The sequence below is a fragment of the Mustela erminea genome, chromosome 8 (assembly GCF_009829155.1).
Source record: "Mustela erminea isolate mMusErm1 chromosome 8, mMusErm1.Pri, whole genome shotgun sequence".
In the NCBI taxonomy this organism is placed as follows: Eukaryota; Metazoa; Chordata; class Mammalia; order Carnivora; family Mustelidae; genus Mustela; species Mustela erminea.
Window position 1 is genome coordinate 15,619 of NC_045621.1, and position 144,179 is coordinate 159,797.

Sequence of the window (144,179 nt, forward strand, 5' to 3'; positions counted from 1 at the left end):
ATCCTTAGGTTCAAAATGGGTCTCTTGTAGACAACATATGGATGGGTCCTGTTGTTTTATCCAATCTGCAGCTCTATGCCATTTTATGGGCACATTTAGGCCATTCACATTGAGAGTGATTATTGAGAGATACGTTTTTATTTACATCGTGTTACCTGTAAAGACTCTGTTTCTATAGATTGTCTCCATAAATTTCTGTTCAATGCTATTCTTGGGATTTTTCCTCTTTTATAGGACCCCCCTTTAATATTTCCTGCAGTGTTGGCTTGGTGGTTTCATAGTCTTTTTAGCCTTGCCGGTCTTGGAAGCTCTTTATCTCTCCATCCACTTTGAATGTCAGTCTTGCTGGATAAAGTATCCTTGGCTGCATGTTCTTCTCATTTAGTGCCTGAATACATCTTACCAGCCCTTCCTGGCTTGCCAGGTTTCTGTGGACAGGTCTGACGTTATTCTGATGGGCTTTCCTCTGTATGTAAGGAATTTCTTTCCCCTAGCTGCTTTCAAGAGCTCCTGTCTAAAATTATGATTCATCATTTTCACAATCAGGAGTCTCGAGGTCTTTTTAGATTCTACAATCTTGCGGGGGAGACCTTTCTGCCTCTAGGACACAAATGTTGGTTCCATTTGCTGGATTGGGAACATTTTCATGGAGAATTTGTTCCACTATATCTTCTAGACTTTTTCTTTCTCCACCCCCTCAGGGATTCCAATAATTCTGATGTTGGAACATTTCATGGCATCATTTATTTCCCTGATTCTGTTTTCATGGCTTCTAAGCTGTTTGTTCCAGGCCTCCTCCTGATCCTTTTTCTCTATCAGTTTGTCCTGCAGATCACTAATTCTATCTTCTGCCTCAGTTACCCTAGCTTTTAGAGAATTAGGTTAGATTGGAACTCATTGAGAGCATTGTGCACCCCATGCCTGGTGGCTTTCACTCTGCCCTAATCAATTCCATTTTCTCATTAATAGTTTTCTCCAATGTAGCCATTGCCTGGATAATTATTAGCCTGAATTCCCTTTCTGACATATTGTTTATGTCCATATCCAATAGCTTTGATGGAGAGGGCCCAGTCTCTGAATTCTTCCTCTATTGGGTGTTCCTCCCCCTAGTCATTTTGGTGAGAAATGGCTGAGGGGATGTGAAACTGAATGTATCAGCCATGGGGCAGGCACAGTGCACCCGGGAATGCTTCTGAGCAATCAGGAGTCCCCCACCAAAAAGAAAGAAAAAAGAAAAAAAGAGAGAGAGAGACAGGAGAAAAATAAATAAATAAATAAATAAATAAGAAGTCCCAACCTGAATGGGCCCCAAAGGTACAATTTATAAAGTATATAAACAAAAACACCTACAAAAGTAAATGACAAGAAAAAAAAGAACCCAGCCAAAATGAACCCCAAGCATAAGATGTAGATACTACCAGAACAAAAACAAATACAGAGAAACACTGACAGAAGAAAAATATGAGAGGGTGGTTATAAATTCTCATTGTGGGCGAGGAAGGTTATTTTGATTCTCCTCGGATGTATCTTGATATCTCTGTTAAAAGACTCAACTTTCCTGAGTTAAAGGGGGATTAAAACTGGTTTGTATATAGGGGTAGCCTTGATTGGGGAAAGGGGATTCCTTGAAGCTTATCTCTATATGAATATTTTTTAAAAAGTAAAATTAAGAAATTAAAAAAATTTAAAAAATAGATAAGCAAAAGAAAAACATAGGCATATGTATCAAAAAGTTCAAGTTAAAAAAGTTATGGAATTTGTTGTACTGAACATCTCATTGTGATGGTAAATAGGTTAAAAATATTAAAAAATTAAAAAGGATGAGAATAGTGGGAACAAATTAAAAATAAAACAATCTGAGGGTTTTGAAGGGGCGGGGGGTGGGAGGTTGGGGTACCAGGTGGTGGGTATTATAGAGGGCACGGATTGCATGGAGCACTGGGTGTGGTGCAAAAATAATGAATACTGTTATGCTGAAAATAAAAAATAAATTTAAAAAAAACTATAAAAAGGGGCACCTGGGTGGCTCAGTGGGATAAAGCCTCTGCCTTCGGCTCAGGTCATGATCTCAGGGTCCTGGGATCGAGCCCCACATCAGGCTCTCTACTCAGCGGGGAGCCTGCTTCCTCCCTCTCTCTCTCTGCCTGCCTTTCTGCCTACTTGTGATCTCTGTCTGTCAAATAAATAAATAAATTCTTTAAAAAAAAAGAAAAAAAACTATAAAAAAAGAGTACACTTACCATTATGAGTGTTGAGTAATGTATAGAATTGTTATATCACTATACTGTACACTTGAAACTAATATAACATTGTATGTTAACTATATTGGAAAGTAAAATTTAAAAACTTAATAAAATTTTAAAAAGCCATATTCTATTAAAAAAATAAAAAATAAAATTATATCTCTGAAGTAGTGGTGGTTGTCTTCTTGGGTTTTTGTTTGTTTGTTTTAGGGGTGGGGCTGGCTTTCTGGGAGAGGGGTCTGCCACATGGTTTTTTAGGCAGTCTTGCTAGAGTTCAGTCCTCCTCCTCCCTCACAAGGGGCTGGGCTCTGAGGAAACCAGTTTTTCAGGCTTTTGTTCTCTGGAGGGTTTTTTTTTTTTTTTTCTCCCCTTGGCAGCTTTTGGCAGTTCTTTGGAGGTTTAGAGGAAAGCATACTGCACCCAGACCACCATCTCAGAGAGGAGACTCAGTCTGCTCCCCTCTGGGTGCTTCAGAGCACATGAATTCCCCCTCTGCCCCGGCAGAACACATCCCCAGTCATGATCTCAGGGGTCACGGGGCCCCCGCTTATGCCCACTGTTACCAAAACCAGAAGAAATCCAGAGTGCTGGCTTCCAGCGGCTGCCTCGGCCGTGGCTGTCTGGGCCGGTCCCTCCCTTCTACAGTTTATCTCAGGCTGGACATGACCTCTTCCATACTAGTTTTGAAACACTTTAAATACCTTAAACTGACTTGGAACTATATATCAAATTAATTTGTTACCCAAAAATGTAGTAATTTTCTTTGTTTAGCTTCTCTTATGATCACCCACATTGGGTGAGACATAAAATGTGTGTCTTCTAAAACTTGACATTCGCTGACTTGATTGAGTTAGTGAGAACTGCTACAGTGTTCTACTTAGTTTCCAATGTGTAACTTGTGTCTGTTCAATAAACTTGAGCATATGGTGCCAGTTTTTTGTATATTTTCCTCTGTGATCATAGTTTTGTTTTTTAATCACTTGAGCCAGCAATAATCGACTAAGAGGATGACCTCAAAGAGGTGCCTCTCTGAAAGTCTGAATTCTTTATGAGTGTTATTTATTTGAAAAAAGGTAATACGAAAAGAGCAAAAGGAACCTAAGGTTAAAATACACCAGTTACAAATGACAGAATCATAGACACTTTAAAATTTAAAAGGGTTTTCCATTTCCAATAATGGCAAGTAACTTCTATCAGATAAAAATGGTAAGTGATGAACAAAAGAAGGGAAAAAAGAAACTTTTTGAAAACACTGAAGTTAGTAAAAGCAGAAACTGGAGCAGACCCAACCCTTATTAAAGAGGAGAACCACCTCTTTCCTGGAAGTTACTTTCTGCTGCTGGATAGAATGCAAGCAGAAAAGGGCCTTCCTTTTCCTGGATGATGGGACTGCCATCCTGGACAAAAGCTGAGGAAAGAAAGGAGCCTCATTTTGGGAGGGAGGAATGTTTTGCCCTCAAATCCTTTTCTGGCCCTGACCATGACCCTGCTCTAGTGAGACTCCAAGGGGCCCAAAAGGAAAACAGCAGACGGAAGGTCGGAAGAGCTGAGCAGGTGCTTCAGCCACTGCCTGTGGTAGGAGCAATGAGATGAGAGCAACGGAGCCTCGAGGGACAGGCGTTTGGAAACACCCAGTCTTTCCACTGAAACCTTGGAGGAGCTATGCCTTGGGAATAAGTACCGCATTCCGAGGTGGACTGGTTAGCCCTAGGATGAACAATGCCGGTGGTCCGCTCTAGCACAGTGTGAAACCAAGAGTCCGCAAACTTAAGGGGATCCACGTGTGATTCATTTGCTCCTTCAGGCAGTTGCTTTGAGCGGAAGACCGCGTAGAAGGACTGCAATGTTCCATCCACAATGTCGTGTGTGTGGGGGGGTGTGTGAAAAGAAAATGTTACCCATAGTTTGAAGGGGAAGAAAAAGAGTCAATAGGAACAGACCCACAAACAATTTAGCAGGTGTGACTTTAAGTAACAATTATAAATAAATATGTTAAAAACTCAAGAAAAACATGGAAATTATGGGCATTTCAGAAGATATTGGAAATTAATAAAAGACTCAAGTAGACATTCTGTTATTAAAAAAAATACAGTACCTGAAATCAGAAACTCATTGGAGGGGGATTAAAAGTAAACCAAGAAAAGGAAGAATTCGTGAATTTAGAGAGCAATAGAATGCATCTAGACTGAAGCACCAAGTGGGCAGTAGTGGTGTGGATTACAAAACAAATGGCCTCATGACTCTCGGTCAACTGCGGTGTAAAACAAAAGGAGTCAGAGAGGAGAGAGAAAATGGAGACAGACTAACTTGAAACCAAAAAGTTGCCAGATTTGGTAAAATGTAGCAACCATACAGTTGTGGAAGCTCAGTCAGTGAACTCTAAACACGACAATCACAAAAACACCATCTATGTGCATCACGGTCCAACAGCTAAAAACCGCAAGTTAGAAAGGGTTTACCTCACCCCTACATACTGGTAATGATGCCCACAGTTCATTTCTTGTCCAAATTCGTACTGACTGGATGGGACCTAAAGCTTATATATTCAAATTTCTAGTCCCGTGTGCTTTCTGCTGTGCAAGACTGCCTAGATTCCTAGTGACCCTTTATATAAAACAGATTTGTTACTATCCAGTGGGTAGGCCAGGATGCCCGAATGTTCCTTGGTGCAATACCAGTACCTTTCCAAGTGATACTTTTATTCACTTTCCGAATGTTCTGAACAGCCTAGAGTTACATTGTTTCATTTCCTTTTGCACCCTGGTTCACTTCCCTTGTCAGCTTTATTTCCTAAAAAGTAACAAATACATAAATTGGTGTTGTTTTAATAAAAGGAGCATTTAGATTTTGAACTTGAACTTTATACAGTCATTTACCTTCATGTTATTGAAAATTTTTGTCTTAAGGTAATTAATTTTTAAGTTCTTCTATACCATTTTTCAGATATTAAAGTATCGAAATGGAATCTTTAGGGATTACTTTTTAGCCAGTTTTGTATTCAGAAAATTAATTAATGACTACAAGGTTATTCACAAAAAGTACTGGATGATATATACTAGTAGTACTTAATTTGGAGAATTGTGCTATCCACCTGAGTAATAGAAATGATTCTTGATCTTGTGTAAGATATGTGGTAAATTTCCTGTGGGAGACAAGAAAGTTGGTATCTTATAAATTTTCTCATTTTTGAACAGTGCAGTTAAAATTCTTTTTGAGGTTGTAAGTGACATAAGCATTTTCAGATTTTATCACCTAACTGGCAGACAAGTGAAAGATTTTTAATCTCTCAATATACTTTCGTGAGGGAATGAGAGGGAAGACTTTATTAAAGAATAACGAATTTCCTACTTCTTAGTAATACTAGTGTTGACTTTAACTTAAACCTGTAATACTAAACCCAACCCAAGCATTTCACCACCATGTGGTATTAAATTACCGGCACAAATTGAGCCTCAGGGGTCTTTCTCCCACAGGTACTCAGTGTTTCCCAAGTAACAGAGATGACATAGTGGTAACTAAGTTCACCTTATTCCCACTGGACAGCTCTAGCCTCCCAAGGGAACCCTAAAGCAGCTGCAGTAGAGCAGTGGTTCAGTAACAGACCTGAGAAGGTCGTTTGCCCACCATACGGAGATGGTCTCTTCTGCTCCCCTCTGATACTCCAAATTCAGTTCTTCACCTTACCCACTCCTTTCCTAGATCTATTCCTACATCCTTTCCTAGATCTATTCAGTCTTGGTCATTATGAGTCTCATTATTTTATCATGGCCTAGACAATAAAATAGTTTTAAATTAGTATATAGTCCTTTTGCCATGAAAGGTGATATATTTACAGAATGCAGGATTAGGTCATGGACATCTTTTGGGGGGGTTGGGGGGAGCTGCATTAGGTCTACCCCAGTCCACCTCTGGCCCTCAAAGATTCACTTCAATCTCATATACAAAATACATTAATCCCATGCCAAAGTCCCCCAAACGTCGAACCATTACAGCATCAACTCAAAGTCCCAAAGTCCTCCTTAATTCCATTATTTTGAATGTTCTGAATCTTGTCATCTAAATCCTCTAAATTATGTATGAGTAAGGTCAGGGTGACGATCCATCCTGGGATACAATTTCTATATGTGAGTCTGTGAAATCAAAGAAACAATGTTATCTTTTCCCGACATACCATGGTGGGGCAGATATATAACAACTATAAACATTCTGGTTTAAAAATAGGAAAAATGTAGAAGGAAAAAGAAAGGTCCCAAGCAACTTCAAAATCCAGCTGGGGAAACTCCATGCAGTTTCAAAATTTGTGGATAATTCTCCGTGGCTCATGGTCCCACCATCTGAGTTGTCCTTACCCCCTCCCCCCACCCCCACTATGAAATGCAGCACATGTTTGCAGCTGAGTGTTATAAGCTTATTTCCACTGGGAACATTTTATGGGCAGAGTATGCTTTTTCATATTGTACTCTATCCCTTTTAGACCAAACCAACAGTGCTTCTGATGATATAAAATTTGCAGGAACCTCCTGGATCTCCTATGTACGTCAAGAAGATTCATTTTATCATACCAGACACTACTCCACAGATCTTTCCTAAATAATCCCATCTCTATTTTTGGCTCCTTTTGAGATGTTTGAGGAGATAGATGAGTCACACATTTAACCTCTTCAAGGAAAATTTTGAGATATTAGCAAAAGTTTGTGTAGTCTCTGTGTTCTCTGTACAGCAAATTTTCTTGACAGTGAATCCCTTAATTTTAACATCTTTTGCAATCTAGATAAGTTGAGAATTTTGCAAATCATCAAGTCCTGGTTTCCTGAATTCTCTTTTTGTAAATGTATACTTGCTTAATGAATTTATATAATTAAGGACGAGAAACACAAGAGTGGGGTTGGGGGACTTGTGCATGGATGGTGACCTGAAATGCCACAGATGAAATTGCCCACTCCTTGACATGCGGCCTGTAACCCAGGTATTGTGACTGTAGTGTCAATGACTTACAACACCTGTCACCTGAGAAGGCCTCTAACCCTGAGTGTTAGTGACTGTTTGAATCACATGATCCAGTTTGGTTAATAACCATACACAGTCTTTATCCCCAGGAGTGTGGGTAGCCCTATCCGGATAAATAATTCTTGCTCGAAAAAATACAAACATCAACCTCATTCTATCCTCTTCACTAGTTGGTGGTCCCTTGGCTTTCAAGCGCAAATGAGATGGTTCATTATTGAATCAAAGCAGCAGTGTTGCAGGAATAGTCATAATCTAAGGAATAGTTGATCATTGACATCTCAAAAATCGTATTTCCAAAAATATGGTAAATAAGGTAAAAGTTCTTGCAACAACTTGTTTAAAAAGGATTCCGTCTTCTCCCTCACATCATTCGTCTGGCTCATCCTTTGTCCTGGCTGTGTCATGGTGGGGTCTCTGCAGACACACTGTACAGAGACTGTCTGTGAACATTCTCTCCTTACACTGCTCCGTGAACTCCCTGTTGGCTCAGCCACACTCAGCTCTGGCCTGGGGCCACTGGGGACATTACCTCCACCTTCCTCATACATCTGTGTCCTGCTCTGGGGATAGCCCTTTGGGGAGTAACTACAGAGGTTGTTGCCTGTGTTCTGGCCATGCCTCCACTAGACACGGTAGTTTGGTACTGCTGAGAACAGCAGTTGTAGTTAAAACTGTTTTGGCTACATGGGATCCCATGCAACTCCATGTGAATTTTAGAATCAGTTTGTCAATTTCTGCAAAGAAGTCATCTCATATTCTGGTAAGGATTGTGTTGATTCTGTAGTCAAGTTGGCTTCCTTTCTTTCTTTCTTTCTTTCTTTCTTTCTTTCTTTCTTTCTTTCTTTCTTTCTTTCTTTCTTTCGCTTTTTCTTTTAAAATAAGTTATAACTGGGGCACCTGGGGGGCTCAGTTGGTTAAGCAACCACCTTTGGCTCAGGTCATGGTCCCGGAGTCCCGGGATCGAGTCCCGCATCAGGCTCCCAGCTCCATGGGGAGTCTGCTTCTCCCTCTGACCTTCTCGCCTCTCATGCTCTCTCTCACTGTCTCTCAAATAAATAAATAAAAATATTTTAAAAAAAGTTATAACTGATATTTAACATTATGTTGGTTTCAGGTATACAACATAATGACTGAATACTTGTGTATGTTGCAAAACGATCATCACACCAACTCTAGGGAACATCTGTCAGCATGAATAGTTACTATGCATATATATATATATATATATATATATATATATATATATATCCATATATATATTTTTTTCATTTATTTGTTTAACAGACAGAGATCACAGTAGACAGAGAGGCAGGCAGGGAGAGAGGAGGAAGCAGGCTCCCTGCTGAGCAGAGAGCCCGATGTGGGGCTTGATCCCAGGACCCTGAGACCATGACCTGAGCCGAAGGCAGAGGCTTTAACCCACTGAGCCACCCGGGCGCCCCTTGGTTATAGTTTCTGACTGTCTTGGTTTTGAATAATGCTGATATGACTTACGTGTTCAAATATTTACATGGACATGTTACATCTCTCTTGGGAAGGCTTCCTGCCGAGCAGTGACCCTGATGCAGGGCTTGATCCCAGGACACTGCGATCATGACCTGAGCTGAAGGCAGAGGCTTTAATCCACTGAGCCACCCAGGTGCCCCCCTATGTATATATTTTGAAGGACTCTTAGCAACTTTTAAATAAGTCGTATAGTATTTCACTATAGTCACCATGCTGTACATTATATTCCCATAACTTATTTTATAACTGGAATTTATAACTTTTGACGCTTTTCACCCATTTCTCCCACCCTCCACCCCCTGCCTGTGGAGGTGTATCTGTAAGCTTGGATTGTTTTTATTCAATTCCACACATACATGAGTTCATAAGGTATTTCTTTCTTTGACTTATTTCATTTATCTTGACACCCTCAATGTCCATCCATATTGTCACTAACGGCAAGATTTCATTCTTAAGGTTAAATAGTATTCCTGTGTGTGTGTGTGTGTGTGTGTGTGTGTGTGTTTGTATGTGTAACACATTTTCTTTGTCCACTCATCCCTGAAGAACACTTACATTGTTTCTGTATCTCAGCTATTGAAAAAATGCTGCACAGAACGGAAGAGTGCAGCTATCTTTTTGAATTAGTGTTTTCATTTTCTTTGGATAAATATTTAGAAGAAGAATTGCTGGATTGTAGGATAGTTCTACTTTTTAGTTTTTAGGACCCTCCACACTGTTTTCCACAGTGGCTGCACCAAGTTGCATCTCCACCAACAGTGCACAATGGCTCCGTTTTCTCCATATCCTGCCGACACTTGTTGCTTCTTGGTGTGAGGGAAGATCTCATTGAGGTTTTGTTTACATTTCCCTGATGATTTTTGATGTTGAGCCTCTTTTCATGTACCTGTTGGTCAAAGATGTGTCTGCTTTAGAAAGTGTCTATTCAGATCCTCTACCCATTTTTTAATCTTATTGTTTGGGTTTTTTCTATTGACTTGTGTGTGTTCTTCAGTTATTTTGGATATTAAGGCCTTATTGGATATTTTACTTACAAATATTTTCTCCCATTCCATAGATTGCCTTTTCATTTTGCTGATGGTTTCCTTTCTTGTGCAGAAGCTTTCTAGTTGGATGTACTCACACTTCTTTATTTTTGCCTCTGTTGCCACTGTGGAGGTGCATGTCAAGGAGTTTATTACCTGTTTAGTTTCAGAAATTTAACAGTTTTAAGTTTTCCATTCAAATCTTCAATCCATTCCTTTAGATTTTATTTGTTATTAATCTCTATACCCGATATGGGACTCAAAATTACAACCCTGAGATCAAGAGTCACATGTTCCACCAACTAGCCAGCCAGTCACCCCTCATGTCATAATCTGTTTTGAGTTAATTTTTGTATATGGTGTCAAATAGTAGTCATTTCATTCTTTTGTATGTCGTTCAGTTTTTCCAACACCATTTATTAAACAGACTGTCCTTTCTCCAGTGTATATTCTTGTCTCCCTCTTTGTCATAGGTTGACAATTTTTGTATGGTCTATTTCTGGGCTATTTTATTTGCCCATTTTAAAATTGGATTGTCTGTTTTCTTGCTATTGAGTTGTTGAAACTCTTTATGTATTTTGGACATTAACCCTTCATAAGATGTGTGGTTTACAAATATTTTCTCCTATTCGATGGGTTCCTCTTCACTCTAGTGATTGTTTCCTTTGCTGCGCAGAAGCTTCTCAGTTTGATGTAGTCTCATTAGTTTTTTGCTTCTAATGCTGGTGTTTTGGTGTCATGTCCAAAAAGTCACTGACGAGAAGGAAATCAAGAAATTGTCCTCCATGTTTCCTTCCGGTAGTTTTATAGGTTTGGGTAGTACAGTTAAGTCTTTAACACATTGTGGATTTTATTTACTTATTTATTTGAGAAAGAGAGTATGAATGGTGGGGAGGGACAGAGGGAGCCGGAGAAGCAGATTTCCACTGAGCAGTGAGACTAACTCAGGACTGGATTCCAGGACCCTGAGATCATGACCTGAGCTGAAGGCAGCTGCTTAATTGACTGAGTCACACATGTGCCCCATCTTTAACCCATTTTGAGTTGATTTTTGGTTTATAGACTGAGATAGGTTCTTATTTCATTATTCTGCTTGTGGCTAACTGGTTTTCCCTTAGCATTTGTTGAAGAAACTCTCCTTCTCATTGTGTGTTCTTGGCACCTTGTTAAAGGTCATTTGACTATACATGTTTGGATTCATTTCTGGGCTCTTCATTCTGTTCCATTTGTCTAATGTCTGTTTTTACACCAGTACCATGCTGTTCTGACTTCTATAGCTTTGTAGTGTATTTTGAAATCAGGTAGTGTAATCCAGGAGGTTTTTTTTTTTTTTTTTTCCCTCAAGGTTGCTTTGGCTAATTCACATTATTTGGGGGTTCCATATGAATTATAGGATTATTTTTTTCTATTTCTATGAAAAATGCCACTAGAATTTTGATAGATATTGTATTGAATCTATAGATGGCTATAGGGAGTATGGACATTCAACAATATTAACTTTGTCATCCATGAACAAGAGATCTCTACCCATCATTTTTGTGTCTTAATGTCTTTCACCAATGTTTTACAGTTCTCAGTCTACAGGTATTTCACTTCCTTGGTTAAATTTATTCCTAAGGATTTGTGAGTTAGTTAGTTAGTTAGTTTGTTTGTTTGTTTTTGAGGCTATTGTAAATGGAAATGTTTTCTTAATTTCTTTTTTGATAGTGTATTATTAGTGTATAGATATATAACTGATTTTGTATGTTAGTTTTGTGTCCTACAACTTGACTAGATGTATTTGGTAGTTCTACCAGCTTTGGTGGAGCCCTTGGGATTCCCTACATATAAGACCATGTCATCTGCAAATGACTCTACTCCTCCTCTATGGTTTAGACTGTTTTTGTTAATTTTTCTTGTCTAATAGCCATGGCTAGAGCTTCTAGTATTGTATTTATTAAAAGTGGTAAAAGTGGGGGTACCTGGGTGGCTCAGTGGGTTAAGCCTCTGCCTTTGGCTCAGGTCATGATTCTAGGGTCCTGGGATCAAGCCCCGCATCAGGCTCTCTTTACAGTGGGGAGCCTGCTTCCTCCTTTCTCTCTGCCTGCCTCTCTGCCTGCTTGTGATCACTGTCTGTCAAATAAATAAATAAAATCTTAAAAAAAAAAAAAAGTATTAAGAGTGGACATCTTTGTTTTGTTCCTAATCTTGCAGGAAAAGCTTTCAGCTTTACTATGGAGTATGATGTTAGCTGTGGGCTTGTCATATATTCCTCTACCATATTGAGGTATATTTCTTCAATATTTGATTTGTTGAAAGTTTTTTTTTTTTTAATCATGAAAGGTGTTAAATTTCATCAACTGCTTTTTCTGCATCCGTTGAGATGACCGTATGATTTTTACCCTGTGTTTTGTTAATGTGGTGTATCACACTGCCTGATTTGCAGATGTTGGTGGATGTTGGTGGAGGGAAGCCTGGTGCCTGAGTCCAGGAATCAGTCCTGGACCCTGGGTCCACTCGAGCCCGAGTCCATGGGTGCTGACCTTGTGCTGTGGTGGACCTAGAAACAGGGACCACAGGGGCCAGTCTGGCACTGGAGCAGGCCTGGAATTTGAGGCCAGAGGGACTGAACTGGAGCTGAGTCTGAAGGTGTTGGCCCGGTGCCCAGGGGCGAGCCTTGCACTAGTGCAAGCCTGGATTCTGGGAATGCAGGAGTGGATTCCTTCTTAATTCTTGATAGCATTCATGTTTTTCCCCCCCAAATTATTTGGCCTCCCTATAATTTCTTTTATCCAATCTTTCTTACTTACATCAAAAGAAATGTATTTTATATAGATTACACACACCTATGCAGTAACTCATTATTCATGATTCCATATTTCTGAGTTAGCCTTTTGCTGAAATGTATTTGTAACCCCCAAATCAGTGCTTTCATGGTTATTCATGGAAATGTGTGGAGCAGTGAAAAGTTGGGTGATACGACATTCCCTCGCCAGCTGCAGTCAACAGTACACATGTACGTGCGCTGTCCCCGCTTTCAGCTCCCACATGAAGCGTCCTTTTGGTCGTCTGCTTAGTGCCACTTTTTTTTCAGCTTTGTACTTTCTGTTCGCTATTTTGTTGTATCAAATGGCCCCTGACTGCAGTGCCGAAGTACTCTGTCATGCTCTTAAGCCCAAGAAGGCTCTGATGTTCCTTACAGAAAAAGTACATGTGTGAGATAAACTTCTTTCAGGCATGAGTTACAGTATTGTTGGCTGTGAGCTCAATGTTAACAAACTAACAACATGTAATAAATAAGGTGTCCTTAACAGAAACACAGGTAAAACTAGTTATGTATTAGTTGATGAAAATGTTGTTACCAGAGACTCATAGGAACGTAACTCTGTATTCCTCTTAGGACCTATGTTCAGCAGTTGTAAATTTAGTATTTGCAGGGGCGCCTGGGTGGCTCAGTGGGTTAAGCCTCTGCCTTCGGCTCAGGTCATGATCTCAGGGTCCTGGGATCGAGACCCGCATTGGACTCTCTGCTTGGTGGGGAGCCTGCTTCCTCCTCTCTCTCTTCCTGCCTCTCTGCCTACTTGTGATCTTTCTGTCAAATAAATAATCTTTAAAAAATTTAGTATTTGCAGTCACTTCATAGAACATAACTACCAAGAAAAACGAGAATTAGCTACATATAACATGAAATTTTACATGCATTATAAAATATACATAAATAAAACAGACCATACCTAATATTAGCAAAAGAAGCCGTTTCTGACATTTACTTAACAATTTCTATAGCAAGAACCTAAGTATTTTTATGCATGATTTCATTTTGTTCCCTCATCGAAGCTCTATTATTTTTCCCATTATACAGCTGAGGAGAAGGAGGCCTAGAATTCTGGGTAAATCACAAACCTGTGAGTGGGAGATACCAGAGCAATCTGACTTCAGGACCTTCCTCCATTAACCAACAGTTTTGCCTCTTAGCAGTGATTTATCGATTTGATTAAACAAGCCTCAACAACCAGTGTTAGGCATTGGGCTGGGAGCTGGAGACAGAGCTGGGAACACGAGGGCCTTGGTCCTGTGGCCTGTCCTGGCCTTGCGTTATACTAGTGGGGATACAGGCCACTTCGAGTCCATTGTAAATAATAGAGTTCTGTTATTTGGAAAAGGGGAAATACGAGGTGATGCGAGAACTCGTAGGAGGGGCACCAGTCAGATCTAGGACTGTCAGGAAGTGTGTTCTGAAGGAAGTAATATCTAAACTAACCCTCATGGTCTGTGGAAGCCAGTTGGAGAGCTGAGGGAGTAGAGTTCCTGGCGGAGGAAATCAATATGGGAGTATCCAGGGGCAACACAAAGAAGTCTCGCTCAAGGTAGTGAAAGAAATCCCTTTTCTCTCCTCTGGTTTTCTTCCTGTGTGTTGTGTGTTGTGGGCATTTATGTAGAAAATATCAAAAGATGATTCTGAGTCATTGGAGGATGGATTGTAAATGGCTTTGCAAGTCTGTTAGGGATTATGGACCTCATGTTAAGAGCAATAGGGAGGTCCTAGAAGATTTAGGGAAGAGCTTTATACAGACACAAATACACATGTATGTACTAGTGCACTTCACTTTCTGATGGTACTGGCATCGGCCATTCCTCTGTAAAGCGCACCGACTGAGAGGTTAGCAGGGTACAGCTTCCTGCATGTTTGCTTGGTTTGGCTCTCCCAGTTGGTTTGTGTGTATGCCAAGAGTCAGTTATGTTTGTTCCTAAACGTGTTTTTGCCAGTTCTATGTATTTTAAGGAATGGATGAAATATAAATTTGAACAAAGCATATTTTTCTATGAAGATAGAGTTTAATACTAAATGGGTGAAAAGATTCTAAAATTTGGGAAAAATTCAAGTAGAAAGATTTGGAACTCAGATTGCTTGTCAAGAGTGTTTAAGAACTCTTTTCACTTAAACTACAAGTAGTAGAGGTGTATTATAATTGTGGTTTATGACTTTAAACCCGAGGATGTGGTTAGATACTTAAAAACAGTCCTGGTCCTACATCAGAAGATGGGTAAATAAATGTACATTTGCTTGTTTTAAAGTAAAATAAGCAGTTTAAAACACATTTAAGATATATATATATATATATTTTTTTTTTTTTTGTCTCTTGGCCAACTTCTTTTTATTCACTACTACCCTTGGTTGCATTAAATAATATGGCTTTTGTACATTGCACAGAAATTAGACATACTATATGAGTAATGGAGCATTTAAAAATCATCTAAAAACTATCTTGATAGACAAAGCTTATTTCTGTAAACAGTCCATAGTATTTTTATTTTATTTATTTGACAGACAGAGACCACAAGTAGGCAGAGAGAGAGAAGGAAGCAGACTCCCCGCTGAGCAGAGAGCCTGATGCAGGGCTTGAACCCAGGACCCTGAGATCATGATCCGAGCTGAAGGCAGAGGCTTTAACCCACTGAGCCACCAAGGCACCCCCATAGCATTTTTTAAAAACAGTTCATAGTATTGAAGAATTTGATGTTCACCCTCCATAAAATCAGTGGCTTTGCCGCTGGAAGATTAGTTTCTAACATATTAAAGCCTTGGCCACCATAAGACAAATGACAGAAATCCTGGCCACATTCCTTTTTCCTGATCTGCCAGTCAGGTTTTTGGAGCTGTTTCCATTTTCTCCTCTCCTCTCTCCAGGAGCAGAGGTAACTTGGAAGAAAATGCAACAAAAACAGCTTGATGAGACTAATAAAGGCTCTCCACATTCAGCCTCCTTCCCAGTAGCTCCTGCTCACACAGGCAATGCAAAGCCAAGATGGAACAATGGTGTTTAATGTCAGGGTCTCACTCTGGCATCTATTTTCCAAAACTTACGTAGCTCACATAGTTCCTTTTGGTCTAATAATCACTAAAAAAACAATGCAAACTCATGTAAAAGTTTTCAATGGTGCAGAAAGATGAAGTCACATATTACTAGCTCTGCCTTGGGCAAGACAGTAGCTAGCCTCTCTGATTCTCCGTGTTTCCCTTTGTTAAACAGGATAATGAAAGCTCTTCTACAGGATTGTTCTAAGAGTACAGTGAGATAATATATATAAAATGGCTATGATTTTTATTATTATTATTATTACTATTATTATTTTCTTTGTGGTTATATAGGTACTATTTTCATGTCATTGAGCAAAGAATAAATTTCCCCTACTGAGAAGTTTGGTTTTTTCCAGGAAGTTGGAAACACTGGGGAGGACCGTGCAGAAAAACGGTGAGTGTTGGAGTGCTTGGGTGCTTTGTCGGTTAAGGGGCTGCCTTTGGCTCAGTGTTGTTCCCAGAGCCTGTAGGATCAAGCCCTGAGGTGGGCTCCCTGCCTGGTGGGGAGCCTGCTTCTCCCTCTCCCTCGGCCACTCCCCCTGCTTGTGCTGCTGCTCTCTCTTTGTCTCTCTGTCATATAAATAAATAAAATCTTTAAAAAGGAAAAGAAAAGTGGTGAGTGTGGAATGGGACGATCCAATCATTCAAATCAGCCAAGTCAACTACGGTAGGAAGTGATGTGATGTCACAGTCAGACCCCACTCACATCACGCTAGATGTCTGGGCCGTCCGCAGGCGCTCCGAATGCAGAGACCACAGCTGAACACGCAGGGCTTCCGGTCTCTGCTGCAGTCCGCACCACCAGTGAATCTTTATGATGCTGGAAGTAGCCACCCAAGATCCCAGTCTGGTAATTTGGGTGTCTTTCTCCTTCTCCCTGCCCCCCCCCCAAACAGTCAACTTTCTCAGTGCTTCTAGCCCAGTATACTGAATCTCCTAATCCTTTCCTCTCCTTTCCAGTGTCACAAGACTGGAGCAGCTCATCACCGCTTTTGGGAACACCTCTAAACTGACCGGCTGTCCTCTAAAGGATCCTTCTGCAATCGTCTTCCATGCTGAGAGCAAAGTGGTGCTGCTGGGCCGACTGGTACCAAGCTGGGTCCCTGACTGGTTTCTTTCAGTACTTCACAATCCCTTGCAGCATAAATTTCAGTTTCCTTACAGGGCCACCTAAGCTCTTACAGGAGTTCATGTATAGGAAGGTTTAAACAGCACCCGGACACGGTGAACTCTACATAAGTGTCTGCTATTATTTAAAAAGAAGATTTTTTTTTTTTTTTTACATTTTATTTGTTTATTTGACAGAGAGACAACGAATGAGGGAGCACAAGCAGGTTGAGTGGGAGAGGGAGAAGCAGGCTTTCCCCTGGGCAGGGAGCTGGATGGGGGATTGATCCTAGGACCCTGGAATCACGACCTGAGCCAAAGCAGACACTTGACGACAAAACCCAGGCGCCCTGCTATTATTTTTTTTTTTAGTGACCTCATTTTCATTCTCCTTTTCCATCTAAAACACTCTCAGCAGCCATTGCTCACAGTTTTCCTAGCATACAGTGTTTAGTGCACACCTCTAGCCCCCGCACCCCACACACAGACACCCCTGCTCCGGTTTTCAGACCACCTGGCCGCACCGTCTACGCGAGGAACTCTTCGTCCTCGTATCCGGCCTCACCTGGTGCTTCAGAGCGCGCTCCCCACTAGTCACCTTCTTGCACATTCTGTGCGACCTCAGCACGTGGCCGTGTGTTTCCAGGGGTAACCACCACACTGGATGCTAATTTGCTTTTGTATTTCTCGGCCCTAACAGGTAGGAGCTCCCAAAATGCAGGGACTGATCTTGCTTATTTGAAGCGCCCACTGTCAGACCTAATCTCGTTTAGGAAATGTGGGTGTTTTTGACCAAATGAAAAGTGCACGCAGCCATCAGACAAAATGTAATTAAGACTATTTGAGAACGTAGAAATTCCCGTTTGAGCAGAAAGAGGCAGTGGATTAAAATCCGTAGAACCGCGTTGATTGTCGCCTGTCCTGGCGGTGGTGCGGCACAGCCTGCAGGGCTAAGAGGTCCCGACCGGTGACCGGTGGGCGCTGCGTGGGTGTTTCGGGAGAGTAACCAGTGCGCCACCTCCTCCGCTGCTTTGGGGTCAGGTGGTGGGAACTGGATCCACCTTTCCGCAAAATGTGCCGCGTCTCCGTAGGGCTGGAGGGTCTGCTCGCCGACCAGCCCCCCCGAAAGCGTCTTTTTGCCCATTTCCCCGCGGAGGCCGCCACCCCGCGCCCCAGCACCGCGCGGACCCGGTGCCCCGAGCAGGTGCCCCGCAGCCCCGCGGCGGGAGGCGGCGGTAGACGGGAGGCGGGAGGCCGCGGGGCCCCGGCTGCGGGCTCGCCCCGCCCTGCGCGTCACGTGCGCCGCGCTGCGACTCCCCCTCCTCCGCCGCCCCCGTCCCCGGCGCCGCCTCCCCGGCCTCCTCCTCCCCGCGAGGCGCGCGAGGCAGACGGCGCGAGCCCGAGCGAGGAGCCCGCAGCCCGGGCATCCGCCGCCGCCGCCGGGAGCCCCGCAATATGCCGCCGCGGCCCCGCGGCTCTCGGCCATGGCGAGGCTCCGCCGGCGCGTCCCCTGCGCCCTGCTGCTCGGCCTGGCCGCGCTGCTGCTGAAGGCGCGGCTGGTGCCCGCGGCCGCTCGCGCCGAGCTCGGCCGCTCCGACCTCAGCCTCATCCGGCAGCAGCAGCGGCAGCGCGAGGAGGCGGCGGAGGAGAGGCCGGAGGCGCCGGCGGTGCGCCCCACCGGGCCCGCGGCAGGTAGGTCCCGGCGCCCGGCCCTGCCCTGGCGTCGCCGCGGGGAGCTCGCGGGCCCCGCCGCCGCCCCCCGCGCCCCGCCGCCGCCCCCCGCGCCCCGCGCCCGCTCCCCAGCGCCCGACCCTCCGCCGCCTCCGCGGACCTGCCCGGACCCCGCCCGCGGCTCGGCGGCGCGCGCGCTTCGGGGACCCGCCCTGGGGGCGAGTCCTCGGGGCAGCGCGGGACCCGCAGTGGGCCGGGGAGGGGTCGGCAGGGGCCGGGCGAGTGGCCGCCCGAGGCCTCGCGTCCTTCCCTCCCTCCTCGCCGAGCCCGGCCCCGCGCGCGTCTCCCCGGCCCCGCCGGCGTCGCCGCTCCCGGAGACCGAAGCTTCTCGCCGCGGACACCCACGCGCCTTCCCCGCAGCTCGCGCCGCCGCTGCGTTTACGTGTAGATCCGGGAAGCTCGATTCCTTTTATTTTCCGTTTCTGGGTTTCCTTGTCAGCTCATTCCGTCGGGGTGATGAGACGGACTCAGCAAAACGGAACCGGAGCGGGGGTGCAGGGAGGGCGCAGAGGAGCGGCGGGCGGGGACGACGCGGTCCGTGGTGACGCCGCGGAGCCTGCGGACGGTCCCCGCGCTGTGGGCGCGCCTCGAAGGGCCGGTTCGGCGCCGCTCGGGGAGGGCGACTTGGCGGCTGGACCGCGCCCCGGTCCCCCCGTGCGACCCTGCGGGCGGACGGACAGCGGGACGGTCGGTGCTCACGGCCTTTCCGCACCCCCGCCCCAGCGCCCTGCCCGCCGCGGGGCTCCTGCTGTTTACGGAGGGAAAACCCGCCCCTTGTTTTGGCAAGTGCGTTTAGCTTCCCGCAGAACCAGAGTGAATTCTATTTTAACGCTGGTCTTGCTTTAAAATCCTGCCTCGTGACATGCAAGACGTTGAGAAGGAGACGCTGGGATCGTCTCTGTGCGCGTCGCCCGGGCAGTGTTCGGGCCTGCGGCTGCGGTTCCCGACTCGGTGGTTTAATGCGTCGGAGCCGAGGACGGAGTCGCCGGAGTGTGCGGGAGCTTGTGCTGCCGACCAGCGTGTGCGGGAGCGTGTGCTGCCGACCAGAGTGTGCGGGAGCGTGCGTTGCCGACCAGAGACTGCGGGAGCGTGTGTTGCCGACCGGCGTGTGCGGGAGCGTGTGCTGCTGACCAGAGTGTGCGGGAGCGTGTGTTGCCGACCGGAGACTGCGGGAGCGTGTGTTGCCGACTGGAGGGTGCGGGAGCGTGTGCTGTCGACCGGCGTGTGCGGGAGCGTGTGCTGCCGACCGGAGACTGCGGGAGCGTGTGTTGCCGACCGGCGTGTGCGGGAGCGTGTGTTGCCGACCGGCGTGTGCGTGAGCGTGTGCTGCCGACCGGAGTGTGCGGGAGCGTGTGCTGCCGACCGGAGACTGCGGGAGCGTGTGCTGCCGACCGGAGCGTGCGGGAGCGTGTGCTGCCGACCGGCGTGTGCGGGAGCGTGTGCTGCCGACCGGAGCGTGCGGGAGCGTGTGCTGCCGACCGGAGCGTGCGGGAGCATGTGTTGCTGACACCCTCTAAACCAGTTACTAACACTCGAGTGTGGGTACGAGTCCCGAGAGGAACGCGGTGTGCGACGGTTTTCCCGGCGCTCTGGGACTCCGGTGCGACCAGCATGGCTCGAGGCTGCCCGAGACGCGCTGGTTGTGGAAATACGGAGACTAAAGACGGACAGCAACTGAGAGCCGGTCTGGTCCGAGAGGATTCGGGGCATCAATAACAAAACAATTCTGAGAGTGGTGATGGGTTCTGTGCTTTGCAGTGTATTTTTAGTCTGATACATCTTTCTTTCAGAAATATTAGTTAAATGGGTTTTGACTACGGTGGTGTATGTTGTGATGAAGGTTATGAAAAACTGCAACATAGGAAAACTTTTGTATCGAGCTGCAAATTAAAATGCTTATTTTCTGTTATTTGTGAAAATATTTTTGAAAACGGTTGTTGTTTGGGAAACTCGCAGTTGTTGTCTTGTTTACATATTAGCTTCATGAAAATAAAGGAATTACTACCAAGCGGATCAGACCGGAGCCTGCAAAGTAATCGAGTTTGACTCTTGCTTTCCCTCAAAAACTAACTTCGCAAAGCCAGTGGCAAAGAAGAGAGCAACTCAGTTGATTGTGGCTTTAGTTACTGAAATACCGTGTCCTTTAACGAACTACAGCCAATAAACAAACGAGTTAAAATACTCCTCTGAGCACATTGTCACGGATTGAAGACCACTTCCCATTCCCACCTTGGTTCCTTGAGTGTCTGTTCTCTCTCCCAACTGAGGATCTTTTGGGAAACATTCCATAGGCTCACTGCTGCCCCCAGGCCTCTGGTTGGCTGCCCCTCTCTTTCACAGTAGACGTCCAGACACTGAAAATGGCCCACCGAGGCTTAGAGCCTCCCGGGGCACCCCTCCCCCTCCTGTCTCTCACTTCTCTGACCCTGCTCACTCCAGTACATCCACACTGGTTCCCTGTGTCTTCATTTTTGCTGGCGGGCCTGCGTGGGACCTTTGGCCTGGCCATTTCTCCGCCTGGAATTCTGAAACTTCACTTTCCTCGGGTTTGCTGAGTGTCACTGTCACAGAGAAGCCTTTCCTGACCAGCTCAGTTAAATGGTCATCTTCATGCCCTTTTGTAATGCTGCTTCTCCCTGGTGCTTGCTACCCCCAGCCCTTCCTCTACGCCTGCCTCCTCCTGCTAGAATGTCAGCTCCGTGAGGATACGGACTTTGTTCTGTTCACTACTATGTTAAATTATTCTGTATATTTCAAAGACCTGGAAGGGCATCCGCTGTAGGTAGGCACAGATAAATGTGTTCAACGAGTGAATGAATGAATGAACAAACAAATATGCTGGCATCAAGGATCTTTCTGATCCTTTCTGGGCGTTTGCTACTTCATCATCTTGTGAAATTCTGCACCAGAGTTTAGTGAGGGTTGTGTTAAAGGAACGTTGGGTAGACATATTTGTAAGTAGAGGTGACATGAAGTTTAGATGTTTAGTTTTAGCTAATTTCAGTGTTTGTCCTGTTCCGACTCTGGAGAGCTGATCAATGCCAGCATGGAGTCTGCTTCTCACGCCTGTCCAGATTCTTCACCCAAGGGCAGTTACGATCCCCTTACGACCTGGGAGGTATTAACAAACCTTTAAGTAGCTGTTACGGAGCTCGGGTTAGTTCTTTGACTCTGCCTGGTGCTTCTGATTCCTTGGACACATTACGTGAACAAGTATAGGATTTGTCACAAGCAAAACTTTGAAAACTAATATGGCATCTTTGGTGACTGGTACATGACTGAGCCTTGTCAGTCCACAGTAGAGAAACTGCGCATTGACCTTGGTTCGTATTCTCTCGATGTTATTATTCTGAAAATGTATATCTTTGTATTCCTGAGAAATTAGGAAGTGAAGGTGAAGAGTTGAGTATGAGATTGAAATAATCAGGACGTAAAAAAGTGAATTTTTGTCTTCACGTTAATTATAAAACACCATCTTTGGAGCGCAGAGAGAGTAAAGGCTGAGGCGGAGGTCTGTCAGGTCTGTTGTTATCTCCAGTGCAGGCAGCCACTTGGATTTCTCCATCCGCAGCCGTGTTTGTTAGAAATAAAGATGGGAGGGCCCAGGGGAGAATTAATTTGGGGGTTGGTGCTAGCTGAGAAACCATACCCTATTCACTGGCCCCTTAGTAGGGAGGCTTGCTGGGGGTGGGGCCAGGGGAGCCCGAGAAAATCGTGAGCTCCATTTCAGATTCTCCACGTGAGGTGACACAGGGCACCTCCACGCATCTTTCTAAATGTCTTCTGCACACAGAAGAAGCTTCTCAAGAGATACATTTTCATGGTATAAAATTTTTGATGGTACATTTCACTGATACATATTTTAGCCTTTTGATTTTGGAAAATGTCAGATATCTAGAAAGTAAACACAACAGCATTTGAGAAGCCTGTACTGGTCTCCCAGCCGTGATAGTGGCTGAATTTGGCCACCGTTGTTTCACACACCCATGCGCCCATCCCTCTGTGTGGGATTTTGTTGGGGGGGTTGGCAGGAGAATGCACATACATCGAAATGTCCGTATCTCAGGTGTACTATTTTATATTTTTGACAAATGGATAGGCTCATGTGACCACCAGCCCTATGAAGATAGAGAACCTTTGCATCCCTGTAGAAAGTTCCCTCCTGCTTCCTTCCCAGGCAATCCCTGTCCCTTACCAAGAGATGACACTGTTTTACTTTTATCGTGCACTAATTTTGTGCATTTTCTGGTGCCTCATAAAATAGGATCATATAGCATGCACTCTTTTGTGTCTGGCTTCTCTAGCTCCATCTAATTTCCGTAGGTTTTGTCCATATCCTTGTGTGTTCAGTAGTTTCCTTTTACTGCTGATCCGTAGCCCATCATAGGGATTACTCCAATTTTGTTTATCACTTCCTTCTGTTGATGGCGATTTGGGTCATTTACAGCTTTGACTATTGTAAGTGAAGCCGGTACATTCCTGGACAAATCATTGGGTGTGCACGTCCTCATATCTCTTTAGTAAATGCCTAGGGAATTGCTGGGCCAAGTAGTACACTTAGAAAGTTAAAACATTTTCCCCCAATTCTGTATAGCTGGAACCACACTTCATAACCTATTATTTAAAAATTATGAAATCCAATAGTATTACTGTATGCTTTCCTTTTTTTAATTAGTCACCATACAGTACATCATTAGTTTTTGATGTACTGTTCCGTGATTCACGGTTTATCACGCAGTGCTCCAGGAAATCCGTGCCCTTCTTAACACCCATCACTGGGCTCACCCTTCTCCCCTCTAAACCCTCAGTTGGTTTTGTATAAGCCCCCCCCCCCCCCGCTCTGATTCCCCACCCATTCTTTCCTTCCTTCTCCTAACTATACTTTCTATTAAACTCAAATAACTTGATTTAAACAAACCTGATTGAAATCTCCCATCCATGAAAACATTTATTTATTTATTTGCCCCCCTATTTCAACGAACTTGAAAATCAATAAGAGAAGTGGGATTAAAAATGGACTGTTCTACCTGAAGTACTCATGCTTTGAAGGCCATAGTCCCAGATGGGGTAATCATGATTTCTTTCCAGGATTTTAGTAACCAAAGGGGGCTATTTCTTGGTGTTGATTACTGGTTGAAAAACACATGCCATTGTGTTGAATTTGAGTTCAGTTTGTTTTCATGGTGGTTTTGTAATGTTTTTAATGTGACTGAACAGAAACAACCTTTTTTTTTTTTTTTTTGAAACATAACTACCCCCCACACCCTCCAGTTGAGTCTGTAAATTCTGACCTGGACACGCAGGTCTGTCTGACTAGGTTAGCTGCTGCGTTGCCATTCCTTGCCTTGGCTCAGTGTAGGTCTCTTAATTTCCTTTTTGTCCAGATTGCCTTAGCTAGAACATGGAAACAATGTTTCCACCTACTGTTGGTAAAAAGTATACTTTGTAGTATTTACCTGGGAAATTCCAAAACCTTGAAAACTGTGTGTTGTAATGCAGTACCTCATAAGCTTAAGAAACAGCCTCTGTTTGCTTTGAAGATTGTTTGGAGATGTCCCTTTAGTTCGCCTTTTGTGTGAGCACAGCCCATATGCCTAGAACATAGCCAATTGTCTGCTTTTTAAGTTCTCTTATGACTGTGTCCGTAGGACCAGGCAGTATTCTTAAGTACTTGGTGATGAGGTCTGTGACTATAAAGGCCCATTCCCTTGGGCCTAAAACGAGTGATTCTGAGTAGAGTATTTCATTTCATGTAGGGTAGAGTGTGTGAAGGAAATGTTAATCATTGTCTGTCCTTACTAACATAGCAGATCTGCCACTGGAATCTGGAGAACCCAGACTGTAATTCGCCCCAATACTGTGTTAAGCTTCTCTGAAACCTTTAGTTGATAATGCCTATTAAGATATCTATGTTAAGGTTCTATGTCTTGCACAGAAATTAAGATTTTAAATGAACTTCATTTATATGGGAGGGAGATCTTGATTTCTATTTAATGTGCATTTTTCTGAAGGAGGTTTTTATATAATAATTAGGAAATAATTCAAAAGTAAATATTCATTAGTATTATCAGCTATTGTATTTAGTTCAGTTTTGTTTCTGTTCAGTAAAGAAATGTTATTTAAAAATGGTGTAGTTTTGGGGCGCCTGGGTGGCTTGTGGGTTAAAGTCTCTGCCTTCTGCTCAGGTTGTGTGTCCTCAGCAGGGAGCCTGCTTCCCCCTCTCTCTCTGCCTGCCTCTCTGCCTACTTGTGATCTCTGTCTGTCAAGTAAATAAATAAAATCATTAAAAAAAATAAAAACGGTGTAGTTTTAATGCACTTGTTGGCTCTGTGGACATGGAGAACACGTACGCAGGTAAGGCAATACCGATTCATAGCTACAACCCTCAATGCTAGTTAGTTTTAGGTGACCAGTTAGTTGGAAGCTGGTAGAAATATCCAGTCTCAAGCCAGAGCTCATGTTGTGAGGACCCTGGCTTATTTCTGAGGAAGGTACTGGAGGGACATAGTATAATTCCACACCCTCTGACTGAATCCAGTGTCTGTGGTTTTGTTCCCAGGTAAGTCCTCCCCTGCTTTACTGTAGCAAACAGGATGGAGAGACGGATGATTTGTTTTTCCCAGTGGGTTAGCAATAACCAGGAGTTGTGTAGAAGTTGGAAGTGTCTTGGAGTTTCTGACTTACTGGATTTTGTGGCCCATTCCACCCTCGCTTACTCCCCTGGTTTTGGAAAGGGTAGAAACTAAGTTGTCAAAATATGCTCAGTATAGTTAAGTGGATTATGGTTCTTCAAAACTTTGAACATGTTCTTTCATGTTGTACGAGTAGAGTTTATAAATGCCTGGGTGGCTGAGACAACGTTACCCAAGAGACCAGAAGAAGATCTAGTCACTGTAAAAATGAAAGCAGGGAGGCCCTACCTTTTATGTAAGGGGGAACATGTCACCAAAAGTAGTAGGAATAGTGGGATTTATTTAAATATTTGACTAAGAATAAACTATGCATGAATCAGTGATAAGAGTATGTCATGAAACACAAATTATGATTAATTAAATTTGTATACCTAGAGTTAGGAAAAAATCTATCTACTTATTTATATTTAAATGAATTGATATATTCCAAAGCTTTACATTTACAGACAGATACCTTCTTTTCATAAAATAAGTACTTCCCAAAATATAGTTTCGAATATATTTGTGCTAGTAGATTTCGGATTTTTAGCTGAAAAGCTATGATTTAATACTTACTAAATTAATCAGTTTAACACTCATTCATAATAATAAACAAGAAAAATTTTTAGTAATGTATGAAACAACTAATCTCATCTTCCAGTGTTATTTATAGGAACAGTATCTAATATCAATTAAAATATGTAATAATTAAAAGTACAAAATTTTTACTTTGCAGATTATAGTAAGCCTTCTTGGAACCCTATGCTCTTAGAACTAGAATGAGGTAGAAGTGACCTTTCCCTAAGTGCTTTGCCCGGCAGTGTTTGAAAAGTATCTAACATGAGCTCGACCACATCCGTAGCTGAAAAGACCTTGTGGTAGCCCCTGGCAGTTACAAAGTCTGATAAAGCTGAGCGTTAAGGACAATCTGATGTTTTCCCCTCACAGGAAATATGACTGGGATGAGTGAATGTTTTTATCATCTAAACTTCCCCTGTCAACTAATTCAAGTTCGCGAATGAGAAAAATCGAAAGAGTGTGTGTTGTAAAATTCCTTCTGTACCATCGTGTCTCAAAGAGGGAAGGTCTTGTGGTTAAGTGTGGGATGTGGAAGCGGAGGAGGTGAAAACTTGGGAGTCCGGAGAGACAGGAAGGAGTCAGAAGTACCGTAACTCACTGCGATGAGTCTGAGCGGGGTCAGGTCGGTAAGTTCACGGGAGCGGAGATCAGGCACAAGGCATCACTGTGTGTATGAGGGACTAAGCAGCCGAGGGAGGGGTGTAGGGGGCTCTTGGAGAGCCTGAAATCAATGATACAGTCTGTAAGTGTCTAGTATTCAGAGTCTCTCTAAGATTTTCAGAGGCATCTTTGACCCCAGAAGTATTAAGAAAACCTGCTCTTGTTAATTAGTCCTTTGGGAGAGGACCCCATAAGAGGAAGGTAAAGGTAACATTCAGACTCAAATAGCAGTTTTGTATGTTCTTAACATGTGAAGTTTCTCTGTTACTGTGCACACGTGATGGGTAAGATCAGTAGGTGTGGCAGCAGCATAACTCATCCTCCGGAAGGCTTTCACCCTTACGAGAACTGGTGGCTTGGGATGCGTGTGCCTTGGTCCGTCCCTTCATCCTTTGGCTTCCGTCCCTGCTGTAGAAGAGCTACCAACACCCGACAGAGCTCTCTTGCTAAACCCCATGACTCTGGGTTGCTTTATATCCAGGCTTTGTTATGTAATAAACTGGTGGGATACCTTATACCTGAAAAAACCCTCTGTTCAGAATTCATTGGCAGTCAACCCAGAAACTCTCTGTGTCTTGGCTTTTGGCCATTCCACAGAAGAATGGGGTCACTGAGATTAAGTTAATAATCTTAATAAGGGCTCTAATGATTTGGTGAGTCATCTAATCCCTCCAGGTCTGATTATAAGCCTCAATCAGTTTTAGCAGATGAGGACCTACTCAGGTTGTTATTAATTCCCCAAGAAGGCATTTATAAAAACCTAAGCCTTTCCCCACCAGTGAAATATGTATTAATCTTTGGTCTTTAAACAGTTTTGGGGTCAAAATCGTCATTTCAGCTGGCAGTGATTGAGTCTGCCAGCAGAAGAACTTGCTGCTTTCATTACCAGCGCTCTGCTGGGCTTTCAAAATTAATGTTGTTCCTAAACTCACTGAAACCTATATGTTTTCTACTCACTTTTTTGATTCATGCCTTTCCCGACTTCACTAATAACTGAGTACATTGGAAAAATGAGATTCTACAATGAGTGCATAGCAGAGTAAAGAATTTTCTTTGTCTTGAGGAACAACTTCACATAGCAGAATTTTTCTTTCCTTTGAAAATCCAAATGCAGAGATTTGTATTTCAACACATTTCGATGTTTCGAAGATAAATAAATGTGTCGCCACTTGGAAAATTGCAGCTTCAGAGAACAGCATGGGATACGGACATGGAGGCAAAAACGAAGGCGGCATCCCTGCCGGATGCAGGTCTTTCTGTGACCACTGTGCCCGCACACAGGAGGGCGGCTCCTGGTCTAGAACTCGGGGCAGGGACTGTGTCTTCAAGCTGCCGGAAGACACGTCTAACAAAGGCACGTGAAAATAGGCCTGTTCCACTCCCCTTCCCTCCCTGTCGGCATGCCTCATCAATAATATAATACCGAGTCTGTAGCTTTGCGTAATTGGCTGTGCAATGATTATGTTACTTTAAAAAAGTGATGGCTAAGTATTAATGTTAGAACCATAAAGAGCTTGATACTGTAATATGTAGGTAATTAAAATATCTTTATATTCTAAAACCTAGAAATAGAAAAGATAGTGTATTTTGTTTTCATTTGGTTTCACAATCCTGACTCTCTTACCACTCTTCCCTCTCACGAGGATCTCATCCACCTGCGCTGCTTGAATGCCGTCTGTGTGCTGGGACTCCCCAGAGCTCACTCCCGAGTATGTCCACCAGTTTTTTCACATCTTTGTGTGCTGTATCACAGCCATTTCCGTGTAAGCATGTCTAAATCTGCCCATGATGTTTCTCATACTCCTTCCAGAATAGAAAAATCTCCTCCTTTATTGCTTTTCTTTCCTTTAACTATAATGCCCAGAATTTATGTATCTTATAACTGGAAGTTTTTAGCTTTGACCGCCTTCTCCAAAGTTCCTTCCTTCCTTTTTTTTTTTTTTTTTAAACAGTTTAGCTACTTATTTGACAGATAGAAATCACAAGTAGGCAGAGAGACAGAGAGAGGGGGAAGCAGGCTCCCAGCCGAGCAGAGAGCCTGATGCGGGGCTCGATCCCAGGACCCTGAGATCATGACCTGAGCTGAAGGCAGAGGCTTTAACCCACTGAGCCACCCAGGCGCTCCCCTTCCTGTTATTAAAGACAAACGGAGAAGGTTGAGGGGACTGTCCTGCCATTTCCTCCACCTTTTCATCCAGTTAATCCCCAGATCCCAAGTTTGTGTCCATTCCAAACTCCATATCCCCCAGAGCAGCCTTGGGGATCATCTGCTCCCCACCCCATAGTGGTGGTTGTATTTTTAAATACAAATCTGATCGAGCTTCCCATGACATTGCGAACCAAATCAAAGATCTTAACATGACCGACAAGGCTTTGAGGGATTTACTATTCCAGTCTCCGCTCTGGCTCTCGGGGTCTGGAGTGTCACCAGTTTTGCGCCTCAGGGACTCTGATACACACACGGACTCGCCTGGCTGTTGCGTTCAAACTTCAGACGTTAGCTTAAATGCTCCTTCTTTTAAACGGGTTTTCTGGACTTTCCAGACTGAGCTAGGTTCCTGTGTTATGTGGTCTCATAAGTACCTCCTGCTTGCTCGAGGCGTGTAGTTGATTTGTAGCGAGATGCCCACTCTGTGTTTCTGGGTTATCTTCTCTACACTAGAAGTCAGATGAGGCCAGGTGCCGTCATTGTTTTGGTAGGGTTGTGTTCCTGTGTAAATATTTATTGAATAAGTGATTGACTCCGTAGAGAGAAATATTCAATTGAATGCTTTCTCTCATTTACTTGCTTGAGTTGGCTTCTCTAAAGAGTGTATTTAGGAGAAGGATGTTATAGAGGGAAAAGGCTGTAGCACTTTCAGAATGAAGTGGCCAAAGTGTGTGTATTTGGGATCAAGAGAATGCCTGGTTTCATTTTTTTAAAAAATATTTTATTTATCTATTTGACAGAGACAGGAGAGAGCAAACAGAAGCAGGGGGAGTGGGAGAGGGAGAAGCAGGCTTCCTGATGAGCAGGGAGCCCCGGCATGGGGCCCTATCCTGGGACCTTGGAATCTTGACCTGAGCTAAAGGCAGATGCTTAATGAGTGAGCAGTCCTGGTGCCCCAAGAATGCCTGGTTTCCAAAGTATATCTGGGAAGAGGAATGTATTTACTCAGATTCAGTACAACATGTGTTGGTTTATATATGGGAACAGAGCTGATATACAGGATTCCTACAGTGACTGATTTCATCCGTCTTCTTCTTTCTTTTTTGAAACAAAACTCACTGGGTATCTACTGTTTGCCAGGCACTTCCTCATCACCGATTGCAGGGGACACCCAGGGGGGCTGTAGAGACAGAGACCGTAAATGATAGTAGCGTGTGGTGAGTGCTGTGTTGTGAGTGTAGAGGATCCTGTGGAGACAGGGTTTGAGGAAAATCATTTGGCCTGTGTCCTGGAAGAAAGCACACTTAAAGTGAGTTGCAGAGGGATGTAAAAAAGCAAGAGAAGGACATTCTTTTCTTATTTTTGATCTGGATTTTTTTCTGTGTTAACGATACAATAATTCAATTCCCTTTTATCTTTGCTGTTCTCTGGAATTTGATTTCCTACTTCTACGGCTCATCATTTTGAGATTAAAAAAATTAATAATAATGCCGCTTCTTTCACAGTGCCCACAGACTTCTTAATGACAGACTGATGATATGCCTGCCTCTCTTAAGGAAAGGAACTGAATCCAGAATTCAAGCATTAGCCCGTTTCTGTCAGTGTGGCTCTGCTGTGTGACCCCACAGTCAGTCCCTTGCACCTTGGCGTTTATACTCTACCGTGAGGACAGCTGGGCTGTCTACCACCCTGACCACATTGTGCTGTTCTCTTGATATGTCAGTCCTCAACATGAGCACAACAGACCACTTGTGTCTCCATGTCTCCTAGGACCTCCTTCCCTCCCGTCGGTGCCAGCCCGGGGCCGTTTCTCAGGTCTGTCCTGGCTCCTCTTCTTTCCCCTTCAGTGACCCTAACTTCCGTTTCCACAGCTCACCAAAAGAAGTGAGCCCTTAAACTCTATGTTGTTAATGATTGTGGCTGGCCGTCCGAACTGAGACTTTTTAAAAAATGTAATTATGCAAAGCAGTTGCTTGGGTTTTTTTTGCTAAATCTGAAAGTTTATGGTCCCTAATAGGTAGGAATTTTATGTATCCATGAAGTTCTTCTCTGTTAAAGTTAAGCCAGAGATGAACTCCTCGCAAGAGGCCATTTAGCTGAAAATTGCTAAAGCAAGAGAAGGGGCATCACATCGACTCGAGCTAGCGACATCGATGTGTGTTTGTGGGAGTAAGTGAGGTTCGCTCTTGCCACCTGAAGCATTTTATCATGCAGTTTCTGAAATTTTTTTTCAACTCCTGAAATGTTGTAAATCCTCCAGGCTAGAGGGATCGAGACCCTGAAACAGGTGCTCGTGGGGAGAGCATCAATCTGTTTCGCGGAAGACTTTGTGTTAACCCAGCAGATCTGCCCCCGCCCCGCACTGTGTCCCTTGCAGTCCCTGCGGAGAACCCGGCATTGCCAAGGACTCAGCCTCCTCCCTCTGACCTGTCGCTCGAAGAGTTAAGTGCCCACCACAGCGTCGTAGCGTCCACTCCTCCTGGTTTGCTCTCGCGGCCACTTGGTCTGTCCAGGCCCCACCTGGACTTTGGGTCTGTTACAGTAACCAAGTCGGTCTCTCTGTTTCTTTCCTCCGAGGCCGACCGGACCCAGCTGCGTGGGCCACTTGCAGGGTCGCCTCCTTTTCTTAACTTTCATCATGTCGTCCTAGGATCGTCATTAAGATTTGGATCCTCTGCCAGACCTCTACGTCCCGCCAACTTTTATAGTAAATATTTTGAAATATACTGAAAAATTGAAGTGGTGTCGTGAATATTCACATGTCCTTCCCCGGGACGCAACAGTTGTCAAAGTTTTGTCATATTTGCTTCTCTCTTGCGATTCACTTTATTGCACACGTGGGTGCATCTGGTACCGTGGAACCAACTGGAACGTAGTCGCAGGCATCCGGACTTTCCTCCCTGAGAGCTCCCGTACGCCTCTCTGAACATCTACGTAACTTTTGATGAACAAGTAATCATTCTTTTGAAATGGTGAAATAATTAACAACTTTTTAGTGAACTGTATAAAAATTAATGAGGAAAAGATAGAGCTTCAGTAACAAATGATAGATTGTGTGGGGCGAATTCTTAAGAAGGGTTCACTTTGATTTGTTATATTTTTGCAAATAGCATCTTACTTATATTGCATGTACACCACAGTGTGGTAGGACAGTGCTTTGTATAAAGGTAAGGTTTTAGTCAGTTATGGGACTCTCCAAAACGGGGGGTTCTGCTAGGCTTCCAGTTTATCTTGTTCCTTGGTCATTTCTTACCACTCAAGGTCAGTTGTTTCCATGTAACTTCTGTGTGGTCACATAGAGAATTGCATGGTACCTCTCTTCCCCTTTCTTTTTGCTGCCCTCATGCATCCACGTTTGCCGGTGGGAACGGTAAGATGTAACACCGAAGACTTCTCATCTGTGTGCAGAGCCGGTAGCCTGTGAGCAGTAACAGATGGAGTTCCTGGTTTCCGTCGTTGCCAGGGTCCGGCCAGATCACTGTTGTCCTTTCCTCGTACGAGTTGATAAGTTCCCATTTTTGCCTCAGCAAATTCTGGTTGGATTTCTGTTAACTAAAAAGCCATAGCAGGCTCAAATGGTATCTCCTGCACTAAGTCCTAAGTCCAAGCAAATTTTGAATTTGTTGATATTTTCTCTCCCTAGGGGCCCTGCCCTCCCTCTGTCTTATCTGAGACTCCCCCAAACCCCAGCTCCGCTCTACTTTGTCCATGAAGCTTTTCCAGTCCATAATTATTTCCTCTTACTAGATCACTCACAGTCTCTGCTTGGCGATTCCGTACCTGATGGCCGGATGTGGTAGGTCAGTCTGTTTCTGCTGTGCTTGTCTTTCTCTTGAGCTGCTGAATGTGTGCAGAGCACAGACCCGTTCATTCACCCGGTTCACACCCCAGAATGCCCAGCACACTGCACGTGCTCGAGGAAAGCATGTTGATTCGTCCCATGCCTGACTCTGTCTTTCGTTATTTATGTCTCTGCCCCTCGTGCCTGTCACGGTACTGTGTACAAGATGGGACTCTACAATTCATGGTAATGAAAAAAATGTGTTTGTCCTTAGACTTAGGAGTATGGGGCAAATGCTGAGGGTATTAAAATTATTTTGAAGATAATGAAAAATACTACATTATGCGTTAAGACTGAGAACCATCAGTCTGATAGTAATACAGTAGTATAGAGACACGTAAATGGCTCAGTGGTTAAGCCTCTGCCTTTGGCTTGGGTCACGATGCCAGGGTTCTGGGATCGAGCCCCACATTGGGCTCCTTCCTCAGCAGGGAGCCTGCTTCCCCCTCTGCTGGTCCCTCTGCTAATGTGTGTGCGCAACAGTGCGCGTGTCTCTCTCTCTCTCTTTCGTCAAAGAAATCTTAAAAAAATCTTAAAAAAAAAAAGATAAACCAAAGTATAATGGTTAAGTCTGGACCACTGTTTAGAGTACTTTCCTTTCCCTGCCCTATATCTTTGTTTCCTTCCATTTTTACTTTTATTTTTTGTCCCTCATTAGCACTTAGTTTTGTCACTTTGGGTCCACGATGATAACCTCCTGCTTCTCACGCCTGCTCCCTCCTTTTCCCTCACCTCATGGTGCTAATTTAGCTGTAGGATTGCAGAAAGAACCTTTTTATCTCCTCAAAATACTGTCCTAGGGCCTTTGAATTATAAAAAAACAAGCTTCTAAGTCTACATTGCAAACAAGTACATTTAATTAATGTCTTCAGTGATTATCAAAAGTCCTCTTTGTCACAGAAAGGATGCTACATCAGAGAAGTCATTAAACCTTTTTATTGGCACTTTAAAAACCTGGGTGACTAGCTGAGTCCTAGGTCAGGACTGTAGTGTTGGAGAGGAACAGCCTCGGTGAACTTGAGACCTAAAGGAAGGCTGGTGTGGCCGCCTTGGAGAGCGGGAGACGGGGCAGGGTTTAGGTTAGGGCAAAGGTCAGCTTCTGTGCCCTCACACGTTTGTTTCCGTGGTTGGTGGCTTTTCCAGGACAGGCGTCCCTCGAGGGCTGTGTGGTTTGGCGGTTAGAACATGGGCTTGGGGGTTCGGGCCACGGGAGTTCAGAAATCTGCTCTGCCTCCTTAGGTGTGCTCTTGGGAGTAAGTGTGCACAACTGTTGTTAGCTGTTAAAGTTGACACGTGTGAGACGCCTTGACTTAACAGAACTTACCAATTACCGTTATTGATAGATTATTTCTAATAAATTAAATATTTCAGAGGTATGAATACTCTGTTTTGATTTATATTCTTGGTAGTATGTTTGTAAGAGTTGAGTAAGTACACAGAGAAGGTAAAAATGCCAGTTTTACAACTTTCTAGCAAATGAAGCTGGATTTGTTTTCACTGGTTCTCCGGACATGAGACTCTGTAAGTACCTGTGTTTCTGTAATAAGAAATATTGAAGTGCATCATGGAATACAATTACTGTTTTTCTTTTAAAATCTAGAAGCTGCATTGTCTTTGGAATGTTACCTCAAGGAAGCGAAACATTCAAAAGCCAAAAATCAGAGTGAGGTTTTCACTACTCTGTTGATTCCTTTTGTTTCGCTGAGAAGACAAATTGGCTTTTAAGAAAGACTGAATTCAAACAGTGGTTTTTATTATTCTCTTTTCTGTCCAGAAAATCTGAACATGGGCTAGAATTATGTCAGCAGGCAAATGAGCCAACGAGTCCGGCTCTGGTCTGTCGGGAAGCGTTGTGTTCTAAGAGTCGTGTTTTCCTTTACGGAAGAAACCAGAAGGTTGTGCGGTTCTCTCCTGTGCTCGCCTTTGCATTGTGCTGTGAGGTATCATCTGTCCCTTAAAATGGTGTATCTTGGGACGCCCTCCTCAGAAAGAATTCTGCGGCAGAGCAGAGATCTTACTGTTTCCAGTACATACTCAGAGGAGCTGTAAACCCTGTCTCTCGCGATCACTCCACCTAGAGAGGCTCTTTCATACCCTAATGGAGACAGCTGACCGATTCACATATTGATTGGATCCAGAAGATTGCCTTCTGTGAAATTCCAACTGACTGAATTCTCAAATTGGTGTGCAGTTGCTCCTAACCAGTTCAGAATTTTCTTATGTTGAGGATATTCACAAAACAAATTTAAGCACTTTTCATTAAAAGACGAGAGGAAAGAATGGAACAGAATTATAAACTGCATCTTAGGAGAAAGGTGTTCAGAAATTATTTGCCATTCTTATTTCTCTAAGTAGGAAGCAGGAGAAAGTCATGAATTATAAAGGCCCAATAGAATTCAACAGGAACTTATTAAAAATCCCTAGTCATGTTGGAGATTGTGTCCAAATTCAAATAATAAACCAGATGAAGTTTGGAAAGTCGGCAGGACAAAAATAAATCAGAGCAGGGGGTTTGGGAATTATTTTTTGTCCTCTTTGAATTGGCTGAAAACAAAGGCTGAGCCATGTCAACATGATCTTTTCCCTCCTTACTCCCAGCCCAGCAGATGGCAGGAGCCCAGTAGCCGCCCGGACTTGCGCTGGGTGGACAGTAGCAGCTTCCTGAACGGTTGGGTCCGCGGGTAAAGGTTTGCTTCCTGGTTGGTTTGGGGAAATCGATTGGCAGGTTGCAAAGGCTAACAAGACAGCTGTGTTCAAATTGATGGCTAGCTAAATGAGAGATTTGACTTCTATCACTCATTTTTTTAAATAACTTCTTTTTTTTAAAGATTTTATTTATTCATGAGAGAGAGAAAGAGATGCAGAACCAGAAGGAGAAGCAGGGAGCCCGACGTGGGGCTCGATGTCAGGACCCAGGGATCACCCCGGGATCACCACCCAGCGGAAGGCAGACGCTTAACCCACTGGACCACACAAGCGCCCTACCACTCCGTTTTTAACCTAAATAAATCAGCTTATGCTATTCCCTCAGGCTTTATCATAAGAGAAAGAACTATAAAACGTTAGGAATGGTAATATCTTAGTCTATAAAGTCCAGTAATTAAAAATTGAATATGATATACTAAGATTCTAAGATTGAAAATTATTCAAACAATCAAATAAGGATGGGCATGTAGAATCCTCCGACTGAGTGTGGCAAGGGCTGGTGGTCATTTACTCTGCAGTCTCTGACTTTTTGCAAAGACTTTGAAGAGCAGGTTTTCTACTCTCAATATACTGATCATTGATAACTGGAGAGGACATAGACATATAAATATAATTCAAGGCAGGATGTTATAATATGCCCATTAGAGTTTTACAGTGCTGTGGGAATAGGAGGTAAGGTGAGACAGACTTTCATTATTAAGGGTTGATTTTCTGATTGTTTATAGCTTAGTTACCTGCTTTTTGATCACCGCAGTTTTAGAACCTACATACCCGGGGTGGTTGGAAAGAAATCAAGGTATTTATTTATTTATTTGCCTCTTGTGTCTAAAAGGAAGGTGAGCTGGTAGAACTTAGGGCAGGAAATAGAAACTTTTATAATTACTCCTGTCTTCACTATAGGAAAAAATTCCCCTACTTCTGTTTTTATTTAAGACATTTTTCATCTTAATTATGAAATATTTGAAAGAGACATATAGTCTATATATATATAAATATAATGGATTTCCAGGTAATCATCACTGAAGTTAACCAAATATTAGCTTTTTCCTGTATTTGCTTCAGATTTCTCTGTCCCTCTATAAGGAACAACAACTAAAGATAATCAAACTCACTTTCACCCTTTTACCCACATCATGCAGAATTATTATTACATTATTATATATCTTGTAATAATTATTCTGAAGTGGGTGTCAATCTTTTTGTTTGAAAAAGTGAAATAGATGTATGTACATATTAGACATATCCTCTGACAGTTTGCTTTTTTTCATTCAACAGCATGTTTGGGGGACTTGATACATTCACACTTCATTAATTGGGTTTAATTGCTGCATAGTATTCCATAATACACTAAGGCAAACTGATGTACAATTAGGTTTTATCTAGCAATTTGCTATTTGGCAGTGTACATGTGGTCCAACTAGCAGTTGTCTCCTTCTAGATGAGTCTAAGAATTCGCAGAGTGTTCAGACAGAGAAGTGGGATCACCACGTGGTATGTACGGCTGCAGGATTTAGGTTTGAACTGCATGGCAACAGGGAGTTGCTGCAGGTTCTGAGTGAGGGAATGACAGGAAAATAACACTCAGGAAATAATAAAACGGAAAGCACTTCACTTTTGATATTATATGGAAACACTAGAAGCAGGGAGACCCCAAAGGATCTGTGGGAACTCTTCTGTTGGGGCCAGACTATATTAGGATCAGTCCTCCCCTGAGATTTAATAACCCAGGTGAGGGGTGGTGGGCTCCTAGCTAAGATAGTACAGCAGATTTTTTTTATTAAAATATTAATTGTGTACATTCATGACCACTGATGTCAAGCTTGGCCCCATGATTTGCAGTGACCCCAATATAGTGAATATCGTATATCTTTTCCTACTGAAGTCAGAAGAAGCCATGTGGCCTTTGGCGGATGAAATCTGAGTGGAAGGGTACATGGTACTTCCAAGCAGAAGCTTTAAGAGCCACTGGGAGGTTCCGCTATCTTCATGCCCTGCCTCCATGAATACCTTAGAGGAGCTGCTTTTTTAACGTATCTAGTCTGTCCACGTAACTCTCAAAAGTAGCTGTACAATTTGCATTTTCCTGGTTACAGATAAATGCTCAACACTTAAAAAATTTTTTTCTTCTTTTCTTCTTTGTGAGCTTTTTGGTATGTGTTGTCTGTTTTCTCTCTTCTTTTTTTTTCTTATTGATTTGAGAGTTTTCATATGTTTTGAATAACAATCTTTGTAGTTTATATTTTTTGCAGATCCCTTTTTCCAGTGTCTAGCTTGTCTTTTAACAATGTTTTTTAGGGCGCCTGGGTGGCTCAGTGGATTAAGCCTCTGCCTTCAGCTCAGGTCATGATCTCAGGGTCCTGGGATCGAGCCCCGCATCAGGCTCTCTGCTCATCAGGGAGCCTGCTTCCTCCTCTCTCTCTCTCTCTCTGCCTGCCTCTCTGCCTACTTGTGATCTCTGTCTGTCAAATAAATAAATAAAACCTTAAAAACAAACAAAAAAGGACAATGTTTTTTAGAGTCTTTTGTGGAAAGTTTTAAATATTTTGATGTAGCAAAATTTCTTTTTTTTTTAAAGATTTTATTTATTTATTTGACAGAGATCACGAGTAGGCAGAGAGGCAGGCAGAGAGAGAGGGGGAAGCAGGCTCCCCGCTGAGCAGAGAGCCCGATGCGGGGCTCGATCCCAGGACCCCGAGATCATGACCCGAGCCGAAGGCAGCGGCTTAACCCACTGAGCCACCCAGGCACCCCGGATGTAGCAAAATTTCTTAATCATCACATTTACGTGTGCAGCTTAAAAGTTCTTTCCCTAATCTGATGTAATTTGAAAAACCCTCTGTATTTAGTTCTAAAAGTTTTTCTGTTCATATTTAAGTGTTTAACCCATCTGTGATTTATTTTTGTGTAAGGAGTAGGGTACAGACAGAGGTGAAATGATTCAAATCTTTCAAAAGTCCTTCAAAACCCATACGTGCTACATTCTTCATCCTCCGTAAGCTTCAAGATATATCACGGCGTTTCGAAGGTGCCTATACGCTGACGCAAGGTGTTCAGTTATTTGAACTTGATGCATCATCTTTATTTAAGTATGTATTCTTTTCTCCTGAATGACTTTATGAAGTAGGATTCCTTTCAGAGCTTTTCAAATGAAAACGACCCTTGCATAGCACTGAGGTGACGGACGCAGCAGGAGCAGGCTCAGAAGAATGTTAGTGACATTATTTTTTAATGCGGGCAGTACCGTGCTCAAGTCTGCTAATGCTGAAACGGCATGCTGTGTATCGAGGGTGAAACTACCGTTTGGAATCTGAAGCAAAAACCCAGTCTGGAGTCTAGTGCTTACCACGTGGTCCACGACAGCGTTTCTCAGCAGAGCTAGAAACGGAGTTCATGTGGAGTCCTTCTGGGCTAGTATTGAGCTGAGATTGGGGAACTTGCAGAGGTGGTGGCGGGATGACATTAGCCGTGGAAGCTGGCTTCTCTGAGGTTTTTGCTGGTCGGCAGTAGGTCCACTCCTGGTCGCCTGATGTGCGAGGCGGTCACGGATTGGCTCCCTTACGGGGGTGAGTTCAAAGAGACAAGCTGTCCGTGATTTGGTGGTTAAGGAGGTTCAAGCCAGTTCCGTGGCTCTAAGGCTACAGAATGACACAGTAAGCACGGATTTATTTAATGTTTGTTCTGGTGCTTACCTATCACCATGGTTACTAAGCAGTGTGTCTTAGGAGTGGGATAGCTCTTTTACTCTTGCGTGTGTAATTCGTGTTTAGAGCTGACTGCTTCGAAAGTGAGGTGATGTGGTTTCTCTTCAGAGAAGCTTGAATTCAGATTTGGGAGTGGAAAACAGTGTATCTGGTTTGGTAATAAATTTGCCTCTGCCTCTGCTCAGCTTTGCTTGAGATAGGAAAAAGAATCACATACAAGTTCATCTACTGTTCCAGAATCTTGCACAATGGCCGGTATCACATCTTGGATGCCTCCGTTTTCTGCTCGAGAAAGAATAGTATCTTTTAATGGAGCACCACACTGTCTTCACTACTTCCTCACAATGGGATGTTGAGTAGTTTCCTTTTTGAATCCTCTTTTCCCATTTCTCAAATAGGAAGAAATACTTAAAATGGGTTTGTGAGACTTGAGATGAGTTAGTAGATATAAGCAACTTAGAACAATGTAAGTCCGTGGCATCAGTGTTAACCTCTCTTGCTTAGTGAACGTTTGGTGAACACATAAAATTTCATGTTTGAAATAGACTTACTTTTCCAACCAGTTCATTCCAGATCAGTTAAATGGAGGTTAAAATGGATGATTAAATTCTTTGCCTAACAGAAGTCATAAAAACAAAGTCTTTTTCCTAATTGGCAACTCACAAACATGGATCATTTATCAAAATTCGCTCCAAGACTTTTTAGTAAATATCACTTATTCTGTTCCATTACGTTTCTATAATTTGTCTTTCATGTAAAATATATCTTATTGAGATTGTTTAGTTTTATAGGAATAGACAGCCTTCTTATAAACTTCTTTATGAGAAAAATTTCCAGAAAGGCCAAATTATACATGGTTAAATGTGTATAAAATATGGGCTAACTTTATGGGGGAGGTTTTGGTGAAGTCAGCATTTCTTCAACAATTACCAGAAGAGACTTACTTTCAGAAGCTAAAAAAACACAAGTGTGGAAATAAATAAGACTAAGCACTAATGTGACACTCATTGCCGAGTGCTGTTAAGCGCTGTATGTTGTTTCATTACCTCCCCCAGCAAACCCAGTGGGGCGCGTCTCTTAGGGCTGCCCTGTTCTCATTTCATGGGGGATATTGAGGCCCAGCGTGGCCGGGTAGCTTGTCCCAATCGCATAAAAAGAGATGGAGCTGGCACTGAAACTCCGGCTGTTTGGCTTTTAAAACAGACTGTACTGTCCCGGGGTGGGGGGGAATGACCTATGTGTACCCATAAAAATAAAACACAATTTTGAAATTAGCAACATAGTTACAGCAGTCTTTTTTTTCTTTTTCTTTTTTAAGATTTATTTAGAGAGCAGCATGCATGGTGGGGGGGGCAGTGGGGAAGGGAGAGAAACTCAAGCAGACTCCCTGCTGAGTCTGGAGCTCAACTCAGGGCTTGACCTCAAATCTCGAGATCATGACCTTGAGCTGAAAACAAGAGCCAGACGGTCAACTGCCTGAGCCTCCCAAGTGCCCCTACAACGGTCATTTTTATGTGGAGCTGGGAACATGCTGATGTCCTCAGCAATGTTTAGAAACTTAGATTATGGGAATCTTTGAGCTCACTGAAATTTCATGCATATTTATGGGTACATGCATTTGTGTATCTGTAGTTGGGGGTTGTGGAGGTGAAGAGAAATCATAGATCCATCAGATAGTCAAAAGGGTTAAGAAATCACTGGCTCTGGTGTAAAGAGGGGAAGTCTCTTCAGTGGAGTTTCCTGCTAATGACTGGGATGGGCAGATTTGAAAGTTTCTTTCCAGGACAGCAGATGAGTCTAGTACTAATGGGTGCTTTTGTTCCCATGCCATTCTTCTTCTCTGCTCCTTTTCCCTTCCACTCGGTGCTCTCTCGTCTGTAGTTCCTGCCCTCTGCCGGCTTAGGACCTGGCATTTTGGCTCAGTCCACCTAGAATTTTCTCCGGTCTGCAGAGGTTCTGTTGTGAGAGGAGCTCTCTGGTATCCGCTTAGCCTTCACCTCTGTCACGAGCCACTGTGAACCCTCCAGGTGCGGCTCGGTGTCCCTGCTCTGTGTTCCCGTAGCATTTGGTGTGTAGGAGCACTTGGGGCTCTCAGCTGAAATGGCCCTCAGCCCGTCTGCAGCCTCGCACTAGAGGAGGCTAGACTCCCGGCGCCCGGCCAAGATCTTGTTCTGTTTGCCTAACATCAGTGCTTATCACCTTGATCGACAAGTGTCAGGTACTCAGTCACTGTTAAATAAAAGAATATGATTTCTGTTCTCTTCATCATTGAGGCTCAAAAATTTCCCATCATTTTAAGTTGGTCTCAATTTCAATATTGTATCAGTTGCCACCTGATGCTTTTGCATCTGACCCTTCTTTTACTTCTGCTCTAATTCTGACTTCCTTTACTTGATCCTAAACTATGGCAATAGCTACCTTCAGTTTCTCACTGTCCAGGCCCATTTCACAGGTGGCTCCCAGTGAGATGGTCCGCTCCTCACAAGAAGAGTCTTGTCACGTTGCGTCAACAGTGGAAGGTGGTCACCTTCCACTGTGCTCAGACCCCTCTCCTCTTCCTCAGCGACTGGCCTTCCCTTAACGTTGCATTTATTTACTTTCTTTTTTTTTTCCAACTCCGATGCCCTTTCTCATCTGTTCCTCCTTCCTTACATGTTCGTACTCCAGCCCCATATTTTAAAATCTATTCCTTCCTTCAAGTTCAGCCTCAATTAATTCTTACTTGAAAACATTGTCATTTAGAATTCATATTTTCCTTTTCTGAATCCCATAATACTTTGTTCATAATTTTGTATGCCTTTCCTACTGGGCTGTCAACTACTTCAGACTTGAAACCGGGTTGTATTAAATATAACAACCACACACATGAAAATTTAGCACAGTTTCTGCACATGCTCCCTCTGGACCTGGCGCTCTACCTGATGCCTGGTCAGTATTCGGTGAGTGTCTACTCATGTGAATTTAATTGCTATCTGAAGTTTTGAAAATACCGCAGTGCTATCTACAGACCTTTTTCATACAAAATGAACACTTCTATGTATGGTCCTATCTGTTTTGTCTCTTAAGATCTTTCAATTTCATGTTACTTTTCCACCTCAAAAATAATGAACGGTCCGTTTTCCTTGCCGTTTCCCGGTCCGGCAACATATTAGTTATCTGCTAATACGAGCTGCATCTTGTACGTGTCGTGGAATTAATGCTGTGTTAATGCTTTCGGCTCTTGTAGCCCCTGAATTTCTATTTGCTGGTCGGTATTCCTTTCAGATGTCTGCGGACAGGGAGCTGGCTTGCGGTCCTGCGGGAGCAGAGACACACAGAGAAAGTGCTGGGACTCGCTCTGTCCGCGTCTAGCCTTCTCGCAGCAGGGTGGGTCTCCTCTGCTATAATGAGATGCCGACCGACGGTTTCAAACCCTTTCTAAAGACGTGCTGAAGCATGTGTCTGGAGGGTTCTAAATAAATTCCATTTTCTCTTTATTGGTTTAAACATACTTTGCATGTAGAAAGAATCAGAGAAGAAAGCCTCCGTAAAAGAGAAAATGGATGTTTCCTTAAGCCCTTTCCACTTGATTTTACTGTGAGTTCACGAGTGCGGCCCCGAACAAGCGAGCGCACATGCGTCGGGCTTCTTGCGTTCTCTGTAAAGGTGCCGTCTCTCTTCATTTTCTTCACAGGAGACGCGCTCTCCCCTTCAAGAGGCAGGAAGAAAAAATAAAGCAAAGCAACTAATAATGTTGGGAATTGAAGGTAAACTTAAAGGAAATTAGAATGGTTTTGAAACTTTACTGCACGTTGTTTTTCACGTTAACTCCCTGGGGAGGTAGGAGCAGTCATGTTGATGGAGTGACTGCCGTGAAATGAAATATGAATGCTCTCCTGTTTACAGGAGAAATTGGTAGCACCTTCCGGAAAGCATTTTAGGAATACAAATCAAGAAGCTTTAAACAGTTCATACTTTTTGACCTATTATTTCTCCTCCCAAGGAAATAGTGGAGAACTCAGAGGAACATTTATGTACATGGATTTTTAATTAAAGCATTCTTTGCAAATGTGAAACATAGAGATGACTAAGCATACACCAGTAGGAGAAAGTTAAATGAATAGCCAATAGAATGTTCAGTAAGAAAAATGTAATTTCTAAAAAGGTTTAATTCCATGGATACATGGTCACAATAGAATCTTAAGTGAAGAATGCAGCTCATAATATTCTTTATTAGCTTCTTTTCTTTGTTCTTTCCTACCTCTAAGTGCAAGCTCAGTGTAGTAAGTCACATCGCACACTGGAGTCAGGGAACCGGTACCCCACTCCCCCGTGACCCAGCGGGTACAGTCAAGAGAACAGTCAATCTTAATTTCGTGAGTTTCCTTCACACCTTACTTCACACTTATGTAACCACAGACGTGTTTATACACATATACACAATATAATCTTCATGTTGTAAATCTGGGGTTTTTTCAGTATGCTATTCAAACTATTGAATGAAATCCAAGTGACTTCTGAGAAATTGAATTAGGAAACAACTTTTATTCTCCTCTGTTTTTTCTGTATTTTCTAAATACAATATTAAAAAAAAAAAAAAAACCTAATGAAAAAAAGCGAGTGAAGCTGCACACTTTTAAATTTGAGGCCACGGAGCTAAATATTATATAAACAACAAATATTATTTAATAGTAAACAATAATTACGAAGAGATGCAGCCACCAAGGTCAGGTGTCTCTACGTCCGCATCTAGTATTGTACATCTCCGATGGATTCCCCCATTCCCTGGTTGCCTGGGGTGCGTGTGCCTTCAGGGCTGTGCAGCAGAGGGCCAGTGGGCACGCTGGGGACTGAATGGATGTGCCCACTGCTGTCCTCAGGAAGTCATTTAAATCCTTTTATATTAAAAGAAACGGAACGATTGAACTGAAGGAGATGGCATTAGGTCATACCCCTCTCCCTCTGGGATATGCTTATTTTTTACCCTAGGTCAGTGGTTCTGAACCTCGGCTGTGCATTAGACTCATCTGGGACCTTTTAAAAATGTGATTCCCTGGACCGCATCTGCAGTGACTTAATTGGACTGGAGTGGGGGCTGGGAATATAGCAAAACATCCCCAGATTGAGTTAATGTTCACGCAGGGCTGAGAACCACTGTCCTAGGCCGAGGGAGTTGAGTGTACCGGGAAAGGTAGCAAGAGTAACACATTATACAAACGGATGATCTTGAGGTTTTGTAAGAGTTTCATTTAATATTTTTCACTTATTTGTTCATTCAAACAATTAGTCATGTGTTCAGAAGAGTTAAATAGATGCATATGTGTTTACAACATATGTGGTTTTCTTTTGTTTTTTGTTTGTTTGTTTTTTTAAATATTTTTTTTAAATTTATTTAACAGACAGAGATCACAAGTAGGCTGAGAGGCAGGCGGGGGTGGGGGGGAAGCAGGCTTCCCGCTGAGCAGAGAGCCCGATGCGGGGCTCGATCCCAGCACCCTGAGATCATGACCTGAGCCGAAGGCAGAGGCTTAACCCACTGAACCACCCAGGCGCCCCAACACATGTGTTTTTGAAAAACAGTTGTTTCCTGGAATATTTACAATAAGACAGTAATGTGAACAGGCAAACTCAGAATTCACACAGGACCATTTTTTACCGTTGTTAGCCAGAGGAGTTTAACCCTATACTTCCGAGCTCAAGCACTTTACATGTGCTCTTCCTTCCCAGTACTGGCTCTCTGCCCATTTGACTCCTTCATGAGCATTTTTGAAGGCAACTCACGTCTTTGTATTTCTCACAGTGACTGGCCCAGACCTTGCACATAGTAGGTACTTAATAAAATTGTGTAGCAAACAGATACAGAGGCTCCAAAACTTTCTTGGCTCATAGACCCTTTAGCATCTCAGGAATTCGTGAGAGTGTGTGACCTAACAACTTAGTAGTCATTTGAAAACAATAATGCCTACTTGCTAATAACTAAATGGGTTGTAACTTGTTAGGACACAACTTCTCAGCCCTCAGAATGAGACTGAACTCTGCTGCCTCCATTTCCCCTTCGATAATCATTGTCAAGCAATATTTACTTTTTGTCAGAGCAATCACTGAACACCTACCTTCACAATGAGGTAATGCCATTGATTGAGGCCAATACCTTGAATTAGGGACTCAACCCAGCTTTTGTGGTGGCCAACAGATGTTATCATTGTGCCTGCTTGAAAATTTACCTCAGTGAATTTATAGCCCCTTTGGTGACTTTGAGCACAATGTGGGAACTGGGGCCCCAAATCTCAGGCTTCTGATGTTTTTCTGTTTTAGGTATTACAGAAGATTTGTTTACTAAATATTCATCACTTCCGTCATTTGCTTTAGGTATTCAACTGTATTCAACTGCTAAGCCTAGCCATACATTCCAAGAGAAGAGATTAGTCACACTATTTCTCTGCGGCATTAAGACACGGTAAAAATAGGTACTTAAGAAAAAGTGCTTAACTGGATTCAAGGTGCTGTACTAATGAATACTTTGCAGTACTGTATTCTTTGATTCTGAGTTGTCTTTAAAATTTGAATTTGTCTTATAAACAATGGTAAATAAAACATTTCTGCTGCAGGATAAATAGTAGGCTGTCCTGTTACATGGGCTGTAGAGATGCTGGTCTTTGGGAGGTGCTCGATAGTTCCCTGGGCAGGAGGTGGGGGTTGCGGCCCATCCCAGTTGGTACAGACAGGTGACCTACCGGAAAGGCCAGTCTAGAGAAACGAGCTAAAGTGGACTTTGCAGTGAGTTCTCTTACTCCAGGTCCCCTGGCTTAGAATTGTGCAGCTCCAAATAGTACTCACACTCTACAGTCTTGTAGCTCGGAGATGTTACATCCTTTCTAGACACTTGGTGGGAAATATTTCTGGGGCATAATTTTGGGGGGATATTTTTGCTTTGGTATTCCAAATCCATTTTAGGATGTTATATAAATAGCAATAACTTGTCTCTCCTTTTGGCCTGGATGACACAGTCCTCTTTAGACCTCATAAATTATACTGACTGAGAATACTTAAGAACTGTGAATGTCCAAATGAAGGAACGCACTCGAATCATCCCCAACAGGGTGTTGTACCCCAGCTAGAGAGAGTGTGACTAATCTCTTCTCTTGGAGTGCATGCCTAGGCTTAGCAGTTGAATACCTACAGGCAGTGACCTGATGATCAATGACCTCTAGCCCAGTTTTCCTTGTTACGTTCACGAGAGGGAAGAGTGATGGTTCTCTACAGCTCTTCTCGTTTCTCCCGTGGACCGCCATCTGTGCGCTTGAGACACCCAGGGGAAAACACCAACTAGTCCAAGATTCCTAATGGTTTTCCTTTTAATAGCATTTTACTAAGAAACGTAAGCCTTTGTGAAATAGAGTTCATGAAACGTTTATATTAAAAATGTTCCTTAGTTGTTTTTCCAAATGGAGCTTTTTCCCTTATAGTAGTCTTTTTGTTTTCATCTCTATTATTTGTTTCCATTTTTATTTCCAACTTCAATTTTTGTTTCTTGGTGCTATATTAGAGTACTATTCAACAAATTAGTTGAAGTTGAGTAATAATTGGTATAATTGCTTTTCTTTTTCTTTTTTCTTTTTAAGATTTATTTGAGAGAGAAAAAGAGAGAGTATGAGCAGGGATAGGGGAGAGGCAGAGAGAGAAAGAGAATCTTGAAGTAGACTCCCCCGGAGTGTGGAGCCCAATGCAGGGCTTGATCTCAAGACCCAGAGGTCATAGACTGAGCTGAGATCAAGAGGCAGGTGCTTAACCAACTGAGCTGCTCGGGTACCCCGTAACTGCTTTCCTAAAGAAAAGCAACATGGTTGCTCCGATCTTGGTTCTTGAATGAATGAATCTGTTGAAAGAAGTAACTCAAGGAGGAAGTGGTAAAGGATCAAAGACTCTCACTTAGCTTCAGGCATGTAACTTCCACATCCTCTGTGGGCAGAAAGGGCGTGCACGTGTCCTTGTCCTGCTCTACTTCGGGGCTCACCTGCCTCGTTTGACACATTTGCGTCTCCCCTCGCAGTCCTTAACTCCTGGGCTGGGGGTCTGTCTTACTGGCGTCAGAGTGAGGCACTCGGCCACGCATTCAGTGATTCATTCAAAACTCAGGACTGTTATTTGAGGATACAGGAGTAAATAAGACAAAAAAGTCCATGACCTCATAAAGCTAACATTCTAGTAGGGGAAACAGAAAATGAACATAATGAGGAAATCGTATAGCGAGTTAAGAAGGGATTACGGCAACGTGGGGTGTGGGAAGAGTGTTGACACGACGGACTGCGTTGCTCAGTCCTTGCATGTGTCCAGTGGGGCCTGGACCCTAACCCTAGGAATGTGCCCCTTGGAATGTTCACTGTGTTACTGATGAATGTTACTGTATATGCCTGGGGCAATGGGGGGCCATGCCCTTCAGCCTGTCAAGCCCTTTCCTCTACCTTCGTCTGAGTTAGGCACCCAGCACGTTTGTGGCAGCCGGGACCCGTGCGTTTTCAAGCAAGTGAAAACCTGATCCTTCACTTTCCCTCTCTGGGCTCTAGGATCTTCTGTTGCTCCACATTAATGCCGCCATGCATAGCATCGTTTGTAAATGGAAGTTAACTGAATTTGTGAGTGAGTGAAGGAGAAATTGTCTGTGATGATGAGGCAGGATGAAAAACTGGGAAGGAGAGATGAAAGTCAGGTTGGGAAATGACTCTGGAGTGAGCTTGGGCAATATGTTTTAGGAGCTAGAGTCAGACTGCTCTACTTCCGTCGAGGAAGAGAGCTTTTGGGTGGGCAAGAAGGAACTGAGTCCAAGTGCTAATGGCCCAGACCTCTCACTTGTCCCCTGTTGAATTGTTTGCAGTGTGCTTATTTTTCCTTTTTAAGTAGGCTCCCCAGCGTGGAACCCAATGTGGGCTTGAAATCACAACCCTGAGATCAAGACCTGAGCTGATAGCAAGAGTGAGTCACTTAACCCACTGAGACACCCAGGCATCCCTATGTGCTGATTATTAAGTTAGAAGACTCCTTTTAGGTTATCCCTGTCATTAGTTTTAGAGAATCCTACTCATTTAGCCTCTGGTCATAATGGAGAAAATGTGTATTTTATTTGCTTTGTAACATGTTTCACCTTTGGAGATAATGTCCTTATTTTATTTCTTTGGTTTCTTCTTTGATTTGACATTTTCTCTGTCATATTAACTTACTGCAAATAAATTTGTTTCTGCTTCAAACAGGAACAGTTGTTTTTGTTGTTGTTGTTGTTGTTGTTAATTCTAGAGCCAGTAAGAATTTTGGATCCAATCTGGTACTTAAGCAATGAAAAGGCAGCTTTTCTATTTTAGTGAGCTTTGGCTGCTGTTCGTCTTTAGTTCAGCAGAGTCTTTTGTTCCTTTGGAAGGAGAAGGCCTTGTGTCCGTACTGGAAGTGCCGTAAAGATTGAACTGTCTCCGCCCTTTCCACTCCGCTTTATTGAATGTGAATGATATGGTTCTTTCTCCTTACCAGCTTCTCTGTTGTCCTTGGTTTTTTTCTGTACTTCCAACCCTCCTTCTAATTAAAATAGGGAAATTGTGCTGGTACCCTAGGAGAACGAGTTGTAAAACTGTGCTGGTATTGTTTTGTAATAGTAAAAGTAAAACTTTTAAATTTAATCTTTCCTATAATACAGTTGCATTCTATTTATTTAGCAAGTTTTGCTACTTATACATTATTCTGTAGTTAAAATTTCCAAGTTAAATATTGTTATGAAGAAGAAGAAAATGTATTAATTTCTGAAAGGAAAAGGAATCTTAATATTTATTTGTTGTTATTGTTGCAATAATATATTTCTCACTGATAACTGTGGATTAAACTCAAGATTGTACGCGATCCTGGGGCTGAAAAGCAGCTGTAACTTCAGGTGGCCTCTGGAAATCCTACAGTCAGTCATTCCTCAGCCACTTGCGATTTTCCTGTCTCTCTCCCTTCACTTCTCTTCTTTCTCCTACTCTTCTTCCCACTTTTCTTCCTGACCCTTGTCACATGCTTCTAGAATACATGTTCCGAACCCCTTCCTAGACTCTGGTAGGACACAGGGCCGAGTGTGGAATAACACTGGCTGTGAAGAAACTTACTCTCACAGAGAGAACAAGCAGAAAGCACAACATGGACCAGAACGCATCCTGTGCCGTCCGACTAGTAGGACAGGAGAGAAGGTCCCGTCTGACAGAAGTAAGGCCAAATTCATTTGCGCTACACTTTAAAGAACGGAGTAGGATTTTGATGGGTAGAGATGAAAGAAAAGGGGTAGATTTTCAGATGAAAGAAGTGAATTATGTAGCAGGAAAGTGGGTCAATCTCGAATAGTGACCTTTGACCCATTTGCGTGACACTGCAGAGCAGGAATCAGCAAACTTTTTGTGGAAAAGTGCCAGATAGTAACTGTTTATCTTCGCAGGCCATATGGCTTCTGATGCAGCTGTCAGCTCTGTTGTTTTATAACAAAAGCAGCCACAGGCCATACGTGAGTGCGTGCTGTGGCAGGGTGACGGTAAAACCTCATTTACAGCAATCCGTGGTGGGTCAGAACCGGCCGCAGGTGGTCAGTCCCCAAACAGACGGGTCTAGAAAGCAGGGTGGTAGCCAGATCTTATATTTTGAATGCCAGACTAAAGAATTGGGAATTAATTTATATTCTCTTTAGTGAAACCATGATTGTTATGTCTCTACTAAAGGTTTTAAATACGCGGACATTTAAATTTGGGACCAGATTTTTCTTTTTACAAGATTTTTGTATGTTTACATTACAAGATATTTGTATAGCTAGCTCTAAGTTATGACTTCTGTGACTAGATGTCTTGTATGAAAATGGCAAAGAATGAATAAAACCTGATTTGGGTCACAGCCAGAAGTTTGTCGTCTTCTGGGTTCTCACCACAAAGTCTCCATCGTAATGGACCAAAAAGTCAGATTGTGGAAAACAGGAGAGAATGAATGGGTAGGTGCTCTGGTGATCGAAACTAAAGATGTTGACATTCCCCCTGTCCAAGAAATGATAGTGGGAATTGATTCCGAAGTAAATACTAAATTCACATTTTTTTGATATTTTAAAAACTATGTATCAAGGTATGATTGACATGTGGAAAGCTATATATACTTAATATTTGCGCTCCGTAAGTTTGGAGTGTACCCGTGAAACCACCACCGCCGTCAGGCCGAGGCGCGTGCGTCCCCTCGCAGAGTTTCCTGACACCCCTGTCACCCTCCCTGTCACTGTTTCATCATCGTCATTGTCATCAATTCTCTTTGTGGTAAGAACACTTACAGATTTACCCTGTAGCGAACTTGAACTGTGTAGTGCAGTAGTATTAGCAATAGGCACTACGCGGCGTGTTAGGTCGTCAGAACTTAGTTCTCTTACGTGACTGAAACTTGGCACAGTTGGGCCCTCACCCCCCTCTCCGCTCAGTCGTGGCCATCACCGTTCTGCTCTCTGCTTCTGGATGCCACATAGAACATATAATCATAACACTATGTTTGTTTCTGGGTCAGGGTTAGTTCACTTAGCGCAATGTCCTCCAGTCTCTAAACTGTAGAAAACGGCGGGATTCCCTCCTTCTGACCCAGCGATAGTCCGTTGTATGTACACGCATCTTCTTGATCTGTTCGTCCAATGTTGTGCGTTTAGGTAGTTCCAGTATCTAACACGTGGATACTTATTATAGGAATTGTTGTATACATAGATTTTAAATTAATCCTCAAAGCAAGATTGTGTCATCTTTATGTTTGTATTCCCAGTACCTGCTAGAGCAGATCTGGCCCAAAGTGGACGTCAATAAACATTTGATGGGTGTAGTAATGAAGGTGAATATTTCTTTAAAAAAAAAAAAAGATTTTATTTATTTATTCGAGAGCGAGAACATGCAAGCGGGGTGGGGGAGGGACAGTAGGAGATGGAGAAGCAGAGCCGTGGGGCTCATTCCCAGGACCCTAAGATTGTGACCTGAGCTGAAGGCAGATGCTTAACTGACTGAGCCACCCAGGCGCCCATGGAGAAATTAGAATACTTCTAATCCTTCCCAACCATTTCATTCCACTATTATTTTTATGCTCTTCATTTTTAGTCTGGTTCTTATTAGAATACATAAACCTCAATAAAGTTTTAAAATCTTATTGTTAGAGTGTTGTATAGAACAATTTGATCTCTGATCTGTCTATAAAAGCTTTACAAACCTAGCATGTTTTAAGCATTATATTCCTAGAGAAAAAAGATTGTTGTATGTTAAATGAAATGATTGCAGATGCTTGAAATATAATGGAAAAAGAAGTAGGCTAGTTTTTGTACTGGAGAAATCTGAAAATAAGGTGGCTTCTCTGTGGGCACAGTTATAACCTACAGAATGGTAACCACATAAGAAGGTGATGTCGAGTGCTCTCGAAAAGTAGTGGGGTTATAATTTATCAGCCCACCCCACTTTAAGTTCTAGATGACAGCCAAACAAATGACTAGCTTTCCTTTTTTCTACACCCTTCCTAGGCTTTGAGTTACTTGTCTCAGTCCTATAGCAAAGCCGTAATACAGTGTTCGTTCTAACATGCTTTTTCAGGAGCCCTTCTGTGTAGATTAGTCTTTTGAATTTTAGTGATTCTCACTACTGAACAATGCTTTTAATCATGTGATAGTTAAAATTTCCCCCAGCAACCTCAGGACTGTGCTCATTGATGTGTATTTTGTTTTTGTTTCTCTCAACATTCAGATTATGTGTTTTCCGAGGGCTCAGTTGAAATCATTTGATATTGAACCATTTTTAAACTAATGGTGACATATTGAAAAGAAGATTATGTGGGCAAGACATAATGATTATAATTAAGTGACAGAGAAAATACCAAGTGCATGGAAAGCTGAACAGTGCAGTGGAGAAGGGTAGACAGATTACGGAGGCAAAAGCACCTGTGGTTGAAAATTATATATTTAATCACAGAATCTGCCCCATCTAAATGCCAAAGTATTTTTGCTGGAGGAGAGAACTAGTAAGGGGTATTGTTATGGAGATTCTATGTATGGGGAACTTCTGCTTGCTAGGCCTGTTTGCTGATCAGCTGTTGATATCATGGAAGTCAGAAATGTCCTATTTAAGTCACCAGCAGGCAAGTCTTTATCACTTCTCCTTTTATTTGGAAAAAGAAGTATCATTTGTGTGCCTTTAATTGCAGTGAGCAGGCCTCCAGCTGAGACTTCAGGTTTTTGTTTTCCTTGGTGCTGGTTTTGCTCTTTATGCTGGGACCAGACAAACCAGGCAGAGGGCTGGGGCAGGAGACTCCGAGGGTCAGCAAACCACCACTTCCTTCTCTGCACTGGCCAGAAGGAAATAAGGAAGCTTTGGAATATGCCAAAAACCGCATCTAAGGCCTTTCAGTGAGAGATGTGGGGAGTAGAGTGGATAGAACTTGGAGTCTAGTGAACCAGTCTGCGGATGCTGCTTCAACCCTTCTTAATCTGTGCAATTTTAGCCATAGTGTCCTTGCCTTAAAGCGGGATAAGTCTCGCAGATTGCTATCAGGAAGACACTGGACAGCATGTAAAAAGTTTCTGGCACTGGGCTAGGTGTATGTGTGTGTGTCACCAATAGCATACGTTTTTTTCCAGTTTGAGCTAGAGAGGACACTGCTGGTCAGGGTTACATCCTGTCCTGACGCTACAAGGTCTATCTACGGTGCACATAGCCAAGGTCTGACCTTTGCCAGTCACTTTTTCCCTGAATTTGATTTTCATTTTCTCATCAAATTTAGTCATTAACATAATGATTACATGTGGAAAATAAAATAATCCATTCCGAATTAGAAAATGTTTTAGAAAACATTTATTAATCAAACCCAGCTTCAGAATGTCAGGAGGCTTTAGTGTGTCTTATTTTGGCAACCGTATTTTTACAGGATGAAGCAGATGGAATACGCGGTGTTTTAATGAATTTAGCTCAAGATCTTAGTGCACATTGGAATTTGTCTATTAATCAAGGGCTCTGAGAATTTCTGAAATTAATCTTTGGAGCAAATGAATTCATCAAAATTCCCATTCCTAAATATGCTGTTGAAGGAGCCATTGTAGGTATATTTCATAGGAATAAGACTGATTATCAAACTTGGAGAGAATCGTGTGCCCTTTTAGTTATGTGCCATCTCCTTCTCCTGTGTCTTACCCTATTTTTGGTACATAACATTATCCTTCCTTCTGTTCATCTTCTCTTAGAAAAGATTGAGTAGCGCTTAAATAACACATCCTGCGTTTGCACTTGTGCCGTTGCTTTGGAAGCAAGCGACCAGTCTGACTGTGGTTGCAAGGAATAAGGGTCGTTGGGGAAGGATCGTGGTTCAGCTCACAGACCGGGAAGGGCTGTAGGACCAGCCACGGGAGACTTGGGGAGGCTCGGTGAGCAGGCACTCGTGCATGTTCTAAGATGCGCCGGTGCTGGCAAGCATTAGCCTCTGTGTAACTTCAGCCACATTGTGAGGTCCTGACAGCATCTTTCTGGCCCCCGTTAGTTGGATGCTTTGTGTCCGCGGCTCAGTCCGTTTCTTCTTAGGGGAGTAGGAGCTAGGAGGCTCGGGGGATTATTTTGAACAGGGCAGCTGCTTGTCCTCCACGGTAAATAGCTGACTGTACTGACGGGCCTATTCAGGGATGTTCGGTGCAGGTGGCCCTCATGTCACATAGAGTATAGCCTTTTATTTTTTTACCCCAGTTGTATTTCCCACTTGAGTTTGAGGCCTTAGTTTAGTATGTATTTTTTTCTTTGTAATTGATGTTATATAAGCATTTCTCAGTAATTGCAGCATCATGTTCCTTGAATTAACTTTAGTAATGTGATCCCAAGACTCCCTGTTATATGGTGTAAAGGTGGCTTTGGAATCACTCCTGGGAACGTTGAAGGCTGGCGAGGCCTCCTTCATGTGAGCCTTCGGGGCAGTCCACATTACTTGTCTGAATCCTCTTTTTTCACAGGTAAAGTGGACTTGGTATCACATACGTCACAAAGGTATATGGAGATTTTTGTGATAATATATATGCGAGGCTTGCATTAGGAATGTATTTATCCCCAGTCCTTCATATTTTGATTTTAAATGTTACAAATATGATTTTTCTTTTTTTACTTTAGAGTAATGGGGTGAACTTATAAAATGATGGGAAAATAGTTAAATAATTTGAGGAACAGTAGGTGCCAAAGCCCAGGGCTTAGTTCACTTTTTAGTACCTGATACTCCCAAATTTATCGATTAAAAGTAATGATAGTAATGACTATTCACAAAGAATTTAACCTCCCACAAGGCTGCCTGTTATTAAAAATGCTGAGAAAGCAGAGTGCTGGAGAAACCCCAGTGACCTCTGTTCTCCATATATATATTTGAATATATATGAGATTGTTGTCCTGGAAATGAACGACCTTTTAGACAGACTGCTGGAACCTCACTTTAAGGTATGACTGTCCAGTACAATTTGTTTTTCCCCATCTCTGCCCTCTAAACTGTGGCTAGAGTTGCTTTAAGAGCTAAGTCAGGTCAGTGGCTTAAGAGCACGAGCTTGGAGGAGAGAAGGTCCAAGTTTGTGTCCTGTTTTCTCCATCGGCTGGGGGTTGGCCATGAGTAATTAGAAAACAGTTACCAATATATATGATGACGAGAACAGTGATATTTCTGTAATAGGGTCTTGAAGAGTAAATGGAATGATGCACTTAAAAACTGACACAATGCCTGGCTCATTAATCCTCAACATAGTTTAGTTCTTGTGGTTATGATTACTTTGTGTAGTATTACCGTGTTGTTATCATACATGAGAGGGTGTATGCTCTGAGAGACGTTTGTGTTGGACTGTATGAGGAACAGTGTTTGGATAACGACTGCCGTTTTAGATTCTTGAAAGGACAGAGCTCTTTCCGAGCTGGCTAGGTTGTATCTTTCCTAGGACTGGGTGATTATTGCAGCAGCAGTTCTATTTGTATTTAAAATGTCTTTGTTGGGGCGCCTGGGAGGCTCGGTGGGTTGAGCCTCTGCCTTCGGCTCAGGTCATGTTCCCAGAGTCCTGGGATCGAGTCCCGCATCGGGCCCTCTGCTTGGCAGAGAGGGTTAAATACATCTTTAAAAAATACTTCATGAGGACTAATTCTGTGGCAATGTGTTTACAAAGATGTATTTACTTATTTTAGAGAGAGAGAACACGCGTGCGGATGTGGGGGACAGAGAGAGAGAGAATCTCTGGCCTAAGTAGGGTCCTCGGTGAGCAGGGACCCTGATGTGAGGCTCCACCTCTGGACGCTGGGATCACGACCCGAGCAGGAACCGAGTCAGACAGCTGACCGACTGAGCCAACCACGTGCTCCCTCTTGAGGGACTTTCACTGATGACTGTTTGTAAAATAGTCTCTAGTTATGCAGTAATGATTTTTATTATTAATAATGATATTAAGTGACAGCCGCACTGTCCTGAGCACATTATCTGTATGATTTCATTTTATTACCTCAAAGTAGTTACTATTCCCCTGATTTTACAGACGAGCAAATGGACTTGAGAAGTAACTTCCCCCAGGTCACAATCTAGGGAGTGGCAGAGATTGACCTTGACTAACTCCAAAGCCCATTAATGGTGCTCCCAAGAGAAGGCATCTTTGGCAAAGGTGTTGTGATACAGGCTTTACAAAGGCATTTCCATGGTGATACAAGTTCTTTTTAACCAAGACATCAACGTTAGGAAATTCATGAACATATCATCAAGATCTGTAAAGCTGGAGGTTTAAGTTAGGAAACAAGTTAATTTTGATTTTCCTCAGTGTATTGTTTTACTGTGCTTCGTTATATATTTAACAGAAATACTTTGTGATAGTTTAAGGATGTTGTTTTGATGTTTTGTGATTTGAAACACATACTTTGCTTTCCACACAACAGAGCAAAATGAAGGAGCCAGCCGTGTACTCAGTTTGGTGAGATTGCGTTTCATTCCAGCAACTTGGGCTACATTTTCAGTTAGTTAATTGATAGCATTAGGATTCGGGAGGCCAAGTAAAAATGTGTTCTTCTGAAGAGAGAACCAGTCTCTTCTCCTTATCCACTGCTTCCTTTTCCTTTGTTATTGGCAGAAGAAATTAGAATACTGTCTTATTAATAATAAATTCACATGTATTCAGTTTTAGAAAGAATAATGAACTTGTTGGAATGTTTTTATACCTCTTTCTTTATACCTCACACATATGTATTTCTAGATTCTACCAGCAGTTTTGTGCTGTTATTCAGATATCTTGAACGACATTTTACAGTATAGCGTCGTATTCGTTCCAGGGTCTAACCTGCTGCCCTTTCTGGTTTTTTTCTCCTCCAGTGTCTGTATTTATGCTGAAAGTCCAGGTGAATGACATCATCAGTCGGCAGTACCTGAGTCCAGCGGTTGTAGAAGTGTTTGTAAACTACACAAAGACAAATTCCACAGTCACTAAGAGCAACGGAGCCGTGCTGATAAAAGTGCCCTACACACTGGGGCTCAGCTTAACCGTTGTTGCTTACAAAGATGGCTACGTGATGACATCTCTGCCGTGGAAGACTGGAAAAATGCCAAGTAAGCATGTGCAGTGTTGTGCCTTTACTAAATGTAAATGGGTTTTGGTTTGCTTGTTTTTTTCTTCTTTGGGACTCTTGTTCTGGTAAACTAAAAATGAGAAGCGCCTATGTGAAGTCCATACAGAGAGGTTGGAGTGAGTGCCAGTTTGGAGAAAACTTGCTTTTATTTAGTTTTCCTACAGAGGATTGAAGCAGGAGCTCTGCTCAGGTACAAACCTGATCTGCAGGGGTCGTGGGAGGCTTGGCCTGCCCTGGTGGGTGAGCCAGAAGCAGTGTGGACCGGATGAGGAAAGGATGCTCTCCAAAGAGGAGACAGAAAGTCAGATTTATGTGCCGAACAATAAGGCGGTTAGCACAGATTCTCGAGTACCTTAACTGTAAGTGGTTTGGAAACTGAACTTACTTTAACAGCGTATGATGTTTAGGCCAAAAGCAGAGCTAAAATGCATTCAGGGAGCCTCGCTACCAACCTGTGGTTGTGTTCCTGGTGGTGGTAACAACAGCCTGCGGTGAGAGAGGGCATGAAAAGAAGGGCAGGACCGGAGGCAGGCGGAGGACAGATCACCGCACGATCACTTCACAGTACACACAGATCAAAACATCGCACACCTTAAACTTACACAGCATGAGAATTACATCTCAGTAAATCGGAGGCGAAAAAATAAGAATTGATAGGACTTAGTGTGACTAATTGGATTTGGGGAAGTCCAGGCCATACCAGGCAGCAGAACGCAAGTCCCGCTGATTGCACGTGTGACACATTAGGTCGTCAGACGTCTTCTTTCTTTGAATTGTGATGGTTCTTATTAGAATCTACACACTTTATTTGCTTTCATGTTGGAAACATTTGAATTCTTGAACCATTGTTGAAGTTTAGAATGAGAAAGAAATGAAAAATTAATTAGATAAACCAAGATTCACGTAAATGAAATATAAAAAATCGTGACTCAAATCTGAAGAAGGATATGTCTGAGGTGACTCCATGGCATTGTACGCTTCCGTTTTCTTTAAAGACAAATCAAGCACAATTATTCACTAAATGAAAGTTAGAAGAATAATGAAAGAAACCAAAAGTAAGATGGGAAAAAGAAAATAAAGAGGAAAGTAGATGAGCGTTAATTAAAAAAAAAAAAAAAAGAGCTAATTGACAAAATGCTAGTTCCTTGAAATAAAATTACAAATGCATTGGCCTAACTTAAACAGGCAAGTGAAAAAGGAAAAAATATATAAAATCTTAAAGATCATAAAAATGTTCTAGATCAAATTTGATGGCCATAATCTTAAAAAGTCTAATAAACAATTTCATGATACTATAAATGATTTTGTTGATTTTAGATGAGGTAGACTAATAGCCATGGATAAAATGTTCCGAGTAAAAATAACTTAATTCAAAGGCTATTTTAAAAAAGTACTCCAAATCAAAATTTTATAAAACCAGTGCAGCCTTAATTCAGGGACCTGACAAAAATAATGCAGACTAAATGCTCTCATATGTGCGCGCTCTCTCTCTCTCTCTCACAAATACTCCTCTATAGACCAGTCTTACAACTCTAAATAAAAAAAATCCTTAACAGAATAGTAAAAAAGAATTTCACCATTATTTAAATACAGCTTTCTGTTAAGACCAAAGAAGACCATTTTTCTTCTTTGCAGGATTATAAGGATATCATATGTGTCACTCTATTAATTTTACATATCATAACACATTAGAACTAGCAGATGATAACATCAAAAACTGTCTGAAATGCATTTTATAAGTTCACCATCTGTGCCTAACTAAGAACAAGCTCCATTAAAAACTAGGACCACAAAGATCTCAACATGGTAAATATTTCAAAATCATACTAACTATAAAAATAAGAGGTGATTCTACTAAAATAAGAAAGTGGGGGCACCTGGGTGGCTCAGTGGATTAAAGCCTCTGCCTTCGGCTCAGGTCTTGGTCTCAGGGTCCTGGGATCGAGTCCTGCATCGGGCTCTCTGCTCAGCGGGGAGCCTGCTTCCTCCTCTCTCTCTGCCTCTCTGCCTACTTGTGATCTCTCTGTCTCTGTCAAATAAATAAATAAAATCTTAAAAAAAAAAGTGAACACCGATGTCCATATTATTTTACATAATAGAAGTTTTTATCAGAGCAAAAATATATCAACAGACCAGAGAAGGAAACAAGCTATTAAAAGAAAGAATCAAAACATTTTCTATTTCCAGTTATCATCATATCCCTGGAAAAATGACAAAGCGTGAATCTTAAAATGCTTAAACTTAATGGAATTAATGGAATTTGACAGAATTACTGAGTGTGGAATAAGCATTGGTACAAATCAGTATATATTCATATCTACCAGAAGTAGTCCGCATTTATGGAAAATAATGAAATCCCTCTCAGAACAACAAGGACAAACAATATATGCAGGGAAACCTAAAAAAAAAGTGTTAAATAACCACGTGTTAGGGAAAATGAAACTACCAAATGTTACTGATAGATCTTAAAAAAAAAAAAAAGCTGAAAACTAAAACCCTAGATAAATGGCAAAACATTATATTTCTTTAGAAGTCTGAGTATTGTAAAGATTTCAATTCTTCCTGATTTATATATTTAATACAATTTAAAAAAAAATGGGGGCGCCTGAGTGGCTCAGTGGGTTATTCCTCTGCCTTCGGCTCAAGTCATGATCTCAGGGTCCTGGGATCGAGTCCCGCATCGGGCTCTCTGCTCAGCAGGGAGTCTGCTTCCTCCTCTCTCTGCCTGCCTCTCTGCCTGCTTGTGATCTCTGTCTGTCAAACAAATAAATAAAATCTTTTAAGAAATTGGAAGAATAATCCTCAGAGAATAAATGTATAAAAATACCTGGAAATCATTTTAAAAGAATATTTATTGGAGGCAATTTGCCATTTCAAATAACTAAAACATCATATACTTACACAATTAAAACTCTGATACTGTGGTACGAATCAGACACTAGCATGCATAAGAAAATGTAATCTATGATAAGGTACCATTATAAATCAGTGAGACAGGGCCGAATATTCAGTAAGTAGTGTTAGGACGTTTTGGTTAACTATCTGGAATAAGTGAATTTGGATTCATATTCCAAATACATTGCTCATGGAGTTCAAATGTGGAAAATCAAATCCTATTAAATAGAAGAAAATTTTTAAAAAACTATCTGATTTTCTTTTTAATTACGATGGTCTGCTTAAAATTAAAAGTAATGAAAGAGGTCATAAAAAGTAGATATCACTATTTTTTAAAAAAGGTACCATATCGCACGGTGACTATAGTTAATAATACCATATTGCATATTTGCAAGTTGCTAAGAGAGCAGATCTTCAAAGTTCTCATCACAGGGAAAGACGGAACTCTGCGTGGTTGTGTGTTAACTCACTGTGGTCATCATTTTGCAATATATACAAATATTGAATCATGCTGTACAACTGAAGTTAATAAATTATATGCCATATATCTCAAGAAATAGAAAAATATGAGACAATAAGAAGTAATATATTTTTTAAAGATTTGAGCGGGTGAGCGAGAGAGAGAGCACAAGGAGGGGAAGGGGCAGAGGGAGGGGCAGAGACTCTCAAGCAGACTCTGTATTGAGCACAGAGCCCAATGCGGGATTCGGTCTCACAACCCTGCGATCATGACCTGAGCCAAAACCAAGAATCGGACGCTTAACCGATGGAGCCACCCAGGTGCCCCTAAGAGGAATATTCTTAATGTGCTAATAATTCATATAAATTAGTTAGAAAACACCAAGGCCCTGGTTAAATAAGTGGATAAAATTATGACCTGGCAATTTTCAAAATGAGAAGAACTAATGATTTGTCACAAAACATGGCAGAATGTTTTATCTTACTCATAGTCTCAGATTTGTACACCAAAGACACTCGCACTTCTAAGATTCTTCACCCTAGAAGAGTTGGGAAAAGGGCCTTCCCAGGGTCGGCAGAGTGAGGTGTGAAGCGCGTTCTCAGACGCGGCTGGGGGCACGGATGGCCGCAGAACAGCTGACGTGTGTGTCCGAAGTCGTCCGAACCTGCATAACCTTTGCCCAGAATGCCAGTGCTCAGAATCTTCCCCGAAAACAGAGAGACAGGTAACTGAAGCTAACAGGTATTCATACACAGGGGTGCTGATTCAAATATTATTTTTTGCAATAATAGGGAAAATAAAAACAATCTAAGTTTATACCAGTCTAGGGATTCAGTAAGTCTTGATACTTCAAGAAAGAAAGTGTGTGACCTTGGAAATGTTAGAAAAAGTTTCTCCTGAGGGACAGAAATGCTTGTGATGTTACCTTAAGTGAAAAAGCAGGGTAAAAATACTCGGTATGTAATACTGTACTGTTTTTAAGAAAATCACAGGGAAAAATCCAGGAAGATTATACTGAACTGTCAATAGTCGCTGTCTCTGTGGGGATTGTGGTGGCCGTCACCTGCGTCTTCATTTCTCCACTTCGCGAGAGTGTCTGTTAGTCCCTTGTCTAGTGAGAGACATTCTGTCAGGGAAAGGAAGTCGACCTGTAAGGGTCACTGAAGTCCGGAAGAGTCTCCTCAGGTTGTATGACCTTCAGTTGTCAGGGCTGCCCCCGTTTTACGCTAGCTGTGACGGAAAGACTAGTGCCCTAACTGTATCATCTCCAGGTCCAAGCCACTCCCCTAACATTTTCTCCGATTTAATAAAGCCATTAATTAGTCTGTTAATGCATTCTGAATTGAAATTACACTTTCATCGGGTAGTCTTTTCCTATTGTAGGAAAAAGGTGTATTTCATTTGATATCCATTCATATCTTTTTGTGTTTTATCCTTTTTTTCTATTCCCTTTACAGCTCTTTGAAATATCTTAAAACATGAAAAGTATTCCCATGCCAATCTGTTTTATCCTAACTGATTTGGGGATATTATGTTATTTCTGTTAATTTCAAATACTTGTACTGGGTAGGGGAGAGCTGTCAAACGAGAACTCAGAGTGAGTCTGTTCTTGCTTATAAAACTGTCTTTTGTCCCTGCTTCTCCGGATCTTGAAATAATGTGGTTACCTTTCAGGTCCTCTGCACGTGTCCCATCAGTTACGGAGGGCGTCTGCGCCCACAGGCAGCCTGGCCCCTCCTGCATCACGGCCCGTAGTTGCCTGCGGATCATTTGTTCCATTACGTGTTCAGCTGTTCCCCTGCTCCGCCAGCTCAGAGTCTGGCAAACCGTGCTGTGCGGTGAGGAGCGCCGTGCCCTGATGCAGGGAGTCTGGGAGGCCAACGAGCAGAGGATGTGGTCTCACTCAGAGACCCTTGCAGGTGGAGCCAGGATTTTGTAAACCATTAGAAAGAAATAACAAGTAACCATTATATAGAGAAAATAGCAGAGGATTTTCAGGGTTATTCAAGCATCTGACCTGACCGTATCTATCTGGGGGTGGAGAACATCATTAGTCACTTTGGTGTGAATTACTGGCAATAGGATTAGTAAAATGAAATAGTGGCGCCCGACCTTCCCTCACTTTATGTGTCCTCTGTTTTCTCCCTCCATCATTCTTCACATTTGTGTCTCTTTCCGCAGTTCCCCGACCCCCCACCTCCACTTTTTAGGGACTGCTGGGACAGACTTATTTACCTAGTTCCCCCCCATTTAGTAAAATATTGTAATTGTGCTGTATTTCACAGTATATTCATCAGTTACACTTTCGCTGTTCCCGCAAAGCCAAGCGAATATATGGCTGTTTGAAGACACCGTTTTAATTACTGGAAAATTAGCTGGTAAGTTCCACACTTCTCAGCTCGTAAGTAAAAATGTCAAGTAATAACGGTCACTTTAATTAGGTAATTGCACTGCACTAGTGCATCGGTGTGGGTTATCACTTGGAAAAACCCTGCCTTGCCCAGGAATGATTGCTCTAAGTGGGTCTGAACTGATTCCTGGGTCGCTGTCCGGCTGCGGGACGCGGTGCATGGGACTCGCTCTTCACCATTTTCACAGCCCCCCCACCTCCACCCCTGCCCGCGTAGGAACATCGGACTTCTGGAAATGTTGCAGAGAGAGTCTCAGCTGCTTTCCCAATCGTGTCTCTCTCTGGCTTTTACACGGGTCAGTGAAACTGGGAAGACTTTAGGATTCTCTGGTTTATGGCACGTTCATCCCTGCTTCTGGCTTGAAACCTGCTGCCTGAGAAGGGCCTGAGACCAGATACGTCCTTTCCTCAGCAGAGGGGATTCACCCCACCTGAAGCCTTACTTTAGGTCGGGTTCAGTTTCGCTCTACCAGCCACAGCAGAGACAGAACCATGGATGAAACGAGTTAGCGCGAACGTCCATGTGCTGCTCCTTTGCATTTTACCAAGCGACAGTGAACGCTCATTTGTCTGGAAAATACTGGCTACGTCTTGGTGCATCTGCATGAGAACCCGGAGCCCTCCTGAGGTCTCTGATCATTCCTTTTAGTGCCTCTTTTCCCTAAGAAGTGAGCCGTTGACAGGGCTAATGAGGAAGGGGTGGATGTTTCTGCAGATGTTAGATCCTTCGTTGGAGAATACCCATCCTCACTTCTCAGCGTCCAAAAAATGTATGTTTTTTCTTCCAGGATTTGATCAGAAAGGTGTATGGTTTGTACAACAAAAATGTGTTAGGTTTGCGGGAGAAATTGGAAACTTCAGGAATGTACAAAACCCTAGAGGAGCTCAGCCAGACATTTTACTTAGTGTACGTGTTTTCAACCGTAAGAAATTTGGGGCTTCAACATAATAAAGTCACATATATATATTTTTAAGTTTTTAACTTTGTAATTGGAAATAACTTCCAATTCAGAAATAATTTCAAAATATAGAAAAGTTGGAAGAATAAGAACCAAGTAACTGCTGTCTACCTTCTACTCAGGTTAATCTACTGATAACACTGTTCCGTTTGCTTTACTGTGTGTAATTGTGCTCTGGGTTTGCCTTTTGTTTTTGTTCGTTTGTTTTTTTTGTTTGTTTGTTTGTTTTTTCCTGACCCATTTGAAGGTAAGTTCCAAGTATCATGGCCTTTTACCTCTAAATTCTTAAGCTTGCAATTCCTAAGAATAGGGTTATTAAGTGGCCATAACACAGTTCAGCAAAATTATTTTAATAGGGTAACTTACCTTCCAAATTCCCGTCTCGTCCACTGACACATTTTTTTTTTTCTCACTCCATTTTAGGCTCAGGTATTACGTTCAGTTTTCATGTCTCAATTAGCCTCTGCTACTGTGAAATTCACGACACATATTTTTAAAAAGTAAGGTGTAAATAGTATCTGTTAATCATTTGTGTTTAACTATTAAATTTAATGATTTAACCAAATAAGAATATAATAAATGTGTTCTTTTTATTTCCCATATTTCCAGGTATTATTTTTCTAGTTTCATATGTAAACTATACACTGATTTTGAGAACTGTATTACATTTTATTTATCATGTATTGTCATGGAACTATTTAGAAACTGGTACTTTCAAAATTCTAATAATTTAACTGATTGCTTCTGTCTTTATCAGTGGCCTTAAAGTCAAAGCAATAGTTGATGTTTTTGATAACTTTTAATGATTTAAGAGTTGATCCTTGGATTGTTAAAAATGCATTAATTACAGAAGTATAAATATTCTGAGTTCTCACTCCCTAAGTTATATTAAAGAATAGTCCGTTCACAGTTAGTGACGTGGGATGACATTTACGAACTGGATGCCTAACATTTTGATCGGCTCCAGCCCACTTTGGATGCGCCATTACCTCTACTCCTGTTACAGAAATGAAACCCAGGTGATCTGTATGGACTAAAATGGTAGGTGGTTCCCTGGAGTGAACCCAAAAAAAGGGTGAAGAAATTCTGGACAGAAGAATCAAGCAGTTTCTAGGGTACAGGTGCCTTGTGTGACCTAAAGAAATTGGGATTTCTTGTTTATTTCAGTTTTGAATTTAAAATAATAATTATGAGATGTTAAAGTGTCCTGAGGGATGAGGCTCTGCTTAATGTGCATTTGTTTTGTGTGTTTGTTAATGAGGTTTCCCTTTTCCAGATGCCAAATCTCAGCCAAGTGTTCAGTTTTCAAAAGCCTTAATTCAGCTACCGGACGACCATCACGCTAGCAATGTGACAGGCTATCTCACAGTTCTACAGCAGTTTTTGAAGGTGGACAACTTCCTCTATACAACTGGAATTACTCTGCATAAGTCAGGTATCATCTAATTTTTACATAGTCATATTTTATATAACTTTGCAAGTTAAGAAATATATTTAAAAGCAAAAATTTGATTTAAGCTTACACATATTTTATAATTTGGCCTTCTATCCAATCTTATCAAATTAATTATCAGTAATTGTTAGACATAAAGTTTATGGTTTAGAGTAAGCAATTAGTAGTTTTTCTTATCAAATATACTTGGTATTTCCTATGAGTAAAATTATAAATAAATATTTTAAAAATATATTCTCTTGACCTTTGAACAATGCAGGGATTGTCCCCTCCCCCGCATTAAAAGTTGTATAACTTTTGATTCTCCAAAAACTTAACTACTAGGAGCCTAGTGTCGACCAGAAGCCTTCCCGGTAACACTCCATCAAAACATATTTTGTGTATGTGTTATATACTGTAATCTTACAATAAGGTAGAGAAAGGAAACTGTTAAGAAAATCACAAGAGAAAATACATTTATAATACTGTATTTATCAAAAACAGTCCATATACGTGGGCTGCTCTGTTCTCAAGCCCATGTTGCTCAAGGGTCAGCCGTATCCCACTCGGCGGCACATATGCATGCGTGGCTGTCGTCACCTGAAAGGTAAGAGGATGAGGGAATTTTACATTCCATGTAATACAGCCACGAATAAACCCCCTAAAAATCTCCTTCCCCTATACCTCCACATGCGTGCCACCAGTTCTGCCACTTACTGCAACATGTAACCGACTCATGACTTTTTAAAAATCACCTCTGACAATCTGTATTTCTGATGACTTCAGTTGTGTCAGATTCTGGTCCACTTCATTTGGGGAACAACCAGAAATCAGAGTAATGGGCATGTAGATGTTTTTGCTCTTTGTTTTGTCTTGCCTGCTGTCATACTCCTCCAGCGAGATGACCCTCACTGTTCTCTTACGGGCCTGTGTTTCCTCCCGTGCACACCTGTGGCTCTGCCTGAGGACGTCCCCTAGTCCAGCAAGCTGGGCGGCCCTCATGAGGGCCAGCTCTCGACTGACAGACAAGAGTACAGACAGCACACATCTGCTCCTTAGTGTACCCCCTTTTGACTCCTTCCTTCTTCTCCGTACTCTCCGTCTCCTCAGTGACGGGTACTTCCTTCCAAACTGTCACCTTAGCGTCAGCTTCCTGAAGGAGCCAATCTAAGACACCTGCCAAAGTTGTTCGGATGCAAGTTAGAGGCTGCTCAAAACAAAAGCCTTTGCAGGAGTGAGAGCAGTCTGCCATTTCGCAGACGAAGCTCGTGTTGCACGGGAGAGTGTTTGTGGATGGGACTCGTGAGGTTCAGGGAGGAGGAGACGCGGTACACGCTCCCCCCAGCTTGTGAGATGATGCACTTACTGTTTCAGTTATCCTGAGAATGCCGCTAACACTTTAGCTCTAGAGCAGGGCTGGTGAATGGGAAGGTTCTGCTCTAGCCGACATGGTAGCTACTAGCTGCAGGTGCCTGTTATGCTCCTGACGTATGACTAGTGCACTGGAGAACTACACTGATTTCCTTTAAATTTGAGTTGCCACATGTTGCTGGTGGCTACATTATTGGGTTGCTTAGTTCTAGAGTTCTAGGAGTAAGGACCCTTTTGTTTTTTGGGTTTTTTTATTAATTTATTTATTTCCAGCATAACAATATTCATTATTTTTTCACCACACCCAGTGCTCCATGCAATCCGTGCCCTCTCCAGTACCCACCACCTGGTACCCCAGCCTCCCACCCCCGGCCACTTCAAACCCCTCAGATTGTTTTTCAGAGTCCATAGTCTCTCATGGCTCACCTCCCCTTCCAATTTCCCCCAACTCCCTTCCCCTCTCTAACACCCCTTGTCCTCCATGCTATTTGTAATGCTCCACAAATAAGTGAGACCATATGATAATTGACTCTCTCTGCTTGACTTACTTCACTCAGCATCATCTCTTCCAGTCCCGTCCATGTTGCTACAAAAGTTGGGTATTCATCCTTTCTGATGGAGGCATAATATTCCATAGTATATATGGACCACATCTTCCTTATCCATTCGTCCGTTGAAGGGCATCTTGGTTCTTTCCACAGTTTGGCGACCGTGGCCATTGCTGCTATAAACATTGGGGTACAGATGGCCCTTCTTTTCACGACATCTGTATCTTTGGGGTAAATACCCAGGAGTGCAATTGCAAGGTCATAGGGAAGCTCTATTTTTAATTTCTTGAGGAATCTCCACACTGTTCTCCAAAGAGGCTGCACCAACCTGCATTCCCACCAACAGTGGAAGAGGGTTCCCCTTTCTCCACATCCCTCCAACACATGTTGTTTCCTGATTTGTTAATTTTGGCCATTCTAACTGGTGTAAGGTGATATCTCAATGTGGTTTTAATTTGAATCTCCCTGAGGGCTAGTGATGATGAACATTTTTTCATGTGTCTGATCTTAAAGTTGCCTCCTTCTCATTGTCTTTTAGTCCTTGCCCCTGTGCGATTTTCTTTTCCTTCTTTGAATTGGCCTTATCCCAAGTGGTGGTGCTGGGTCTGATCTCATCAACTTCACCTGCATTTAGTATGGAAAGCCACTGACTGCATAGAACTGGGGGGCGGGGACGGAGTTAAAAGCAGTCACCTCAGAAAGCCAGTGGGTTTTACCAAATAGTTTGATAAAAGATTATAATTACTAACAGATTACATGGTAATTTCTTTGGGCTTACATTGGATTTTGACTTGTGTAACTAGTCTAACTAGTTTATAAAATATGTATGGCATTATTTTGCTCATCTTATGATTAGTGTTTTAGGAAGTTTACAAAGGCTAACTCTCTTACATTTAATGGAAGTTTTTCGTGAAGCCAATAGTTGCTCTGTCTGATAACTGAAGGTGCTCACCGGGTGTGGTAGATAATGAGAATTCCTCTCCACGGACTCAGGCCTGCTGTTGCTTCTGCCCCTCTGCCCGTCAGCCTTCTTCCTTTCTTGCACAAACCAAGATCACTTCTGATTTGGGGGCTTTCACCTTCTGGTCTTTGCATGGATGGCCCCTTCGCATTTGGCCACAGCTCACACATCCCCTCCTCAGAGAGGCAGCTTTTATGACCTTGCACTTACCTTGTCTTTCCAGATTTTCTTCAAAGACCTGGTAAGGTATCTTCTACCACACACTTACATTCCAGTGGGGGCAGGAATGACAATGGGCAAAGAAATGCAAAAAAGCCTTTTTGATAGTAATGAGGATGGTGAAAAAAATATTGCAAGCCAGTGTAAGAGCTCATGCACCCACTGCATTTCTGGAACAAGATGAGCATGTGGTGTTTCTGGGGCCCTGTTATAAATATTTGCTAAATGAATGAACAAAACTCTAGCTTTTAAGCTGAAGGTTCAAGTCTATCCATGAAGAGCAAATAATATGTAATGAATATACTTTAGTCAACTCTTCCTAATGTATTAGTAAATGTACTTGGGAAATCTAAAATTATCTAATTCTTTATAGAAAATTTACATTGTATTATAGCATCATTAACCATATTACTTTATTCATTATACCTATTCTGGTGTCTATTATTACTTTAACATTGCTAATATTTAAAAAAGAAAACAAATGCATTTTCTACTCTTCCCCTCAGTGATAGAGAAATGTGGATAGCTCCTGATATTTAAGGCATGTTATAAATTATATGTATAATCATACTTAGGCAAAACACTGCAACCAATTCTGTTCATCTCCTTTTCCCTACTTTTGAAGCTTTGAAATCTAAGTCATATTTTAATACTAATATTTAGTCCAAGTTTATATTCTTTCAATTATGTTATTAGTCAAATGTATATTAAAGCTTATTACCTTTATCAGCTAACAGAATTGCTGGTTTTCTTTCATGTTTGTCAAACCTATCAAAATTTGCGTTTTGAGGGGCGCCTGGGTGGCTCAGTGGGTTAAAGCCTCTGCCTTAGGCTCAGGTCATGATCTCAGGGTCCTGGGATCGAGCCCCGTCGGGCTCTCTGCTCAGCAGGGAGCCTGCTTCCCCCCACCCCTGCCTGCCTCTCTGCCTGCTTGTGATTTCTGTCAAATAAATAAATAAAATGTTAAAAAAATATTTGCATTTGAGTCAGGATGTTTTTGACACAAGGTGATTTTAAGGAGTATAACCAACTCTGTTGTCCTCGTACTTGAAGCAGATGGTTTTGGGAGGAGGAGGGTCCAAGTTTTAGACCCATATCCGCATTGATGCTGTGGTATGATAGAACCTTTATTTGGGTAGGACACTAGTGAGATGTATTTTTGTTGTTTCATAACTGTCTTTTTTAGGTTTTGAAAGTGTTGAATTGACTCCTCTTGCTGCAATATGTGTGAAAATATATTCTGGAGGGAAAGAATTAAAAGTGGATGGTTCTATTCAAGTTTCTCTCCCCCTTCTACATACAAATGATCTAAGTGCAGGGGATCATATACCTGCCTGGACATTCGATATGAGCACAGGTATGTGAGCTGGGTGAAAATATTTTTGAATGTTTGAATGTTTGATCTTAGAAAAAATGTTTCTATTTACTATTAATTGTTTTTAGCTTTACTGAGGTATAATTGGCACATTTTTATGTTTACTACAGAATAATTAAGTTGTCTTGTTTGAAACATTGAAATACATCATTTATATTTGAATGTTTTATCTTTAGTAGAGCATATGTTACTGTTATAAGCACTTTAAAATGACTAAAATTGGCCCCACTGCGATTAGTATAATACAAATGTGGGGAAAATGATGCAAATATATTACATTTAAAAAATAGCATTATGTATTCACATTCCCTTGCCCTTTTTTTTTTTTTTTAAACTCTATGCCCAACATGGGGCTTAAACTCAACAAGCCCAAGATCAAGAGTCATGTCCTTCGGCACCTGGTGGCTCAGTGGGCTCAGCATCGAGTCCCACGTGGGGCTCCCAGCTCGGCACGGAGTCTGCTTCTCCCTCCCCCACCTCACGGTCTCTCTCTCTCAATAAAAAGGGGGAAAAAAGGATCCTGTGCTCTACTGACTAAGCCAGCAAGGTGCCCCTCCAATGCCTCTTTTATATCCCCCAAGATCTTGAAAAGTAGAAATACATTTTTAAAAAATTATTTCTACTCTTATAGACTTTTGTTTTGATAGGCAATATGAACTTGTATTTAAAAGGTTGGTTAAGGCAATTTAGAAATGTATGTTTACTTCATGAAAATAAATAACATTGTGTTATTGAGCTATAGAGTGATTATTTAAAAAAAAAAATCCCAAATCAGAAAACTCAGATACCAATTTTGGTCCCTGAGTTTAGCCTCCTAAATAGATGCATGTTTTCCTCCTCTGCTTCCCTTGGTTTTGTTCTTGTGTTTCTATGTAAATAAGATGGGAGTCTTTTAAGTTGCAAAACAAACAAAACAAAAGAAGGGATATGATGCGCAATTGTTTTGTGAGGGTCTGGTACAGAGCCTGGACAGTCTCACAGGATTTCTCTTGTCTGTTTCTCCTGCGTTAACACCGTTGTGTGGTAAGATTTGCCTTCAGAGTGGCAAGAAGGGTGTAGGAGCTCGGACCTTATGCCCAAAGTCTAATGAAAAGAAAGATTTTTTTGTTTTAATCCGAGTACCAGTTGCACAAACTCTTGGATTCACTGCGATTGTAGAGTGGAGTTTCCGTGTCCGTTGCAGAACCAACATTTGCGGTCTGCACATACAAGGTGGTACAGATTTATTAAAAAAAAAAAAAGTACGGATATTTTAGGCTTGAGGTTCTGTGTTTGAGCCGCGGACTAATCATGTGGATTGAAAATAGGGAGCCATCAACCTTCAAAGGAGACTTAAAATAAGATTTCACTGCAATTAGAAGGGTAGTTGGCAAAACAAAACAACAACAAAATAAATGTCACCATAAAAAATAAGCAATAATAGATACATGTTTTTAAGAAAAAGTGGAAACTAATAAGTACACAAGACAGTTGTAAGGGAACACAGTCTCGTCTCCGCGCAATTCTACGCTCACTACTTCACTTCTGGTCTCCAAGTGTTGGGGGTGGGGGCAGGGAGAGGGTTGTTCTTCTCAGACGAAGCAGTTCTCTGCCAGCTGGATGTCCTAAAATTCTATTCAATTTAGACACTATCTACCTGGCATGAGATCAGATCCCACGGGTTAGGACTCTGTCCCATAAGACTGTCCCCTGGCCCTGACCTCAGAGGCCAAGTGCAGGTCCCGGGTGTCACCCATGCTTCTGACCAGCCCGCGGTGAGCAGGAGACCCCCGTGGCCATCTCCGCACCTGCAGAGCTGCCCACAGAACTCCGTTAACCCAAGAGCTCCTGCAGCTGCTACTCGGGAAAAATCTTTCTTTTCAGTAGACTTTAACCGGGAGGGCTCACAGGAAAAGTTCACATCCTGGATTACCAGTTTATTATAAAGGGTGTTCTCTCCTCTGCGTGCAGCACCCTGCCACCACCTCGATGTGTTTGCCGACGTCCCTTCGGAACCTGCAGTTCAGGGACGTTTCGTGGTGTGGGCGTGCTGCGTGGTCATTGACCCGCAGTGGCAGAGCTTCCTCTCTGGCCCCTCTTCCTGCTCCGAAGATGGAGCTGCAGCGGTGGAGCTCCAGCCCTCTGACCACAGTGTGGGTTTCCCTGGCAGCCAGCCCTGCACGGGCCTTTCCAGAATATCACCTCATTGACATAGAGTCAGGGGTGGTTGAAAGTGGGTGGTCAGGAACAGAAGAAGCACTCTTTCCACCTTTATCACATCGGAAACTGTGCCAGGACGGGGATAGAGAACAGATCAAGTCTGTTGTAATCGTTGGCTTGAAAGCGCTAAGCCCTGGAGTCTAGTCTATTGAAAAGCTGTGGAATTTGAACAAATCACTTATTTGGGCCTGGATTTCCTACTTTGTTGAAAAAAGCGCTGTTTTAAAACATTTCAAAGGATATCTGTGTTGAGTTCTGATTTCTGATTGTTTATCCCCATAAAGGCCTTTGTCTCTAATGTGCCTTCCAGTAGCAAAACTTTTGAATTCATATATCAGATAAGTAATGCCTAATTTTAATGTGACTATTTAAAACATAGTAATTTGGTCCATTTCCATCAAGTTGGTCTACGTTATTAAAAACACTGTTTTAGGGGCACCTGGGTGGCTTAGTTCATTACACGGCTGCCTCTAGCTCAGGTCATGATCCCAAGGTCCTGGGATCAAACCCCACATGGGCTCCCTGCTCAGTGAAGGGCCTGCTTCTCCCTCTCCCTCTGCCTGCTGCTCTGCCTACTTGTACACACACGGTCTCTCTCTCTCTCTCTGTCAAAAAATAAATAAAATCTAAAAAAAAAACAAAAAAAACTTTTACATGCTGGTAGGTCTATCATTACAGTGGATTAACAAACCAAGTACAAATATACAATGAATTTATAAAAAGTTCTGTTATACTCAACTTTATAAAAGGTCTTCAGAGAAAGAGCTTTACTGAATTATTTGTCTTGTGGATGGCATTTTATAGATCAGATAGCATTTTATTTATTTATTTATTTTTCCTTTTTTAAGTAGGCTCCACACTGGCCCAGTACAGGGCTTGAACTCACAACCCTGAGATCCAGACCTGAGCTGAGACCAAGAGTAGGAAGCTTATCTGACCCGGTCACCCAGGTGCCCCAGATCAGATAGCATTTTAAAAATATTCTTAAAGATCTGGTTCTAAAAGAGTCATGCCAACAGTACTAGGCCAAAACAGTATTTAATTTAAAAAAATGAATAAGGCCAAAAACCATACATAAGTATTTAATCAGAACCCAGGACAGGTGGCAGTAACCACCTACTGACAAGTTTGGATTTCACTACTCACATCATTCCCGTATCGCAGCACGCACAATTTGAACATTATTTGGACTCATGATTTCCCTAAATATGTGTGCTTTCTACTGTATATATCACTGTAATATTCACTATAAATATATTTTAAAGATTTTACTTCTTTATTCAGGAAGAGAGAGGACACATGCGAACGAGGTAGGAGAGGGAAGAGGAGGAAGAGGTCGAATCCCACGTAGACGCCACACTGAGTGCAGAGCCCGCATGGGGCTTGGTCTCATGAACCTGAGATCATATCCTGAGCTGAAACCAAGAGTCGGACGCTCGACTGACTGAGCTTCCCAGGCATGCCACTCTGAACTGGATTATGATATAATATACATTATCCATGATAATATATTGCCAGAGTTTTCATAATCTTTGAAAGTCCTGCAAAGTGTTCTCTACATGACTATCAGCAAATTCCCATCAGCATTAAAGACATAAACTAACTGTTATTTTTTACTTGCCTTTTTAGGTGCTTGGATAAATCATGGCCGGGGGACAGTCAAGGCATACAATAATCACTTAATTTGGACATATGATGCACCACATTTGGGCTACTGGATAGCAGCTCCACTTCCAGGAACTAGAGGTACTGTAAAAATAAAAACAATTTGAAAAAAATTCAGATAGTGAAACTGGAATTGGTATTGCTAGGTCTTGACTTTATTCTGAGCATTGCCACTTACCGACTGTATAATGCTGGAAAAAGCTTCTAGTCTCTTGATCTCAACTTTAATATTTTTCATATGTTGTAAGAAAAGATGAAGCTCAATGAACTATAAGGTCCTTTATGGCTCTGATGTCTGATGAATATGTGAGGTATAAAGTTTGTTCAGATCAAATGCTTACTTTTCAAGAATAAATTCCACCACATCAGTTAGAGCCTTGGGTGGTGAGCAACAGGGTCAGATCTGGGATCATCCATAGAGTGTATCAGGATATAGGGTCCCAGGAAAGGCTAAAGAACTAGCTTCTAAAAGGCAGAAGTCCTAGGGAAGCCCATCAGCAGGCCTGTTTGATGGTCTTGGCATGACTGCTGCTGCATATGTCACTGACCCTGGTCCTCTGCAATCCTTTCCTCACACCGTTCCTTCTTTCCAGGGATGAAGAATTTGCTCGGCCCAGACTTGGGTCGGGAGCACACTCCTGGGGCAAGGGCTGTTGAAAAATAGTGTCCCCATACTATGTCAAAGATAATACATGTGATATCCCAGATGAAGGTTGGCCTGACAGAGGAACTGAAGGTGGACAAAAGCTCAGACTTGTCCCCTAGCAATGGTGTGTTCATGTTCTAGGACAAATGGGCATTTTATTTTTCCTAGATTTAACACGCTATCAGACTATCTGTGATTTGTAGTAAGGAAATCACACATGCATCTTGGGTTGTATAAATCTGAAAAGACTGAAACATCGCATGTTTGATCCATTAAGTCTTACTGAAGTCTTCTAACCTGTGGTCACGTAGACCGGTTGCACCGCGGGCCTGCTCCCACTTCGTGGGCCGCGGTGGTGCTTCTTGGCTTGTCCAGGTAGCCAGCTTTGCTAAGTCAACTTTCCAGCCTTCCGCATCTGCTTGCTCTTTTTTCTTGTTCTGCTTTTCTCCTTTAACCTGTGGGTTGGTTGATTTATAAAAACAAAACAAGGCAAAATTTCAGTGTCATTTTCGTGAGGTTTTGGGCAGAGTGCGAAGGTTGAATGCATATGTCATTTCTATATCTTTCGTCCTGTGTCCGGGAATTCTGGTTGGTTGAAGGTCTTGGCTCCCAGCGGAGAGGCAGCGGGCTCATTGCTAGTCGGGAACAGACCCACCGCAGACCCGATGCAGGGTGTGGCTGACATTTTACATACATTTCTCTGCAGCATTCGACACCTAACTTTGCTAGGGCTGTCTAGTAATAATTTGAAGGCTCTGTTCTTTCTGCAAGTGTCTTTTTTAATAGTTTAATTTTTTTTTCATTTTATATTGACAACCTTTGACTTCTCAACCACACAAGGTGACAAGCCTTTTTTTTCCCCATCCAACCAAAATTTAGTGTTCCAGTAGAAGAAATATGTGCCATTAACCATTACGATCAAGGGGGATGTTCTCCTATTTTTATTTGAACTTTAGTGCTTACGAGATTATGCAAAACCCAGAGGGTGGTTCCTTTTGTTCTTCATGAGGCAAAATATCCTGCAGTCTTGCCAGCTGTCTGACCTGAGTTCATTCTAGATCTGCAACTATAATGAAATCTTGATGAAAAAGAACAATTAATATTTAATACTTCAACTCGACTAAATCCAAGCTATTTAATTTCTAATAAAAATAATCTAAGGAACACTTGAGTTTTATAGAGACATGTGCTTTACAGGGAAAAGATACCTGAAAACAATTTATATAATTATGAATTACAAAAGTCAAGTAATTTTCTAGAGTAGGTGGAAGTTTTGTTTTAGCTTATATGTTGGAAAAGACTTTGTGTGAATCAGAGCACTAACACGGAAGTGTGGGTTTCCCGTTCAGCTTGAATTAGATAGCTACTAGTGATAGCTCCAAAAGTCCACCAGCAAGCATCACAGTCAGAGGAGCACTGTGCTAGAAACACAGATAGCTTGACTGTAGCTCTGGCTTTGCCAGTAAATACCTGGCTGAGCCTGAAATAGATACTTGCCGTCTTAATATTAGTTCTCTTATTTCTGAATCGCAGGAGTCGGATATGATGATCCTTATCCCCCCCAAATTTGAGATTATGAGTAAAATCACATTTCTTTTAAATCAAAGTTGGTCCTCTGATGGACCAGTGTCTGGTGTTCTGGAGCTACTTTACTTAAAATTTTGTTAATAAACTAAATCTCTTTTTTTAAAAAAAAAATCAAATAGAACTCTAGCATTTCTTGGAAAATAAGTGCAAGAAATTAAAATCAAGTTATTTTTCATAGATTGCTATAGTCGAGTTTAATAAACAAGTACTTAAAGACTGTTTTTAAATATGCATCTTCAAATGTATTTAAGTGAAAATATAATTCTCTGGCTTTCTCTTTTTAGGTGGGCGCACACACACACACACACACACACACACACAGATGCATACTTTTTGCTGTTGTTGTACATGTAAAATCTGGGGGAAACACAACAGTATCCACCTCATATTTCCAGAAGTGTGTTCCACTGCAACCCTGTGCAGTGAAAGTGTTAGCATTATTCCACTGTGGAAACGTATGTTCATACACCCTTGGAAGCTGAACGTCACTCAGTTATCAGATTGACTCCGTTGCAGCTCTGGATCCTGGATAAGAATGTGCAGACAGAACTGTTACTCTTATTTCTTTTCTGGTTGAAGAATCTTCGTATTGTGCAGTGCTAGACTCGATTGTCTGTCAGATATGATAAGCACTTGACTATCACTTAGCATTAGTACAGGAAATGGCGGCCAGTACTGCGGTGCCTGTTCTTGTATGACCTTGAAGCTTCTTTCGACAGCAGGTGTCATAGAACTAGCACTTTCTGATGGCTTCTCATGTGCTGCACTAAGTGCTTTAAGAAGTATTTACTTTTAATCCTTGTAACAACCCTCATAGGTGAGATCTGACAGACACAAACTAAGATACAAACTCATGAAACTTGGCGAAGAAATAAACTAGAATGTCACAAAGAAATAAGTGGTGGTGTTGGGGTGTGGACGTACGTCCAGGTCCCTCGCACTCGAATGAATTCCCGTGCACTTGTTTAAGGAGTAAAAGGGTCCTGTAGTGACGGGGGTGGGGTGTCTGAAAGTGAAGGTCACAAGAGCTGCCTTCTTCCCTGTAACTAGTACTTTTACGCTTCATCCGCATCAGGCTGTGGACGTGGAGTCTCCTGCCTGCAGGGGTGGGGATTTCTGTTCCTCCAGCGAACGCGTGAGCTGAAAGAAAGGTATATATTTAAAGAAAATTAAATTTTAGTAAGTTTCTCTTAAAAAAGAAATAGACTAGGATTTTTTTTTTTTAGATTTTTTTTTTTTTATGTATTTATTTGACAGAGAGAAATCACAAGTAGATGGAGAGGCAGGCAGAGAGAGAGAGGGAAGCAGGCTCCCCGCTGAGCAGAGAGCCCGACGTACGGCTCAATCCCAGGACCCTGAGATCATGACCTGAGCTGAAGGTAGCGGCTTTAACCCACTGAGCCACCCAGGCGCCCCTAGACTAGGATTCTAATTGAGGACACTAGCTCCAAAGTTTGTATGAATAACCACAATACTTATTTTCCAAAACCGTTACTACTACATTATTACCATTATTACTTCCGTTTTATCAAATTAGATGGTGCAAAAGTTAAAGGACCCAAAGACTTCATGATCCTCAGTCTTTTCTCGTACCCTGGGTGAAGCTAAAAGCCTCATTCTGGACATTTCCCATGGTAGAGTTTGCTAGGAAACCAGTTGTCTCACCACTCTTAACGTCCTGAATATGTAGCAGACTCTATTTGATAATGACCAGTAGACGCGTTACGTCACTGTGAACCGTGCAGTCTCAGTGACATTACCATGGTTTACCTCGACATCAGCTGCATTTATTTGCACGCAGAATCTTTATAGCCTCCAACTGGCCCTCCGAGCGCTTTCATCCACTTTGACCGCAGTGAAGCTGAGGCAGCCGCAGTGTTTCTGTGTGTCCTCACGTAGGAAGGTCCTGGGCCATGTGTGCCTCCGTGTGGCATCTTCATCTAGAGGCCAGGCTGAAAGAGTGTCAACTTTGAATTCTTCAAGTCCCCAATTTTTGGATTCTTTCTAAAAAACTTTTCATACCTACTTCCTTCAGCAAATTCTTTTTTGGATTTATCTTTAAAATTTCTTTTTAAATTGAACATAGCTAATAAGTCTTACTACCAACACTCTTTCCCAAAACCTCTGGGCACAGAAATATCCTCTCCTAGTTCATCCACCGAAGATTTTGCTGCCCTACAGCGTGGGTCCATTTTACCGCCTCCCGAAGCAGGTTTCCGCGCTGCCTGGCCTGGATGCCGCTGTCACGGCTGTTGAGCTTGGCCTGATTCGATTCAACATTTGTTCTCATTCCAGAACATAGGTTGAAAGAAGGGCAGCACTTCGCGATACACTGTTCATGTAAGAGGGTCTCAGCAAGAGGGCAGGACCATATCATGCAGCCCCGTTTACGGTGTCCGCGTTTCACTGAGCAGGACAAGTCAACCCATGAAGCCCAAAGTGTAGGGAACATGTGCTGTGCCCACTGGGAAGCCTGCCCCTGAGACAGGAGCAACCAAACAGCACTGTGTACCCAGACTTACTCGATGTGCACGTACCCAGAGTAGGACTGTGTACCCAGACTTACTCGATGTGCACGTACCCAGAGTAGGACTGTGTACCCAGACTTACTCGATGTGCACGTACCCAGAGTAGGACTGTGTACCCAGACTTACTCGATGTGCACGTACCCAGAGTAGGACTGTGTACCCGTACTTACTCGATGTGCACGTACCCAGAGTAGGACTGTGTACCCGTACTTACTCGATGTGCACGTACCCAGAGTAGGACTGTGTACCCGTACTTACTCGATGTGCACGTACCCAGAGTAGGACTGTGTACCCCGACTTACTCGATGTGCACGTACCCAGAGTAGGACTGTGTACCCAGACTTACTCGATGTGCACGTACCCAGAGTAGGACTGTGTACCCAGACTTACTCGATGTGCACGTACCCAGAGTAAGACTGTGTACCCAGACTTACTCGATGTGCACGTACCCAGAGTAGTACTGTGTACCCAGACTTACTCGATGTGCACGTACCCAGAGTAGGACTGTGTACCCGTACTTACTCGATGTGCACGTACCCAGAGTAGGACTGTGTACCCGTACTTACTCGATGTGCACGTACCCAGAGTAGGACTGTGTACCCGTACTTACTCGATGTGCACGTACCCAGAGTAGGACTGTGTACCCGTACTTACTCGATGTGCACGTACCCAGAGTAGGACTGTGTACCCGTACTTACTCGATGTGCACGTACCCAGAGTAGGACTGTGTACCCGTACTTACTCGATGTGCACGTACCCAGAGTAGGACTGTGTACCCGGACTTACTCGATGTGCACGTACCCAGAGTAGGACTGTGTACCCGTACTTACTCGATGTGCACGTACCCAGAGTAGGACTGTGTACCCGGACTTACTCGATGTGCACGTACCCAGAGTAGGACTGTGTACCCGGACTTACTCGATGTGCACGTACCCAGAGTAGGACTGTGTACCCGGACTTACTCGATGTGCACGTACCCAGAGTAGGACTGTGTACCCGGACTTACTCGATGTGCACGTACCCAGAGTAGGACTGTGTACCCGGACTTACTCGATGTGCACGTACCCAGAGTAGGACTGTGTACCCAGACTTACTCGATGTGCACGTACCCAGAGTAGGACTGTGTACCCGTACTTACTCGATGTGCACGTACCCAGAGTAGGACATGGTTGGAAATTTTATCTAAAACCATATATTTTCTCTTTTTCACATTTAGGTTCAGGTATACGCGGAAACGCAAGGGACATAAGCGCCTACCACACAGTGTTTCTCACAGCCATATTAGGAGGAACAATAGTCATTGTCATTGGATTTTTTGCTGTACTTCTTTGTTATTGCAGGTAAGAAAAATACTATTTATAAATACAGAAAATTGCCATAATATCATGTCAGTGTGTTCTGGGTATTACAAAGTTCCTTTGTAAAAATAAGTAGGTTGATCTTTACAATATGTAGATTAAAATAAAAGTGGATATACTCTAACAGTAGCACTGTATATATTAATACCATATCATGGGATAGGTTTTTTTTTTTATGACTCTTCTAAATCATAAGTTTTAAACACTTTTTGCCATCTCCTCTACTCTAGGGATAAATGTGGTACTCCGCAGAAAAGAGAAAGAAATATCACTAAACTTGAAGTCCTCAAGAGAGACCAGACAACTTCAACAACACACATAAATCACATCAGTTCAGTCAAAGTTTCATTAAAAGCTGAGGACAAGTCACAGTTATTTAATGCCAAAAACTCCTCATATAGCCCTCAGAAAAAGGAGCCAGCAAAGGCAGAAGCAGAAGAAAGAGTTTCCATGGTAAAAACTCGGGACAATTTTAAAATCTACAATGAAGATATTCCATTTCTATCAGCCAATCAAAACAACTACTCAAGAAACCCAACACAGTCTTTGGAGCCCAATGTAGGGTCCAAACAACCTAAACATATTAACAGCAATCTGTCTTCATCTCTAGGTGATGCACAAGAAAAGAGATACTGCCCAGGTCATGAAGAGGCGTATGGACATTCCCACATTCCTGAACAGCTTATGCATATCTACAGTCAGCCGATTGCCATCCTTCAGACATCTGACCTCTTCTCCCCTCCAGAGCAGTTACATGCTAAGTCAGCTACTTTGCCAAGAAAGGGACAGTTAGTCTATGGTCAGCTGATGGAACCAGTAAGTAGAGAGAACTTCACACAGACATTACCCAAAATGCCAGTGCATTCTCATGAACAGCCCCCGGATGCCAGGGAAGAGAATATCCCCCTTGAAGGTCAGCAGAGCTTGCCGTCCCAGACTTCAGATTGGAGCCGATACTCAAACAGCTTACTAGAGTCGGTTTCTGTTCCGGGAACGCTAAACGAGGCTGTCGTAATGACTCCCTTTTCCTCAGAGCTTCAGGGAATTTCAGAACAGACGCTCCTGGAGCTGTCCAAGGGAAAGCCTTCCCCCCACCCCAGAGCATGGTTCGTGTCTCTTGATGGAAAACCAGTCGCACAAGTGAGACACTCCTTTATAGACCTGAAAAAGGGCAAGAGAACCCAGAGCAATGACACCAGCTTGGACTCTGGGGTGGACATGAATGAGCACCTCTCAAGCAGAAGACTCGAGAGGGAGAAAACGTTCATCAAAAGCATGCACCAGCCGAAGATCCTCTACTTAGAAGACTTAGACCTGAGCAGCAGTGAGAGCGGAACCACCGTCTGCTCCCCCGAGGACCCAGCTCTGAGGCACATCCTGGATGGAGGGGGTGCAGCAATCCTGGAGCACCCCGGGGAAGAGTCTCCGGGAAGAAGAAGCGCTGTTGAAGGCTTTGAGGCCAGTCTATCCCCTACCAAGAAAAGGGGCAGACCACCACTCGCCAAAAAAGATAGCAAGACTACTATCTGGAAGCAGCGAGAGGAACGCCCACTGATTCCCATGAACTGACGCCGAGGACGTTGTGAGTGTGCTGGCTCGTGTTTGTTCTCGCTCCTTGCAAGCCGCTGTCTGAACTTTTGAAGAAGTTGGAACTGAGCAGTCATGGTCCCTGGACGTGTCTCAAGCAGAGTAAATAGTAAAATGGCAATTCACTAATGAAAGAGAAAGATACCAAGAAATGCTTTTTCTGACCTATTCTTTTCATTTACTTTTGAGTCATGAATTTGAAGTATCCGAGAGCTCAAAATGTGAAGTAGCTTCAAGAGGTTAATTCTCTGAAAACCCTGCTCAGTCAGCCAATGTAGCCCTCTCTCAGAAAAACAGTGAAGTGCGCACTCCGAAAGTCGCTTTCAGAAAAGTTGCTTCTGCTTTCATGCCCGCCCCTGTAAACATGTAGAAATGAAACTATTGGGCATCGTAGTCTTGTGACATAAGACTGTTATGTTCTCCTCTGCCTGTAGATGAAAATAATGATAAATGTTCTCCATGTTCCCCTAGAATTTAAAGGCCAAACAATATTTCCCTTTTTGCAATAAAATGCATGTGCACTGTACCAACCCCAAAATAAATCTTGCTCATGTAAGATAGGCAAGAAGCTACGTGGTTGTTAGAGAGGGAGAAAGCAGCTCTTTGGTTGTTTTTGGATATAACTTCACAGACTAAATGATGAGGTGTTAACTTGTTATTTAGAAATCTGAAAAAAGAATGCTCTGATACTTCCATTTTTATTTTAAATTTTCTTTTCTCCCTACTTCTAGAGTGAAATGATTGAAACTGTCAAGGAAAACTTTAGCAATGTTAAACAAAAACAAAACCCCATACTTTAAGAATCAATGATACATGTAAGCTAAAATCAGCTTTAAGATATTTTTCTGTCCCCCACAATTCATTCATTTTAAACTTGAATTTAAAATTAATATTCAGATGTTCATTTTAAACTTGATTTTAAAAATATTTAAGTATTCATAAGCAGCTTTCAGTTTATTAACAAAATATGTGAAACTAAAGGAAATAAACATTTATTTTTTAAATGTTCATAAGCAGGAAAAGAAATTCTATTTCTCCTAGACTCAAAAATACCTTCAGAATATTACGTGTATATCCAGATGCTTTTCTCTTGACATTTGTAAAAGATATTTTAGAAAATGTTTCGATTTAATGGAGAAGTAAAAGGTTTTTTTTAAATCACTTTTAGCATTTGCAACATGTTTTTCTAGTTTTGGAAGTAATATATTCATGTTCTTTTCATCATCGCAAAGAATTAAGTATGAACACATTCAACAGCTGTTTTTAATTATAATTGTCTTCAACTCTAAATTATCATTCATATGTCCTAAAAATAAAGCTCTTTGTTAATTAAAATCAATTCATCCCATGTTTTCTCCAAATTTCCGTGAAGGCAAATGTCTGAAGCAGCTCCCCCTTCTCTCAGTGGTCAAAGTCAGACTAGATTACTGTATTTCTCATCCGCTTCTCTCCAACACAGGAGCAACAGAGAGACCCAGGGAACATAAACAATTTGAAAGAAGCAAAATTAGCCTAATATATTAGTTGTAGTCAAATTACAGATGGATAGTCAATGAAAGACAACTGCTTTTTTTTCCCCCCAAGATAGTCGACTTCAGCCATTTTTTTCCTCTAATTACTTCAGTTTTTCCTGTAACACCAAACCTGTTGGATAATACTCTTTCTGTGTTAACCCAAAGAACTTAAAAACGTAGGCAAAAGTTTGCCATGTTTTACCCAATCCATAGGAGAGAGATATTTGGGGTAATACCTAGGGTTAGTTTCTGGAGTCGGAGGTTTCTTATTGGTCTACAGAAAGATGCATTAAAGTGGCATAAATGGAAATGACTCGGAAAAGGTTACAGTTAGTGCTCTGCTGAAGTGCCTTTGATATAGACGTGCTTGTTGGAAGGATACACTAACATCTTTCTCTGATGTGCATTTTCTTTCTGTTAGCCAAATTAAACAGATGTGCAGTTTTGTTAATCAAAAAATATAGACCTAGTGTTTCATGTTGGAACAACGATTTTTGCATGGAAGTAACATTTCTCTTGTGTTTTTTTGAATCCAGTTTACATTGATAAGCTATGTTGGAATGAAGTTAGAAACTATATAGTAAACTGTTGCACTTCAATATTTTAAGCTTATATTTTCCCTACCTTTAAATAAAAATGTTTCATCTTTTAGCTTGGTGATGGAATACATATGTTGATATAAGGGTATATTATTCAAGTATGCCACTTACTCATTCTTACGTAAAGGAAATGAGATGTATCCCCAGGGGCTTTTATAGAAATATTTTTTTTTGGGTTTCAGAATAAAAATATTTTTTTTATACACTGCACATTCTGTTCTCAACGGGGAAGTATAGGCAGTTTACCTTTTCTAATGATAAGTGTGCGACTTCTCATTTGTGAGTAGTTCACAGATTTCCTGTTAAAAAGCTGAAGCCATCTACTTTTTCTTAACCCAAGTAATAATTACCCTACAATATTCACAACTTTCTTAAATTTTTAAATTGAAAACCAACAGTTTTTTGCAATGTAACTCTTACGAATTTTGATCACGAATTGTTAACCTTTGTGGATCCTTTGTATATCTACTTTGGATATATCTTAAAAGCAAAATTATCCCTCAATTAACTGATGGATTCGTTTACTAAAGCACAGCTATATGTATTTTTGAATACATATGATCTTGAGACTTTATAAAATGAATTTTTATGGCATTTATGCAGTTGTACAGGGTTTACGCCCTTTTCTAATACGCAGAATCACGAAGGTCACAAGCGTTGCGGAACGAAAGCGCCACTTTGAGCCGGCGATCATTTTCGGATCACTTTCTGTGTTTGAGTCCTCTGATATCAGTACATACAGAGTTGTAGGAATCTGTGGGTCAAATAATGTCCGCCAAAACTTCCCAAAAGGTGAAGCTCAGAGTTTGTATTCGTTTATAGCGAATGAGTTACTCATTTAGCTGTGTGCTGGCATTGTAAAGAACGTGACCATGTTCCTTTCCGTCTCAGAACTTAAGCTGACACATTGCCCTTGTTTCTGAGTATTTCTATCTTTTGTATTTCAACAGAGGAATCTCACAGTTCACTGTATTTAATGCCATTGTTACTATATTTACTGCTGAAAACTGTAACAATCTGAAGATTTGTAAAATGTTAAACATAGCTCATTAAAGACAATAAATCTAAAAAGTACTTGATGCATTTTTTTTTAATTTACCTATTTTAGAGAGGGGAGGGCCTAGGGAGAAGTAGGGAGAATCCCAGGCGGACTCCATGTTGATCACAGAGTCTGACTCAGGTCTCAGTCCCACGACTCTAGGATCACAACACGAGCAGAAGCCAGGAGCTGGATGTTCAACTCTACCACCCACGTCCCCTGGACATATTCTTTAATTCTGGGTAAACAACAAAACATTCCTCCCTAAATTGTCATTTCATCTAGTAAATATTCAATTATTACTTTTTCCTCTCTTAGACTCCCTGTGTCAAAATAAAAATATTTGAATACTCTGTTTTTATAATGAACTTGATTTCTCTTTATATTTCATGTTCTCCAAATTTCACATTTTTACTATGAAAGCCGAGTATAGCCAAATTATTTTTCCATTCATTGAGAAGACTTGTTAAGATATGTCATAGAATATAAAATAAAATTGCAGCATGCAAAATACATAAGTGAGAAAATGATACAGTATCCCTGCCTCCTCCACTTAAAATTATTTGGACTTTAAACATAATATAATCACACAAAGGCTGTTCACACTTAGGGTGTTACATGTCCTTCAAGAGCCCCTCTGCTCACCTAGCTGAACCGTACTCAAGTTCAGGGAGTCTACATTTTGGGGTGTTGGAATATCTTTAATTTACTTAAAAATAATAAATAAATTTTATTTTAAGTAGTTTCCATGCCCAGTGTGGACCCAACAAGGGACTTCAACTCACAACGTGAAGTTCAAGACCCAAGTTGAGATCAAGAGTTAGACGTTTAACTGACTAAGCCATCAAGGTGCCATTTTATTTTTATTTTTAAGTAATCTGGACACCTAATGTGGACCTTGACCTTAAAACTCTGAGGTCAAGTGCTGTATGCTGTGCTGACTGAGCCAGCCAGGCACCCTGGACTATCTTTTAAAGTCATTATCTTGGCTGCTATGTTTTCAGACATTTTGTGTGACTTCCATAAATTAAAATGGCAGCAGAAATACCTTTGGTTCGTTCTCATGGCAACTGGGCTCTGAATCCACTTACACACTCTGCAGGTTCGGCCGTCAGCAGTGCTGTTTGAGACCGACGCTCTCATTTGGAACCCTATAGAGTGTAAGCCCAGCTGTGGCTACCTTTGTTCCAGGGCCTGGTCTCCCACTGGGATAGTCTAAGTCTGGACAGAAATAATGCAGTTTCTGGAGACGTCCCACAGGACCCGAGCTCACATGGAACTGACTTTAACAGAAAATAGGTTTCCTAAATCACAATCAGATACGCAGCAGCCAACAGATGATGTTCATGAGGCAGTCATCGCATTCTCCTGTCGGAAGGGAAATTCGTATCAGTAGCCTAATGTGTAAGAACTATAGGAAAGGTGGATGGAATTAGGAGACTTTGTAATGCATTTATCAGAAGTGATTCACCGGTCAGTCCCTGATACTTACGACCGCTAATTAAGGACCTTCCCCTAAACTACACGCTGTTGATAAGGTACCAGTTAAAACATCAATAAGCTCTCCTGAAGCAACTGTGGGACGAACTTCTTCTGAGAACACTGTTCTATTGTCTTAGATTCGCTTGCTCCATCAAAATAAATTCTTCCCTTGACTTTATCTTTTTTCTTTATTTTGAGCCTCTCTTTTGGTGGCAGTGGGGGAACTCAGGGGGCTTCTGCCCAACTGGGCTTTTTAATATGTAAAAACATTTTCAGTTTGACTAGAAAAAAAATCACAATGATTATAATCAATTTATAATGTTAAATACCAAAAAAGTAATAAAATCAATTGCAAATGATGGAAAAACATTTTCATTAAAATATATATGGCAAATTTCACAGGGAGAAATTGTGATAACTATTTTCTTTCTCAATTAGATAAATTTAGAGACCACAATTTAAAATTACCTGGGTTGATCAAAACTGCAATAACACTTCTTTTCACTTTGTTAGCTGCAGTCAATAAAGACCCACCTGCTTCTGTTGGGAAAATTTACATGTTGACAAGTATATGATTATTTTTCCCTTCAATGACAAACCTTTCTTCATTGAATCTCACATTTCCTACTTTCAAACCTACACTTACTATGGCTGTAAACAATACATCACAGTCATGTAGGAAGACCCAACTTCCCAAATGATTTTGCCTTTTTTTTTTCTGTCTGTACTTCGGGCTGACTAGAAGTTTCATAATCCATATGTTGACTGATTCTAATCCTTATAGACCTTATTAAAACACTAGACTAACTGCAGACAGTCTGATTCAAAACAAACCAGATAATTACATTCCCAGGAGTCTCAGGGCTTACTACATGTGAACAGCTTAGTTAAAAACCTTTCCTAAATACAATATTGAAAAGCATAATTGTGGCTATTAAGCAACATGGAGTAAATAGCACAAAATAATTTTTATTTCTATATTTCAGTCTAGAAAAATAATTTTTGTTTTACATAGGAAGTATTTTTAAAAAGTGTATTTATTTAGCTCAGATTTATCCATAACATTCAGCTTTCTGTAATAAATACTATTTTGAAACCCTGATTTCTAACTTAGATGACTTCTGAAAGATTTGTATTCATTAGATACAGAAATGTTTAATATATTTTTAAATATTTATTTATTTATTTATTTGACCGAGAGAGAGATCACAAGCAGGCAGAGAGGCAGGCAGAGAGAGAGGAGGAAGCAGGCTCCCCGCTGAGCAGAGAGCCCGATGCAGGGCTCGATCCCAGGACCCTGAGATCATGACCTGAGCCGAAGGCCGAGGCTTTAACCCACTAAGACACCCAGGCGCCCCCAGAAATATTTAATTATTAACATGCACTTTTCCATATATTTTATTGTTACTATTTTTTTCCATTTAGTGTTTATTACTGATTATTCAGGGAACCGGCTGGCCGGGAGAGATCAGTCTTTTTTCTTTCAGATGCTCTGAAGTGTAAGGATTGGTGAGGCATCGAGATTTCTCATGCATCCCCCTTTACATGGCTGATGGAAAACTTAAATGAGCTGATAGAGGAAAAAACACAGGCTAGCAAACATTACTGATTTTTTGACACTACATTTGATGAATTTAAATTATAAAGGGTTGATTTTACGGCTCAACCTTGTTAAACCAAGGTTATCTCCATTTAAGAACTCATGATCATCAGTCACTGCAAACTAACTGTCATTTGAAAGCTATGTTTGGATAACTGAGTTCTGTTACAGCCATTACTGTTGTCTTTTTCATCAGGATCAGTAGGTATTGGAAAAAAAGAGGACCTATAAAATTAAGGAGAAGGGGATCCAAGACAGAAGTATAGGAAGACCCTGAATTTACCTCCTCCAGGAACACAACAAACTGGAGCTATATATCGAATAATTTTACTCTGAAAGGGAGGAACTAGAAAATTAGATGAAAAATGTATTTAAAACAATTCAATATATTCACAAAAAAGACAAGACATGCATTGAGAGTAAAAGAAGCAAAGACATGAACTTTCTCTGGATCCCACTGTTGATGTGGTAACCCCACAACCTGGAAGGATCCCCAAAATATAGGATTCTCTTTTGAGGAGTGAAGAGGCTGTTCCCATACTCGGCAACCCAACCCTTTGAGCTGGCACTATAAAGATGAGCCCCCAAAGTGTCCGGTATTGAAAATCTGGGCAATAAAAATCAGGAAAATCATAGACTTATAATACAGAAATCACACTCTTAGATGGTTTATGCACAAACATATTTGTCCTGAGATCCAGCACAAAAGCAACAGATTGAAAAGTGTCTAAGCCATAAGCAAGGGAGACCCACTTATTAACTTTAAAGCAGCTACTGGCGAGACAGGAATCTTCAGGGACTCTATGCAGGGACGGAAGTCCTGGCAGACATTTTTACAATCTCATTGTAATGTGCTGTTGACAGAGTCAAAGGGCACCATTTTTGATGCCTTCCCTCCAACCTGCCAGCACCAGAGAGCATGATCTACCTACCTTGTGCCGTAACTGAGCTGGGTGAGCGTCCTGAGCCCCACCCATACAACATAACACCCAAACCACAACAAGGTCAAGTGAGTGTCCCAAGCCCCATGTTCCTTGCTCAGCAGTAGAGAGGCAGACAGCCCGGGTGAGAGCCCTGATCCCTGTACAACCTTCACAGATACCAAGCTACAACTGGCCAGGGGAGCACCCTAAGCCTTGCCCTCCCTATTCAGCAGCCAAGACACAACTGGGTTGGGTGAGCACCCTGAACCCCTGGACAGAAGTGGGATGGGAAAGTATCCTGGGCCCCGTGTCCCTGTACAGCAGCTGCAACCCTACCATAGCTAGTGGGCAATACAGTACATACAAGGGAATGCCCATATAGCGTTTGGCTCTGGTGACCAAGGGAGATTGTACTTCTGGCCCACATGGAACACCTCCTATATAAGACCACTCATTAAAGGCTAAAAATTGTATGGAACAAGAAAAGACTCCCAAATAGCCAAAGGAATATTGAAAAAGACAACCAAAGCTGGTGGCATCACAGTCCCAGACTTCAAACTCTACTACAAAGCTGTCATCATCAAGGCAGTATGGTACTGGTACAAAAACAGACACCTAGATCAATGGAACAGATAGAGAACTCAGAAATGGGCCCTCAACTCTATGGTCAACTAATCTTCAACAAAGCAGGAAAGACTTTCCAATGGGGGGGAAGTCTCTTTAATAAATGGTGTTGGGAAAATTGGACAGCCACTTCCAGAAGAATGAAACTGGACCATTTCCTTACACCATACATAAAAATAGGCTCAAAATGGTTGAAAGACCTAACTGTGAGACTGGAACCCATCAAAATCCTAGAGGAGAACAGAGGCAGCAACCTCTGTGACCTCAGTCACAGCAACTTCTTGCTAGACTCATCCCCAAAGATAAGAAAAACAAAGGCAAAATGGAACTATTAGGACTTGATCAAGATAAAAAGTTTTGCACAGCTAAGGAAACAGTTAACAAAACCAAAAGACAACTGACAGAATGGGAGAAGATATTTGCAAACGACATATCAGATAAAGGGCTAGTGTCCAAAATCTATAAAGAACTTACAAAACTCAACACCCAAAGAACAAATAATCCAATCAAGAAATGGGCAGAGGACATGAACAGACATTTCTGCAAAGAAGACATCCAGATGGCCAACAGACACATGAAAAAATGCTCCACATCACTCGGCTTCAGGGAAATACAAATCAAAACCACAATGAGATATCACCTCACACCAGTCAGAATGGCTAAAATCAACAAGTCAGGAAATGACAGGTGTTGGCAAGGATGCAGAGAAAGGGGAACCCTCCTACACAGTTGGTGGGAATGCAAGCTGGTGCAGCCACTCTGGAAAACAGTATGGAGGGTCCTCAAAATGTTGAAAATAGAGCTGCCCTACAACCCAGCAATTGCAGTACTAGGTATCTACCCCAAAGATATGAAGGTAGTGATCTGGAGGGCACATGCACCCCAATGGTTATAAGCACCAATGTCTACAATAGCCAAACTATAGGAAGAGCCCAGGTGTCCATCAACAGATGAATGGATACAGAAGACGTGGCACACACAATGGAACACTGTGCATCATAATAATGAAATCTTGCCATTTGCAACAACATGGGTGGAACTAGAGAGAAATATGCAAAATAAGTCAATCAGAGAAAGGCAATTATCATAGGATCCCACTGATATGCAGAATTTAAGATACAAGGCAGAGCATCATAGGGGAAGAGAGGAAAAAATGAAACAAGATGATACCAGAGAGAGAGAGACAAACGATAAGAAACTTATTTTTTTAAGATTTTATTGATTTATTTGAGAGAGAAGAATGAGAGAAAATCATGAGAGGCGGGAAGGTCAGAAGGAGAAACAGACTTTCCATTGTGCAGGGAACCCAATGTGGGACTCAGCCCCAGGAATCCAGGGTCATGACCTGAGCTGAAGGCAGACGCTTAACCATACTTCACCGAGCCACCCAGGTGCTCAGGTGAAGGTGAGGGCAGAGGTGGATGGGGTGGCTGGGTGGCAGACGTTGGGGAGGGTTGTGGTGAGCGCAGGGTTTTGTGTAAGACTGATGAATTACAGGCCTGTACCCCTAAAACAAATAATACATTATATGTACATTAAAAGTAAATAAATAAAGGCTAAGGGAGGTAGCCATTTTGCTTAATATATACAGACAGAGAAATGGGCAAAATGAGGAGACAGAGGAATATGTTCTAAATCAACAAAGATGACAAATCCCCAGAAAAAAACTTAATGAATTGGAGATAAGCAACCTATGCAATAAATAATCAAAGTCATGGTCATAAAAATGTTCACTCAGGGGCACCTGGGTGGCTGAGTGGGTCAAAGCCGCTGCCTTCAGCTCAGGTCATGATCTCAGGGTCCTGGGATCGAGTCCCGCATCAGGCTCTCTGCTCAGCAGGGAGCCTGCTTCCTCCTCTCTCTCTGCCTGCCTGTCTGCCTCCTTGTGATTTCTGTCTGTCAAATAAATAAATAAAATCTTTGGGGAAAAAAAATGCTCACTCATCTTGGGAGAAGAATTGGACGAACACAGCAAGAACTTCAACAAAGAGAAAATATAAGAAAGAACCAAACAGCAGTCATAACTGTCCTGAAAAATACACTCGAGGAGCACAACAGCAGAAGAGACGAAACAGAAGCACGGACCAACATGCTAGAAGGCAGAGCAAAGGAAAACATCGAGACAGAACAGCAGAGTGAGAAAAAGAACTAAAAGAAGAGACGAGACATTAAGAGACCTCCGGAACATCAAGGAGAAATAACAGTCACATTACAGATATCCCAGAAGGGAAAGAGAAAAAGGGCCAGAAAAATTGTTTGAAGAAATAATGCCTGAAAACATCCCTAATCTGGGGAAGAAGACAGACATCCAGGTCCAGGAAGCCCAGAGAGTTCCAAACATGATGGACCCAAAGAGAAGCACAATGAAACACATTATAGGTAAAACAGTAAAAGTAAAGAATAAAGAAATCTTAACAGCAGTAAGAGATAAGCAACATATGGCTAAGGGAATTTTCATAAGCATGTCAGTGTAGTCTCAACAGAATGTTTACAGGTCAGAAGGGAGTGGCGTGACATACTCAAAGTGCGGACAGGGAGCCACTAACAAACCAGAAGTCTCTACCAGGGAAGACTGTCGTTCAAAATCGAAGGAGAGATTAAGAGTTTCCCAGACAAGAAAAAGCCAAAGGAGGTCTTCACCACTAAACCAGCTTTGCAAGAAATGTTCAAGAGACTTTTCTAAGCTAAGAATAAAACGTGCTAATTAATAAGAAGAAAATACATGAGAGTAAAAGTCTCACCAGAAGAGGTGAATAAAGGTAGTAGGCCAACCGCTTGTAAAGCAAGTATGAAGGTTTAAGGGACAAATGTGGTAAAATTAGTTTAAAAAATGTAATAGTTAATGGGGTGCCTGGGTGGCTCAGTGGGTTAAAGCCTCTGCCTTTGGCTCAGGTCATGATCTCAGGGTCCTGGGATCGAGCCCCGCATCGGGCTCTCTGCTCAGCGGGGAGTCTGCTTCCCCCACCCTCTGCCTGCTGCTCTGCCTACTTGTGATCTCTCCCTCTCTCTGTCAAATAAATGGATAAAATCTTTTAAAAAAAATGTAATAGTTAAGAATACATGAGATACATAAAGTAAAGAGATAAGATGTGGTTCCACTCCAAGAGGGTGATGTAAGCAGACCCTGAGCTTAACCTCCTCATGGACACACCAAATCCACACTCCGCTGTAGAGGACCTGGGGCTGCCTGAGCACCGTCTGCCCAACCAGGGACAGCGAGACCACAGAGAGAGAGAACGGCAGGAAAGACAGACACGATAAGAAGAGAACCAACTTCTCCTGGGAACCGCAGCCGGGAGAAGAGGACTGCGGGACCAGGTTTGTCTGCTCAGGGCCACGGGGGGGGGGGGGGGCTGTGGCTTAAAAAGGCAACTGGGACATAAAGGAACCGCCACGCGGACGAGACATGGTTTACACCCCCTTCCAGCTTGATGGCACAGAAGTCATGGTTGGCCTGCTGCCTGGCCGATCCCCGGGCCCTCAGCCCACTCCAACCCTGGATGCCCTGGGCTACAGGAGGGGGAAAAAAAAAAAAGACATGGTTTAAAAGAACAACTATATAGAATAACTATATTACAACTATAATACAATATTAAAAGAATGACTATATAGAACATAAAGGAACTAACCCCAGAGCCCTCCCATACGGCAAACGAGCTACTGGAAGTCTATCCAGTTCGGTGGGGCTGGCAAACAGCACAGTTTACATTCCTTCTCCTCCTGGATAGCAGGGACAGGAGCAGGGCCGTTGTTCCGGCTGCTCTACTGTCTCAGTGAGCTCCAGGCCCCTAGTCCACACCAGCCTCAGCCATCCCATGGCACATACCAGGACACCCTTTGTCAGTGCTCACTACAGCCCCCGCCAGCTTGCCAAGATGACACAGGGGCAAAACACCCTGGAACGCCCCAGGCCCGGCCCGCTTTGGCTCCTCGGGCACTCCCCCTGCTTCCCCATGTTCTTTGTAGCATTTTCCCAAAAGCAATGTGTTCATGGCTAGATGAACGGATGAAGATGTATACACACACACAACGCACTATTACTCAGTCACAAAAAAGAATCAAATCTTGCCATTTGTGGCAACATGAATGAACCTAATGGGCATTATGCTAAGTGAAATAAGCCAGATAGAGAAAGAGAAATGCTACATGATTTCACTCATATTTGGAATCTACAAGACAAAACAGAAAGGATCATAGATACAGAGAGAAATTTATGGTTGCCAGAGGGAAGGGTTTAGGGGGTTGGCAAAAAAGGTGAAGGGGATCATAGGTACAAACTTCCCGTTACTAAATAAATGACTCTCAGGGATATAATGTAAAACGTAAGGAAGATAGTCCATAATATTTTAACAACTTTGTATAGTGACAAACTGGACCTATGGAGATGATCATTTCATAGTATATAAAAATATGGAATCAGATCAATCAAAATATGAAACCAATATAGTATTGTAAATCAGTTGTGTGGTGCCCAAATGGGGTGTCTCTTGATCTGATGGGGGCCCCAAAAGTGGAGTGACCATCTGGTGGAAGCTCACAGCATAGGCAGTGAGAGAATTCACCTGAGGCAGAACGGAGGCTCTAAAGGTTTCTTGAATACACCTGCATAGGAGCGGAAAGCAGGGTGGCAGAGGCCGTCTGCAACAAGGCAGTGCGTGGGGGCTCTTTTTAAAGGGAGAAGATGAGGAAATGTGGCTACATAGGGAATCTTTCGTTTTTTGGGAACTGTGCCTAATTGTAAGTAGCCCATTCTTTCATTAGGGTCTATGGATATTTGAGCTGGGTTTCCCAGTGGGTCTGCCTGAATTCAGCCCGGGGTCACTGTTGCCCCTTCTGCACTCTATGACTGTTTGCCTAAAAGCAGCTCCTACAAATTACAAATTATAAATAAATGAACATTACTTATGGGATTTAATAGGATGGGGTAACATCTCAGCTGCTCTCAGGCAGAGTTTTTCCCTCAGAGTTCATAGGAAGTCTCAGCTCTCCAGAATGATTTAACTATAACTGCTGAAAAGGTATTAAAAAGACGGTTTTGATGGTCCTGTTAGCCAATGACTCATAAATCAGAGGAACCGGGGTTGTTTTGACAACCCCCCCCAGTATTTTGTCTTTTTTTTTTTTTTAATTTGAGGTGTAAGTTATAAATTTTGTAGTATTTAATTATAGTTTTCTTCAGAAAAAAATGCTTTTAGAAATTTTTTCTTGATCTCTTTACTCATATTTTGAATATATTCTAAACTTTTAAGAGAATGTACCAAAATACAGGAGCTTTCCTATTAGCCTGAAGACTCAAGTCCATAAAGGAACAAAAACCTGTGTCTCAAGTAGAGAGACTGCTCAGTTATCAGGTCAACCATCTCTTCGGAGGGTTCTCCGGACCAGCCCTTTTGCAGAATTGGTGCTAATTTCTCACGCCCTGCCCCTGACTGGTTAATGTGAGAGGAAGACTGGAAACACTGAAGCACCCTTTCTGGAGAGGGTGTTTGTGAAGGGAGCTATCCCCTCACCTTTTTTTTTAAAAACTTTTTGTTTTTTTATTTTTTTTTAAGATTTTACTTGAGAGGGAGAGAGCATGAGGGGGGAGGGGGTCAGAGGGAGGAGCAGACCCCCCGTGGAGCTGGGAGCCCAATGCGGGACTCGATCCTGAAGCTCCAGGATCATGAGCTGAGCCGAAGGCAGTTGCTTAACCAGCTGAGCCACCCAATGCCCCCCTCCCGCCCCCGCCAAAACCTTACCTTCTATGGTGGTGGAGAGAGTACTTTACTGGTATTCCTTCCAGAAACTTGGGTGGTGAACAGAGGACCACTGATGAAGTTTGGGGGTGTCCATAATAGGACACACAGCCTTTTCTACAAGGGTGAATATGTGCCCAGAGGGTTAGTGGGGTTATAACTTTTACCAGCAAGACCCCAACTGGCTTCCCTTTGTCTTCACAGGAACATTAACCTTGTCTCTAAGAGGCAATCAACAGGAGGAGCTCCTACTGGTGTTTCAGACCAATCTGAGCTTGACCAGCGGCTCACATCTATGCAGATGGACCCACAGAGCGTCTGATGCTTATTATAATGTTAAGCCCTCCACCCAAGGAAGAGCACACGTTTCATTAACATAACATAGTGTGAGGGCCTACTTTGAGCGATTCCATCTTGGTTAAACAGCGATTTTGTTGTTTATGCAGTAAAACTTAAACTGACCCTGCACCCCCAACCCCCACCCCCTCCCACCCCTGGCCAGGGGAAATTTTATAAAAGCAAGTCCGGGAAACCAGTCAAATGTGGTCAACCAGTCCCTGATAACAGAGCCCAAATACAAGGGTGGGTCAGGTCAGGCGGAGCTAACAGCCCCAGTGCAGGGATGATTCGGGTCAAGTGGAGACACCCAGTCAGTGGGGCGCATACTGTCTCCCTAGCGACCAAGGAGCGTGGGCCCCGTCTTTTGGGTGCCAATTCTGACCAAGGTGATAGGCTAGTGCAAATAGCTACTATGGGGTGAATTGTAATGCAGTTGGCCATCAGTGTGTGACCTAGTGTGACTGTGCAGCTTTCTCTGTGAGTTACAATCTCATCGGCCACCTGTGCGTGGCCAGGCTCAACCACATGGCCTTTGCCCTTTAAAAGTTAGTCTGTGAGGCTGGGAGGGGTTTCCCTCTCTGTAAGAGACGGCCCCGACCGGTGTGTTTGATTCTCAATGCTTAGCATGAAATAAAGCTTTGCTTGACCTTTGCTTTGTATCAGTCTCGCTCCTTTGGTCATGGACCCTAAGACATAGAATACAGGCATAGGCATGTTTTCTAAGGATGTATTTCTAAGCATGTTTTCTAAGTATGCCTTTGCAACCTTATGCCCACCTAAATATAGGACGACAAAACTCCTTTTTCTGAGTAGTCATCCTCACCCTGAAGGAAACCTCTCAGCTCCCACACAAGGAGTCACGGCTTTGGGAGTTATCCCCTGTGATCTCCTTATTTGCTGAAAATCAAATGTCGTTTGTTGGGCACATCCACCTGGTCTCCATCTGTAATGAAGGGGTTCAGGACAGGTTCCCTCCACCCTTCATATGCCCTTTTTGTGTGTGGATTATTTTGAGCTGGAGGCAGTTGAGCCCTTGTGGCCTCAAGAGAAACTCCTGTCCTTCCCTTAACCACACAGAAGTAGCTAAGCTGGTGTTCTTTCCCAGAATAAGGGCTATTAACAGATAAATTTCATCTGAGGGACCCATCTGTATGTCAGGCAGACATCTAATTACCAAATACCTGCTTTTATCATCCTGTGAAGTGCTTCCTTTCCTCTGAAGTCCCAGACCCCCGCCCCCTTCTTCCTTCAGGGTGACTTTCACACTTCATTTTCCCTGTCTTTGGAATTCCCACGTCTGTGCAGATTCCCCATATGTACGGTATTAAATCTGATTTTCTGTTAGTCTGCCTCATGTCAATTTGATTCTCAGTCCGGCAAGAAGGACCTTTGAAGGGACAGGGATTCTTACTCCCTGATATTAACTCCCCAAGGAGTCAACGCAGGTTAATTTGGTCACAACAGGAGAGCCGCTCTGTCCCAACACAAGAGGGGAAAAAGCACTAGGGAGATGGCATTGTAATTCCCAGCAGGCGGGAATAAGAATTGTGTCTTTACCAGAGAGGACTCAAGTTTAAACACTGAAGAAACTTCAGAGATCTTATTTTATTTATGATCAACTGTGGGTTAGAGAATTTCAGTGCCTTACGGCAGGCCACAAAGCCATTTAGAAGCTGAAATCTGACAGGAATCAAATGTCTTGAGTTTCCAGCCCATTTTATTCTTTCTTTCTCTCAGCAGCTTGAACTTTCTTTCTTGATCTTTTAATCCATGGATCGCTGTTATCCCATTTTAAAGTAATCTTTGGTCGATTCCAGCTAGACAATGTTTTCTGAAGTCCACAACAGTAAAACATCTTTCAAAACAAGAGAGTGTAGCTAATTTATATGTCTATGTTTGTATTTATAGATAACACCTTCCCATTTACCATATTTTATTTCCATGGCCTGTAGTATCTTGTCAGTCCTCTTCAAGCTTGGTAGCTGTGCCACCTAAGGAGTTTTAACATTCTCGGGTTCTGTTTTCAGAAATTCCAAGTGTATGAGTCCACAACAAAATAAATTTGCCAGAAGATAAGTGATTTTGATGATGATCAAGATTTGTAAATCTAGTACCTAATGCTTCTCTAATGTAAATCTAGTCCTTGGGCCAGCAACATCAGCATCATCTGTGAACTTGCTATAAATGCAGACTCTTCAGTGCTGCTCGCAAACATATTTATTATTTTTTAAATTTTTTTTAAAGATTTATTTATTTGACAGAGAAAGAGAGAGCACAAGTAGGCAGAGAGGCAGGCAGAGAGAAGGGGTAAGCAGACTTCCTGCTGAGCAGAGAACCTGGTGCGGTTGATCCCAGGACCCCGAGATCATGACCTTAGGTGAAGGTAGAGGCTTAACCCATTGAGCCACCCAGGCGCCTCTCCCAAACACATTTAACTCACATTCACATTTTATTTACTTTTTAATAATATTTTTATTTAACTGTATATCCAAAATCACCATTTAAACAAATTATCAATATTAAAAAATTAGTGAGATACTTTACCTTTTTTTTCATACTAAGTCTTAAAATCCTGGGAGCGTTTACATTTATGGCTTGTACCATTTTGACTAGCCGCACCACAAGTGTAGCTTAATGGCTACATGTGCTTAGTAGCTACCACGCTGGACCGTGCACAACTGAACCATGGCTCAAATATGTCTGTTAGAGCCTTCAAATGATATGTAAGTAAACAAAAATGATGGCAACTATCATTTCACATTCACATTTTAATAAGATCTCCTAGGTGATGTGTAAGCAATGCAGTTTGAGAAGCACAACTCTTAATACTCATCTCTGCCAAATAAAATCTTTTAGGATCTGAACTACATGTTATGGGAACCCCACTACCTATCTGCAAAAGGCTCTACCTTTCTCTAGGGATCCCCTGGTCCATTCTTTCCTTGGACCATATAAAAGTACTTCTTTCTACTACTGTTCCCCACGTGGGAACAGTGTATTTTAAATTCCCTGGTGTGCTTGCTTGCTTTCTTTCTTTCTTTCTTTCTTTCTTTCTTCCTTCTCCTTCCTTCCTTTCAATTCCTTGAAACTGCTAAGATGTTTCTGGCCTTGGAATATTGCATTTGTCCTTCCCTCTTTGGATGCCCTTTTTTGATTATTGTTATCGAGGTCTCTCCTGAGGGATGCCTGAGGAGCTCAGTCAGTTAAGTGGCTGATTCTTGATTTCAGCTTAGATCATGATCTCAGTGTCCTGAGATTGAGCTCTGCCTCAGGCTCTGCACTCAGTAGGGAGTCTGCTTGAGGATTCTCTCTCTCTCCCTCTTCCCCACTGCTCTGCACATACACGCACACGCACCCCCCCACACACACACATGCTGTCTGCAATAAATAAATCTTAATTTCTTGAAGAATCTCCACACTGTTTTCCAGAGAGGCTGCACCAACTTGCATTCCCACCAACAGTGGAAGAGGGTTCCCCTTTCTCCACATCCTCTCCAACACATGTTGTTTCCTGTCTTGCTAATTTTAGCCATTCTAACTGGTGTAAGGTGATATCTCAATGTGGTTTTAATTTGAATCTCCCTGAGGGCTAGTGATGATGAACATTTTTTCATGTGTCTGATAGCCATTTGTATGTCTTTATTGGAGAAGTGTCTGTCCATATCTTCTGCGCATTTTTTGATATGATTGTCTGTTTTGCGTGTGTTGAGTTTGAGGAGTTCTTTATAGATCCTGGATATCAACCTTTTGTCTGTACTGTCATTTGCAAATATCTTCTCCCATTCCGTGGGTTGCCTCTTTGTTTTCTTTACTGTTTCCTTTGCTGTGCAGAAGCTTTTGATTTTGATGAAGTCTTCAAGAAATTAAAAATAGAGCTTCCCTATGGCCCTGCAATTGCACTCCTGGGTATTTACCCCAAAGATACAGATGTCGTGAAAAGAAAGGCCATCTGTACCCCAATGTTTATAGCAGCAATGGCCACAGTCGCCAAACTATGGAAAGAACCAAGATGCCCTTCAACAGATGAATGGATAAGGAAAATGTGGTTCATATACACTACGGAGTATTATGCTTCCATCAGAAAGGATGAATACCCAACTTTTGTAGCAACATGAACAGGAGTGGAAGAGATTATGCTGAGTGAAATAAGTCAAGCAGAGAGAGACAATTATCATATGGCTTCACTTATTTGTGGAGCATAACAAATAGCATGGAGGACATGGGGTGTTAGAGAGGAGAAGGGAGTTGAGGGAAATTGGAAGGGGAGGTGAACCATGAGAGACTATGGACTCTGAAAAACAATCTGAGGGGTTTGAAGTGGCGGGGGGGTGGGAGGTCGGGGTACCAGGTGGTGGGTATTATAGAGGGCACAGATTGCATGGAACACTGGGTGTGGTGAAAAAATTAATGAATACTGTTATGCTGAATATAAATAAATTAATTTAAAAAAAAGTATTTGCTGAATTTGTTAGACCTTTTCTTACCCCATCTAAGCTGGCTTCTGAACCTTAATCCCTACATCCTTCCTATAATATCATCCTGTCCTTAGTTTTTGTTCATTTTCATATTGAAAATTGCACAGGTTGTCTACCTATCTCCCTTCCCTGGTAGATATTAAGCTTCTACAGGATAAGGAACTTCTCTGTCCTTTAGAACAGAAATTCAGTAATATGGCAAGTAGTTAATGTTTTCTGAACAATTATATCAAATTTGAATTATTTATGTAGTTATTCATTTACCTCTTTAACATTTTCCTGAAAGCTCAAAGTAAAGTTTTCAAAATATGCATACCTGTACACACACACACACACACACACACACACACACATACATAGAGTCTCTTGCATTTTGTCAAAAACATAGAACCTCAGTGTGATATATTGAATAAAAATTACTTTTGGAAATAATTTTTTCTTATTTGAGGAACCTTTTCAGAAGAAAAAGAAAAGCTCTCAATGAAATTATACTTGTAGAAGAGAAAATCTTTAAACTTTCAGAATTTACAGTAGGGGGTCTAACCACAACTAAAATTTTATAAAATTAAGAGAAACAAAGTAACCACAAATAACCCATTTTATAATTAAAATAATCCTTGGAAATATCTTCTTGTATAAAGAAAAAGTTTGGGAAGCAACCAAGATGTCCTAAATGGCTTCTGTTGGGTGAGTGGATAAAATGGACAATGGATTATTCAGAGTTAAAAAGATAAGACCTATCAAGCCATGAAAAGACCTGCAAATTTAAGTGTGTATTACTAAGTGATGTGTCAGTCTGAAGAGGCTAAATACTGTATGGTTCCAACAATATTACATTCTAGAAAAGGCAAAACTATGGAGGCAGTAAAAAGGTCAGTTGTAGTATGGGGATAAACATGCAGAGCACAGAAGATTTTTAAGACAGTGAAAATATTCTGTATGATGTTACAGGGATGGATATATATTATTACATTTGTCCAAACTCACAGAGTATGCAATACCAAGAATGAACACTAAAGTTCACTCTTTATGGGTCTGGTGATTTGTGAACTTGGATGATTATGATAGATCAATAAAGGTCCATCCTTGGTAAACTAGTTATCATTATGGTGAATGATGTTGATGACAGGAGAGGCTATGCTTGCATGGGGGCAAGAGGTATATGATAAATCTCTGTACCTTTCTCTTGATTTTGCTGTGAAACTGAAACTACCTAAAAAAATGAAGTCTTCAAAAAAAGAGACAAGAACTTCTTGCAGTTTTGATCCAAGATGGCAATATAGGAGGCTTGTGAATTAGCCCCTTCCTAAGCACAGAACTGAATCTACGGCTACACATGGAGCACAAAAGGAATCCAGAAACTACTTGATTAAATCCTAGCTATCAGGCAAACTAGAAAATACCCACATCATCTACACTGAACTGGGTAGGAAACGCTGAGACACACTTTTGTCATAAATTCACTCCTAGCATAGAGCCAAACAATTAGGAGGGAACTCTCAACTCCCTGCTTCTCCCTGCAGAGCAAAGTGTTTGGACCCCACATCTGGTGCCCTGAGTTTTAAGACTTCTGAGGGACAGGTCCCAAAATAACTAACTCTGGAAACCAATGAAGTTTCCATCCAGAAGAACAAACAAGACTGTAGCAAAGAAATAGTTCTTAGGGGGCTTGTAAAAACTCACTGTGGCCATACCCACAGGGCTCAGCACAGAGACAGTGGGCAAAAAATTCCCACCTTTATCTTCCCCCAAGAGAAACTTATTTGTATACCTTAAAAGCTACTGCTGTGAATCAGACATCTAATCTAACATTGGTATAGAAGATGACTATGTGGTCCTCTCTCAAGATCAGGGAAGCCTGTGCATATTTCCACTGACTCCTCCTCTAACATACTTCGAGTAACCAATTTTTCCAGCTGAGGAACTTGTATGTTTGTCTATTACCCAGCTGTTGGGCTTCCAGCCAAGAGACAGATGCCTAGATCATCTGGCTTTGATAGCAAGGAGGACTTCCATTCATGAGAATTTATACATGATTGTAGCAAACAAAAAAATAGTTCTTTACCGATTGTTCCCCCAGGGGTTGCATTCACAAGTCCCACTGAATAGTAGCAAACAAAGAAGCAGTTCTTAATGGGTGCAGGAACATTCCCTGCACTTCCCACCACCCCACCCATTCATGGCTATAGCCCAGGGTCAGGCACAGAGGAAGCAGGTAAAAAAGCTCATCTCCCAGTTTTTCCATGGAAGGTGCCCAACTATATACTTTCCCAGCTGCTTCCCAAGGGTCCTGCTGCCAAACAGGTTTCATTCAGGTGCTGACTATGCCCTCTCCTTTGGGACATTGTTAACTACTGTGAGCCTCTAAGAACAAAGAAGGCAACCTGAACAGCCACAGAAAATTGAGAGACAACCAAGAGCTCAGGCACAGTTAAACGATTAGATTCATTTTATGCACAGGATTGCTCCTCAAAACTGGGAGAGGTGACTCTATTCTCTAATGTGCAGAGACCAACACCGAGACTCAAGGGAAATGTATAAACAGAGGAAAATATTCCAAACAGAGGAACAAGTAAAAACTATAGAAAGAGACCTTAAGGAAATGGAGATGGTGATTTATCAGGTAGAGTTCAAATAACTGTCAGAAAGAGACACTCATGGAGCTCAGGAGAACAATGTATGAACAAAGAATTTCAAGAAACAGAAAATATAGGATAGCACCAACTTAAGTATACAATAATTGAACCAAAAAATTAAGTAGAGGGATTCAATATCAAGCTAGATAAGGCAGAGAAAAGGTTCAGTGAACTTGAATACAGGGCACTAGAATTCATTCAGAGCAGCAACAAGGAAAAAGAATAAAAAGAGGGAAAATAGCTTTTAAGGGAATTACAGGACAACATCAAGAGGAACAAGATTTGCATTGTAGGGATCTAAAACAAAGAAGAAATGAGAGAAAGGAGCAGAAAATGTACTTAAAGGAATAATGGCTGAAATAATTCCTAACCTGGGGGATGACACAGATATCCAGATTTAGAAAGTCCACAGAATCCAACAAGATAAATCTAGAGACCCATACAACACATGTTATATTCAAATTTTCAAACATGAAGGAAAGAATATCAAGATCAGAAAGAAAGAGAGAAAAAAAGTAAAACAAAACAAAACTTAGGTACAGGCAACTTCCATAAGACTTTCAGCAGACTTTTATGCAGAACTTTGCAGGATGAAAAGAAGTGGCATGACATACTGAAAGCGCTAAAGGGAAAAAACTGCCAACCAAGAATATTCTGCTTGGAAACGTTGTCATTCAGAATTGAAGGAGAGAAAAAGAGTTTTCCAGAAGCAAAAGCTGAAGGAGTTCATCATTACTAGGCTAGACTTAGAAGAGATGTTTAAGGGAGTTTTTCATGCTGGAGGAAGCAAATTAGTAACAGGAAAGATACGACAGGATAAATCTCAGTGGTAGAGGAAAATATACAGTTAAATTCATAATAGTGTTGTGATATGATAATGATGGGTAAATCACTTATAACTCAAGTATAAAGGTTAAAAGGTAAAAGCATTAAAAATAACTATAGCTCAATGATTTGTTAATGGTTAAAGAAGGTAAAAAGATGTAAAATGTGACATCAAAGACAATATGTAAAAGTGTAGAGCTTCAGTATGCCTTTAAACTTGTTTTTATCATCTTAAAGTAGACTGTTATAAATACACAGTGTTTTATGCCAGCCTCCTGATAATCACAAAGCAGAAACCTATAGCAGACAAAATGTAAAGAGAAAGAAATCTAAGCATCCAACGCAGGAAGAACCTGAACATACAAGGAATGTATTAGGACATTGTCGGGGGACAAAGAGCAGGACAACTATAGCAGGGAACATCGATCTCACACTTTTATCAGTGGATAGTTTGTTTAAACAGACAAACAAAAAATCAATAAGAAAACACTGGACTTAAATGAACTTTAGACCAAATGGACTTAATAGACATTTACAGAACATTCTACTCCATCGGAGCAGGACATACATCCCTCTCAAGCACACATACAACATTCTCCAGGATAGAACATGTTAGGCCACAAAACTTATTATTTAAGAAGACTGAAATCACAACAACCATTTTTCTGACAATAGTGGTAGGAAACTAGAAATCATTTACATGAAAAAAAAAAGAAAATTAACAAAAATGTGGAATTTAAACAATGTGCTACTGTATAAGCAATGGGCCAGAGGAGAATCAAAAGAGAAATTTAAAAGACTACATCTTGAGAGAAATGAAAATGAAAATGCAATATACCAATACTTACGGGATCCAGCAAAAGCAGTTCTAAGAGCAAAGTTCATAGTGATAAACCCCTACTTAAGAAAGAACAACCATCTCAAACAACATCACACCTCAAAGAACTAGAAAAGAAGATCAAACTAAGCCCAATGTTAGTAGAAGGGAGGAAACAACAATTTCCGAGTAGAAATAAATGAAATAGACTGAGAAAACAACAGAAACAATCAATGGAATGAAGAGCTGCGTTTTTCAAAAGACAAACAAAATAGAAAAAAATTTTAGCTACTTTTTACCAGGATAAAAATGAGAGGACTGAGGGCACCTGGTGGTTCAGTCAGTTAAGTGTCTGCCCTTGGCTCAGGTCATGATCTCCGGGTTCTAGGATCAAGACCCCTGTTGGGCTTCCTGTGCAGCAGAGAGTCTGCTTCTCTCTCTAATGCTTGTTCTCTCTCTCTCTCAAACAAATAAATAAAAATCTTACCAAAAAAGAGAGGACTGAAATAAATAAAATTAGTAATGAAAGAGGAGAATGTGCAACTGATAACAGAAATACAATAGATCACAAGAGACTACAGTGAACAAATATATACCAACTAGCTGGGCAACATAAAAGAAACGGACATTAGGAGCATATAACCTACTAAGACTGAACCATGAAAAAAACAGAAAATCTGAACAGATTGATTTCCAGTAAAGAGACTGAATCAGTAATTGAAAACCTCTTAACAAACATAAAAGTCCAGGACCAGACAGTTTCACTGGTGAATTTTACCAAACATTTTAAAAATAAACAAAACCAATCATCTCAGACTCTTTCAAAAAATGGAAGAAGAAATACACCCAAACTCATGTTACCAAGCCCGCATTACCCAGATACAAACACCAGACAAAGATCTTACAAGAAGGAAAATTCAAGCCAATACTCCTAATGAACATAGATACAAAAATCTCCTACAGGAAAGTGGTATCACCAAAGATGGCAAAATAGGCTGTTCCTAGCTTCATCCTTCCTCACAAGAAGAACCACCAATAACTTCATGGACAAAGCACCACCAAGGGAATCCTAGAACACAAGGGTGAAGATGAAGCACCTCCCCACACCGTAATGACTGAGACAGCCTGCATTAGAAGGGTAAAGGCAGTGGCACATGCTGACCACATTGCCTTTTTCCTAGGCTGGTGCAGCAACACCCTGAGAAATCTTCCCTAAGAAAACAGAGCCCAGGGTGGACAACCAGCTCCTTCAATATTGCTGTTTGTTTCCTGGAAGCCCTGATTCTGGTTTCCCCAAGAAGGACTGTAGAAGAATCTATAGGGCTTGAAAATTAGGAATATGATTGTAATGGAGAAGGGAAAGGGGCTTGCAGTAGCCAGCACTCAGACCTTGGTACTCTGAACTCTTAACTACAGCACCCGAAGAGTACTTACAACCAGCAGCTTGCCCATTGGTAGAAACCAAGTCAGTAGCATAGTCTGAGCAGAGAACAGTTGAATACGGTTCTCCCTGATTCAGGTCCTCTGCTGAAGAGTTTTGCTGGTCCTAGCCTGGTCTGCCCCAGCACACAAAGGGGAGCTTAGTAATAACTCCATATACTGCTGAGGAAAGCGCCTACCCTTACCGACCAGAAAGGCTGGCAGGAACATCGGGAAGCAGCAGAGTCCAGAGAACCTCAAGCAACCAACAACCAAATAATTGATTAAAAGGTGGGCAGAGGACCTGAATAGACATTTCAGATTTAATTTTAAAATACTTAAACATCCTATAAAATACTAATTATTCAGACAGAATTTGGGTGAATTTTACCTTGGTAACAATATAAAGTAACATATTTTAAAGCTTCCTATTGTCAAATAATCAAATGAAGGTTAAAAATATTATATTTGAGTATTATTATCATATTCTTTTTTTTTTTACACAATTTCCTAGCCTACAGTAAAATTAGGAACTGGACTTTTAAAAATTATATCTCTGAAAGAAAATTTCTATAAACAAAATAATGTAAGTCAATGCTGGTACTACATTTTAATTTCAAAATCTATGCCACATTTAGCACTGTTTCATTATTTTATTTTTAGACTTATTTATTTGAGAGAGAAACAGAGCTAGCATGCGGGGGGGTGGGTAGGAGGAGAGGGAGAGGGAATCTCAAGCAGACTCCATGATGGGCTTAGAGCCCCACCTGCGGCTTGATCCCATGACCCTGAGATCACAACCTGAGCCAAAACCAGGAGTTGGTGCTCAACCAACTATGCTACCCAGGTGCCCCTTATAATGTTATTTAAACTATGTATTAGTACTATGAAATTTATTGAAATAACCAGGATCAAAGTATTTTAATAGTTTTGATTTTTCTTCAACTTATTTTTAAAATTTTGCAATTAAAAACCATGACCATTAGATTCTTATTCTATTTTTTCCTCTGTCTAGAATTTTAGCATTTAATATATCTGCTGCTGAAGTGAACAATAGAATTTTAGCATTTTGAAATCATTAATTATTCACCATAATGAAAAACTAATGAGGAAGAAATTGCTATTTTTATTGTAAATAATCAGTGACATGGGTGTGTAAAACTTTTGTGAAAATTAACTTTAGCATATTTTAGTGGTAAAGTATAAAAGGGATCTATTTTATTATTTCTAGCTTGTACATATTTCTTCTAAATTTTTAGCTTCTATCATTTTTTTAAGCAATATTTACACCCAATGTGGGGTTTGAACTCACAACCCCAAGATCAAGAGTGGTACACTCTACTGACTGAGGCAAGCAGGGGTCCCTGATGGCATTTTTTGAAAAAGAAATTTTTGTCACTATACCTTAATGGTCTTATCCATATGTTATTGAAATATCACTGAAACATACTTCTGGTCCATTGCTGACATTTTTTAAATAAAAACAACTACTTAAAATATTTCTACCTTACTCCTTTGTACTGTAAGAATAATATATCCACATATTAACACTAGATTAAAGTTGCATCTAAAACACAATTTGATATTTAGTGTTATATCTTCTAGTCCTTTCTCTTGGGATTTCAAATATTTGAACAAGTATACATCTGACAAATGTGTTTCAGTATGGAACAGATGGCCATAAAACAGTACAAATTATTCACAAGCTGGAATCCAACTTTCAAACACTAGAGCCTCTCCAGTGATTTAAACTTCTATGATATGCCAAATTGTCTTACACAAATCAATGTTTCCTACTCAAACTTGAAAAATTCTCCCTCTGCCCCAAGGAGATCATTCACTCATTCGACCATCACGACATTTTAACTTAAAGAAAATTGGTCAGCCTCTTCAAAGAACATATTAAAAGTAGAACGTGCTTCACAGTAGACATCACTTAGAAAACAGCTCCATCAGTTTTTAATCGCCTAATTGCTTTTGGATATGTTCCTGCAAATGTGTACCTCTGAATATTTCATTATAATGGCTTCTTTGAATAAAATATTTATTACCATATGTACAAGAAACACATTCTATATGTAGTAATTAATCATGATAATATTCATGAAGGTATCTGCTCAGTACATTACTAATTCTATAACTATACTTCACTGTTAAGAATGATATTCTGCCTTTACAAGCTCCAGAAAACATTCTCTAGCCAGAATCAGAAAAAGATTTGTTTAAAATGGAATAATATAATATTCCCTCAATTAAAAGCTGAGAGAGATTCAGAGAAAAGGGGCTGAAAAACAATAGCACTGTGTTCTAACGTCAGAGTGCGAGCAAGAAAATGTGAGTTTTCTTCTCACCTTCTCACCAGCCACACTGGGTGGCTTCCCACCTTGGGTGAGACATTAAAAACACTTAAACTTTATTTTCCACAATTAAAAAAACCCCGTGGGGACACCTGAGTGGCTCAGTCAGTTAAATGCCTACCCTCTGTTCAGCGTATGATCCCAGGTCATGGGATGGAGCCCCACATCGGGCGTCTTGCTCAGCAGGGAGCCTGCTTCTTCCTCTGCCTGCCACTCCCCGTTTCCACGTGTGCGCTCTCTCTCTCTCTGACCAACCAACCAACCAACCAACCAACCAACCAACCAACCCCGGATCTCCAAAAATCCACTCAGCTCCTCCACTTCGTGATTCTACTGCAGGGCTAGGGGAGATTAAGAGACACAGAAAAGGGTTTGAGCAAACCACCAGCTCCTTGCACCCAAGTCTCCCACCATGTCCTCCCACCCCCACACGGCCCTGATTCTGGGTGACTTTTCCCACCAGTGCACAGCCCCACTGCCCAACAGCCTTCTGTCGATTTAGACGTCTGCTGCCTCACTACATGTCTTTGTTGCCATGACACCCGGCAACGTGATTGGGCCTCAACACATCTGCCGCTGAGAAAGTCAGCATAAGGAGTGTCCGGTGCTGAAGGTCACATCCTGTGAGTCTCTCCACCTGGGCTACGACCAAGCAACAACTTAAAATTCAGTCTTTGAAACAACCTGTTCACTCTGCCTCAAATTTCCATTTATTGGTCACTTCCCCAGGGAAGCCCCATCTTCAGTCTCACCTTCATCACTGTACTTTGTGTTTCCTTCCTTTCCTAACAGCTCACTCCCCTTCCCATCCCAAACCCTTGCATTTTTTCTCTGGATTTCTGATTCTACTACACGAGCTCCTTAACCCTGGCGTCTTTTCATAAAATGTTTCTGTCCCTCCACCCTTAGTCCCCTCTTGCCTTACCCCGTAGTCCTTCTAAGGATGTCCCTTCCCCGCAGCCCGCTCTTCACAGCACATTTATTTTCCCATACTGTCCTTGCATCAGGATAATTTCTCTGTGCTCTTTGACATTTGCAGATCAGAGCTCCAGACTTTCTTATAAAAATGTCAGTTCCCTTTGGGATTTACCATTTCTTGATTCCTCTCCTTTCTACACCTCCTCTGTAGATCTTCCAGACACCTTCAGCTAAAGATTTCTGGCTATGTATTTACAGACTTCCTTCCCTAACTCCTCCTACGGAGGTTAGTAATGTCTATGAGTCTGACCCAGTTATTGTCATTGGTTCTCATTTTCCGTCACATTTTCATTCTTGAAGGCTTCTCTTTGCCACATCCACCAACCTTTAGCCGTACCTGGAACCTCACTGAAACTTGCCCTTTGAAATCTCTTCTTCAGTCATTACTTTCTCTGACCCAAACTTTTGGGTTTGCAGCATGCCTTGTGCTCCTGTTTGACCAATCTTAGTCTTTCAAACCATTTATCATTTATCTTGCCTTAGAGTCAGCCTTTTCCTATAATCTCTTGTAATTTGTTCAGATTTTGAGTCTCTTTCTTCTTTGATCTCTCCCTTGTTGTGTCCCCAAATTTGCTTGCTCCTTTTCCTTACATTGTAACTACGACCAAAATTGTATCCTTCATGAATTCAGTGCTCCACCTTCTCTACCGTGACACATCGATCATGTTGTACAGCTAAACATCACCCAAATGAGTCAGATTGGCGCCATATACAGATTCATAGCCAGCAAACTTAAAAGGAACTTGAAGTTGCCTGAAATGCTATTATGCTTCTCCAGTTCACTTTCCATTTCTCTCAAGAAAATAGTTTCTTTAATCCTTTTCCAACAACCTCAAACATCTTTCTTCTTTGCCTACTCTCTGCTGATTGAGTCTACAATTTAGCCACCGCTTGCATCTAAATCTATAATACATAACCCCCTTCTGTTACAGTGGATAAGTTCCTGCATCCTACAATAGGCTATCCTGACACTTGTGCTCTAGATCCTTCTGTTATTAACAGTTATCACACATACCAGCTGTAGCTGTCTAATATCAATTATCACACACACCAGCTATATTTTTAATGGCATTTAAGTAAGTTCAAGTCTCAGCTTAAAAACAAAACAAAACCCTAAACCTACATCTTCCAGTTACTTTTGTCTCTTTTTTCATTCATAATCTCGTCCTGAGTTGTATGTAGTCCTGTTTCCATGTCCTCACCTGCCATTTTCTCTTCAGCCCAATCCAACCTAGACTTGGTTCCCACCACTCCACTAAACTCTCCTAGCTACGGCCACTAATATTTTCCTTATTGCTAAAGCAAAATTGTTTTCTTCAGTTTTGATATTACCTGATCAAGTGCTAAAAATTGACTACATTTTCTTTCTTTGGTTTTCTAATACCACATTTGTTTGTTTTGTTTGCCTCCTATGTGGCCACATGTCTTCATAATTCAGAAGTTCAGCAAATATAGAACACCCATGTTTGTCAAGCACTGTATGTTAAGTGTACAGCAGTGAATAAGACACAGGGTTCTTTCCCTGAAATATATTTTAATGGGAGGATTAAGTAATTTTATACAATCTTCAAAAATAGTAGAAATAGTAGAATTTGATAGTACCTATAAGTTTCTTGACATCAGTGAAATCATTCTAAATGTGGCATAACTTATAGCATTGTAAGGATATTTACTTTTCATTTCATGCATAAGAAATAACTTTAAAGAAATGAAGTGAACAAGATAACCACCACCTGGATTTTCCCATAGGTTTGTGGTAAATATTAATGCAAGAAAATGCAAAAAATATTCAAGGTCCTGGAAAGAATCTCTCCATGTTACATGTTATAAATGGAATGTTTAAAAACAGTGGCTTAAAGCAAAAAAAATCTATTTCCTTAATTTAAGTAAAAATAATTATTTTAATCAGTATGAAATAAAATTTCTAAAAGTTATTCATAAACATTCTGAACATATTTATCAAATGCTTTAAGTCTTATAAAGAATGGGGTCATTTCTTTTAAGAGTAGTTAGTCATTCATAGACAAGCAGGCAAAATGATGACAATTCTATCAACATTTGTCAAGAGTATAGTGTTTATGTTCTACAAATAAAACATTTTTATGTTCAATATCCAAATATTTTCTGATGTTAATAAAAAATACATCTTCATAACTGAACTCCTTCTAATATGAAAGATAGCTCAGGACTTTTTATATTTAAAGGATGAGATTCAGGCCTTCTTGACAGATTACTATATTTTTGTCTAATTTTACCCATATAATTATTATATCTTTTAGATAAACTAATTTTAGTTGTACCCCAATTGGTAATAAGATTTAAATCTTCTGGAAGTAAAGTATCTGATCTCTTCTTGTCTTCTCTTATTCTAGCACCAGAAGTCTTCTTTGGATTGTGGTTAATATGTTTACAGTCTTTTGCCATCTTCTGGCTTTGACAAGTGTGGTATTTTTCATTGATATGTGGGGTTTCCATTCCAGTAGGACCCATATTATTCTTGTGAGCAATAGCAGGAAGAAATGTTTGAGATGACATTTTTCCAAAGGGTCCAGTTGGTAAATCTTGAAGATACCTGGGGAAATGTTGGCTAATTTTATATTCATAGATTAATTTTCTTGAGTTTGAATCATCTAACTTGATAGAGAACAGATCATCTATTGCTATATCCTGATGGGTATCTGTTGGACTTTCAGGTATATTCAACTTCTCAGAATTATGTTGAGTTATGCTAGGTAAAATTCCAAGTCTATTTTGTTTAAGTACTAATCCAGTACCAGGAATAAAAAGTTCCAGTTCTTCCTGTTTTGACAGATGAGTGATGTTTGTATTTGAAATTGACTGATGCGTGTGTCCACTTACTGCTTTATCTTTCCAGATTAAAGGGTTATATATAACTTGTCCATCAATAGGGCATGAATTGCACTTGTAGAATAACCAACTGTCAATACATTTCCTATGAAACTTAAAAAAAAGGTGAGAGATAAAATTAGAGATATAATTATCTTGTTTATAATGTATACTACCTAAGTTTTTCCCACTTTCATTATTGTGTTACTATTAAAAACTATTTAGCAAGAATGGAAGATAATTATAATTTATCAAGTTTTATGAAACTATTTTAAAGAAGAAAATGAATGGGTTATGGGACTGATCTCCATTTTCAACATTAAAATGGAAAGGCTTCTTTGGATAACATTTCTGTAATATTGTTAAATCCCACTACTTATTAGACCATTAATTTTACTGTTTCTTTATAATGAATGAAATTTACAAAATGTATTAAATAATTAAGCTAATAAATAATAAATAGGTCATAAACAACTAGAGTTGGAAACGGATCTAATGATGGTAAGGTATAAAATATAAAATAACAAATCACATTCTTAGGAAGAAAACAAACTATCAGACATTTTAAGTAAAGGTGACTCTAAAGGTATAAATATTTATTTAAAGTAACTACTTCAGAGAAAACTGGTTACCAACTATATATATATGATAGAACAACGTTAGACTTTAATTTCAGTGAATTCATTTGAAATAATTAACTATGTCAACTTAAACATTTCTGTTTCATCCAAAGAATCACAAAAACACTTTATTCTATAAGATTTTTCTTTATATGGGTAATGAAAGTAGATAAAGTAGATAAAATAATCTAACTTGAAGAGTTATTTTATCTTATCTAAATACCATATAGCAGAAATGAGTCCCAATCAGTAGAAATCCATCCACAAGGGACAGAGCCACCTTTATAGTCTCCACTGCAGCTCTTTTACACATACTGTTCAATATGAACATTTCTGCACATAATACAACTAACAAGTGAAAGGAGAGACTTAAATTGTCAATTCATATGCAAACACTGGCCTTATGAGGAAAGTCAAACAAAAATGATGCAACATCTACCTTATGAGAACATGGTAGCAATCTTGTATGTTGACCCAGATGAAATGCCTTCAGACAAAGTCGACATTGATAGCCTGGAGCAAGCAGCTTACTATTCTTTGTAATCAGTAAGAGAGGCAGTGACTTCACCACTTGTTTTGGTGTGTAAACTTGGCTGAATGAGAATTAGCAGAAAGACGTGAATATTTATATGTGATTATAGATCAGGAAGTAATCAATGACACAGGTAAATAAACTCCATATAAATAATGTGAATGAATCCAATATTTTCATGAACTAAAGGTAAGAAATGTCATACATTATGAAGTCAAATAAATCTATATTTATATATTAATGCTGAACAAGATGGCCCCAATTTCAACATCAACTTCATAAATAACAAAATTTAGTCATTTCAAACAAAAACACTGACCTAAAATTTTTTGATTTGCATTTTTTAATGTCTATGAAATAAGAACAAAATTTTAATGAGAACCATATACTCAAATTATTTCAGTCTGGGCCAACACTTACTCTTTGTGTTTAGAAAAATACAGCCCAATTTATGATGCCATCTGGTAGGGAGTAAGGTGCATGGTAAGCCACATTAAATATTCCAGGTTACTGTGATAAATTGCTAGATGAGAATCTAAGAGGAAACTTACTTTCCCTTGGGGTATATGCTTACTACTTTAGTATTCTTAGACCACGTTTTGATTCTGAATGTACCAATTTCATTTTTTTCCAGAAGTACCAACCAACAAAACTAAGATTAATGTAAATTAAAGGTATTTTATGCTATTAATGACTGACAAAACAGATGAAACAAGTATTTAAAAACAAAACTTGGTTAAAGATTAGACATATTCCTATTATTTAAAAGTCATTCAGAACAAAGTTCAAGTACAGAAATACCTCAGAGATATTGTGGGTTTGGTTCCAGACCATCACCAGAAAGTAAGTCAAATGAATTTTTTGGTTTCCCAGTGTGAATAAAAGTTATATTTACATTATACTATAGTCTATTAAGTGTGCAATAACATTATGTCTGAAAAAGCAATGTACATACTTAAACTAAAGATGATTTACTGTGAAAAAATGCTAATATTATTTGAGTTTTAAGTGAGTTATAATATTTTGTTGATCTTGCCTCAATGTTAATGACTGCAGACTGATCAGGGTACTGGTTATTGAAGGTTGGGATGGCTGTGGCAATTTCTTGAAATAAGATAACAATGAAGTCTACCTCATCAAATAACACTTCTTTTCTGTAACATGTGATGCTGTTTGATTTCATTTTACTCACAGAAGATCTTCCTTCAAAATTTGTCAACAGTCTTTCTCTTAAAGATTTATTTACCTTTTCCAGAGAGAGAGAAAGTGAGTAGGGGGAGGAGCAGAAGGAGAGAAGAAGGAAGAGAGAGAGAATCTCAAGCAGACCATACTGAGCATGGAACACAACACAGGGCTTGATCTCAGGACCCTGAGGTCATGACCTTAGCCAACATCAAGAGTTGAATGTTCCATCAACTGGAACTTTAAAAATCAGCAGGCTTGGTTTTGGGAGAGACAGAGGGGGTAAGAAACTGAGTCCCCACCCTAAAAGAGAGAGCAAAACCAACAGTACCATTAAGATCAGCATAGAAATGACAATTTCAAAAACTGGGATATACAGGAAGAAGATGTATTCACTAATCTCAGAGTATGTGCTGGAGAGGCAGGGATCTCTGGGAGACTACTCCAAGAACCAAATAGCTGGTAGGCAGCATTTCCCTCCCCTACCTCCCAGCTGAACACATAGATGTGTGTTGGAACCCGTACAGTATTAACACTCTCCATCTACACTGCTAACAGCAGCACCCTGCCCCTGTGTTCTCTGGGGATGCACCTCCTCCAACAAGCTCTTTGCCCTTGTCAAGAGTTTGTCCAAAGAGGTGCCACAAGCCTGGCTGGGTACAAGCACCCCTGAGAGGGGATGGCACAACTCCAAAGTGATTCCTGCCCCAGTGAGAGGGGAAGATAACCATAAACACCAATTTTACTAGGCCCCAGCAGTGGGCTGGGGCAAACCTGTGCCCAAAAACAAAAGCCTCCCAGGAGGTAATACATGGAAAATACTTTGCAGTTTATTGTTATGCAATTATGGCAAAAGTTTGGTCTCACTCAACTCAAGCCCAAGAGAGCCCCAGACTAGCCCACTAATAACACAGGGACAAACCCTGCCCATAACAGACAAACCATTGCAGGTGACTGGACTAAAAACAAATTCAACTCAGCTACAACATAGGGCACACATAATCACATAGGAGATATCCCTGAAGTGCCACATTTTGGTGACCAGGGGATATTGCACTACAGGGAACCATATAACTTCTTTTTCATAAGGCCACTACTTTTAACATAGGAGACACAGTTGACTTTCGTAAAACTTAGAAACAGACACATAGAGTTAGACAAAATGAGAAGATAAAGGAATATGCCCCAAGTGAAAGAACAGAAAATCATAGCAAGAGAACTAAATGAAATGGAGATAAGCAATATGCCTGATAATTTAAAGTAATAAATATACCACTGGACTTGAGAAAAGAGTGAACGACTTGAGTGAGAACTACCAACAAAGAGATAGAAAGCATAAACAGAGATGAAGAATTCAATAACTGAAATTAAAAACACATGAGAGAGAATAAATAGACTGGAGGAAGCAGAAGAATAGGTCAGTGACCCAGAGGACAGAGTAATAGAAAGCAATCAACCTTAACAGGAGAAAGAAGAGAGAGAAAAGAGGGCAGAAAATTTATTTGAAGAAATAAGAGCTGAAAACTTCCTGAATATGGGGAAGGAAACAGAAAACCAGATCCAGGAGGCACAGAGAATCCCCAACAAAATCAACTGATAGAGGTCCACATCAAGACACATAGTAATTAAAATAGCAAAAAGTAGTGATATAGAGATAATTTCAAAAGCAGCAAGAGAAAAGAAAGAAGTTAATAAGTTAATATAAGGGAATCCCCATAAGGCTATGAGCTGATTTTTCAACAGAAACTTTGCAGGCCAGAAGTGAGTGGCATAATATGTACAAAGTGTAAAAGAAAAAAAAAACCTGCAGCCAAGAATACTCTTTCCAGCAAGGTATCATTCAGAATAGAAGGAGAGATAAAAAGTTTCCCAAATAAACAAGTTAAAAGAATTTATCACCACTAAACTAGATCTATATGCAATGTTAAAGGGGACTTCTTGAATCAAAAGAAAAGGCCATAAGCAGGAGTAAGAAAAGAAGGAAGCAAAAAAAGCAGTAAAATTAAGTATATCTGTAAATATCAGTCAAGAAATTCACAAAAAAGGATGTAAATTATGACACCATATCCCTAAAATGTAGAAGGGAGAGAAGAAAAATTTAGTGCATTGAGAATGGGTTGAAACTGAAGTGACTCCAATTTAATATAGACTACTATATGCATAAGATATTATATATAAACCTAATGGTAACTGCAAATCAAAAATTAGTTATAGCTATGCAAATAATAAAGAGAATTGAATTCACGTATGTGACTAAAGAAAGCCAGCAAACCATGAGAGAAGAGAGCAAGATTACAAAGGAACAGAGAAGAACTACAAAAGCAAACATAAAACAAGTTGAAAAATGGCAATACATACCTTCAATAATTACTTTGGACACAATACTCCAATTGAAAGACATGGGGTGATGGAATGGATAATAAATCAAGAACTATATGCTGTGTACAAGAGATTCATTTCAGACCTGAAGACACATGCAGACTGAAAATGAAGGGATGGAAAAACATTTATCATGCAAATGTAAGTGAAAATAAAGCCAGAGTAGCAACACTTTCATCATACAAAATCGACTTTAAAACAAAGACTGTGATAATAGACAAAGGATACTATATAATCATAATGAGAATAATCCAACAAGAATATATAACAATTACAAATATTTTTGTACCAAACATTTGGGAGCAACCAAATAGAGCAGCCAATAACAAACATAAAGTAAATAATTGGCAGTAACGCAGTATTATTAGGGGACTTTAACACCTCACTTACATCAATGGATAGATCATACAAACAGAAAATCAAAAAGGAAGCAGTAGCTTTGAATAACACATTGGGCCAGATAGATCTAAAAGATATAATCAGAATATTTCATCCTAAAACAGAAGAATACACATTCTTTCCAAGTACATATGGAACATTCTCCAGAACAGATCACATAATAGGACCACAAAACAGGTCTTAGTAAATTAAAAAAAGATTGAATTCTATCATGCATCTTTTCTGACCAGAACACTATGGAACTAGAAATCAACCACAGGAAAAAAATCTGGAAAAAAGCACAAATACATGGAGGTTGAATAACATGCTATTAAATAAGGAATGGCTTACCCAAGAAATCAAAGAGGAAATTTAAAAAAATACATGGAGAAAAAGGAAAACAGAATGGTGGAAAATCTTTGAGATGCAGCAAAAGCTGTTCCAAGAGGGAAGGTCATAGCAAAACAGACCTACCTCAAGAAACCAGAAACATCTCAAATAAACAACTTAACATTACATTTAAATAAGCTAGAAAAAGAAGACCAGAACCCAAACCTGTAGAAGGAAGTAAATAATAAATATCAGAACAGACATAAACAAAATAGAAGTTAAGGAAACAGCAAAACAGATCAATGAACCAGCAATTGGTTCTTTGAAAAGATCAACAAAATTAATAAACCTAGCCAGGCTCATTAAAAGAAAGAGGACTCTAAATCAGAAATGACAGAGGAGAAATAAAAACCAACACCACAGAAATACAAAAAATTAGAAGAAATTATTATGAATAGTTGTATGCCAACAAATTGGACAACCTAAGAAGTGGATAAATTAGTAGAAACATAATATCCCATAACTAAATTAGGAAGAAATAGAAAATTTGAACAGACCAATCTCTAGCAATGAAATTGAATAGTAATAAAAACAAAACAAAACAAACAAAAACGCCCCAAAAAACAAAGTCCAGGACAGTGTGGTGTCACAGGTGAGTTTAACCAAACATTTAATGAAGAGGTAATATCTATTCTTCTCAAACTATTCCAAAAAATAGAAGAGGAAGGAAAGCTCCCAAATTCATTCTGCAAGTCCAAGATTACCATAATACAAAAACCAGGCAGTATCACTATAAAAAAAAACACTACAGGCCAATATCCCTGATAAACATAGATGCAAAAATTCTCAACAAAATATTAGCAAACGACATGCAACAATACATTACAAAGATTATTCACCATGCTCCGGTGGGATTTATTCTTGGGATGCAAGAATTGTTTTATATATGCAAATCAATCAACTCATACATCATATCAACAAAATGAAGGATTAAAATCATATGATCATTTCAATATACAGAAAAAGGATTTGACAGAGTACAACATCCATTTATAATAAAAACTCTCAAAGTTGGTTTAGAAGAAACATATCTCAACATAATAAAGGTCATATATGAAAAACTCACACCTAACATCAAACTGAATAGTGAAAAGCTGTGAGATTTTCCTCAGGACAAGACAAGGATGTTCACTCTTGGGATGCCTGAGTTGTTCAGATGGTTAAGCGTCTGCCTTCAGCTCAGATCATGATCGCTGGGTGCTGGGATTGAGTCATCTTGGGCTCCCCATTCAGCAGGGAGGTCTGCTTCTGCCTCTCCATTTGCTTCTCCCCTTCTCACGCTCTCTTTCTCTCTCTCAAATGAATAATAATAAAAAAAGATGTTCACTCTCACCACTTTTATTCAACAAAGTAATAGCTATAGCAGTCAGAGAAGAAAAACAAAAGACATCCAAATAGGTAAGGAAGAAGCAAAACTTCCACTATTTGCAGATGACAAGATATAATATATAGAAAACCCCATTTGCAGATGACAAGATATAATATATAGAAAACACCAAAAACTACTAGAACCAATAAAGGATTCAGTAAGTTCACCAGATACAAAGTCATGTAGCAATCTCGTGCATTTCTATACACTAATAATGAAGCAACAGAAAGAAAATTTAAGAAAAATTCTATTTAAAAGTGCACCAAAAAGAACAAAATACCTAGGAATAAACTTACTCAGGAGGTGAAAACTGTAAAACATTGAAGAAAGAAATTGAAGATGACACAACAAATGGAGAGACATTCCATGTTCATGGAAGAACAAATATTGTTAAAATGTCCATACTACCTAAAGCAATCTACAGACTTAATGCATTTTTCTAGATTTTTATAGGGATATAAACAGAATTAGAACAATCCCAAAATTTGAATGGAACAAAAAAAGACACTGAATAGCCAAAGCAATTTTGAAAAAGAAGCTAAAGCTATCACAATTCCATATTTCAAGTTGTATTTCAAAGATGTAGTAATCAAAACAGCATGGTACTGGCAGAAAAATAGACAATGGAACAGAACAGAAAATCTGGAAATAAACCCACGATTATATGGCCAAAGAATCTTCAAGAAGAAGGCAGGAACATGCACTGGGAAAAGGTCCGTTTGATAAATGGTGTCTGGTAACCACATGGACAGAATGAAACTGGACCAAACTCTTATACCATACACTAAAGTCAACTCGAAGTAGATTAAAGGCCTAAATGTGAGACCTGAAACCATAAAAATCCTAGAAGAGAGCACAGGCAGTAATTTCTTAGACATCGGCTATAACAACATCTTTCTAGATATGTCTTCTCTATCTCTCTCTCTTTTTCTAAAATACTTATTTTGGAGAGAGAGAGAGTATATGTGGGGTGGGGGAAAGAAGGAACAGAAGGGGGACATTAGAGAGAATCTTTGGTGGACTCCATGCTGAGCAAGGAGCCCAATGTGGGGCTCAATTTCATGATCCTGAGATCATGATCTGAGCCAAAATCAAGAGTCCAATGCTTAACCAACTGACCAACCAGGTGCCCCTATAGGTATGTTTCTTTGAGGCAAAAGAAACAAAATAAAAAATAAACTATTAGGATTACATCAAAATAAAAATCTTCTGCCCAGCAAAATAAACAACCAACAAAACTAAAGACAACATACTGAATGGAAGAAGATATTTGCAAATGACATATCTGATTAATAGTTAGTATCCAAAAGATGTAAAGAACTTATAAAACTGAACACAAATCAAAGAGTCTAACTAAAAAAAATAGGCAGGGGGCACTTGTGTGGCTCAGTCGGTTAAGCCTCCAGCTCTTGGCTTTCTGCTCAAGTGATGACCTCTGGGTTGTGAGATCCAGCCCTGCATCAGGCTCCAGGCTCAGTGCAGAGCGTGCTTGGGATTCTCTCCCTCTCCTTCCATCCCTCCCCCTACTCTCTATATAAATAAAATCTTAAAAAAATAATAAAATAGAAAAAATTAAAAATGGGCAGAAGAAGACATGAACAGACATTTCTTCAAAGAAGACTTACAGATGGCCAATGGATACATGAAAAGATGCTCACTATCACTCATCAGGGAAATGCAAATCAAAATCAGAATGGGCTATCACCTCACACCTGTCCGAATGGCTAGAATGAACAATACAAGAAACAGCCAATGTTGCAAAGGATGTGGAGAAAAAGGAAGCATCTTGTACTGTTTGTGGCGATGCAAACTGGTGCAGTCCCATTGTGGAAGACAGTACGGAGGTTCCTCAAAAAATTAAAAATAGAAATACCCTATGATCCAGTAATCACACTACTGGATACAGACCCAATGAATATGAAAACATTAACTTGAGAGAATATATGCGCCCCTGTTTACTGCAGCACTATTTACAGTAGCCAAAGTATGGAAACAACACAAATGTCCATTGATAGATTAGTGGACAAAGAAAAAGCACACACACATGCAAGTGCACGTACACACACACACACACACACACACACAGTGGACTATTATTCACCCAAAAGAAAAAGCACACACACATGCAAGTGCACGTACACACACACACACACACACACACAGTGGACTATTACTCACCCATAAGAAAGAATGAAATATTCATCATTTGCAATATGGGATGGAGAGGTTATAATGTTAAGTGAAATAAGTCAGAGAAAAATAAATATCATTTCACTCATACGTGGAATTTAAGAAACAAACCAAGGAAAAGCAAAGAACAAAGGAAAAAAGACAAACTAAAAAACTCTTCACTCTCGGGAACAAAATGGTAGCTCCTGGGCGGAAGTAGGTGGTGGGGATTAAGAGGACACGTACCATGATGAGCACCAAGTAATGTATCTAATTGCTGAATCACTATATTGTGTACCTGACACTAACATAACACTGTGTTTAACTCCTGGAATTAAAATTTTAAGAATTTATTTCTTAAATAATAAGATTCGAAAGTCAAAAGTATTCATGAATTCATGGGTTGCAGAATGGATGTTGTATTAGCAGGCATGAAAACAACATTGCAGGAGTAATGTGAAAGACCACAGATCACTGTAATAAACACAATAACAATCTGAAAAAGTCTGAAATATTGCAAGAATTACCAAAATATGATACAGAGACATGAAGTGAGCAAATGCTGTTGGAAAAATGGCACCGATATACTTGTTTGATGTGGGTTATCACAAAACTCCAGTTTGTAAATCATGCAGTATCTATAAAGTATAATTAAGTGCAACAAAAAAAGCCATGCCTATATTTCTCAGAAAAGTTTACATATCTTACCACTCTACAGGTACACTTCCATCATACTACAGCAATTGCTTTTACCAAGGTCATCTAATTGTCAACTAAAAAAAAAAAAAGTGTATTTTCATTATTTAAGGTGATAACCTTAAATACTTTATCTTGAAATTATCTCCTTTTATTTATTCCACTTTCTCTGCCTAGAGTGCTTTTCTACCCTAATGTTCTTTTGCTTCTACCTATAATATACTCAAAACCTTTAGTTACACAATTTGTCACTCTAATGTGTGGTAACTAGACAGAGCCAGAGGAAATGGAGATGGAGACCATTTACATAGGCTTATTCTACACCTGCGAGGTATTTTATGCTCTTCAAGACTGTGGTCTTCAAGTGTGTGGAGTGCCCATAAGACGTGAGTAAACGTGCATTGGGTTCAACAGAAACGTGTGTGTGTTTGTGTTAATGAGAACAAGTACAATTGTTATTTGGATAATTCACTAAAATTATTTTTTAAAAATTAATTTTATCTCATCCTTTCAAATTGACCTCTTTTGTATAGTTTTATGATGTAGCTAATAGGTCAGTAATACCCAGCATATGTAATTCCCTTTAATGAAGAATATGACAGGAAACCTAGAGGTCTATCCACTGATAAACAGCCCAGTCAGAGTTAAGAAATCTCCTCCATGAGGGGAAAGTGAGGGGTGAGGAAGAAAATATGCTCTTCCTCCGGGGCTCAGTCACCTCAAAGCAGATATCAAGTCCCTCTGCTTTTTTTTTTTTTACTTACTGTCAGTTTTAATTTTACGTTTATTTAAACAATCATTTATTTACTGAGGGAACTACTATATGCCTAGTAGCTAGTAGACTCTCTGGTGAGATTCATAATACTAGACAACATTATTTGAATATTTGCTCTGTGTATTAACTAATTTAATATTATTTATTAATATTAATAAGTATTAATATTTGCTTTGTGTATTAACTGAAAATTCTTATGAGTCTGGTTTTATGATTATTAACATTTAAAGACGGAATGTATGTGGCAGAGGAAAGTGAAGTAACCAGCCCAAAAGTCACACAGCCAGCCTGGGGTTAGTGTACAAGGCCCGGACTCCGGCAGTCTGACTCTAGAACCTTCCTCTTTGCTTGTATAATACTGTTAACATATGATTCGTATTTCCTGAAGAAAGGAATGAATAAAACTTACTCAAATTGAAAAATTATGTAAATGTCCCAAGTCATAAAAGAAATGTAAGTTTCGCTGAAAATCTCACCCTTGCTTTTCTTGAAAATGTGGCATCTTTTCTTCTCTCTCATTTCTAATGTCTGCATATTTTACAATTTCATCTGATCCTTTTTCTAGTGATTTCCACCTTTGATTTCTCTTCTGTAATAGGTAAAAATAAGTTACTTTGAAAATCATGGAAATTTTAATTTTGTGGATTAAAATTAGTTGTGTATCAACATAATGTAAGTAACAAAGACTTATTTAAAAATACACCTTTTTTAACGTTAAGAACTTACAAATTATTAGTGAGTCTAACATACTATTGCACAGCTACCATTTTTAAGGCAAATATTAATAATGATAATTGTGGATTTTTATCTTATGTGATAGGTAGAAGTTAGCATTAGTATTAAGCAATAGGAGACACTTCTAAGTGCACAGTTCAAATGATTGTAATAACATTTTATTATTTTTGATGTAAGAAATTTTAAACTATAAGTGGTTGTCAATAAGTTATATCAGTTTGAAACACCGAGATTTTTTTTAGAAGTTAATATTCAAACTCAGTGGCTGTAATTCCTGTATTTAAGATATTTATGCATACTATCATCAGATGTTTGTTATTGTGTTAGTTTTATAAACTGTCAACGTGATAGCTGCTTCCCTTGTACGTTCCTATGAAAAAAAGTTCTCATAAAAATTTGGTCTTAGGTTTTTATTTTTAAAAAATCAGCCCTGTTAAAAGGTATTATCTATTCTTATTATTCTTAGATTTATTTTATTCAGATTTACAACAGGACAAATAGAAACACAGTATAAAATTCAAGGTGCAGCACCTCACGGGATGTAAATGGGTGAGGAGGGTGACAGCGGCTGGGAAAACATTCCTGGCATAAGTGGTATTCTGTACATTTGGTACACCTAAAAATACAAAAGAACAAGACATACAAGAAAATGAATCCAATTATTTTGATGGTTTTGGTGAACAATTCCTGCCAAAATTCCCTGGGAACTAGGCAAATTGGATAAAAGCCCAAATTATCTCACCCATATTCGCTTCCCACTACTACTGTAACAAATTACAACAAATTTAGCAGCTTAAACATCGCAAGTTTATTATTTCATAATTTTGTAGGATGGAAGTCTGACATGGTTCTCAAGGGACTAAAATCCAGGGGTCGGCAGGATCGCATTTGTTCCCGGAGGTTCCACAGGGATGTGTCTCCTTGCCTTTCCGTTTCCTAGAGTCTCTCTACCTTCCTGGGCTCAGCTTGTGGCCTCTTACTCCGTCTTCAATGCAGGCAATGCTCTGTCTCTCTGGGCCTTTCTTCCATAGTTGTATTTCCCTCTGACTAACCCCCCGCCCTGTCCACTCTTAACCACCTTAGTGATGACACTGGGCCCAGACCATCAAGAATATTCTTATTTCAAGGGCAGGCATTCAGCACTCTTAATTACATCTGCAACTTGAATTTCTCTAGGACACGTAACAAGAGGTCTGTTCTGAGCATGAGGACACAGACACACCTGAGAGGCATTATTTTGTCTATGCGCGTCCGTTTGATTTTTCCCACTACCTTAGCTTTCTTTTCTTTCTCTCTCTAAATTCCTACAGGATTTATAGGCTGTTAGGTATTCTATCATTTGATTATCCAGTGTTTTCAACTGTTTCATAAAGAACTGTACTTAGAATACTTCTTGAAAACGGGAATCTATTCCCTCTCTTCCCACAACAGTGCAGAAAGCCCGTGTTTGGAGCAATGCTTGTGCCACCAGAGCATCCTGAGAGCTGAAGCGGATCAAGGCCTGAAGGACTCAGGAAGAGTTTTTTACTCCCCCAACCCCAGCCACCCGCTCAACTGCCTAAAGGAATTTAGACAGAGGCCCGGTCCAGAAAGCAAGCTCTCACCGAGATAGCTACAAGAGCATGGGCTGTGTCTGGTGAGACGGGCAGAGCTCCGCAGGGCCTGCTTCCTCAGATCCCTTGGTGTCCCACTGTTTCTGCGTGGCCGGCGCACGTTTGTTCTCGTCTTCCCGCGGGTTGCCCCCTTTCCCTCTGAAGCCCCAGACCCTTACTCCCTCTTCTTAGCTCAGACTTAAAAGCCTCAACCGCTTGTCTCTGAAACTTCCATGCCAATGTGAGGCTTCCACATGAACAGATTTAAAATTATTTTTCTGCTATTAATCTATCTCATGCCAGTTAAATTAATAGGCCAACTAAAAGAAGCTAGAAAGGTATAGATAAGCTTTTCCTCCCGTGCAAGACAGAGCGAGAAGAATCATCCACAAAGAAGAAAGCAACAGTCAGAAAGCTCAGAATAATAAGGGAGCGCGATCAGTCATGAAATACAAGCAAGAAAGATTCGAAATAGTCCACTAAAGCCACATACTAATCATCTGAAGAACCGGCCGTAATGAAGACTGAGAATTTTACCCTGGGGCCGCTTCCTGCCTCGTCCCAGTCCTACCTGTCACGTTAGCTCCTTACTGTTCGGATCCACGCCTCCTGAGAACAGCGGCTGTTAAAACCAAAGATCGAGTCCTTCCCCCTTCGGGAATTCTATTTAATCAATGTTCCCGACACTAGCTGAACACTCACCAAGCCTCTACAAAAGTTCTCCCCTCTTCCTCAATTTAGAAGGCTCCTTTGGAGACTTCTCAGGCCAGTCATTTTCCAGTAAAGCCTTTTAATAATGATCAGTTGATTTTGTTCTACGTGACACACAGAGGAAACAGCACTTCAAAACAGAAAAGTTATCATTTTTTGATAGGAGTGACAAAAAAAGTTTTATGGTTTTATAAGAGGGTTCTGAAAAATATATTAATTGGGCTCATCATAATGTATTTCTAGGAAGACTGAAAAAAATAATATATTTTCTTAACATACAGTTAAGCTAAAACTTTAATTAAAACACAAATTTCCCAAGCATAGCAGTTAATTGATGTTTTAGTGTGGCAATTGTGGGAAAGTTTGGTGATTACTTACAAAGTAATAAAAATTGTTTTCTCAATATTTATCTTATTGTTGTTGAGGTAGAGGATTAAAGAAAAAAAACAACTTATACTCATTGCAATTTCAAGTTTGGGAAACTCGAGTAACTATTCTGTCAATCTAGTCAGTGCCCCTAGCTCAGTCCTAGCAGCGTTTGGTAATGACCTCACTGATGGTTCAAGGAAAGAGAAGCTGAGGGCTCTGAATTGGGAAACCCATTTAGGTCTATGTCCAGAGCTTCCGAGACAGGGTGCTACCTTAGACTCTCTAAGGCTGGAGAACAAAGCCAGGATCTCCGTGTAAGTGAAGAAAATAAAACAGTCAGAATTTTCGAGGTCCTGGGCTGGCATGAACCACCAGCCTGGAAAGCCTACATGAGCAGCCATCACTTAAGGTGAACACACTTCTGCAGAAGGAGGTGGTCTAAGTGATCAGTGCCCTAATGCTCCAAGTTTCCGGAAGTTTAAAAAAAAAATTAGAATACATGTTTATAATCTTACTGAGGACACTTACTTATAACATTTCCCTTCCACTGGAAACTGTTTGCAGTTATTACAGGGAATTCCAAGGTGTTTGTCCAGTCGCTCTTTTTCCGCTGCAGTCACAAGTTTGCTCGAGTTTTTGAATTCTTCTAAAATAAGTTTTAATGGTGCAAACTCTTTCCTACACAGAGGACATTTCAACACAGAAGTGTCTGAAATCCTATCCTGATAATTAGCTAGGATCTTCATGCATTTTATATGAATGCTATTGCCACAGCCAAACCTGTTTGAAATAAAATTTGACATTTGTAAACATCAAAGTTATATATAAATATAACTTTCTGCGCTACCACCTTTATTTCCCATAAAAACAGATTCTGAACTGATTTTCCAGATATAGCTTGATTATACACATCAACACTATCTTACCTACCTACTTAATCTATTCTTTAATTAATACATTAGAATTCCTAACAAATTTTCTCTCATTCCAATGAAATGGTGGTTTAAACAATTTTGCATCATTAAAATATTTTTCATTTTTTTTAAGATTTTATTTTTAACTGGTCTCTACACCCAGTGTGGGGCTTGAACCACGACCCCGAGGTCAAGAGTTGCACACGGCATTGACTGAGCCAGCCAGGGGCCCCAATGTTATTCATTTAAAAAGTGAGAATAAATGTAATCTTAACAAAAGGAAAAATTGTAACAGTAAGTATTGTTTTTTTAAATAAAAAGCATCATTGAGAGCAGGGGTACCACCTCATTTTTCTAGAAATCACACAATATGTGGTTGTACCTGGCAAATATCTACTGAGAGAAATACTACTTTGGGAAATAGTTAATAATTTAAAAATATGAAATAGAAGCACCCATATGAAAAACTAATGGATGAAAATTTTGGCCAATAATCAGGAGTAAGAAAATGAAAAATGTAATAAGAAATGGTTGCCCATATATTCAAGTCCAGTTTTGCAAGGCCTCAAAGAATAATATGAATATGACACTCTTAATAAGTGTTTGTGTATAGGTGAACATTTCAATTACTTAGGTTTAAAGATAGAATTTTGACACACTGAAAAGAATTTTTATAATATTAAAGTACTATCTTTATTCTCAGAAAATTCTTTGTAAATGGTCTAAGCCATGGTATCTATTCATGTGTATAAAATAAAAATGTGAAAATTATCCTACTTTAATAACTTAAAGTGGAAAGAGGAATAAAGCGGAGTTAAGTCTTTATTTTCAGCCTTTATAATGTAGCCTAGAAATACTTAGAATAAGAACAAGTCCTCTTACAACAGATATGTTAGGACAAAAGGCCAATTAAATATAAATTAAGCAACAGGTAAAGCTTTTTGTTGTTTCTCTATTAACATGTCTCATAACAATCAATTACAGACATCTTAAATTACAATATTTTTCATAAGCTTTAAATATCCAAAGCAAAAAGCATGCAGAAGGCTGGGAAGATGGCAAAATAGGAGAATCCTAAGCTCACCTTGTTCTGACACAATACTGACATCCACACTGACACATAAACACATCAGTGCAATTAACACGGAAACAACCTGAAGACTGGCAGAACAGACTTTTCACAGTTAATCACAGAGTGAGAGCAACATCAAAAAGTGTAAGAGGAGCAGAGCTAGGGTCAGGAACTAAACCCATGGGGAGACCAACCACCAATGGGAGGGATACCACAAGCATGGAGAAGTGGAAGCATCAGACCTCACAAGAGTATCCAAGGCCCAGGGAGTATGCATTGAGAGGACAAGTCCCCATAACATTTGGCTTTGAAAACCAGTAGACTTAACATCACCAGTTTTTACAATCACTGGGGCTTAGCTCCAGGAGAGCCAGAGGGCAAAAGGAAACTGAGTCTCCACCCTTAAAGAGCCAGCATAACATATAACCAAGCTGGGACACAGCATAAAAGCAGTAGTTTTAAAAGCACCTGGGGTATCATGGAGATTTATTTACTAATTTCAGAACGTGCCCCAGAGGGACAAGAATCATTAGGAAACTTCTCCAAGAACTAAAGAGCTAATGGGCGCCATTTCTATCCTCCCCCATCCCATAGGCTAGACGGCTGGATGCTTTTTGGAGCCAGCACAAACTCTCCCCACCTATTTTGCTATCACAATGTTTCCTGCCTCCACATTATCCTGTGGAGCCATGCCAACCAACTTGCCCCACTTAGCAAGTGTCCCGAAAAAGTGGCTGTTGGCCTAACACACTCTGCAAGCAGTCCTGACAGGGGCCAGCACCACTCCAAATTAATTCCCACTCTGGGGAGAGGGAAAAATAACTACACACACAGTGCACACAGTCCCTGTAGCCAACCCTTATGGCTGGCAGCTCAGAGACTGCCCGGCCCATCAGTGCAGTTGCAGCACTGCCACAGAGACTGGGGGCAGGCATGAGATCTAACTTCTGGCCTCATCCACCCATGAAAGCCTCTCAGGGGATAAGGCAGGGAGAGCAGGCTGCATACAGATCAGTGTTATGACAGTCACAAGGGGGGCTGAAAGTAGGCATGTGTTCTGGTGTCTGGCTCCATGTACCAATGAGCCTCTCAGGAGACAACACAGGAGAGCGCCCTGCAGTTCAGTGTGCCTGCAGCCCCAACAGACAGGATGAGGACAAGCATCCAGTGTGGTCACTAATACGGCCCAACTGAATTCAAACTTCAGCGACCAACTTAGATATACATTTATACAGACTTTTATATGCATAAGATGTTATATACAAACCTAATGACAACCATGCATTAAAAAGAAACTACACATGATATAGAATAAATGAAGAGGGTAGGAGAAGAATAAATGAAACAAGATGGAATTGGGAGGGAGACAAACCATAAGTGACTCTTAATCTCACAAAACAAACTGAGGGTTGCTGTGGGGAGGGGGGTTGGGAGAAGGGGGGGTAGGACATTGGGGAGGGTTTGTGCTATGGTGAGTGCTCTGAAGTGCTCTGAGTGCTGTGAAACCTGGTGATTCACAGACCTATACCCCTGGGGATAAAAATATATTATATGTTTATAATAATAATAATAATTTTTTTAAAAAGAAAAAGAAAAATGAAGAGAGAAATCCAAGCGTAACACAAAAGGAAGCCATAAAACCACAATGGAAGAGAGCAAGAGAAGAAGAAAGAAACAGAGAACTAGGAAAACAACCATAAAACAAGTAACAAAATGGCAATAAGTATATACATATCAATAATTACTTTAAATGTAAATGAAATAAATGTTCCAATCAAAACATGTTGAGTAAATGGATTAAAAAAAGACTCATCTACATGATAAGCTCAAGAGACTCACTTCAGACCTAAAGATATATGCAGACTTAAAATGAAGGGATGGAAAACCACTTACCATGCAAATGAAAGTGAAAAGAAAGCCAGAGTAACAATATTTACATTGGACAAAACGGACTTTAAAACAAAGACTGTACCAAGAAAAAAAGGACAGTACGTAATGATAAAGGGAACAAGCCAACAAACGGATAGAACGACTGTAACTATTTTTGCTCTCAACATGGAAGCAGTAAATAAAGGAACTATGAACAGACTTCAAGGAAGAAGCTGACAGTGACACAGTAATAGTAAGGGCCATTAATACACCGCTTACATCAATGGGTTAGTCAGCCAGATGGAAAATCAACAAGGAAATAGTGGATTTCAGTGACACATTGGGCCAGACGGACCTAACAGATATTCAGAACATTCTATCCAAAAACAATAGAATATACAGTCTTTTCAAGTACACATGGAATAATGTCCAGAATAGGTTGCATGTTAGGCCACAAACAAGTCTCAATAAATTAAAAAATACTGAAATCATATCATGCATGTTTTCTGACCATAACAGTATTAAATCAGAAATGAAACAGAAGAAAAAATCTGGAGAGAACACAAATAAATGGAGGTGAAATAACATGTTAGTAAACATTGAGTGGGTTAACCAAAATATAAAAGAAATTTTAAAAAATGCATGGAGACAAATGAAAATGAAAACACAATGGTCCAAAATCTTTCAGATAAAGCAAAAGCTGATCAAAGAGATAAATTTATAACAATACAGACATACCTCAAAAAGCAAGAAAGATCTCTAACAAATTTTATAGTTAAAGGAGCTAGAAAAAGAACAAATCCCAAAGCCAGCAGAAGAAAGGAAATAAAGATTGAAGTAGAAAGAAATGAAATAGAGACAAAAAAAACAATCAAAACAATAACAACAAAACCCTCCTTAAACGATAGAATAGATCAATGAAACCAGGAGATGGTTCTTTGAAAAGATTAATAAAATTGATAAACTTTTCACCAGACTCATCAAGAAAAAGAGAGAGGACTCAAATAAATAAAACCAGATATGAAGAAGGAAAAAAAAAAAACAATGGCACAGAAATACAAAGAATTATAAAAGAATGTTATAAAAAATTGTATGCCAACAAATTGGGCAATGTTGAAGGAATGGAAACATTCCTAGAAACATAACACCTTCCAAAACTGAATTTACTTCCAGTAAGAAATAGAAAATTTGAACAGATCAATTCAATCAGTAATCAAAAAACTCCTAAGAAAAGTCCAGGACCAGATGGCTTCACAGGTTTAATTCTACCAAACATTTAAAGAGGAAGAAATATCTATTCTTCTCAAACTATTCCAAAAAATGGAAGAGAAAAGAAAGCTTCCAAATTCATTCTACAAGGTCAGCATCACCCTGACATCAGGTAAAGATAATATAAAAAGAGAGACATACAGGCCAATCTCTCTGATGAACATAGATGCAAAAATTTTCACTGAAATATTGGCAAACCAAATAAAACAATATATTAAAAAATGATTCATCACAACCAAGTGGGGTTAATTCCAGGGATAAAAGTGTGGTTTGATGTTCATACATCAATCAACATGATATATCACATTAACAAGAGTTAGGACAAAAAAACAATCATCTCAATAGATGCAGAAAAATATTTGACAAAGTACAAAATGCATTCATGATAAAAACTAAAAAAAATAGGTTTGGAGGTAACATTTCTCAACATAATAAAGGCCATATATGAAAAACCCACACTGAAATCACACTCAATAGTGAGAAACTAAGAGCTCTTCCTCTACGATCGAGAGCAAGACATGGATATCCACTGTCACTACTTTGATTCAGCACAGCTCAGAGCCCCAGCCGCAGCAATCAGCCTAAAAATAAATATATGACATCCAAATTCATAAAGAGGCAAAACATTTAGCATTTGCAGATGACATAATATTATATAGAGAGAACCTTACACACTCCACCAAAAAATACTAGAATAAGTAAATTCAGTAAGGTCACAGGATACAAAATCAATATATAGAAATCAGTTGCATTTCTCTGTAGGAATGATGAAAACACAGGAAGTGAAATTAAGAAAACAATCCCACTTATAATTGCATTAAAAGGAACAAAATACTTAGGAATAAATTTAACCAAGGAGTGAAAGACCTGTACTCTGGAAACTATAAAACACTGATGAAAGAAATTAAAGATGACACAACAAATGGAAAGATACTCCACATTCTAGGATCAAAAGAATTAATACTATTAAAATGTCCACACTTCTCAAAGCAGTCTACAGAGTCAATGTAATTTCTATCGGAATACAAACAGCATTTTTCACAGAACTGGAACAAATAATCCTAAAATTTGTATGGAACCACAAAAGACCTCAAATTGCCAAAGCAAACTTGAGAAGGTAAAAAAAGGCTGGAGGTATTATAATTCCAAATGTGAAGATATAAACAAAGCTAAAGTACTCAACACAGTAGAATACATACAGATCAATAGAACAGAAGAGAGAGCCCCAAAATAAACCTACACTTATATGGTTAATTAATCTAAAACAAAGGAGGCAAGAATATACAATGAGGAAAAAACCAGTTTTTTTCAATAAACGGTGCTGGGAAATCCAGACAGCTATAGGCAAAAGAATAAAACTGGACCCATGCGTTAAAGACCTAAATGTGAAATCTGAAACCATAAAAATCCCCAAAGAAAACATAGACAGTAAATTCTTTGACATTATAAAATCATTTTTCTACACATGTCTCCTCAGGCAAGGGAAGCAAATGCAAAATTAAACTATTGGGACTACATAAAAATCAAATGCTTTTTGCACAGCAAAGGAAACCATCAACAAAACCAAAAGGCAACTAACCGAATGGGGGAAGATGTTTGCAATGGTGCATCAGACAAGGGTTAATATCCAAAATATATAAAAAAAACTTACAGAAGTCAACACCAACCCCCCCCCCCAAATAATCTGATTAAAAGTGGGCAGAGGATCTGGATAGACATTTCTCCAAAGCAGTAATAGAGATGGTTGACAGACACACGAAGAGATGGTCCAGACCACCAGCCACCAGGGAAATGCGCATCAAAACCACAACGGGATGCAGCGGACACCTGTCCGAATGTCCGAAACACACACACACACACACACACACACAGGAAATAACAGGTGCTGGTGAGGGTGTGGAGAAAAAGGAACCTTCCTGCACATCGGGAATGCAAATCTGTGTAGCCATCCTGGAAAGCAGTATGGAGGTTCTTCAAAAAATTAAATATAGAATTACCTTGACTTTGTAATTCCACTGAGGGTAATCTACTGAAGGGAAACAAAAACATGAATTCGAGAAGATAACGTACCTCTATGCTTACCGCGGCATATTTACAATACCCCAGTTGTGAGAGCGACTCAAGTGTCCGTCCGTAGACGAGAGGATAACGAAGCTGTGGCACGCGCACGCACACACACACACACACACACACACGAACACGACTCGACACAGGAAGGACGAGACTTGCCATTTGCGACAACGTGGATTGAACGAGAGGGCAGGTTCCAGGGTGAAGTCAGTCAGAGAAGGACAAATACCGCACGATTTCATTCATATGTGGAATTTAAGAAACAAAACAAATGAACAAAGAAAAAAGAAGACAAGCAAAATACCAGACTCCTTTTTCCTAAAAAGATATTTACTTAGTTATTTATTTTTGAGAGAGAGAATATGAGTGGGGAGGGAGAAACAGACTCCCTGCTGAGCACCCCCCCAACATGGGACTTGATCTCAGGACACTGGGATCATGACCTGAGCCAAAGGCAGATGCTCAAGCGACTGAGTCATCCAAGTGCCCCAAATACCAGACTCCTAAATACAGAGAGAGGGAGGTTGTCTGTGGGGAGGTGAGTCGGGGCATGGGCGAAACAGACAAAGAGGATGAAGAATCCCCTTATGGTGACGAGTGCTAAGTCATGCACAGAACTGCTGGATCATTATAGGGTACACCTGAAGTTAACACAATGCTATGTTTTAGTTATACTTCAACAGAAAAGAAAAAATCATGGCACCTGCAAAACGTGACAGGAAGCTTTTTCTCTAAAAGTCCTTCTTGACAAATTGGGCAGATATCCTCTGAATCAATTTCCTTCTGTTCAATGTAGCCATCTTCTTCAATACGCACAGTTTCATCAATAGTTTCTTGCTGGGGAGTTTGAACTCGATGTATCCCTCGAAGCAAGTCACTGATTTCTCCTTCCACAAGACCTAACTGCAAAGCAGCTAGTGAAAAATTCCAAAGTATTAAAATTCAATGGCAAAATTAGAGATACAGAAAAGTAATAATTTATGCTAAAAATGAGAATTTTCTTTCAAATATCAGAAAGATAGTTTTGATTGAATCATTATACCTGCATTTACCACTTTTTGTATTTTTCAGAACCAAAAGGTCAGGAAAGAGTCATTTATAAAAAGAACGGAAGTTCTCTTTTTTTCTCATAACTGAGAAGAGTCCGTGCAAATACTGCACTTTATAAAGGTTTTGCATTGATTATATGATAGCGCTCATCCTTGGATTGGTGTTATAATCATGTCCTACACTTTGATCTGTTCAACTTGTCCATAAAAATATTTTATCAACATATAATCGGAAGAAATGGGCATAAAAACATCAAAGGGAAGCAGGGATATTTGAGTAGTTAGTAAAATTAATATTTGTTACATGAATAATGAATGAATGGATAACAGGAGATCAAGACTCAATTAATTGTGTCTACTCTCCTGTCTTGGTTTTGTTTGTACGAGAGTATCTTGGTAGCCACATCTATCACAGATTTGGTGAGTATTCCTCAGGACAATCTATTATGAGCTATGCAGCTTATAACCTTGGGATGTGCATTCTTTGAATTATGAATTTTCTCTATCCTGCTGTCTTTATAAGAAATTATTTTCTAATACATACAGCTTTGATCCCAGATTCTTTATTCTCTGGCCGATCTCAGGCACTTTTCCTTTTCTCGCTCCTTAACATGTCATAATTCAAATGACATCGGTTATCCGTGCCCCTGAATTCTATTCATTTTATACATCTATTCATTTTACACAAATACATTTTAAAAATATTTGCAAGATAATGAAAAGCTTAATTTCTCTGGGAAGTCTCCCAATTAAACACTAAAAGTACTGAAAACATCACAGGCACATTTCAATACAGAAATCTCTGCTCCGTGTATGAGGTGGGGGGGGGAGTGGAATTAACAGGGTAATGTACTCTAATTTCCCATTACTTTGGAGGATGAAGGCTATTTGTCACAGAGACAGAGTGACATCTGCACTCTAAAAAAATGGGGAGGAAAGCGAAGACCAAAAATTGTGCTTTTGGGAATAAATATTTTCTAAAGCAGCAGAATTACTGAAACATAAAAGCTCATAAGAAGAGCTGGTCATAAACTGTCCTATGTGGTATAATATGAACTGGAAAATGCAAGCGAGAAACAAGCTCTTCTGAGATAATTTGGAAAAATTAACGTATGAGACCATGAAAGAGTATTCTTTTACAAAGAAGAGCGAGAAAGCTAACCTTATCAGAAGGCAGTGGGAGATGTTCAAAGAAAAGTGAAGTTAAATACAAAGGAGGCACAGACAGAATAAATATTGTTACTGAATAGGCAGTGACAGATACATGAAATGTTGTTTCCCTTATGTTATTTCTTTTTGTATTTACAAAAGTTATATGAAGGCATTTTATTTTTTTTTATTTTTTTATTTTTTTAAAGATTTTATTTATTTATTTGACAGAGAGAGATCACAAGTAGATGGAGAGGCAGGCACAGAGAGAGAGAGAGAGGGAAGCAGGCTCTCTGCCGAGCAGAGAGCCCGATGCGGGACTCGATCCCAGGACCCTGAGATCATGACCTGAGCCGAAGGCAGCGGCTTAACCCACTGAGCCACCCAGGCGCCCCTGAAGGCATTTTAGATCTTCTAAGGATACATTAGATGTATGGAAGAATGAAACTGTTCTCTTATTTAAGTTTAGTAGGAATAAATAGATTATAATGCACCTTGTATCTGGCACTGTTGCATGTTTTGTATGATAGCCTTTTTATCTAAAACTATAGAAATATTATTAACATTTCAAAGTATTTCTTCATATTTTTAAATTATTTTCTTTGGGGACTTAAGTATTTTGTTCATGTCTTTCATTATATGGTTAAGTAATAATATGACCTAAACATGAATCCCAAAGCAAAACTAGCAGAAAATTGATAAACTGCGGAAATTACAATCAACAAAAGTATTTTATTTATTTATTTTTTAAAGATTTACTTCTTTATTTGTCAAAGAGAGAGAGATAGCAAAAGCCATGGGAAAGGCAGACAGAGGGAGAAGCGGGAGGGTGATATAGGGCTTCGTCCCAGGACCCTGGGATCATGACCTGAGCTGAGGGCAGACGCTTAAATGACTGAGCCCCCCAGGAGTCCCAGCAAAGGTATTTTCAAGACCAATTTTGTAATACATGTGGGTGGCAGACATAAAAATATTAATACTTTTAATCTAAAATCCAATTACTGAGACTTTAGGCCAAAGATACAATTGGAAGAAGAGAAAACGTCATGTACAAAGAATATAACAAGTAGTTAGAAATAAATTAAATGACTAACAATAGAAGAATGTTAACTAAATTCTGATACACCATATTCAGTGAAATAATGTTAGCCATCGATGACTTTAATTACAGAGATTACATAGCACTGAAAATGTTTATAAAGTAACAGTGTGTGATGAAGGCAGAAGACAGAATCCCCATGGAGTATTAGGCAGACATAAATACAAACTCAAAAAGGAAGTAAGAAAGTATAAAAGGGTTTTATCTTTGTAATGAGAATTACAAAAAAATTTCTTAAATGTGGTTCTTATTTTTTTGTACGTATTTAATTAAAAAAGGAACAGATGGCATCTCTAGACAAGAAGAAGAAGAGAAAGGGAGAAGGGAAGAGCTCAGGACATCGGTTTACGCGTTGCGTCTGTCTGCTGCCAGCCCTGGAACCTTCAGAATCTCCTTTATAAAAGAAGAGGGGAGTTGAATAAACTAAGTTTCTCTAATGCCAACATTTACAAAATGAAGAGAAGGATAAATTTTGACTCTTAGTTATTTGTCCCTCAGCTCCCTATAAAAAAACAAACTATCAAAGGAAAAAATAGAACTATTGGGTGATAAATGCAGGTTTGGCCTGATATAAAAAACTGGTATCTTTATTATAAAATTCCTGGGTAATCATCTTTGTAAGTCTTCAAAAAAAAGTCTCATGTTTTTGATATGCAGGACGAGTGTACAAATAATAGCTTCCTGATATGTTTTAGGAGAAGCTAGGAATGATATTCAAAACACTCTTGCCCATTACTCCTAACCACCTCCTCCATTATGTACACATTTTACATAATAAATATTTATAGCCTCTTTTAAGTTACTTTAATTTTTATGTATGTTTGCTCTAGCTTTCATTTACATTATAAATTTTATTGATGTGCAAATAGGATTTTCTCAGTGTTGATTAAAACTCCTTTTAAATATAAAAGATATGCAAGATCTTTTAGTAGGAAGTATCCATTTTTCAAAATTAATGTATAGGATTAAACATTTAAAGAATTCCCTATTGTAGACCAATATTTATAAAAGGAACAAAACATGGTTTCTGTCTTCAAGACATACAAAGGATAACACAATATAAGTATTACGCTGGTCCATATGAAATCACTATTTTTGTAAATGAAAAAATCCATAAATGTTAGTATTCATATGTTTTGATTTATAAAAAGTACCTAGCAGAGGCTCCTGGCTAATACACAGTACGGGAACTACTTGCCAAGTTCAGTGCTGTAGAGCCGCACTAATAGAGTAGCCGGCTATTAGCCACATGTGGCCACTGAGCACTTGAAATGTGGCTCATGTAACTGAAAAACTAAATTTTTAATTTTGTTTCATTTAAATTTAAGTTGAAAACTGATAATTGATAGTTAATAAAAATTTGTAAGTATGTCTGTAACAATTCAGGTATCACATGAATCTTTTTTCCAACTGACTACTTTTTGAAATCTAAATGCGGATAAGTTTTTTCGGTTGGAAACAGTATCTGAGATGAGATGGTCTGTATGGATAACATACACACTAGACTTGAGGACAGTATAAAAAATCACATAATTCTTACACTGATAACATGTTGACATGACAATACTTTGATGCATTGGATTAAATTAATATATTAAAATTAATTTTCCCTATTTCTTCTTATTTTTTGTAGTACAGCTACTAGAAAATTACACATGTGGTTTACATTCCATTTCTGTTGGACAGCACTGGCACAGAAGCTCATGAAAATGATGTCAAACAGTGGGGAGATGAAATGGGAGAGGACGTGACCATCTGACGTCAGGTGGATATAGATCGAAGAAATACTAAAGAAAACGATATGTATGGTTTCACAGAAACTAATCATCGTGCATGAAGGGACTGGAGAGAACACAATGTAGAGAATTAAGTCTCCAATGTGAAGGAGGCAGCAGCAAAGTGCGGGAAAGGAAAAGGGGCTCCGAGGAATGCGACGCAGGGCTTGTGAAGACGGACAAACATGCGGACGGACAGACGAGAACTCCGCTGAGACGAAGGGAGGGTGTCACGGAAGCAGGATAGAGAGAGGAGGGAAGAAATTAAGAGAGGAAAACCAGGAGAACCCACAGTTTCTCGTTTTGGAGACTAAAGAAAGCTAACGTATGAGGTAGGGCATAAAGACGGGGGCACAGATGGGGAGAAATTTAGTATTTAAAATGCCTGTGGGTCTTGCAAAACTGAGGTGCCCTGAAGTCAGGTGGAGATACTGCTCTGTTGAGAAGATGCTGAGATCACTGCTAGAGAGGTAACAGCAGCCACAGAGAATGGGGACATTTCTGAAAGAACATGTAAAGTGGGGGAAGAGTACAAAATAAAAATGCACGTGAGACAGTAACATTAATTTATCTAGCACAACTGTTAAATGTTTATTATAATTGTGCTTATATGATAGTTGGGAGGAATTAAACTTGGCTAGTAAAACCAGTACTCCTAGAACTAAAAAACTGAAAATTGATTATTACTTTCTTTATTATCATTATAAACATTCACTAATAAATTTTAAAATGTTATTGCAATTCTTAGGTGGGTCTATGATAGGCCAAGTAACCACATGGCTACAGAAGCAAGTCCCTAACAACAATATATTTTTTAATAAAATGTACAAATCCAAATGACCTGTAACAAAATTATTTTTCCTTCTCTTTTAATTCTGAGGGCTCCAGAACTTAAAGTTACACAACTATATGCTAGACTCTAAACTCAATTTCAGTACTGACATCAAACTATTTTATTCTTAAAAATATATATTTATAGATTTTTAAATATATCTATATATATATTTTTGCATACGAATTTCAGTCAGGAGACCTTTTTAATGAAATCATGTACCATGTTAATTGTCTATTGATGGGATCTAAAAATTACATTTCTTATTTTTCCTGTAATTATAATAATTTTATGTGAATCTTTACTTAGAACACAAAAGGGGAATATTGGCTTCAGAATAACTGGCCATTGTTTCACCCCTTTTTAAATAAAATGCCACTGAATTTGATATGGCATATATAGTTACATTTTTTAATTAAGGAAGAAAAATGTTCAACTGTCTTAAATGTAACAAATGGAGCTATAGCTAGTTGTCAGACTGTCTAGGAAAATAATTTTTTAAATTTAGACTATGTCCAAACAAAAAATCACCAAAATTGTTAACTTCAAAAAATAAAAGAAAAAAACACAACTTACATTCATGAGTTCTTGGAAGTTTGAATTTTTTCAACAAGACCCTAATATTCACAGACAGAAAACCAAAATAAAACATTTATTTCTGACACAACTGAAACATAAATATTTTGTTTTAATCTTAAGACAGGAATAGCATTATAAAATTTATAAATAAACTTAATACTCATCAGTTTTCTGTTATAATAGTAGTTAAATATGTTAACTATACTGGGATTAAAAAATAACTCATGCAAAAGATAGTAAATACATGTTTTACAGTCAGCATATGTGAAAGAAGTATGATAAATGAAAATAAATGACATATAAAAGAGATCTGTCAAAGGGAGTTAACGCATTTCTTCAGGACGTATGGCTGCTCACAGAGACAGTCAGTGAGGGAACAGAGGTATTCATAGTACTTCCTTTAAGCTGCTCTACAGGTTGCTTACTCCTGAAAATGGAATAATTTTCTGAAGCATACCAAATGACTGTTTTCCTCCATATATGACTTTAATGTACAATAATAAAAACACTTCAAATATCACCAATTAAAATGGAATATGGCTTTTTTAAAAAGTGAGAAAAACATATGAAATTCTTACATAAATATATTAAACACACTGTATATTAAATACTTGAATCATATTTCCATTTAGTTTGGTATGTTTTTATTTTATATATATATTTTTTATTTAATTTATTTTTTAAAATTTTATTTATTTATTTGACAGAGATCACAAGCAGGCAGAGAGGCAAGGAGAGAGAGGGGGAAGCAGGCTCCTCACGGAGCAGAGAGTCCGTTGTGGGGCTTGATCCCAGGACCATGAGATCATGACCTTAGCCAAAGGCAGAGGCTTCAACCCACTGAGCCAACCAGGTGGCCCTGGTATATATATTTTTAAAAATGAGTTACATTACATAAAAATGAGAACAGAAAGCCCTTGCCCTGAGGAAGTTAGCACTAAATAAAAAATGAAAAAAACCTATTTCAATAAATGTAATTTATTATTTTTAATAATAAAACCAAACAACAAGTTTTGAAAGGACCATATTTTATATCTTCCATGCTAACTACAGCAAATTGTGTTAGCAATGCTGAATAAAAACTGATCAAAAGGAAACAACAAAAACTTGGTAAGTAACAGCATTGGAAATGACATATGCAAGATATAAACCCTTTGCCTAATTTTTAATTTTACTCTCAAATTTTTTTTACTCTCAAATATCAAACTTTCTATAGTAGTATAATTTATGATTTGTCTGTATATAGAGGAGTAAAACAAAATGAGTTGAAGGAATGGAAGGAATTCTGACCACTAAATGGAAAGAGCTTTTTTAAATTTCCATTTCTGGGAATTTCTCCCCTACAAACAGATTCTGACATTAGAGGAAAAATTTCAGATTTGTTGGAAGTAATCCTCAGTGGAGTCCTACTATCTTCAAAGATTTATAGTAACATGCGTATTGAAAACAAAAATAACAGATTAAAAGTATATCATAATGAAAAAAAAAAGTATATCATAATGAAGAAAATTATAATGAACTTGTTATTAAATAATTTGTACTGCATTTACAAAGAAAACAATACATCATTAGAAAGAACAAAAATAAAATGTATTTGGAGGTTTATTTTTAACTGTCAGCAAATAGGAATTCTGTAGTGAGAACATAATTACCGTCAGTGATGGGAATCAGGGAGGTTTTTCTTTTTCTTCATAGTTAGATTTCACATCTGTACACAAGGAGACCCTAGGAAGTGACTTTTTTCTTACCAGAAACATTTAACATTTAAACCTTGTGGCGGTGGTAGGGTGTTTCTCAAGTTAAACCTCACTTCATTTTCAGAATGAAATAAAATACCGGCCAGCACACTGCAACACTGTAGCCATGTTACGGTCACACCCTCCCAGGACCGACCCCCTGTCCTGGGCACCCGCGGGGAGAACAGGTGCACCTCGCAGTCACTCACCAGCAGATGTGCTTGCAGAGCTCCCCGCCCTCCAGAAACGTGGCGCAGTTGCAGACGTGAGGATTCCCTAAAAACACCTTTAAAGGAAAATACATCTTCAGGAGAAACCCTCGGCTAATTTTTGGAGCCAGAATAAAATTAATCTAACAGGTCACAGGCGCGAGTGGGATTTCGGGAGCTGCTCAAGCCCAGGCCTCCGCGCACTCTTGGTCTCGACGGACTGCGTTGCCGGTCGGGACTCGGGGACCCACACCCCGGCCACCGACGGGAAATTTCTCCCGGAAAAGGCCGCCGTGTCCTGCCGCGGACCGGCCCACGCTGGGTTTCTGCTGTTTGGTGCGTCTACACCCGCATCACATCTTATGGAGAAGACGGGTTCACCGAGTCTGCCCTGGACGGACACAGATGCATGACAGCGTTGTTAGAGACGAAACAACAGAAGGGACAGGAGGGACAGAGGGGACAGATGGTGTCTGAAAGGGACCGGTGACTCACACTCGGTCCGGAAAGCGCAGGACACAGAACGTGCGTTTCCCGACTCGGCCCTGGGGGTGGGGCGGCGGCGCTGAGAGCGGCCCGAGTGGAGGACGCGGACACAGACAGGGACACGGTCACGGTCACTGTCGCGGACACGACACGGACACGGACGAGGACACAGACGGGGACATGGTCACAGACACGGACAAGGACGGGGACACTCAGACACGGACGGGGACACGGTCACAGACACGGTTGCAGACACGACACGGACATGGACGGGAACATGGACAAGGACAGGGAAACCATCACAGACACCGTCGCAGATGGTGACACAGTCATGGACACGGTCACGGACACGACATGGACACGGACGGCGACAAGAATGGGGACACGGTCATGGACATAGTTGCAGACACGACGCGGACACGGATGGGGACACAGACAAGGACAGGGAAACTGTCACAGACACGGTCGCGGATGGGGACACGACCATGGACACGACACGGACGCGGACACAACACGGACGGGGACACGGACAAGGACAGGGACATGACACGGGCACAGTCAGGGACACGAGGCGGATACAGACACGGTCGTGGACACAACGCGGACACGGTCGCGGACACGGTCGCGGACACGGACGGGGACGCGGACACGACGCGGAAACGGTCACGGACTCGGTCAAGGACGCGGACACGGACACGGACACGCCGTCTCCACGGCAAACCGAGCGTTCCGGGCGCGGCCCTGCGAGCGCGCAGGAGCGGGTCTTCCTGAGCCCAGTGGCCGCCGAGTGCGCAGGGCCCGGGTCATTCCGGTCCGCGTCAGGGGTGCGGGCAGGTCGTGGGTCTCCGAGTCACGACACCAGGACTCCCGGGACCCCCGGGACCGTCGCCGGCCGGCGGACCCTGCGTCTCGGTCCCTTGCTCTGGAGCTGGAGACCGGCCCGGCCGGGGTCCCGACGTGCAGGACGGAGCTTCACCTGCGGGCGCTGCGTCCGGGCCAGAGCTAGTGCGGGGCGTGCGGGCGGCCCGGAGACTGCAGGGGTGGCCAGCGGGGAGCAGGCGGGGCGGGAACGGGACGCGGTGCGGGAGCAGGACGCGGGGCGCAGGTGGGGCGCGGGGCGGGAGCAGGACGCGGGGCGCGCTCACTCGGAAGTCGCCGCCGTCCGGCGCGTCCTCCCGCAGCAGGAAGCCGGTGGGGCCGGTCTCCCGCAGCAGGTACATGCGGCTGCTCAGCGCCTGCTCCTGCCGCCCGCGCAAGCGCTCGCTCACGTGCCTCCGCCTTCCGGGGGCTCCGGGGCCCCGGCGCGGCATCCCGCCCGGCTGCGGCCCAGCGGCCCCTCTCCGCGGCGCCCGCCGTCTCCATAGCAACCGCGCGCGCTGGTCGCCTCAGTGACCGCTGCGATCCCCGGTTTCCCGACGGGCCTCGCGCCAAGCCCGGGCTGACGTCCCGCCCCCCGCCGGCCCCGACCCCCCCCCCCCCGCCGCGGCGCACAGACGGGCTGGACGAGGGCCCGGAAGCCACCGACGCGTCCACGCCCTTCCGCTCTCCGCGCGGGCTGGGCAGCCGAGTTCCCGCGGGCGCCGCCGTCCGGGCTCCGCGCGCTGCCGGGATCCGGGGTCCCGTGGTGTCCACCCGGGAGCTCGCGGGCACGTGTCGGGCCGCCGCGTCGCTCCGGCGCTTCCTAGGGGCTCCGGGTGTGCGGAGGCCAGAGGACGCCCCCGACGGCACCCGGAGCCCCACGTCGGACCCGAAACGGGCCGCGTGCAGGGGCGCGTCTCTGAGCTGCGTCCCGGGTAGGGGTGGGGACCGGGTGGTCCGCGGGGTTCGCTGACGCGGTCTCCTGAGTCCGCACCTGCCGCGCGGACGGGACCCTCGGAGACGCGCCGCCGGGCTCCGCCGGTGCGACTGTCGCTGCGCCGGCTCGGGGACGCCGGCACCGGGACACGGACAGGCCGTGGCCCTGCAGGGCGAGGACGGGCGGGCGGGCCCGGTGCGCGGGTCGCTGGTGGGAGCCGCGACGGGGCTGCGGCGAGAGCGGGGCGGGGGGGGGGGGCGACGAGGGGCCGCCGATGCGTGTGACACCGACGGACACACGGACACACGCTCGGGCCTGCGTCCCGGTCCGCCCTTGGGCCGTTTCAGGACCACGTTCCCGGCCCCGACGGCTGCGGACTCGGAGCCGAAGTGGAAGGCGCTGCGCTGGGGAAGTCCGCGAAGCCGCAGGACCGCGTAGACGGACCGCTGAGTCCCGGCGCTCCCGCACCCGCAGCATCCGCCCGCGCGCGGCTCGACGGGACGCACCGGCTGCGGACGGGCGGTTGGTCCCGCGCACCGTCCCTGCCGTCGTGTCGCGCACGCGGAATGCGCGTCTCGCGGAACCCCCGTGACGTGGCGGTGACGTGCGAGGACGTGACGCGGGGAGTTAAGGGTCAGCCGGACGAGGAGCTCGTGAGCAGCAGCGCATTCTCTTGAAAACGTCGCGTTTTGGGGCGCCTGGGGGCTCAGTGGGTTAAGCCGCTGCCTTCGGCTCAGGTCATGATCCCAGGGTCCTGGGATCGAGTCCCGCATCGGGCTCTCTGCTCTGCGGGAAGCCTGCATCCTCCTCTCTCTCTGCCTGCTTGTGATCTCTGTCTGTCAAATAGATAAATAAAATCTTAAATAAAAAACAAAAAAACGTCGCGTTTTGCCCAATGTCATGCGGTGACGCCGGCTCCGGGTGCGGGCGGGAAACGTCATTTCCGGAGGCCCCACGCTGGGGACGCGGGAGGCTCCGCGGGACGACGTGCGGGTTCGCAATCTGCACTGCGGCCCGCGACGGAAGCGGGAATATTCGCACTTCCGGCAGGTTGGGGCGCGCGGGGGCGGGGCTTCGGCCGGCGGGGGCCGGGCTGCGGCCGGTGGGGGCGGGGCTGCGGCCGGCGGGGGCGGGGCTGCGGCCGGCGGGGGCGGGGCTTCGGCCGGCGGGGGCCGGGCTGCGGCCGGTGGGGGCGGGGCTGCGGCCGGCGGGGGCGGGGCTGCGGCCAGCGGGGGCGGGGCTGCGGGTTAGGGTTAGGGTTAGAAACACGGGCCCCGCAGGTGACCCCGCAGGTGGCCCCCGGTGCCTGCCGCTCTCTGCAGCCGAGGGACATAGTTCGGTCCCGAATGCGGCCGGAAGCCCCTCCGTCGAGGCTCCGGTGGCAGCGGGCGGTCCCGCAGGGGACGGAAGGGCCGGGCGGCCGCGGCGGGTCCCCGACGCTCTGAGTGCGGGAGTCGAGCTTCCGACCTTGCGCGCTGTGAGGTGCTCGCGGGACGCGGGGACGCGCGGGCGACGCCTCCGCTGCTGTGCGGTCACCCGGCGGCCTCACCGCGGTGGCGGCGGGCCCCACGCCGGCCTCTCCGGCCCGGGCCGAGGCCAGCGCGGGGCGACGACCGCGAG

At 41.3% G+C, this 144,179-nt stretch overlaps 2 protein-coding genes across 6 annotated transcripts; one reads left to right on the forward strand and one right to left on the reverse strand.

Moving 5' to 3' along the window:
- The first annotated feature begins 18,059 nt into the window (after positions 1–18,059).
- On the forward strand, positions 18,060–83,735 carry FAM171B (family with sequence similarity 171 member B). Its single transcript, XM_032354170.1, has 8 exons — positions 18,060–18,419; positions 56,097–56,330; positions 61,991–62,083; positions 64,351–64,509; positions 68,792–68,962; positions 72,809–72,925; positions 78,822–78,945; positions 79,194–83,735. The coding sequence occupies exons 1-8, from the start codon at positions 18,212–18,214 to the stop codon at positions 80,530–80,532; spliced, it is 2,445 nt and encodes an 814-aa protein (XP_032210061.1). The 5' UTR covers positions 18,060–18,211; the 3' UTR covers positions 80,533–83,735.
- Positions 83,736–109,934: 26,199 nt separating this feature from the next.
- ZSWIM2 (zinc finger SWIM-type containing 2) lies at positions 109,935–142,143 on the reverse strand. Of its 5 annotated transcripts, XM_032354970.1 has the most exons (10): positions 141,910–142,142; positions 140,279–140,355; positions 138,331–138,371; positions 132,554–132,764; positions 125,185–125,436; positions 122,516–122,600; positions 121,726–121,838; positions 111,819–111,972; positions 110,772–110,873; positions 110,307–110,484 (listed from the first exon to the last, which is right to left on the reverse strand). In XM_032354970.1, the coding sequence occupies exons 1-10, from the start codon at positions 142,072–142,074 to the stop codon at positions 110,404–110,406; spliced, it is 1,281 nt and encodes a 426-aa protein (XP_032210861.1). In that variant the 5' UTR covers positions 142,075–142,142; the 3' UTR covers positions 110,307–110,403. The 5 variants fall into 5 exon arrangements, 4 of the variants coding, with proteins under 4 accessions (XP_032210859.1, XP_032210860.1, XP_032210861.1 ...); XM_032354968.1 differs by having other exon boundaries at positions 109,935–110,873; XM_032354971.1 differs by lacking the exon at positions 110,307–110,484 and having other exon boundaries at positions 110,763–110,865.
- Positions 142,144–144,179: the final 2,036 nt, after the last annotated feature.

What these genes read in the sequence shown, in the direction of transcription:
- FAM171B (XM_032354170.1), top strand. Translation starts at nt 18,212, where the DNA reads ATGGCGAGGCTCCGCCGGCGCGTCCCCTGCGCCCTGCTGCTCGGCCTG. An exon ending in CCCCACCGGGCCCGCGGCAG is followed by an intron (nt 18,420 to 56,096) that starts GTAGGTCCCGGC and finishes TTTCTCCTCCAG; the next exon opens with TGTCTGTATTTATGCTGAAA. An exon ending in GAAGACTGGAAAAATGCCAA is followed by an intron (nt 56,331 to 61,990) that starts GTAAGCATGTGC and finishes TGTATTTCACAG; the next exon opens with TATATTCATCAGTTACACTT.
- ZSWIM2 (XM_032354968.1), bottom strand. Translation starts at nt 142,074, where the DNA reads ATGCCGCGCCGGGGCCCCGGAGCCCCCGGAAGGCGGAGGCACGTGAGC. An exon ending in CGGACGGCGGCGACTTCCGA is followed by an intron (nt 140,356 to 141,909) that starts GTGAGCGCGCCC and finishes TTTCCTTTAAAG; the next exon opens with GTGTTTTTAGGGAATCCTCA. An exon ending in ACTTCCAAGAACTCATGAAT is followed by an intron (nt 132,765 to 138,330) that starts GTAAGTTGTGTT and finishes ATTTTTCACTAG; the next exon opens with CTGCTTTGCAGTTAGGTCTT.